This window comes from Embiotoca jacksoni, unplaced genomic scaffold (assembly GCF_022577435.1).
Source record: "Embiotoca jacksoni isolate LCO1_2020_lvr unplaced genomic scaffold, fEmbJac1.0.p SCAF_14, whole genome shotgun sequence".
Taxonomy (NCBI): domain Eukaryota; kingdom Metazoa; phylum Chordata; class Actinopteri; family Embiotocidae; genus Embiotoca; species Embiotoca jacksoni.
The window spans coordinates 16,633,276-16,757,170 of record NW_027185274.1 but is presented as its reverse complement, the minus strand read 5'-3'; the positions used below and the strand labels follow the sequence as shown (position 1 = coordinate 16,757,170).

The 123,895-nt window shown below is 41.2% G+C and overlaps 6 protein-coding genes, 2 long non-coding RNA genes and 1 pseudogene across 19 annotated transcripts; 5 read left to right on the top strand and 4 right to left on the bottom strand.

The window, feature by feature from the left end:
• The first annotated feature begins 2,711 nt into the window (after positions 1-2,711).
• LOC138197477 (lens fiber membrane intrinsic protein-like) lies at positions 2,712-4,580 on the top strand. Of its 2 annotated transcripts, XM_069148340.1 has the most exons (5): positions 2,712-2,795; positions 3,309-3,484; positions 3,900-4,049; positions 4,138-4,272; positions 4,361-4,580. In XM_069148340.1, exons 2-5 carry the CDS (start codon positions 3,310-3,312, stop codon positions 4,420-4,422), a joined length of 522 nt encoding a protein of 173 aa, XP_069004441.1. In that variant the 5' UTR covers positions 2,712-2,795; position 3,309; the 3' UTR covers positions 4,423-4,580. The 2 variants fall into 2 exon arrangements, with proteins under 2 accessions (XP_069004441.1, XP_069004442.1); XM_069148341.1 differs by lacking the exon at positions 2,712-2,795 and having other exon boundaries at positions 3,228-3,484.
• A 530-nt stretch (positions 4,581-5,110) lies between these two features.
• On the bottom strand, positions 5,111-10,046 carry LOC138197476 (heat shock cognate 71 kDa protein-like). 2 transcript variants are annotated; one of them, XM_069148338.1, is made up of 9 exons: positions 9,842-10,046; positions 8,049-8,258; positions 7,742-7,947; positions 7,429-7,581; positions 6,621-7,176; positions 6,333-6,535; positions 6,048-6,246; positions 5,706-5,938; positions 5,111-5,623 (listed from the first exon to the last, which is right to left on the bottom strand). In XM_069148338.1, exons 2-9 carry the CDS (start codon positions 8,251-8,253, stop codon positions 5,438-5,440), a joined length of 1,941 nt encoding a protein of 646 aa, XP_069004439.1. In that variant the 5' UTR covers positions 8,254-8,258; positions 9,842-10,046; the 3' UTR covers positions 5,111-5,437. The 2 variants fall into 2 exon arrangements, with proteins under 2 accessions (XP_069004439.1, XP_069004440.1); XM_069148339.1 differs by lacking the exon at positions 9,842-10,046 and adding an exon at positions 9,660-9,809.
• Positions 10,047-13,980: 3,934 nt separating this feature from the next.
• On the top strand, positions 13,981-18,561 carry LOC138197475 (zona pellucida-like domain-containing protein 1). Its single transcript, XM_069148337.1, has 11 exons — positions 13,981-14,016; positions 14,560-14,675; positions 14,750-14,976; positions 15,267-15,451; positions 15,552-15,624; positions 15,736-15,833; positions 15,920-16,000; positions 16,116-16,287; positions 16,415-16,517; positions 17,522-17,551; positions 18,051-18,561. Exons 1-11 carry the CDS (start codon positions 14,003-14,005, stop codon positions 18,185-18,187), a joined length of 1,236 nt encoding a protein of 411 aa, XP_069004438.1. The 5' UTR covers positions 13,981-14,002; the 3' UTR covers positions 18,188-18,561.
• A 1,965-nt stretch (positions 18,562-20,526) lies between these two features.
• Positions 20,527-36,307, bottom strand: sytl2b (synaptotagmin-like 2b). 2 transcript variants are annotated; one of them, XM_069148335.1, is made up of 20 exons: positions 36,189-36,307; positions 35,093-35,261; positions 33,409-33,575; positions 32,123-32,228; positions 30,544-30,598; positions 30,347-30,449; positions 29,285-29,726; positions 29,010-29,212; positions 26,235-28,610; positions 24,656-24,766; positions 24,517-24,567; positions 24,342-24,436; positions 24,136-24,243; positions 23,345-23,508; positions 22,925-23,027; positions 22,660-22,821; positions 22,300-22,384; positions 21,518-21,620; positions 21,219-21,424; positions 20,527-21,100 (listed from the first exon to the last, which is right to left on the bottom strand). In XM_069148335.1, exons 2-20 carry the CDS (start codon positions 35,191-35,193, stop codon positions 20,952-20,954), a joined length of 4,890 nt encoding a protein of 1,629 aa, XP_069004436.1. In that variant the 5' UTR covers positions 35,194-35,261; positions 36,189-36,307; the 3' UTR covers positions 20,527-20,951. The 2 variants fall into 2 exon arrangements, with proteins under 2 accessions (XP_069004436.1, XP_069004437.1); XM_069148336.1 differs by having other exon boundaries at positions 30,550-30,598.
• Positions 36,308-38,259: 1,952 nt separating this feature from the next.
• On the bottom strand, positions 38,260-59,195 carry picalmb (phosphatidylinositol binding clathrin assembly protein b). Of its 9 annotated transcripts, none has more exons than XM_069148326.1 (24): positions 58,122-59,195; positions 52,687-52,829; positions 52,055-52,130; positions 51,862-51,964; positions 51,489-51,582; positions 51,219-51,330; positions 51,005-51,111; positions 50,885-50,926; positions 49,439-49,450; positions 48,837-48,922; positions 48,593-48,716; positions 48,354-48,481; positions 47,422-47,522; positions 47,127-47,279; positions 46,682-46,765; positions 45,206-45,298; positions 44,897-45,010; positions 43,236-43,352; positions 43,113-43,143; positions 42,936-43,035; positions 41,862-41,921; positions 41,270-41,374; positions 40,765-40,870; positions 38,260-39,695 (listed from the first exon to the last, which is right to left on the bottom strand). In XM_069148326.1, exons 1-23 carry the CDS (start codon positions 58,249-58,251, stop codon positions 40,778-40,780), a joined length of 2,208 nt encoding a protein of 735 aa, XP_069004427.1. In that variant the 5' UTR covers positions 58,252-59,195; the 3' UTR covers positions 38,260-39,695; positions 40,765-40,777. The 9 variants fall into 9 exon arrangements, with proteins under 9 accessions (XP_069004427.1, XP_069004426.1, XP_069004432.1 ...); XM_069148325.1 differs by having other exon boundaries at positions 48,354-48,487; positions 58,122-59,194; XM_069148331.1 differs by lacking the exon at positions 58,122-59,195 and adding an exon at positions 57,537-57,602 and having other exon boundaries at positions 48,354-48,487.
• Positions 59,196-60,262: 1,067 nt separating this feature from the next.
• Positions 60,263-61,807, bottom strand: LOC138196950 (uncharacterized). The gene is made up of 3 exons (XR_011178168.1): positions 61,758-61,807; positions 60,864-61,018; positions 60,263-60,519 (listed from the first exon to the last, which is right to left on the bottom strand). It is a non-coding gene; the product is annotated as an uncharacterized lncRNA (long non-coding RNA).
• A 390-nt stretch (positions 61,808-62,197) lies between these two features.
• LOC138196949 (uncharacterized) lies at positions 62,198-63,707 on the top strand. The gene is made up of 3 exons (XR_011178167.1): positions 62,198-62,309; positions 63,185-63,348; positions 63,454-63,707. It is a non-coding gene; the product is annotated as an uncharacterized lncRNA (long non-coding RNA).
• Positions 63,708-73,082: 9,375 nt separating this feature from the next.
• On the top strand, positions 73,083-78,670 carry zpld1b (zona pellucida-like domain containing 1b). The gene is made up of 11 exons (XM_069147339.1): positions 73,083-73,282; positions 73,540-73,719; positions 74,723-74,943; positions 75,050-75,231; positions 75,616-75,688; positions 76,290-76,387; positions 76,719-76,799; positions 76,989-77,160; positions 77,246-77,351; positions 77,793-77,822; positions 78,038-78,670. Exons 2-11 carry the CDS (start codon positions 73,581-73,583, stop codon positions 78,208-78,210), a joined length of 1,275 nt encoding a protein of 424 aa, XP_069003440.1. The 5' UTR covers positions 73,083-73,282; positions 73,540-73,580; the 3' UTR covers positions 78,211-78,670.
• Positions 78,671-78,881: 211 nt separating this feature from the next.
• On the top strand, positions 78,882-108,579 carry LOC138197526 (zona pellucida-like domain-containing protein 1; annotated as a pseudogene).
• The last annotated feature ends 15,316 nt before the right edge of the window (positions 108,580-123,895 follow it).

Here is a 123,895-nt window from a genome sequence, read left to right as displayed (position 1 = left end):
TTCACCACCAGCATCTGATCAGTTCAGTCTGATAACATTTTAAGAGTCGAGAAGAGACGCACGATGCAAGTTAGGCAGAAAGGTAACGGGTCGGCCAGTGTAAGTTTGGTGCACATGCTCTGCCAGTTGAGAATGCCTAGTATGCATCACCTAACGTAGGGAATATCTCACCAGTCATACTATAGCATGTCGTCCAAAAAGTAAAAAATTGTGGTTGGTTACGCCCATGGTAGTCCCAAATATAAAATAATATAAAGCAGTGGCAAATAGAAAATCTTTATGCCTTAATCTAAAATAACTGAGTTTAATTAAGAAGAATTCTGCATCAACAATGAATGATTGATTAGAGGAAATTGATTTGGGCTGAGATGAAAAGAAACAGAAGCATTATACTGGATAAACAAGTACTGGAAAAACAAACCTATTATATGAGACAAAACCCAACCAGCGCTTCAATATTTGGTGCAAGACTAAATAAAACGCTCCACCTAGTGGTACCAATGGAGACGAGCAGGACGACTGGGATGTACAGTGAGTCCAGGAACTCCGTTGATTTGTTTATTTATTCATTAGGTTTTAAGGAAATGCTCCGTAACTCACAGGTCCTGTACTTTGTGTGATATAAAGTGTAAATGAGCAGAACAGGAGAAGTAAATTTAAAGTGTGTCTGTTGGGTTCAAAGGTCGCAGCAGGACAAATCCAGCTCCTAAAAAGTTCCCAAGGTTTAGACTTTCATGCTTTACAATAATAAAATAAAATAAAAAAAATCTTTATTAATTTTTACAAATCTGCTTTAGGTGTGAACAATACAAACAATATAGAAATAGGAATCATGTAAATCTCACTAAAAAAAATGACCTCTTTGTGGCCACTGTTTATTATGTAAAGGTAGCTGATCAGTTAACCTCATAGTTTAACACAGATTATTTTATGCACATAATATGAGCCCAACCTGACAGATACAATCCCAAAACAAACTGTTTTATAAATGCTTTTTATTCGTAAATGAGCAGAAAGATGTAGACAACCAATACAATTTAAAACATGCAGGGTACGCTTGTGTTTCCTCTGAACCACTTCAACAATGTTTACTAAATCTGGACCGGATATATTATTAATTACACTATATATCTATTCCCTTTGAGACATGTCTTAATGTCTTCCATGAAAATACACAGAGGTTTCCACATGAACTCCAAAAAGAAATGAAAAAAATTTAGCTTTATAAATTGATCTGATTCCTCCCTGTCTGACTCTCAGCTTGTTGCAGCTCTTCATCAAATCTACATGATGAGAGAATAACTCAAGTATTTCACCTTTTTACTGTTTTTTCTTTTTTTTTTTTGTACTTGAGCCCTGACAGAAACGTTTTGGATTTAAACCCAAGAAATGGAAATATTCTCAATGTTATGGGCATATTTTAGCACAAATTTCACCAGTGTTCAGCCTGACATACAGTATTTGGTATCTTTGGAAGGTTTGGGACCTGCACTGGGATTTAAATCTTTATATGTTTTCTTACTTCAGTTTTCTGGGTTTGAACGAGGGTTGGATGAACAGGCTAAGTTTATAATGACCAACTGTTTGATGGGTCAAAGTAAAATACTGTACTTGTAGTGGTGATTTGTGCTCAATCTAAAGAAAGAAGGAATAAAAAAAAAAGCTCAAATTCAAATGAGGCACCAAGGAACGAATGAACAGGGGGGGGGTGTCTATATTGTCGAGGCAAATATAATGTTGATTTTACAATTTCAGCAAAAAAAAAAAAACTGCTTCATTTACCCAAAAAATAAAAACAAAACATGGATCTTTTCTGGTGCTGGCTGTCCTGAACCTGCAGACTCATATCTCACCAAAAAGTACCATCAAACAAACAAATGAAATCCTCTAATCTCAGCTGTAATGTAATACTCTGCTTCAGCCCCCGCGCTCCACGCAGCTACAGAAAGGATGAATCATTTTTATTGCTTGAAGCCACAGCTCTGATAACCATATGATTATTATGGTCCTGTGGGTTTATTCTGTTTTTCTACATTCATCCCTCATGACGCGTGCTTTATTTTGTAAATGTCTGCGATATTTTTCATCTCTAATCAAACGAATCCCTTTTAAGCTTGCCAAGTGCCAAAAAAAAAACCTAAAATGAAATTAATGGAAGGAGCCAAAATTGATCTTTCCATCATTGTTATGAGGGACAAAGAGACGTTAAAAGAGACGCTGCATTGAGTGCGGCTTCTTTAGTATCTTCATCATTTACAGCACATGCCTGAAGGGAGAAATGTTGGATTGATCTCATGTGCATTTAAATTGATCAAAATTGTGGATAAACTGGTGCAGAGACTCAAGTTTAGAAGCAGAAATCTCCTGATATTTACTGAAACCACGTGACTTTACAGCCACGATAAAAAGCAGAAGGACTCCCAACTAACACATCACCTGAAACAGAATTCAGTGACATTTTGTACCATTTAAAATAATCTCTTTTATTCAGCGGGGAAGCCTCCTGCAGGCCACCGGCCCTTTGAATTGAAAGCTCTGTGTCATCAGTATTACCGAGATGTGCGCAGCGCTTTAACAGTTTTGTGTTTTCAGCAGATTCCCTAAAACACAAAACTCATCCTCTGTGATTGGTCGTGGCTCCGTGCCTCATTGTTCCAGCGGCCCGTTTGTTCGCTCGGTTTCCTGCGCACCAACAAAACTTTCCTGCCATCCCGGCCAACATCGGGCTCCTCTGTGCTTTGACAACCCGGAATATTGGAATCTCTGACTTTTTCTGTTGGAAAAACAAGATTAAGGTAAATAACTAACATTAAAACATAATATCATGTATTATATTCTGCTTCTTGAACCCTGATTTGACCTTAAATATCCTTTTAAATTGATTTCAAATGAAATGTATAAAACATTCCAACATGTTTTGGTTGAATCTCGCTAGAAGAGCCTCCCCGAGCTCGATTTATTCCCTGTTCATCACGTCATGTTTGGTATTTTTAACCCCCCAGCAGCGTTAAGATGAGATGGAGCCAGCACTCAGTCTGGCGGAGTTGGAGGTGAATGACGTGTCTGCTGGTCCATGTCGTCTAATGAGTAATGCTACTTTAATCAGATCTTCCCAGCTGGAGCAGAACAGTCGTGGCCTCCTGCTGAACGTATTTCCACGTTGTTTTATTCATGACCAGTGTCGCTGTTCACTCTGTAACAGGAAGTACTCGCTGTAATTGGTCCAGATGTGGCAGATTTGACCTGCTCCGTCCTCTCTCTCTTTCTCTCTCTCGATGTGTCAGTCAGTTTTTGTTTTTTTTTGGCAGGATGTACAGCTTCATGGGAGGCGGGTTGTTCTGTGCCGGAATCGGGAACATACTCCTCATTGTCTCCACGGCAACTGACTACTGGATGCAGTATCGTCACTCCAGCAATTACATGCACCAGGGCCTGTGGCGGTACTGTGTGCCCGGGAAATGCATGACGCACACAGACAGCATCGGTAAGAGCGTCTGGGTGTCTCTCATTTATATTTATCAGTTAGCTGACAGTCAGTCCGTGACCGTGATCAGCACCGAGGGGGTGACATCCCTCCGACGGGGGGTGACATCCCTCTGGGGCGGTTCAAGTGCCAATATGTTGAAAATGTTTTTTTCTTTTTTTGTCCGAGTGCTGCATGAAAGACTTTTTATTCATCAAAGTATGTCAGATATATTTTTAAGGAGCAGTTTGTATTTATATTTGCACCAGTCATATAATAGAAAAGGCTTTCTTTTCCCTCGAATTCATCAAATCCACAAGATGGCAAGCCAGAGCCGCCAACTCCCCGACAATGAAACACAGCTAGACTCTAAATGACAATGAATTAAATGTGTAAAAACACTTCTGGAGGTAATTATGAGCGTGTTCTCTCGCAGCATACTGGGACGCCACCCGGGCCTTCATGATTCTTTCCCTGCTGGCTTGTTTCATCGGCATTGTGATCGGCGTCATGGCCTTCATCCACTACTCCTCCTTCGACGGGTTCGACAAGACGTTTGCAGCCGGCATCCTCTTCTTCATCTCCTGTGAGCTCCTCCCCCTGCAGCCACGCTCAAACCTCCTTCGCCAGTCCAGGTTCACGTCCTCACCGACGTCCTTTAATCTTCTGTGCAGGCTTCTTCGTGCTGCTGGCGATGGCGGTCTACACGGGAGTCACGGTGAACTACTACGGTAAACGCTATGGCAGCTGGCGGTTCTCCTGGTCCTACATCATGGGATGGGTGGCAGTGGTGCTCACCTTCTTCTCAGGTACGCACCCGATGATCCTGCGGGGTTCTTTTTTTTTTTCCAGGCTGTGTGTGTTGTCTTACTAATAACCGAGAGCGCTTTCTTTCAGGTATCTTCTACATGTGTGCCTACCGGATGCACGAATGCCCAAGAAACTCCAACTCGCGCTGACCTGCCGAGCACGTCGTCACACACTCTCACACCGGAACCAGAACCGCTCCACATGAGGCCAAGAGGAACCAACCCCCCCCTCCCCCACCAGGAACTGTCCAACCACTTCCTGTAAATTTAAACAGTCGTGAAGAAGCAAAATAAAAGAGAAAAACGTTCCTTTGTTGCCTGCATTATGTGCTGCGAATTATTGCAATGGACTCCAGTAACGGAGCCGATACAGTTCAGGAGCAGCAAGTAAACCGGTCACAACGATAAACAAATTCCCTTCGAAGAATATATGTTTGACAGATCCAATCGTACAAGTTTGTCGTACTGAACGATGAAATTCCGACAAAACTTCGCAAACTATCAGAGCTTCAGCAGAGGATTGTTCACGAATTGTCGACACCGTTATTAACACCTCGACCTCGGTACTGGTTCCCGAACTGTACTTTTCTTCAGCACCATTTTTGATCAAATCCATTTTGAGAAAAATAACATTTCATTTCACATTACGACACGAGTCGTTACTGTTTTAATGCAGTTTATAGGGAGGGAGTTCCTTAAACGCCTAACATGCTATCGGTAGATGCAAGCTAGCACAGACAAACCTCACTCAGACTTCACTCCAGCCACCCGTTGATGAGTGTGAGAGTGTGAAAGCGTCCGTGAGACCCGCACAGCTTTCAAGTAGCCAACAAACGTATCCAAAACCAAAAGAAACATTTTATTTACTCTCATTTGGCAAATTCTTTGTGCAACAGCAACCGCTTCAGCTTTATAGACCAACCGAGAAAACCCACACTGGAAATGCAAACACGAATTAGTTTAACAAACACAGGTGCCAAGAAAGACCGCTTAGCGAGAAAGTCACAGTGCAGGTGCTGCCTTTAGGCTCGGCATACAAAAGGAGCTGTCCGGACGAGAGCCGCGGTCGCTGCGTCTGTTTGGATTATGAACGTGATCACCTTTCACACCAGCCTCACAAAGAGGAAAAGAAAACAAGCTCATGCACGTCTGCTCCACCTCCGCTTTAGTCGACCTCCTCGATGGTGGGGCCGGAGGAGGCTCCTCCTCCGGGGGCCCCACCGGCTCCGGGGAAGCCTCCGGGCATCCCCCCCGGCACCCCTCCTGCACTTTGGTACAGCTTGGTCATAACGGGGTTGCACGCCTTCTCCAGCTCCTTCTGCTGATGTTCGAACTCCTCTTTTTCTGCAGACTGAGGGACGGAAAGAAAAGAAGGGAAGTCAAACGTGGCTTTAATGCCGACTTGACAATTATTCTAATCCCAAAACACGGACCTGGTTTTTATCCAGCCAGCCGATGACCTCATTGCACTTGTCCAGGATCTTCTGCTTGTCCTCGTCGCTGATCTTGCCCTTGAGCTTCTCGTCCTCCACGGTGGACTTCATGTTGAAGGCGTACGACTCCAGACCGTTCTTGGCAGTCACCTTCTCTCTCTGCACATCATCCTCGGCCTTGTAATTCTCCGCTTCCTGCACCATACGCTCGATGTCCTCCTTGCTCAAGCGACCTGAGCGGCGGACAGCGGGATGGGTTTTATTTCAAAGGAACAGGGCGCTGAATGCAACACGTCACATTTCACAATTAGGATGCAGGTTTGGAGCTCGAGGTCAGGTTACCTTTGTCGTTGGTGATGGTGATCTTGTTCTCCTTCCCGGTGCTCTTGTCCACCGCAGACACATTCATGATGCCGTTGGCGTCGATGTCAAACGTCACCTCGATCTGAGGGACCCCTCGGGGGGCCGGCGGGATTCCTATCAGCTCAAATTTCCCCAGAAGGTTGTTGTCTTTGGTCATGGCCCTTTCGCCTTCGAACACCTGTAAACACGATGTCGGGTCGTTCAAATAATTGAGTGCTCTAAATGCGAGATGAAAAAAAAAAAAAAAAAAGATGGTGGACTGACCTGAATGAGCACACCGGGCTGGTTATCCGAGTAGGTGGTGAAGGTCTGGGTCTGCTTGGTGGGGATGGTGGTGTTCCTCTTGATGAGAACAGTCATGACCCCTCCGGCGGTCTCGATGCCCAGAGACAAGGGGGTCACGTCCAGCAGCAGCAGGTCCTGCACGTTCTCCGATTTGTCGCCTGACAGGATGGCCGCCTGCACGGCTGCGCGACAAAGGGACGGATTTCAGGTTTAAAGGCGTGGTTCGAGTCGGTTATCGTTCTATTCGTGAGCACACGGGGGTCCTACCTGCACCGTAGGCCACCGCCTCATCGGGGTTAATGCTCTTGTTGAGGTCCTTCCCGTTGAACAAGTCCTGCAGCAGCTTCTGGATCTTGGGGATGCGAGTGGAACCGCCCACCAAGACGATGTCGTGGATCTGAGCCTTGTCCATCTTGGCGTCGCGGAGAGCCTTTTCCACGGGCTCCAGGGTTCCTCGGAACAGGTCTGCGTTCAGCTCCTCGAAGCGGGCCCTGGTGATGGAGGTGTAGAAGTCGACGCCCTCGTACAGAGAGTCGATTTCGATGCTGGCCTGAGTGCTCGACGACAGGGTGCGCTTGGCCCTCTCGCACGCGGTGCGCAGGCGACGCACCGCCCTCTTGTTGTCGCTGATGTCTTTCTTGTGCTTGCGTTTGAACTCGGAGATGAAGTGGTTGACCATGCGGTTATCGAAGTCCTCTCCGCCCAGGTGGGTGTCGCCCGCCGTGGATTTCACCTCAAAGATGCCGTCTTCGATGGTCAAGATAGAGACGTCGAACGTGCCACCGCCCAGGTCGAAGATGAGGACGTTTCGCTCAGATCCAACCTAAAATTACAAATTCATTAATGACCTAATTAATAATGGTTTTTCACTTAAATATATAAATAAAGTATTGCGTCCATCCACAAACACTTTAGGATGTTCTTTGGAGGCTCTATCGTGAATTAAAAAGAACATCATTCGTGAAATTGTTTAGATTTACTGAGCAACAGAATAATCCTTCATGAAGACAATCAGCTCGAAGCGGCATTCAAAAGCTGCGTCTTGTAGAAAGCTGTAGATTCAGAGGTGCTCCACCTTTTTGTCCAAGCCGTAAGCGATAGCAGCAGCCGTCGGCTCGTTGATGATACGAAGGACGTTAAGCCCAGAGATGGTCCCGGCATCTTTGGTGGCCTGGCGCTGAGAGTCGTTGAAGTAGGCCGGCACGGTCACGACGGCGTTCGTTACGGTCTGCAAAAAGGAAACGGTTACAGAATTTCACAAGACATTAGTACCATTGTGAGACTCACAACAGTGGAAGTACGAAATGTGTATTACTCGTGAAGGTATCTAGTTTTACAATCAAAAGAAAAAAAAAATATATATTTATGAGTAGTTTTTTCACGAGTACCTTGCCAAGGTATGCCTCAGCAATTTCCTTCATTTTGACCAGCACCATGGAGGAGATCTCCTCCGGGTAGAAGGTCTTGGTCTCGCCCTTGTAGTCCACCTTTACTTTGGGCCGTGTGGCATCATTGATGACCGTAAAGGGCCAGTGTTTCATGTCGGACTGGACAACGGCGTCATCAAACCGACGCCCAATGAGACGCTTTGCATCTGAGGGGCAACAAAAGATGCGGGTTAATAAGCGGAGAAAAACAGAAGTCGTCGATCGTTCTTGACTTGTCTCGGGGAAAAAAAAAAAACACAAATCCTACCAAATACGGTGTTGTTGGGGTTCAAGGCCACCTGATTCTTGGCCGCATCCCCGATCAGCCTCTCGGTGTCAGTGAAGGCGACATAACTGGGCGTGGTCCGGTTCCCCTGGTCGTTGGCGATAATCTCTACTTTGCCGTGCTGAAACACTCCCACGCAGGAGTAGGTGGTTCCCAGGTCAATGCCGACTGCCGGTCCCTTGGACATGGTTGCTGAGAACATGATCAGCTGTTAATCGGCTAAAGTGAACAATCTGGAGATGTGACAGATGAGCGATGTGGGCGGGCTCTGCTACCGCGATTTGCAGTGTGGGGGTAATGAGGCTATTATCGGAGCGTGAGCCGCTCGAACCGAAGTGGAGACGGACCGTCTCCGAGAGGAGAAAGGTCCGCAGCACCTGTTTCCAAGCCCTCTTATTTCTGACAGCTTGACAACGACTGCCTTTATTATAGCAACAGCAGACAACAGGGAGGAGAGGGCCTGTTCAAGAGGCGGGGGTTACCGAAGCCTCGTTACCACAATAAACTGCCATCCTGCTTAACGTGATTATTCATCACTTAAGTTTCTACAAGGGTGCGGACACGGCGCTGGTCTTTGTCTCGCGTCAGCGTGAACAGCTGGAATATATCAACTTCAAATGACCTTTAGACGCTGCCGTGTAATATTTATAAATCGCAGAACTGCGCGAGGGTTCGCGCTGATGATCCGCTGCGGGAAACCACTGGAAAAAAATGTGTTGGGCGTCCAGATAAATCCTTCAGCAGCAAGTTCTTGGAACAGACCCGGTGTTTACTGTTGCTACAGCAGCACGTCATCAATACACTGTAACGTTAGCCAAATGTTAAGCCACATGGGAGGTCGTTGCGGCTCACCCGGGGCTATCACGGAGCCACGGTGGATTAGCAAAAGTGCAAATCAAAGCTACTATATAAATTATAGATTAGTCCGAAAAGATAAGCGAGAAGGAAACATCTGGAAACACCTGGATGGTTTCATTTTTTTTTTTCCAAGCACAAATGCCGAACATTTGGAGTAGCATGCTTCTCAAATGTGGAGTTTTTTTTTTTTTTTTTTTTTTTTTTAACTATTATTTATTATCTTAAAGTCTAAATAATCATTCCATTGTTTGACAATGATATCAAAAGACTGTAATGAGGAAGTTGCTCCCAGTCATTACAGCAGTAGAGACTTTGCGTCTGTGCAGGTGTGAGGAGTCCTGCATTTACTGAAAGCACTAAAAAATAATAATAATAATAAATAAACAAATAAATAAAAACATACTGTCGATGGCTGCAGACGTGAGGACAGAGCACACAACACGTCCGTGCTGCATCACCAGCGGCTCTAAACAGGAGGGCGTGCCCCTTCACTTTCTGGACCTTTTACTTTCACTTCGTGCAACTTAAAAACGAGCATTAGTAACTTCGCAAACCCGATCCAGAGCCGCAGTCCGACCGGGACCCGGGACCGGGCCCGGGACCGGGAGACGAGCGTCACTTTACACCTTGTTGTGAGGCATTTTAAAATCACTTTCACGTGAAACCGATGTCGGGTTGATACTTTACTTGCACATTAACGTTGAAAAAGAAGAAAGAAAAGAAAAGTGATCTTACCACGTCAATCAGTGAGGAAAAGTGACGACGTGACGAGCTATGCGAGCGCAAATCAGGCTAGTTTAGGTTTGGTCAGTGATGACGTCGTCCGGACGGTTAATTGACGTTAATGTAAACGTTCGCGTCCATCTCTCTGACCGATGAAAGTTACCGTAACACACCCTGCGCCCAGCCATACTCACCTCCGTTAAAGTGCGTTTAACGGCTGACTTATAGTGGTCTCCCCGGGAGAGTCTGCGGGTGTGACGGGTCCTGGTCCTCCTCCTCCTCCTCGGTGTGTCGGTTGTTTGTGTGTGTGTGTGTGTGTGTGTTTGGGAGCGACCGCGCGCCTCCTCATCAACCTCCCACTCAGAACTCTCTGGAACACGGGAGGAGCGGCGGCGGCGACGGCAGCCAATCCTCTCTCCCCCTCTCCTCCTCCCTCCTCTCCTCTCCTCTCCTCTCCCCTCCCTTCCCCTCCTCTCTCCCCTTGCCTTCCGCTCCACCGGCCAATTACAAACACTGTCAGCACATTTCCGCAGCAGTTGCTACCAGGGAAATGGAGTAAATTCGGTCAAAGTGAGGCGTCCTCTCGTGGGGGGGGAGGGAGGGGGGAGGGGGTGCAGTGACGTCACTCATTGGTTTGTTGTTGGCCGTTATGAAGCCTGGAGTTCGGAATCTGTCCGACGCCATCTTGCTAGTCCCCAGCGGTTTGGAGCAGGAAGTGACCATATTTGGACGAGCTGCGGGCGGAGCGGGCGGAGCGAGCGATGGATCTGACTGATCTGATTGGAAAACCTGACGATACTTTGTCCCGCCCACCGATAGCTGCAACCTGACTGCACTAAAGATAGATAGATAGATAGATAGTTACTTTATTACTCCCACAAGGGGAATTATTATTATTTTTTTTTTTAGATAGACAGTTACTTTAAAGGCCTGTCAATCAAACAGGTACGCCCCCCCCCCCCAAAAAAAAACAAAAAAAAAACCAACAACAACAACAACAACACCGAGATAACTGGTGGAAACAATTTCTTGACTTTGTATTTAATGAAAGAAATTGAATGGGAGCCTATGGAACCAGAGCCTTTTTGGCACCAACCTCTAGTGACACTCGGTGGTATTGCAGTTTAACACACTTCTTTATCCGCCTCATTTTTGCGATCCGGCAGCTAAGTCCACTTTTATATACAGTTTATCAGTCATCATGTACGGATCCATAAGTTTTGCATGCTTGTCTCATGTTACCTTGGTTACCAGACAATGTACACAGATAATGCACACACTGTAAATAATTGTATCCTAAATGTCACTGCAACCTGGCATTCCACAGTCCTTATCAATATAATCAAATAGTAGCTATTACTTGTCAGATTATTATTTTACATATAAAACATATGAAGAGTTTACATTATCTTAAAGTACCCAACAGTAGCTTGAGAAAGTAGTTCAAATGAAATTCACACCAACAAGTTACAAGGATCATAATGTCACTTACGTATAACGTAGTCGTTAAGATTTTGAGCAGATGGAGTGAAATGGAGTACGTTATTTTTTTACATTGTGGTATTGATACCACACAAGACTTGTATGAAATACCTCGCAGGAGAAAGAAAGAAACGCTGAACCACACCTGCAAGTGGCAGCATTGACGAAATTGACGTAGAATAATACCACTAAAATACACCGTCTGAAGTGCAACACCCAAAAGTTATTGTAGGAATAGATACTGAGATTACAATGCTCTTTTAAAAAAACTTTTAAAAACCAAATAGGTCACAGATCATCAAGTTTTATAAGAAATTCTGGGATTAGTTTACCGTCTCTAATATGGTGTGTCCTAAAATGACCTGTAAAAACAATAAACCGGGCTCCTCCTATGTTACTGTCACATTATTTTATGATACTGCTCAGGTGTTGCATGCATGGTCTTATTACAATCAACAGTTGTTAAAAAAACAAAAAAAAAAAACCTCTTTTGTAAGATTAACTAAATATTCAATGCTTCCAGGTAAATTTGATCCTGTATAGGTGCAATAGAAAAGAAAGGAAGTAAAAGATAACATGGATATAATCTAATGTATTCAAGCAAAATGGAAATACTTAAACAAAATAGAATTAAAGAAAACATTTTCTTTACGGGTAAATTAACCTCAAGTCTAGTGGGTAAATTCATTTTTGTCTTTTGGCAGAAGAACCAAAATAAGTGAAACCGTAAGTTTTGAATTTTCATCACTGCATGTTTCAGAAGGTCAACAATGGACCTTATAATAAAATAAAATAATCTAAGTTGAAAAGATCTCTAACATGTGGACCATGTATTTTGCTGCTGTTGGTTTGAGCCATGTCAGGCAGATTGTCGTGTTTGGGCTAGCCAGGGCTAATATAACCTAACCGGCTGCTGGCTTTATTTTTGTCGTACAGAACCAAGAGTGGTAATGATCTTGTCATATAACGCTCCGCCTCGATATTGAACTATTTCATTACATTTTTAAATTGTAATGAGTTTGGACGAGTTACTGTTGAGAAATAACCTTGTTTGTCCCGTCAGAAAGTCAAATTGTGTAATATTGGCACTTCTTTCTATCCAAATGACCTTAAACAAAGTGTTGGCAATATTGTTTTACAATTATTTTGTTACATATTGCCCCACATACTTGAATACACTGATACTGATAAATATTTTAATAAATCAGGTCTAGAATATAGATGCGACACAGCTTACAATACACGTTCCTGGTTTACTTGGCAGAGTGTCCGCTGGGAACACAATGATACGTCTTCATTGTACATTTAATACCTTTTTAATGTTAATATTTAACCCTCGTAGTCAACATGTTGGTCTGTAGTGTTAACAGTTAGATAATCACAATTTGAGGTTTATTTCAGATCTCATTAAAGTAATTTTCACGGTGAAACGGTCTCCTCTGTTTTTGATGAAGAACCACATCTCTGAGCAGCAGGTTCTTGTCTATCTGCTCCATTTCAGTTCAGAACAGTTGTGTCTGAGCACAAGTCCTGACCCAAATCTGATACCGGCCGGTACCCTGTTCATGATGGTATTTCCCAACGGGGACCACATCCACTGCTTCTGGGTCCAAGTTTTGAAGAAATTCGCCTTCAGTAACACTGACGACTTTGCCAGTGGACAAATGTTCATTTTGACAACAAAGGAGAGATTAAAACTGGCATTTGACATCGGATACGTCTAAAGTAATCTATCAGGCACCTTTTTCAGGCTGTATCCTCACGTTGTATTATGGCGTTGTTCATCGGGGACTCTAGAGTCCCTTTCGTGTCACAGAGCTTCACAAAAGACTTTGGGTTTCTCTCAGCTAGGTGTGTCTTTTATTTGCAGACTGTACAAAACAGCACTGAAATTTTCTATTTACAGTTTACCACCCGAGGCCATAACAAAAGTGATCCATTCCAAAAGTCACAGTCTAAAGAACAGTGAGACTTTTATCACATCAAAAGATCTCAAAAGAGAACACTTGTGATAAGATCACTGATCCTGGACTTTCATTGTGAAAAATAAAACATTGTTTGTGTATACATTCTGGTCTCCTATGCAACGCTTTCCCTGCTCATGGACAAGACAGCAATCAAGTGTTTTTCCATTCAATTACATTTTTCGCAGACAACATGGCTGCATTATCCTTCAAATAAAGTCCTATCCGATAGTAGAACAAATAGGATGATTGTTAATGGAGTACGAGTGACTGATGTAAATGTAGATGACAGATGGTACAAGCAAACTGTAGATTACACTATGCTGATAACCCAAAACGTATGTTCCTTTTTAGTACCTATTATTACTTTTAAACTTTATGCATTTTCAGAAAATATATATATATAATCATAAATTGATGTTTGTGTTGATTTTAGATGAACAGATTGATCTTAAAATCAATCTTAAAATAAATATCCTCAGTTAAACGGCAGCATAATGTGCATTAATAGCAGTTATGAGTAAATAAATAGATCCAGATCAAGATCCATAAATAAATGTATCCAACAAGTGTAGTTACAAGTAACATTTCAGGTTAAGATTTGACATGAAACATATATGATTGACGAATGACTTGCTTGTAGTGAAGTTCTTTTACGATGTTAGTAAAACATAATTTTATAGCCTTAGTCTTCTATTTTCTTAAGACAAATTCCACTGTATATTTATATGCAGAATTAAACAAATTTTGAAAAAAATACAAGTTAATTACTTCAGAATCAAAATGTATGTAAAGGACTCTGAAAAATGAAAATGTTGAGTTCGGGTTACACCATTGTGCTCCCTCACCCGCCCCTGCGTGGATGCTGCTTTAAATAGAGAGACCTGGGAGCCGAGAGCAAGACGCAAAATGAAGACCTGCAGGTGAGTCCCCCAATAACTTCCTCTGGCAGTTTAATATTTCAAGTTATATTTATTTGTAATATAGTATATGAAAAAGAAAATGTTTAATCTAAAATCATTCAAAAATGTAGTTGCGGTATCAATAATGTAGGAAAATTAAATCCAACTTTACAGACAAGATATTATTTGAAAGTTTATTTCATGTTTTCTTGATGTGTAAAATATATATACATAGAAGTACAGCCAGTTTTTCAGCAGTTATGTCTTGATTTTGTTCTTTCAAAGCTGCAAATGAATTTAGCAATATCAGTAATTTCATCTCAAGGAACTTTTTTCCTGAAAATAAGCAAACATAACTCCTGATGGAGCTGGCTGACTGTGTTGCATAATAGGGTCAAATAACTTTATTACCATTTAAAGTTTTTACCTTGTGCACAGGAAAGTTGATCTGTCGTCTTTTAAAACAAAAAATGGGCTGCTGTGGAAAAATTTCCTTCAAAACACTTTCTTTCAAAAGAAATCTGTGAATATCCTGGTTCACATTGTTTTGCTGTTTTCTCACAGGTCCACATCAAGAACAATGAGGCTGCTCATCCTTGTGAGTCACCTGGGTCTGATTCTGAGGACTGATGCCCAAATACCAGATGCTTGCGTTACAAGTGAGACAAACAAACCCCCAGGTTTGTGGCATTTTCTTTGATATGTTCTTCAGTCAAACCTCCAGTGCTTTGTTTCACGCCTTCCCTTTTTACAGAAAACTCGGACATCACTGTGGTGTGCGGCACCAAGTACATGGACCTGAGCATCTACCTCTGCCCAATGTACCAAGCTCTCTACAACGAGTCCCTCATGGTCCTCAACAATCAGGAGAACAAACCACACTGTTATGGGACTGCCGACTGGAGCGTCACACCGCCAGTTTTAAGATACAGACTCCCCATCAATGAAAGTTCCCTCTCGGAATGCAGTAATGGCTTTCAGGTGTTCTTTTTGCAACGTTTTTCAAAGTTTACATCAAGCGTGACACTTTTTTCCCACAGATTTATCTATTCAGAAGATTTTCTCAGAAGATAGATTATTACAATATTCCAGGAAAAAAAAACCCAGAACCATGTGGTTAAAGTTTGCTTTTAGTACATTTTGACAGAGTTGAATAGCGTTGTATTGAAACAAAGGATTACCAAGTCATTATTTTTTTTTACATCCAAAGATCCAATCAGAAAACTAGTTTCAACTGATTTTACTGAAATATATGTTTCTTCTGTCGACAGATAACCAATCAGATTGGGAGCGGAGAGTTTTCAGACTTCTCAAGCATCCAGTTCGTCAACATCTCGGGCACCGTTACCTCCGTAGACCCCTCTGTGGGTGTGATCACCTATCGCCAGCAGATATTCTACAAGTTCTCCTGCAAGTACCCGATGCAGTATCTGGTCAACAACACGCAACTGGGCGTGTGAGTACTACACCACATGGAACCCCAGAAAAACACCTGCACATTTTAATCTGTCGTAATATACACATACATAATGTGAATTTCTTTTCATTTAATGCAGATCAGGCGTGAGTCTTGCCATAAAAGACAACAATGGGAGCTTCGTCAGCACACTGAGCATGCAGCTCTACAAAGTAAGACTTTTGGGATAATTCAGAGTTGTTTTCTTTTAAAAAAAAAAGAAAAAAAAAAAAGTTTTTTTTTTTTTTTTTTTTAACTTTTGATTTGACTTTTACGTGGAACAGGATAAACAGTACACAGATATACTATCTGTCCCAGAAACGGGACTCAACCTGAAGACCAAGATTTATGTTGGTGTTAAAGCGACCAATCTAACAGAGAGGTACTTCAGTTTTAACGGTTTACACGAAGCCAGTGACATCAATAAGACAAAGATACGTCAAATCCTGTCTCTGTCTGTCCGTAAAGGTTCAATGTGCTGCTGGACAGGTGCTACGCAACAACAACTCCATATCCCACACAGAAGCACTCTTACGACCTTTTTGTGGGGTGAGTGGCAAAAATACAATAACAACATGTTTTACCTATCATTTACTCTGCCACACAACTCCGGGCGAGCTCTTTGTGCTTCCTCCCCTTTGACGAGTCTCTCGTTTCACCCAAGGTGTACACGTGACGCGCAGACGAAGGTGGAGGTCAACGGGGAGTCACAAACGGCACACTTCTCCTTTGAGGCCTTCAGATTTGTGCAGCACAAAAATCTTACAGTTTCCACTTTTTACCTGCACTGCGTCACCAGACTTTGTGAGGTGTCCACTTGTGAGACATTGAGGCCCGTGAGTAGACTTAAAACTTGTTTTTGATAAGAATTTCGGATTTGATTTTTTTTTTTTTTTAGATAAGACACATAACGTAGGCAGCTTGTACTGAATTAAGTTCATCTTTTTGTTCCATCTGCAACAGAACTGCGATGGCCGATCAAACAGGAGAAGGAGAGAGGTCTCGGAGGAGCCGTCCAACGCCACCATCACCTCGCCCGCCATATTTGTGGCCAAACAGAAAACTGGTGCGTCTTTAGAAATAAATACAATAGACAAAAGATATGCCTTCATCCTATCACAGTGACACTTATTACAGTGAGTGAAGATACAAACGCCAAAGTGGACAATATTTCTCGCCTGATTAGAGAAGCACTGTGTAGGATTTAGTGGCATCTAGTGGTGAGGTTCTTTGGTTCAGGTGATTTTACACAAATGTAAGCATAATTACAATGATTAAATTCCATTTATGACGACAGATCCCTCTAAACCCTACACATTGAACCTTTACATTTAACAGAAATTTTGCTTAACCTTCTTCAATAATTTAAGAAAAATAAAAATATAATTTTGGATCAATTGTAGAATTTAGAAAAAGATTATAAATAAAATTAGCCAGATCCATGATTAGATATAGATATTGATAGATAGACATACTTTATTGATCCTGTTAGGGTAAACTTTTTTTAAATTACTAACTCAGCTTGTGTTACAGGATCTTCTCTTATACAAATAGTTTGACATTTTAGGAAGCACCCTTATTTACTGTCTTGCTGAAATGTCTTTACAATAAATGTGATGCTCGAGCTAGCAGCCTTTTAGCTTAGCTTAGCATAAGTAAGACAAGTAAAATGCTGACAAATTAGTTTTCAGGCTTTAAAGCATAATCCGCCACTGGCTTTAGCTTCACATCGATATGAAGCTACAGCCAGCAGTCTGGGTAGCTTAGCTTAGCATAGATACTGGAAATAAATTGTTGTCTTACATGTTTGTTTTTTTTGCACAACTTAAATAAATGACATGCTAATTAGTTTTCTGTCTTTATGCTAAGCTAAGCTAACTCTAGCTTTAGCCTCACATTAATCGGACAGATAGCGGAGAGCAATGTCGATTTTTCTCAAGCGACTCTCGGCCAGAGAGCGAATAAGTGAGTGTATTTCCCAAAATGTAAATCTGTCCGGATGATTTTATCTCTGATAGCACAAAAAGTGTCTCATCAATTTCTGACCATACTTTTGGTTCACATTTTCAGATGAGGCTCAAACCTTTTCGGCTCCTCCAGGTAAGTGTGTGTGTGTGTGTGTGTGTGTGTGTGTGTGTGTGTGTGTGCGTGCGTGCGTGCGTGCGTGTGTGTGTGAGAGTGAGAGTGTGTGTGAGAGTGTGTGTGTGTGTGTGTGTGTGCGTGTGTGTGTGTGTGCGTGTGTGTGTGCGTGTGTGTGTGTGTGTGTGTGAGAGTGAGTGTGAGAGTGTGTGTGTGTGCGTGTGTGTGTGTGTGTGTGTGAGAGTGAGTGTGAGAGTGTGTGTGTGTGCGTGTGTGTGTGCGTGTGTGTGTGTGTGTGTGTGTGTGTGAGAGTGAGTGTGAGAGTGTGTGTGAGAGTGTGGGTGTGAGTGTGAGTGTGAGTGTGTGTGTGTGTGTGACAGCAGGGGTAAAAACTGTCTCTGACGAACTACTTTCTTGGTACTTGCTCAGTCCGTAATCAGCAACATTATTTCATACACCCATTATTACTATCTAATGCTTTTTTTTTTTTTTTTTTTTCTTTCCTTCTGTGCTTCGACAGGTTCGTCTCCGGAGAGCAACTACAGCAGCCCCGTGGTGGCTATCATCGTCTGCATTGTCATCATTGCTATTTTCATTGCCATCCTGACCGTTTTCTTTGGGTTGTACATCAAACGACGAAAACCAATCATCGCGTAACGTCTTGCTGCCGGAGAGAAAAGTCCTTTTGCGTATCTCCCAAACTGCGAGTTTAACGCTTTCATCAAAGCATTACATGGCAGGCGCGGGTACACAACTCCAGAGAAACGTAACACTGTCACGCATCTAGGTAGTTTTTCCGTTACACAAACATAGCATCATAACGCGGTGGTCAGCAGGTGTCTGAGCAGGCAACTTAATAATCAATATAAATCACATAGTTTGTTGATGTGGAGATGAGGGCTCAGAATTTGTAAAATGAAGTGTCGTTGAAATATTTAATGAATGGGGGGAATCTTTTGTAATCAATTGAAAATTGTTTACTTTTAAAATGTACTCGTTTTATTCTTTTATTAAGCATACCAATAAACTCTTCTTGCTGTATTCGCTTGTTGTTTAAAATGAAATATTTTTTCCTTACATTTGAATATATAATTAACAGAGAGGCTGATAACTTTTATGCAGTTTATTGTATACACAAGACAGCCAGAGTTTGTCCTAAAAGCTAAATGCTTTAAGGTCTCATTCATTAAGTTTACACAGTGCGTTTCTTTAAAACTGCCATAGCTTGATTTTTATGGCCACTAGGGGGCAGTGGAAACAAGTTATGGACATAATTATGTTAGTTACATAACAAGTTTGTTAAATTATCTACGCATCCGTGAGTTGTTTTTCTGCCCAGTGAAGATCATTTTTAGCTCTCATTTTGGTCTCTACCTACTTCTGAGGGAAATATAGTAACTGGACTCTTAGCTGCTTAGCATGAAGTTTCGCTCAGCCGATCTAAAGGGCCGACCAATCAACGAAAGATGAACCCAGTAAATCACGCAACCCGTCAGGTAACATTGTCTGAGACACATAAATCTGAGCTGGGTGCAAATTCCTCAGAAATACACCACTGGCTGAACATTTGACCTGCTGCTGGTGCAAAATGAGAATTCATGGGAACAAAAAAAGTCATCAAACTTCAATTCTGTATGGAAGTTTTGGGGAAATCCATCCAATATCTGTTAATACATTTTAATCTCAAGGTGGAAGTCAGGGGATCAACAGAGTCTGGGAACTATTAACATTGGTTCAAAATGTGCCAAACAACCAGCATGTTAATCAGCCATTTTGTAAGGGAATTAAAAAAAAAACTGGCTAATTTAATTTCCTTTATCCCACCTATGATAAATATAATTAAGTGCAACGGTTTATCTCATGCTGCGTTCAAATGGGGTCGTGCTTACCGTGAACACGAGAAGAGTTCATTTTCAGGACGTCAGAACTTTTCTTTAAGCCCCGAGTTCATTTGTTGTGACGTGTTTGCTGACATTTACAAAAATGTCACATGACATGGAAATACATTTTTCATTGGATGTTCAGCTAATATATTGTAATTTTAGTCATGTAGAGTTTGTGTTCATAACTTAGATAACAGCCTACGTCTGATGAAAATGTTGATCTTCCCAACGGCGTCATCTTTTCCCTCTGTGTCTTTACATTTCCTGCAGCCTGATAAAATGTGAGCTTGTGTTGCTTGTAGACGCCGTACATGTTGCCGCTGCCCAGCAACAGTGTTTTTACAACTTAACCACTTGAGTGCCGAGCATACTGTGTACACGACTTCCCGTGTTGTCACCACGAGCTCACGAGTTCCATTTGAACGCAGCATCACGCCAGGTTTGTTGTCAAATTTAATTCGATTTATAACAATGCAGTCAAAATACAAGTAAGTGTAAGTCTGAGGAACCAGAAGATTTATCTGCTTGACTGAAAACAATATTGACAGTTTGATGTGGCTAAACATAGATATATTAAATACTCTTCAGGTTTCATATTAAATAAATTCAGTTTTCCGATTCTTATCTATTTCAAAAGTATGTCGAGGTGCTCTATAAATACTACAAAAGTATTAAAACTCTCAAGAGAAATACGCACAGCCCGTATTCAGCAACTGTGCTGTTTGGACTCCCGTAAGTTTGTGATGTCACAAGGTCATGTCACATGTCCGCTCTCAGCACGGCCAACTATCCAAACTTTTATGTTGAAGAAAAAAACAGAGCTACAAGACCAAAGGAAACCTGTGGTTGGCCTGAGAGTCACCCAATCAGAAGAGGGGGTCACTGATGTCAATGTGCCTTAAAGACACACACACACACACACACACACACACACACACACACACACACACACAAAACAACCTGTTGTTGGTAACACTCCAGAGAGAAGATATAACACTATTGAGATGATTTTAAAAATTCCCCAAAATATATTTTTATGGATATCAAGATTTCAAATAAAACACAAGGAAAATGCAAATTATGGGGCATTTAAAGGTCCAGTACAATTAAAAATATGTTACTTAGTGCTTTAATGGCAGGTAAAAGCTAAATTACTTAAAGACAAGCTGGTGCTGCAATTTTTCTTTTTTAAATACAAAATTTCTTCTTAACGGCCTCAAATTGAAATATTTTGATACTCACAGTTGTGTGAAGATTTGGATTAATACACAACTCAGTCTCTGGAGGTGTTTGTTTCTACCTTCATTCCTCTGTTTATTGAGGATCTGATGGATTTCATTTGAGACCCTGAAATGTTCATAGTGCCAGTCTTTTGAGGAATTTTCTTTGAGGCAGCACCATACACGTTACCATGTTATCTTTCATCTGACTTTTACATTTCCTGATCAAATTTCAAACAGAGCACTGAATTTTTAAAATAATTAATTTAGTGTTTAACAACAAAAAAAAAAGGATGTCTTTGCAGCAGTTTCCGATACTTATTTGAAAGCCGCTCTAGCAGAGTTCAACACCCTCAGTGGGAGCGCCTCCTCCACCCATTCGTTGGGGGCAGCCATCATGCGCTCCCACAGGGCCACCTCATACGGACTTGAGTCCATCCAGTCCACCGCCGCTCCATAACTTCTCCCTACAGAGAAAACAAAAAGTTGGACACTGCCATTTCTCCATCGCTTTCACATTCCCTACAGTTTTCCGGTTTCTATCACTCGTCTCACTGCGTGTTGTCAGTTTTCTTCCTGCAGTACCTGTTCCAGCTCCGAGCCTCAGGCCCCCCAGCAGGTGGCTGGCGAGCCGGTCTCGGTCCCAGACCGTGAGCTCCACGCAGGCCTCCCGCAGATCCGCCTCCCTGATGCCGTCGTACACCATCGTGTGGTTGAACGCCGGATCCACCGTCCTCCGCAGCACGCGTGTCTTCTGGCGGCTTTTCCTGCTCGTGTCTGGCAGCACGAAGCTTCAGATGAGAAGGGGAGAGGAAACACGTGGCGTGACACCGTAGACAACGGAAACTGATGAGCTTCCTTCAGATGAGTTTGTTACTACATACCACTTCACGTAAGGGTCGATGGAGGCCCTGAATAAAGGCAGGTTCTTGCATTCTTTCACCCAAATGTGAATCTCTCCGGTGTTGGGAACATCTTTAGCCACGTCTTCAAAGAAATGACACAAAACATGTTTAATGAACCTGGGATTACGCTGCCAAAACTAAGAACTACAAACTGCACAGTCATATTGAGTTAACATCTAATCTATCATATTCATTTATCATATTAAATGTAATGAGAACAGCATCGGAAGTACAGCCAGCAGAAAGTAGCTTTACTTTGTTTTGTTTATTAAATACGCTGGTTTGTAGCCTGGGTTGAACTTTCTGTTACTGAAACTTTACTTTCTGATCAGCCAGCTAGAAAAACCAGGCAACAATACTAACGAGCTAAATCCAGTCATGATGGAGAAAAACATTTAAGTTACCTCCTGCTAAAAGTAGCGTTATTGCCTGTTCTTAGCATTTGCCAAATTATCCTGAATCCACGTGATTTAGTGCGGATAGTCTTCCTTTTAATCAGCTGTTTTAGGTTATACATGCATTCATCGTTGTGATTTTACTGTAAATAACGATTGTCGACATCTACAAACATACAGCTCGCAAAACAGTACAGCAGTAAATATTAGAAAGCAGAAAGAACAAATATTTGATGTTGTCAGTTCTAATCCGTTTTTTCTCAACATCACTGCTTCAGTTGTCATTTTTCTCAGCCTTTGTGGGACTTCATGTTTGAATAAACTTCCCAGAGAAACTATGTCACGTATCAAATTGTCTGTCCAGACCTTCGCTGTGGGGGATCTGTGGCAGGAAGCGAATGGCGAGTCTCATCTCTCCTCGCCCGTTGGATGGCGCTAGAGTGGGTGTTGTCTGAGAAAGAGGAGACATTACATGAACAGTACATCCAAAAATGAATCGTGACGCATTTTATATAACCAGCCCAAACAGGCTGGCCGACCGCACTCTCAGAAAAAAAAACACACTGTTGTTTGATGAGAAAACATCTACAGCGGATAAAGCAGCCTTTGTGTGTGTGTGTGTGTGTGTGTGTGTGTGTGTGTGTGTGTGTGTGTGTGTGTGTGTGTGTGTGTGTGTGTGTGTGTGCGTGCGTGCGTGTGTGTGTGTGTGTGTGCGTGTCTCCTGACCCGAGCTTTCAGGGCTGAGTAATTCATCTGGGTGTGGTCGAAGTCCCACTTTGAGAGGTCTACGTCTACCTCGCCCAGGAAACTGTTCCTGCCAAAGGTGTCGTGATGCCAAACGGAGAGAATGAGCGTCTGGGTCCTGAGGTACTCCAAGCGAACACGATACTGTGAGGTGTCAGGAGGACAAGGGAGAGAGGAGCGAGCTGCTTTTGTTTGGTTGCCTGGCCAAAAGTTTTACGGTGTGGGAACATTTTCTGCACATTCTTACTCTGAGGATCTCGTTGAAAGACGGATTCAACGTCTTCTTTTTCACAGATGTTTTCCTCTTTCCGAGATTTGCCTTGTCAGGAGCCAGGTAGCTTTTGACATACCTGAAAATGCCAAAAAACAACAACAAAGGATACAGCTTACGTGGTACCATGTGGATGTCGATACGTGCTATCTGATACCAGAGAAACAGGCACAAACATGATCTAGGTTTGCCATCTCTGTTTTGTGGGCTGGTGCTTCCAGAGCTTGACTTATGTTCGTTTTGCTGACTGACTACCCGATTCAGTGGCGGGTAGGTTCGAGGTACAAAAGTATAATCTTTGTCCTCGTCAAAACCACAAATGAAAAATTCAAGAAAAGGGCCCCAGATGATACTTTAGTACCCCGATCCAGGCGGCACAACAAGTACGGCACTCACGGATCGGAGCGGCTCCTCTTCGGGTCGACTGCAGCCAAGTCTCGGCACTCGGAGACGAAGATGTGGAACTCTCTGAGCTTCTGAATGTAGTTGATGGAGAACTGGATGCTTCCCTGAACCTCCACGTTCTCCCCGCTGTACACGGTCATCACACTTCCACTCAGCTGACAGCACACAAACAGTTATCTTATACACAGGCTACGCATGATGAGTTTTGTTAAGCGTCGACTGATACCGCTATTGATACTTCTGGTCAATGCTAAATGGATCTGACATCAAAGCAGACATTTTAGAAGACCGTGTGAAAAGCACAGGTGGAGTTAACAACATCGGTGGTGGCTCTGTTCCATTGAGTGTCCCAGTAAGCCCGAAGGCAAACAATTTAGCAAAGTGGATAACTTAATGCAGGAAATTCAAAGAGACCGACTCAAACAGAGACGATGAGGCCGCCGTCGATAATTGAGGAAATTATGAGGGGAAAACTCTAAAGGACTACAATTACAATAAATCAGCTTATAATTGAATAAAATATGAAAATTTTTTTTTTTTTTTTAGCTTCCGTCACTTCTGCAAATGTCAGCAAACATGTCTTTTAAGCTGTACGAAAAATCCGAGGTCCGAAGTCTTGAACACCTCGATAGGGCGGCGTTCATATGGACTCGTGAACATGACCCGTCTGAAGGCAGCACATCTCTGACAGTCACGAGCTAAACTTGAAGCCAACAGTGCAGTTTAAGAGAGCGGCGGCCGAGTGGGAAACGTGCTCACAGCAAGCATGTGTGTGAACGTACAGACGCCGTGCCAGACGGGCCGGTGAGGTTCGTCATCGAGCTGCCCATCGCCAGCCTTCCTCGGTGGAAACCGTCCTCGCAGACGGAGTCGGCGTCTCTACCGGCGTCCTGAAACACAGACAGCGGGCACGGAGAGCTCTGAGCTCGGGGAAGCAGAGCAGGCTTTCTTTGTCCTACTGGACTGAAGGAAGCAGGAGACGTTTTACCTCCTCCTGTAAGAACGAGGGAACCGATTTGCTCATCTTCTTCAGGTGGTCCGGATCCGAAAATAAGGACGAGGATGGGGACTCGAGAGTCGAACCTGAAGCAGAAGATACAAATGAATCATTCGCCAGCATGATTGCAGAAATATCCACCACGGAAACATCAGGCAGTTTGTACCATCACTGATGCGTCTGAGGTCAGCGGCTGGGTCCGGTCGTCGCTCTTGTCCTTTAAGAAATATTAAAAAGAAACGAATGTCATTTTACAATTATCTGCGTGTGAGATGTTTTGACCGGAGAGTTGAGGAAGTGCTCACGTGGTGATGAGGACGCCGTGATGTCCTCCATACTTTTCGCCAGAATTTTAGGCCGCGTTTCCGCTCGCCGCAAAGCTTTCCTCACTGGGTTTAGGTCGTTGTCATTTTCACCTGCAGGTTGGAGGAAGCAGCTCTGATTAACTGGGTGTGTTGGCTGGTTTTAGAGAAAGTTTTTGTTTTACAGTAAGCAGAGGTACTGAACAGACAAGGTAAACTGGTCTTTGTTTTCACTTCTAACTGCTTTTAAAATTCAGAGTAAAGAGTTTTGATCCACGCCATTTGAATGCGGAGATTATTTTACTGAAACAAGTCTGTCGATATTTATTATTAAATTTGAAACTAAGAATTTTTTGGATGATTATTGTTCGATACAAGCCTCTAATTTGTGTTGTCATAACTTTAGATTTTTCACTAACCCGTCTACATTTTCTAACATAAAATACTATTTCTAATAACCATCAAAAGTGCATATCAGTAACCTTTTATGGCCTAAAATAAATATTGTGTTTGACTGTATTCGGGGACAGAAACCAAAACTGCTGTAAAAAGAAACTGCTGTAGTTGTAGGTTGGTGAAACTCTTGTGTCTTGCGTGTGGTTTCAGTAAAGTTACAACTATGTACCGTCCAGCCCACAAACCAAACATGGGCAGCTGACCGCAGGTACTCGCACTGTTTACAGAGATTTGCTTCTGCCAACACAGATAAACCGACACGGACGTGTTACCAAGGATACCGCTGGTGACGGTAAACTGAAGGAGTCTGCGAACAGGAGGAGATGTGACAGCTTGAAAAAAAAGATTTCTGATTACAATATAAAAGATCCACATGTTCATTAAGTCTTTACTCTTTATTAACATTTACTTTCTGGTATATATAAATCTTTATTCTGCTTTGGTTTGATTTTTATACAAACTTAAAGAAACAGCTTTACTGACTGCAAAAACTTTTATTTATTAGAGTGATCTTCTCTTTGACTAAAATAAATTTCAATTTCTGCTACTTGTGTGAATTTTTTTTCTATTTCAACAAATATTTTATTTATTGAAATTTTCACAAAATGAGATTTTGGCTAAACATATTTAATAAATAAAGATAACTAATAAGATATTAATTTAGTTAAAAAATGATGTCATTTTACATTCAATGATGATCATTTATTGCTTTTTTGCATTCAGCAACTTCTTGTATTTGCAAGGAGTAAAATCGTTATTTCTTAAAATTATTTTTTTACGTTTTTTTAAATGTTATTTTTTACATTTATTTTTTGTTATAAACAAACTCATATTTACATTTTTTAATATTTTAAAACATCTTTAAATGCACTGAAAAATACGATAAACATTTATTATGATAAATCTTGTGATATTTATGTGATATTTTATGATAAATGTAAAAAAAACCACAACGTTAACTCACTTTATGTGTTTTCAGAAACAGACACATCTCAGTTTTAATGGCGGTTGGCGGAATAAATGTAGAAATATCCGCTGGCTAACAGGAACAGCATGTTGGGAGAATTTCTTGCTCCGTGCTAAAACCATTTTTGTATTTCACTGTAAAAATAAAGTTGGTGCTCACGAGTGGAACTGTTCCTGGAGGTGGACCAGCCTTCTGACGTGCTGCTCACAGAGGACTCCCGGCCGGTGTCCGAGCCGCTGTAGTTGGCCCACGGGGGGCGCTGGCTCGTCCGGCTGCCCTTCCTGATGTACCGCTCCTCTGAGCTCGCTGGCGTGCCGGCCCTCGCCGGGCCACTCGGGTTCAGCTCGTGTCCAGACTCGCCGTCTGACGCGTCGCCCTTCGGAGCCGGGCGGAGCGAGGCGTGGACGCTGGTGTTTTCCGTCATGCCGAGATAATGGCGGTAATCTCTGGGGACAAACGCCCGTGCGCGAAGAGTCAGACCGTCGGTTTCCTCTGAGGATCTTCTCGACCCGGCGCCTTTATCAGTGCTCTGCCTTTGCTTTCTGCTCTGAGAGCGGACCGGGCTCACATCTATTTTGAGCTCCGCTTGGTCGTCTTGATCTGCGGGAGTCAGAGCGAACATGCTGGTGGCTCGACGCAAAGAGTTTCCACGACCGCTGGAGCAGCCGAGGCCGTCTTTCCTGCTCTTCGGAGAGCGGCTCTCTTTTCTCGGACTGATTTGTGGTTTTGTGGACTTCTCCTCTCTGCCGGGGTCCTTGGAGCTCCTCTTGGACTGCCTCTGCTGCCCCGACTCCGCTGGCGTATAATCAGACAGGTTGTTTTTGCCGTCGCTCGGAGGTCTTGACCCGGACGCCGTCTGTCTGTCATGTGGCGACTTCGATCGATTCTGAGGAGGAGATGATGATTTGGTGACAGGCGGTCTTGTTTTCTCGACAGCGGAGGATAAGCGGTAAATCTCTGGGTCAGCACTCTTTAACTCCTGAGAGGAAAGCTGGGTGTTCACTGGCTCTTTCTTTTTGGGGCTTTTGGGTTTGTCAAAGTGGAACAATCCCTTGGAGTCGGACGTGGCCTCGCCCCAGAACTCACGCAGGGTGTTGAACTGAGTCCGACTCGTGCCGAGGCTCGGAGACATCCTGTCTAGTTTTTGATTCATTGGGAGAACAGTAAAATTTGGATTTTTATCTTCCTCATCGCTGTCCGATTCTTTTCCGATCGACCTCAGGTCGTACTCTGACTTTGTAAATCTTTTGTTCAGTTTTGCCTGATTAGCTCCCCGAGACATCTTAGCATCTCCGAGAGGTTTGGGTTTGCCGGTATAAAACATGGGCTTGTTCCTCTCCTGCTCCCAGAAAGATTTGAGCTGCTTTATCCTCTCTGCTGTACTTTCTTGATGTGCTAACCCTTGCCTGTTTGAGTGAGCACTATTAGTTCTGTCTTTACCGGACGCATCCTCTTTTCTTTTCGGAGACGTACTTGAATGGACGCTTCTATCCTCACTGTCCTTCCTCTTCACGTCTTCATTTGAACCTTTTCCATTTTGTGTTTTTGTGGTGATGTGCACATCACCGCCACCTTGCTTGTAGTCCACATCCGGGCTGCTTCTGGATAAACCGAGCCCCTCGGAGTCTAGACCGCATCTCGTTTGGAGACATGTATCTGCTGGAACGGTCTTTGAAAGCTCATCTTGCCGTAGCGATTCTCTTGTGTCAGACATGCTGTCAGGTTGAGGATTTGGTTTGACTGAAGAGACGCTCTCGGACTCTGGACCGATGTCGGAACCTGTTCCGTCAGCTATCTGAGGACTGGATAGCAACTTTAAATAATCGGAGGTGTACTTTGAGTCGTTGTTGTTCCTTTTGTCTCGTGGCCGGTGATTATTTAAGTGAACACCGTCTGTCTGCGGCTCTCTTTCATCTGTTGGTTTTGAGGTATCGTGAATGTATCTTCCGGGAACAGAGGGATTATCGGACTCCGTCTCCACTGACAGGTGAGCAGGCTTCTGTCCTTTGTCGCCGACTGACTTGCTGACCAGTATTTTTGGGCCTGTGTTGCTTTTCTCCCAGAACGACTTCAGCTGAGAGATTTTCGGCGGTTGGCCTTCATCAACATCTTTGACATCTTGCGAATGCATTCTTCCTCCGTTCTCCACCTCCTCTCGTGTTTCGTTTGGTTCTTTGCTGATTCTGCCTGCTGCTCTAAACTCTTTATCGTCACCGGCCTGTATTTGTCGGTGGCTCCTCTTCGTTTCAGGCGTTTCCGTCTTTCTGTCGCTTGCCATAGCTCCAACGTTCCTTGCTGATAAATCTTCACCTCTTGATTTGCTGACATGTTTGTTGTCGTCTGCATTCAGCCAATCGCTGCTGTCCATGCTGCGGCTGAACCAGTCCAGCACCTTTGCGATGGACTCCTCCTCATCACCGGTGGGGCTGGTGGCCTGAGTGGATAGTTTAAACACATGTGTCTGATTCGACTTCTGGGTTTGCTGATCAGACTTGTCGATGAAGTTGAGGTCGTACGATACCGGAGGATCTGCATCTGAAAAGAAAGGTGTGAGAGGAGAATTTTGGACTCACAACAGCTCACAGGAAAAGAGACGCACAATGCCGAAAACCTACGGTTTTTGCAAATTGCTTCAATCGTGTCCCGCAAAAAAAAACACATGCAGAAGGAGGAAAATAAGTGCTAAAAGTCATGCATTTAAAAAAAATGTTATGTATGTTCTTCTGTTTCCGCTGGTAATAGTTCAGAGGTATGTCGTTACCAATGTCTGGCGTAATTACGGCAAGAGGTTATTAATTACATTATTAATGATTATTTTCTTTTTTTAGTTGCTACTCCAGTTGCAGCAATTAAAAATGCGCATCAAAAATAATTGGATGGAAGCGTCCATTTCAGTAGTTTATAGCGCTACTTACTTTGCGTTAATGAACTTACCCACAGTGCTTTGGTGCAAACTGAGCTCTTCTGGCCTCGCTGCTGTTCCCCTGCTGCTGTTTTGTTGCGTCTGAACGTCGCTGGTTTGCAGATCGACGAGGTTCAGAGCTGCAGGCTCTCTTCCGGTCTGATCGTCTCGCTCTCCGCTCCTCGGTGGTGTTTCTCTCTCAGTGGACTCGTCACTCCTGCTGTATGCAGCCGGTCTGCAAGTTCACAGCTTGTGATGAGAATGAGGTGGTTTATATAGAGATTTTGGGTCAAATCTGTCCACTGACCTGTCTCGTGTTGTAGAAGATGAACTTGTTCCTCTTTCCTGACTTGAATTGGAGGAAACCTGAGATGCATTACCCCTCAGCTGCAGGGAGGTTTTCTCTGCACATCTGGATGGTTGCACACACTGAGTTACCTCATTGGACACCATCACTGCACTTTCCTGAGGCGTCTCATCCGGGCTCTTCAAGCAGGACTGGTTGGAGATCCCGCTGGATCCCTGCTGGAGGCTCCGTCTCGGGGCAGGAACAATCCTCCCCGACCCTCCTTGAGTGTCTGACCCCGCACTGCTGCTCTCTGACTGACTGCAGGTCCGTCTTGAGAGGAATGTCCTCTTCTTCGGCACCGGCCTGAAACCTTCAGGGAGGCCCTCCGATGGGACGCAGCCCCCTGCCGAAGTCTGACTGACCTCGGCTGCTGGGTGGTTCTTCCACGGAGAGATGGGCTCTAAAAGGAACACAAAAGAAAGATAAGAGGGTCTCTGGGCCATTTCCTGTTTCACAGCCTTATACAAGGTGTAATCAGAAGGAGTGCAGCACAGTGAGGTGGTAAGCAGGAGTAAACAAAAACTTTCATGAGTGAATCTTCCAGGTTTCGTCTCTTGATCAACATCAGCACCTGAGTTCCACACATTAACATTTGTGATTTCACCACAGACCTGAAACTGGAGGAGAGAAACATCAAATTCGGGGTCAAACTGTGTAAACAGTCAACAGAGACCCTTGAAATGCTTCAAAAAGTCTACGGCGATGAAGCAATGAGCCGGGCGAGGTGTTCTGAGTGATGTTCAACGTTTCGAGAGGGGCGGAGTTTTTCAACACTATCGTAGCTCCACACCCCTCCCACTCCTTGGATTTGGCCCCAAATCTGATGTTTCTCTGCTCCAGTTTCAGGTCCGTGGTGAAATCACAAATGTTCACGTACCAGTGGTCACGTTAACGTCTGGAATCAACAGATGCACCTTGGAAAACTTCCTTTTGAAGGTTTACTGCCTCCTGCTGCTCCGTGTGCATCACTGCGCTGCACTTCCCTCGTAAGTGTGTTTATTCCAAGATTTATTTACAAACCTGTCTCCGAGGACTCCCAGTCCCGGCTAGATGACAAGTCGTGATCATGTTGAGGAGGCTCGGCCACAATAAGGGAAGCTCGGTTAAAAGGGTTGTGCCTCGGCTTGAAGGGAATTGAGCAGAATATGATTAACAGATTGCACCAAAAGAAGGAAAAACATATTCCAGACAAGGATACATCTTTTTGTATCACTTACGCGTACCATTCTTGGGGAGTGAATTACAGAAGTTTGATTCTCTTGCTCTGCATCGCTGAAACAAAACAAAACCAAAAAAAACTCTTGAAATGTTTGGTTGGAAAATGCGAATTTCAAATAAATACAAACACTATAATGCATCAGTTCCTGCTGCAAAACGTCTCCGCAGCCACTTCTGTTTTTTTCCCTCAAACTTATACCATAGTGTGCATGACTGGGGATCACTGACTCGGAAATAACACAAATATCAAAGAGAAGGAAGTCCACCCAACAGAACCTACCAAAATACCAAAACAACTCCAAACACATGAGAGAACACTCGTTATATCTGCTGTTTCATGGCTGAAGAAATTGACTTAAAATCAAATGAATTAACTGCATTTAAAGCACGAGACGCAGTAATAAACTTAAAAACTGTCAGATGAAATACCCGAGAGGCTTCTACAACCGTCACACAAAACTCTGAATCTCAGCCAAGTCAAATATTAACACAAGAACTCTAACAGACGTGTTCAATATGTCTCAAAGTTACTCAATTTGTTTTCTTCAGTGACCGTCAGTGGAGGAAAAAACACACTCAGAAAGTAACAAAAACCAAGTTTCTGTGAACATTTTCATTTAAAGACAAGTCCAAAGCAGAGACAGTCACATTGTCACTCCAAAACAACAACAACTCAGTAATGGAGCTCTACGGAGTTAAACTCCTCTGTCATGTTGGGAATGTTACAGTAGCTGCTCTAAAACCGACATATTACCTGTCAGCACCACCTATGTTTACACAGGTGGAGTCACAAGACAGCACACTGAACACACACACCAGTTTATACCAACAGAGACAACAGAGAAAGCTGCTCCTGTGGTTCCACCTGAAGACATCTTGTGAAACCAGCTTTTATTTTGAAATTTAGAAACAAGAGTCAACTCGTGTCTTAGACCACACTGAACTGGAATAAGTAAATTAAAAGGTGACAGACAGGCAGGTAAAAATCCACAGATATGTTTTAGTTTGACCCCTTTTTCAAGAAAAACACTGCTGAATTTGAATTTAAAAACTCTCAGACGGCGTTTTACTCTGAAAGAGTGGAAACAGAGACTTTTAAAAACGACAACACCCTGATTGGCTCTAATCAGTCACGACGTGTCCTCACTCCGCGGACGGGACTTAGCTGCCAGCGGCTGATTCAACGTGTGAAACAGACAGGCGTTACTGACCTGGTTGTCGACGTGAGTAGCTGTTGTGTGGTTAAATTCTTTAATTTTATTATACGTTTACTGCCTACATAACACCAGCAGCGTTTTCAGCCCAACATGGAGCCGGCGTTGAACTATATTTGGTGACGTGTCCTGATATTGTCACCCTCACTCCTCGTGCTCGAACCAAAACGACACCGCACTGCGTTGTATCACCGTTAGTGGACGACGCGCCCGGTGAACGTGAACCGTCTTTAGATGTGTGTTATTAAAGACGGCGATTCATTCTGAGAAAACACTCGTACGGACAGAAATCGTTCTCGTTTTAAATCGCTGTACAAAACTTTCTAGCGCGGACGCAGCCTGTGAATGAGGACGGATGGTTTACTTTATCTCCTGCGGCTGTCGGGCCTCCAAACATCTGGCAGGTTTCAGAGGAGCCATGGTGTCTGAACCTCTGGGTGTCTTGGATCTGTCGAACCTTGGAGATCCTTCTGCAGCAGAGGAGAGAGAGGAGAAGTTTGTAGATGACAAGGAAACTACAATTATTGCCTCATGGTTGTATCCCTCCGCCGACCAGTACCATCCATGTCTGTCCAGATTCATACAGTATATGTTGTCAAGACTTTGCAGTAATTTGTCCAATGCATCTGATTCTGATTGAACACAAAGTTGTTGCCATGACAGCAGACGATGCTTCAAACTTGGATGTTGCTGCAAAGAAGCCACAGATTCTAAAAGGAGGATTCTTCACGCACATCTTCAACCTGACACAGATCTCTACAATCAGCACAGTTTGAAGGTGAACAGCCACGAGTAGTGTTACACATTTAGGATCTGACCGCATCTGAAATATGGACACGATCTGCCCTTCTGTTCCTCATTTTTGGTGTTAAATGATGGACAGAAATGGGTTTTTGCAGAGCATTTTGATGTCACAGTTGACCTTTAACCTTTTGGATATGAAATGTCATCACTTCACCTTTACGTGTATCTTAATTTGCGTATGAATTCTTGAGTTAAGACCAAAAACCAAGCGGCAACCAACAGCAAGTCAACCATCGGTTTGTAAAACGTCGTTCTAAAGCCTCAAGTTCGGCATTTCAGCAGTTGCCGTCTTGGTACTTTGGAGCAGAAGTGACCATATTTGGACAAGCAGGGGAGGAGCCAGCAGAGCAGCTGATTGGAAACCCAAGAACACGACACTCCGCCCCCAAACATACCGTTTTTTGAGTCCTAATATCTAGTTAATAATGGAATTATTTTCAGATGGACCGCCAGAAAACAAATAAGAAGGAGTTACTTCAGGAAATGACACCATAATGACTTGTGGAAAACATGTGTTGACTTTGTATTTGATGAGAGAAGTTGAATGGGAGTCTATGGAGCCGGAGATTCTCTGGAGTCAACCCCTAGTGGCCATTGGTGGTATTGTACTATGGCATTGGCTTTATTTTTCGGACCCAGAAGTTACGTCCACTTTTACATAGTGTATGCCACAAACGGGTTTTTTGAGGTCACATTGACCTTTGACCTCTGGCCAATAAAACCTAATCAGTTTGTTGTTGAGTTCAAGGTTGTGCCAGATTTGAAGCAAGTCCCTGTTCCCAAGATATCGCGTTTACGAGAAGAGGACGAACAGTCGAATGAATTGATGCATTAAAACGAACGTACCCAAACTCGCCGCTCTCCCTTGTTTCATGGAGGCCAGAATGATCTCCGAGCCGTGGATCTTGTCCAGGTGTCTGTGGGACTTGGCCTCGTAAAACCACTCGCCCGTCAGGTACTTCAGCTCGGAGTCCGACTTGGAGGAGCCCCTGCTCAGTATCGTGTCCAGTTTCCTGTCGGGGGAAACACAGAAAAAAGAAAGAGACATGTCAAGAGCGTCCTCTGTGCAGTGATTACAGCTCTTTTATGCGGCGTGTTAATCTCGGCTGAGTGGCGTTTCCTGCTGAATGGATACAGAAACAAAAAGAAGACAATGCTCGCTTTAGGCTGCACTGAAAGGAGAATCTGACACTGTTTTAATTCAGTTTGAGCTGCGCTAATCTCGGAATATGAGGTGAAACATAAAGCCAAGAGGACACAAAGGAGAGACGAGCCAGCAGCCGCCGTTTTCAAGTCATTCTCGTTTAGGTCAGAAATCTTTGCTTGTTTTTAACAAACGCAGCTTTTTTGGATCTCAGCTCAAGAGGATAAAAGATGTCTTATTTAATATCATTGTAATGACATCATCAGCTTGTCCTTCGTAGTGCAGTCTCAGCCTGGCTCAACAGCAGCACATGATCGATCTGAAGGAATTCAGAAAACATTTCCATCAAGTTCAAATCGAATCAACGAGGGAACAAAAAAAAGAAAATTCCTGCACTTTGAAACGACCACTTCAGACTCATCTCTGCACAGCAGTCATGTGAAACAAGGGTAGCACATTATTACAGGCTGCTGGACGTAATCCTTTTACAGCAGACCGGTCTGGACACAGCGAGCATTCAGCCTCCTGCTGAGGGGAAGAAAAAAAAGGAGCCGGCCAATTTCCATTAAAGTCACAATGAAAGGAGGCTGTTTTTACTGCATTCTTGACTTTTAAAAAAAGGAAATTAAACCGATCTTCAAACAGGAAATATTTTGGAGTTATGATAACTGGTGGGAAACATTGACTGACTTTGTATTTCATGAGAGAAGTTGAATGGGAGTCTGTGGAGCCGGTGGCTAACCCCTAGAGGCCCTCGGTGGTATTGCAGTTTAAGCCACTTCCACATTTGCTAAATTTTTCAGGCCCGGTAGCTACATCCACTTTTATAAACAGGCTGTGGTCTTCATGCAGCTCATCATTGGCGTTTTTACTCCGTTCTCTCTATGAGACATGAGTCCGATTATCTGGGAAAAGAAAACGAGAAGGTGAAACACAATGTTAAGCATTTTTATTTAAAGACAAAATGAGGCCAGATCAGAGGCTTTTATGATCCCGAGGTGTTGACGGGTTTCTATTCCTGTCCGTCCGACCAGCATGATCCTCTTCCGCGTGTGGACTTCGACTCGGCTGTAATCGAATTGCTCCTCTCACGCCGAGGTCTCTGAGCGATGCAGGCAGCGTCTGTATCCGACCAAGCTGTTATTGTGTTATTGCATTACGGGCAGACAAGTTTTATTCTGACTGTCTCTCAAAGGCCTCTTCTCACGAGGCGGCGGGTGGAGGCACTTATCGGATTGATGAAATGACATTAACTCGGCAACATGACATTAACTTAAATGTTAATTTGAGTAGAAACGAGCTCAACGGCAGCTCTGGAAGAAACGACCGTCTAAATATTTTATTCATTTTAATTTTTTTTAACGTGACGGAGACACTCGGCTTCACCTGATCCTCTCCTCCTCGGCCTTCTTCAGCTCGGCATCCCTCCTCAGCACCGTCATGATCATCCCCTGCTCCTCCTCCGTCAGGTGGCTCAGGTCGATCATGGTTCCTCCTCCTCCTCCTCCTGCGTCTCTCAGCGGACAAATGGAGAAGAGCTGCACGGATGACGTCACTGGCGAATCACATGGAGACAAATTTACACACCGAAAACTTTGCCGCTCGGTTAATTCACAAATTAAAACTTGCAGGACGGGATTTTATTTTGTTAGTTGTGTCTGAAATAAGTGCACCAAACAAGTGCTACACAACAAGTAAACTACACCTGACAGATTAAAGCAACAGATTAAAGCTAAAGAGCTCCATTTCAGCTCAATTCAAACCAGAAAGATCTGCAGCACTTGGAGATCCTAAACTAAGATCTGCAGTGTCTCTTGTCTTCTAGTTTACCAGATTATCTCCATGTTGTGTTACTTCATGGCACATTTCACTTCACTATTTTACTGGTATACTATTTATTTTACAGCGAGATTTCACAGATAAAAACAAATTAAAAAAAACGCCTCCTGTAGCTTGTGACGGCGACAAAAAAAACATTCAAATTAAAAGCTGAACATTAAATAGCCCCTCAGATTCCTCTTGTGATCCCAAACAGGGCCCAGACCCTCAGGTTGAACACCTTGACAAGCTGCAGTAGTAAAATGCTGCAAACACTTAATAATGTCAAAATATAACTTTTACCTGCCACAGAGTATTTTTAAATGTCTCTACTTTATTAAAGGATCTTCTTCCAGCTCTGGAAGCTGCTTAAATGAATCTTCCTTCTGCATGTGTATTTAGGGAGGAAGATGTTGGCACAACAGTAAAACTCTCAGGAACACTTGACTTTAAAACGATACTGGTCGAACATTTCTATCAAGTGAACAAACTGCAGAACAATTGGCGGAAACGTTTTTTCTGACTTGTTTGAGGATTGTGTTTCCTGGCGTTAAACTGGTTCCACAAGAGACAACTCTGACATTAAACTAGAAGAACATGAGTGGTGTAAGTCCTTCTTTCCTTCCTTCACACCTGACATTCAGAAACAGGGTTATTTGCCTACCTCACAGGTCTCCCGCCGGCTCGTCACACACTCCTGCAGCTCCCATCTTGCTGTGTTGGAGGAAACAAAGTGCACTGACAGGAGAAGGAAAGTTTTTTTAGTTCGTGCACGGATCTGCTGCAACTGGAGTCTCCGGACACCAGTGACCCAGAGAGAGAGAGAGAGAGAGAGAGAGAGAGAGAGAGAGAGAGAGAGGGGGGGGGGGGGGGGGAATCAGTAAGTGTGCGTGGACGGGGGAGGATCCGAGGGCCAGAGAGGAGGAACGAGGAGCTGCTTCTACTTTTTTTTTTTTTTTTTTAAAGTATGTTTAGTTTAATCAAACTGATGGGAAACGAGCGTGTTGTTCCATGTAAGCTGCAGTGGCGGGCAGCGGCCAGCAGGGGGCCCACTGTTTGTTTAAAGGGTGTGAGCAGTAAATTACTGCTACTGGTTTCACATCCAGAAATCAAGAGCAGACAGAAAGACGCTGCAAACATCCTCCTCTAAAATATTCTGCTGGAAAACATCCCTCTAAATTCTTCCTATAAGAACCCATAATTAATGCTGGTCTTTTTAATTAATGTGCAATAATTCAAGAGAAGATCTAAAGTCAGAAAAATGAACCTAGCTGTGTGTAAAATAAATTATTTTGTGTTTATCATGTAATTAAAGTCTCCTCAGTGAAGCTGGACTAACAAACCAAACAAAGCAGGCGACTTTCCTGCAGCATTTAAAATACTTTGACAGTAAGTTTGTGATAATTTGATTAAATCTAACTTTGTGAGAGAAGATAAAATCCTTCAGGTGTGCATATTCCTCACGATTTAATCAGACTGCCACATTAAAGCAGGGACCATATATGTTGTTTTTTAATCATCAACAGGCTAAACAGACAGCAGGAGATACTGGGTATTAATAAGGTTGTCTATAGATATCAGTTTCAGAAGGTCTAGACATATACAGGGTCAAAATTGCATCTTTTAAATTTATTTTAATACCTTAAATATTCTTAGCTGCTCAACAACTTTTCCATTTTGCTCCTGAAACTATAAAGAAATTGAGATACACATCATTAAATCCAAAGATCTGCCCACTAACATCAGAAGTTAACTCATTAAACCTCTTTAAGAACTAATGGTAATATCATTTATTTATTATTATTTAATACATTACATTTGCTACTTGTGGTTTTGTATTGAGGGCCTTCATGCGGCTCTCCATTCATAAACTTATTTAAAAAGGTTAGTATTTATTATGTAGAGTTGCTACATGCTGCGTGTTGTTTAATTTCGGGAAATATGAGGATTTATTCTCAGTCACATTTAGTGATTATGAACAAATTTACACATATGATGACCAAAATGAATGTGCCGGGGAATAATTATCAAAATATATCTGTAATAGACTTAATAGAATTAAGGTTTTTAAACTGTAATCCTTGAAGTCTGAGGAAGACGATCTACAAGAGGTGCAAGTAAGCAGTAAACCGATCTGGTCATGTGACATTTCACACCAGTCGAATGCCATTCACACATTTTTACTCAGGACTGTGTTTTCATTTAAAAGTTGGATTTCTCACCCAAAGCCAACAACAAGAGTGTCAGAGCTTCCAGAAACACACAGCGTCATCGTGACCAGCAAGATTGAACGCATTAATCACAGCTCATGTAGAACATGTCATTTCTTTTAGTTTTGTTTCATTGCTTAATTACTTTTTCAGTCTATCTGCTTTGTTTTAATTCAGTCTGATGTTGAGCAGCAGTTTGGTCGACTTAAGTTTGGGTATAAATATTGTATACGTGGGTAAGAGTTCAAAGACTGCTCCTGTTGTGCGTTTGTACAAGAACGTGTGTTCCTCAGGAACGGATGACGATCACGTGACGGACTTTCTGACACCAACTCATTATGGTGATACCTTCCTGCTGCTCCGTGCACGTCACCGGGCTGCGCACCGTTCACGCGCAGCAGGAGCAGTCTCTAAACTTACTCACCCGCCCTTGTATTAATAAACTACGTTTGCCGTATTTTTCCTTGAAATGAGTTCCACAGAAAAGGTGAACTTGCAGTTGAACAAAACAAACACGAACCTCAGTTTGTGGAAGCTGCTCTTTATTTGTAAAAGAAAGAAAAGACTTCAGTCGTCGTCTGCTACACGTTCTAATTACATAAAGAAAATATCTGCGGAGACAAACGCAGAGAAAATCCTGAATCAAACTTAGGTAGAGTCAAATTTGATTGAATTGCTTTCATATTTCATACATCTTTCACTTTAGCACTCGAAGAACAGTCAGTGTTTATGTACACAGAGCGCCGATCAACAGCGCTCCTCCGCTCCACCACCGGGCCCTCGGGATCTTTTATACAATTAATTTACATCAAATCTGCGACCCTCGTCCCGAGGCACACTCCAGCCTCCCACTTCGCCCCTCTCCTCATCCTCCTCCTCCTCCTCTTCCTCTTGCCGAGGAGTGTGGAAAGATGTGTGCAACATGAAGACAACTCGTTCACATTCAGAGTAAAGGCAGCCTTGATTACAGTCAGTGAGTCAACGGCATGCCAAGCTTAAAGCAAATGGAGCCCACCGCCCAGTGTGACGCGTCCGATTCAGTGGATGACGTGTTTCCTTTGCAAAATAAAACCCTAGGCACAGAACCGACTACAGGACTGACTCTAACCCCTGCACTTAAGCACAACGGAGACCGTCAAACTCTTTCATCTAGTAGAAAATCTTCTTAACACAAAACTCGGAGAATATTTAGTGCTCTATCATTCTGCTTAATAGGTGTAATTTATATAATAGCTATTTTTAACTCTACCTCTTAATGATAGTCTGAGATCCTTGTTTTAATGCTGACGCACTCCCACGTGTTCAACGTACTGTAGATTTTACATTATTTTGTTTTTTTTCCCCCCAATCTTAAACCAATAATCATAAATAAATACAAACAACACACGAGGAATGTCTACTGTAAACACGGTAAAAAAGACAAACTAAACAGGTGTAAACGTCATTAGCATCACTACTCAGTGACCGTTAAATAACGGTGGGGGAATGGACGACTGATGATCGGACCAAGAAAGGGATCCTCCTTTTTCCCTCCAAACATCGAGCCTCTACATCCGACCACAGCGTCTCCAAATACATAACATTAAAGTTTCTCAGCACCCCGAACTATCTTCACAGGTCACACTGTCACACGGAGAAGGGATCCTCTGCAGGGGGTTAGACAGCAGCAGCAGCACTCGATGTCTCGGACAGGTTACAGAGTAATGGGGTGGGAGCGAGCGCCAAACCTCATTTGGAGATGGTTACCATGGTTTCTGACAGTCAGCCGCTGCACCGTTGTGTTCTTGACATGTCTTGTGTGGGGGTGTTTTTTTTTTTTTTTTTTTTTTGGGAGGGGGAGGGTGGGCTGTGTGTGAACGTTTCTCTGAAGAGCTTTTTTGGACTGCAACGAGGACAAACGTTTTGCTGCTAAGTGCTTCGTCTTCCGAGAGACACTTCCTGTCAAATTACATGAACTGCATCTGAAAGAGAGGCGACGGGACAGAGTCAGAGAGAGGTACCGGGGGGAGGGGCTGTTCGCGAGAGCTCCGCCCCGACGCAGCGTGGTGCGCAGCGACAGCAGCCGTAACGGGGAACGAATGTTAGGAACGGATAGAGCAGAGTGTAAATCTGACCTAATTGATTATCAGGGTTAAAGGTTACATATAGTAAAGTCTCTTGGTTGTTCAGGTTAAAGTGGCTAAATCTTTAAAACACACGTCGGTTCTCAATTTAAAAGGTCCGATATTTTAGGGTGTTTTCACATTTGGTCTCTTTTTAGCCCTCAAAACAAAGTCGGAGCAATTAGTCAGCATTTTTTGCACAGATGTGAACACTCCAACCAAACCTCGGTTCTCTTTCCAGTCCGCGGTGCGGTTGACTTGAGGCTCGCTCCGCCTTTTGCCATCGTATTTTATCCCTCTAGGATTTCCGTAGAAGATTGCATGCGCCTGCACTGTTGCTGCGTTCAAATGGAGTCGTCTTTTCTGTCGGACCACATGTGAAAACACCTTACGGACTCGACGCTACAATACAAGAACAATCCTGTTCATCATTTTCTTTCAACATGCATCGTTAGGAGCATGAAGACTTTTGCAGAGATGATGTTTTCTGCCAACTCACAGATCTAACACTAATCTAATTAGGCAGCTAGCTACAGCAGATAACACCTTTATTTCAGACAGTTAAAGATGAACAATTTAGTGAGGAAAAATAAGAAATTAGTCAGAATTTTGATGTTAAAAGTGCTGCGGTCATTAACAATAACTCGGAGGGGCAGAGTTTAGCGAACAGGAAGTTATTTACATTCATCAGCAGCTACGAGGTTTAGAGACAACGGGTTGGAGCAATGTGTGATGGCAGAGGAAGAACGAAGGGTCAGAGGGAGGCTAAATCTGTCAAAACAGGCAAGCAGTTGGTAAAAGCTCCAGATAAAACTGAGGAAGACAGAATAAAACATGAAGAAGACATCCAGTGTGCAAAGATGAAACAGAAAGAAAATGGGACATGCGACGCATGCAGGTTCATCCGCAAGCAAAGAGCATGATGTACCTAAAGAGATGCTCTACAAGAAATCCTTGAGAGAGAGGTGTGCAAACGGGTCCTGTCCAGGGGCTCGGAGAGGACTCTGGCTGGAAGGACTAGAGGCTGCAGAGGGCTATTTCAGGAAGAAATACAGGAAGTAGGAGGACCAGAGGAGAAGTCAGAGTCAGCACGGAGACTGGAGGAGGGATGAGATTAGTCTGGAGAGGCTGTGATGTGTGAGAGACGGGTTAATCCAAAAAAAAAAAAAAAAAAAAAAAAAAAAAAAAAAAAAGAATCACAGGGAGTCAAAATCAACGGAGATGATTCACAGTTTTGTTCCCTTTCAGCTCCGCAGAGTGAAGGACTCATTGTTCAAACTGTCATCATCTTCGGTGGTATCCACGCCAACCACAAAGCTCGCACACTGACTAACTACGGTGCACGTCACAGCACGATGGACACACCTCTCTACTCAGCCTGATCACTGTGTGCATAGATCGAGTGGGCAGCGGTCGGGCTGCTGGGGACCCACCTGAGCGCTGGACACCGAGCCGAAGGGGTTGGGAGGCCTCATGACGGGCTGGGAGTACATCATGGTGGGCGGGTTCATCATCCCCATCGAGCCCATCGGTGGAGGCTGCAGAGAACGGAGAAGTAAAACAATCGCACCTGAAGGCTCTTTCTGTTGGTTTATTTAAGGATGAAGCTGATTTTTCCTGCAACTGCGATAACATCAGTGCACCAGACTCAAAGAGGCTTTTTATTCATATGAACTTTAGCTGCACACCAGATTATTCGACTGTATAAGTAAATATGACACGAGTACAAATAATCTGCTTAAACTCTGTAATGTGAAATTAGACAAAACAATGAAAAACATCGTTTCTTATTTGGATTTACCAAGAAGAAACAAGAAGTAGAATGACCTCGCCTGCCAGTGAAATACGATTAATATTTATGAGCTGAATGTGCTTTAAATAAAAACTATCGAGAGTTCTTCGGCCTTCATTTTATTTATAAAACTTGAGAGATTGTTCACAGCAGCAAAAACATCGACTCGCTCGACCTACTTTGAGGAAACAGCTTTAATCTTCTGGATGATGAGAGGCATATCGAACACTCACCATGCCGTATCCCATCATGCCTGTGGGTGTGGTGGCGGGAAAGGCCATGATAGACGGAGGCTGAGGAGACACCAACAGGACGAGAAAGAATTTATAACAACAACAACAACAACAAAACAATGTAACGTTACAAAGAACAGCTGCAGTTATAGAGACTCACGGTAAACAACGTGTGTGTGTGTAAAACGCTTATAGTTTTGAGACATGGCCTATTTTATCATTATTTGTCTTCATTAAAATGTTCCAAAGCTGCATTTATTAAAATGTATCTAAAATAAAAACCATCACTGAGGTCTGTTTTATTTGGTAGCTTTAACCTCAAAAGGTACAAATGAAGAAGGCATGTTGGGAAATGACCTTTGTCCAATGACCTTTCTCCCTGTCATCTGTGATAACTTGCGTAACAAGTTTGCAGCTTAAATGTGTGTGTTTGCGTGTGTGTGCCGGATCGTGCGTGTGTGTGTTGGAGTGTGTGTGTGCTGGAGCGTGTGTGCGTGTGCTGGAGCGTGTACTGGTGTTAGCTGTGATGGGATAGTTGCTCGAAAAATATTTGAAGAATCATGGCTGTGTTCCAAATGACGTTCTTCCCTTTATATAGCGTCCATTTCCAGTTATTTATTTTTTTTATTTCTAGTTGTGATCTCTGCTGTCTAAATACTCCCACAGCCTGTGAAGCTCAAGGGATTATGGGATATGATGTCCCCTAAAGACTCCCGAGCGACATAAATATTAAATAAACAAAGATAATATAAAGTAGTTAAGCTCCCATCGTTATCCAACACAAACTTCACCACATACTGTTGAAAACTGCTCTGTTCCAAGGTTTTAGTTACGAGTTATAAATGTCATTTTAAATGAGATTTTAATATTTCTATTTGTAATCTTTTAATTATTTTTAGTTCCTGGTTCTTTGTTTTTACTATACATTTTATTGCAAAGCACTTTGTAGCCTTGTTTTTGAAAGATAATAATTAAATAAAGTTTATCATTATTATTATTAGCCAGTAAAATAAGAGAGGAATAGAGCAGAAGTAGATATCTGGAGTACTACAGTGAAAGCTCTGTGTGTGTCACCATGGAGACAGGGTTCCAGGTCGTGGTCGGCGCCGCCTTGGGCTGCCAGTTGGTGCCGCCGGTCATCCTCTTCTCCCCCGGCTGGCTCCAGTGGATGTCACTGCAGATTAAAGACAGCGGATGTTAGCACCAGCTCGTGACTGCCCCGAGAGCACGGAGCAACGAGACGCCACTTACTTCTTCATCGTGCCGTTTCCAATGCCGAGATCTGAAAGGGAAAACCAACGAGCATGAAGTTAGTCTGCAATTAATGGACGAGCGCTTTAATTAGTGAGGATGAAAGCAGAGCGGCGCACTCACTGCCGACAAGGTTGGCCAGGGAGGAGTCAAGGTCGTCCGACACCAGCTTCTCTGGCTGCTGATTGGACGGCTGGCTGGAGCCGGCGAGAGTTGGTTTGAGGATGCCCCCGGTAATATCTGACAAGCCAAACATGTTGTTATACACAAATATGAATGTTAATAAGAAAGTATTGTCAATAAAACTAAATGCTAGACAGTTTTATTTTATTACTTTTATTATTCAGGAATTTTTTTTCTTTTATGAGGAAACTGACAGCAGAGACATGACAGGAAATGAGTGTGAGACACATGGAGGACAAAGAGGGCTGAGGCCAGATGAGTTCCGGCGGACTCTGTCGTGGTCATAAGAACTGTAAATGCACACCAGTGCTGTGATCAGAACTGTTGTAATCAAATACGCAAAAAATTAAATCTGTCTGCACTGGTCTCATATTCATTGTCTAAAACTTATTTTTCAATTAATAACAAAAGAAATCTGTGAGTTGGGGGAGATAATTCAACTCCAACGCAGGTTTCTCTGTTTGCTTCTTTTAGAGCATAAAATTATTGGATTTTCTTATATTCATACTCTTATCCAAAGAAACTGATAAAGTGCATTTAAACTTTTAGAGCAAGACGGCATCAAAAATTTGAGGTACATCTAAAAGCCTTTTGAGAGAGCAGCGGTGCTATAGATTTCTTTTTTTGGTCACTTCAGTGGAACAAAATCCCATTGAAATATCATCACTTTTAGTTCGTTACACAAACCTGTTAGCAAACAGTTATTTTAAATATTTATGAGAAAAAAATTAGGCCTAATATCTAATTAATGATGGAATTATTTTCAGATGGACCGCAAGAAAACTAATAAGAGGAGTGACTTTAGCTAACAATACGATAAAAACCTGTGGCAAAAAACACATTGACTTAGTATTTGATGAAAGAAGTTGAATGGGAGTCTATGGAGCCAGAGCCTTTCTGTAGCCAACCTCTAGAGGCCCTCGGTGGTATTGCAGCCTGAGGCACTTCCGCATTGACCACACTTGTCAGATCCTGAAGCTACGAACACTTTCGCTTTTCACAGCGTTTTCTAAATGTAGCCTCGAATTACTTGGTTTCAATGTTAAAACGCCTAATTTCACTGTTTCAAACTCATTTTGGGCCACATGCCTGTCTGAGTTCGCTGCAGTAACTGGAGGCTTTTAGCGAACATCAGTAAATTGTAGTAACACAAAACATGAATTTAATTATATTGGCATAGAAAAAAAAAAGTATCGTTTAGGAACTGGTACCCAAGTGAAAGTATATATATACGAACATACTTGGACAATACTAATCCCTAATCAAGACTTTTCAGTTATTTCTTCAGTCGACTCCTACCAGTGTCGACTTGTTGAGGATTTTCCTGAAGAATCACAAAATAATATGTTGAAAGATCAGTGGACCATCTCGGCTATGAGAGTTTCTCTTCCTTTTCCCTTCAAACTTGTGTTTGAATTTCTTCATACGAGTGACTTCTGTTTGATTGAGTTTTGCGCCAAAAACAACGTGGGGCTTTGTGCAAGACTGACCTGTGATTCATCATCTACAAACTACAATTACGCTCGTCCACCGCACCAAAAGACAGAAACCCATTGCCCAGCTACTGCATGTCCACTTGTATGTGAATGTGAAATCCTCACCGTCAGGGTTGAGGCTGCTACTGCTGCCTGCGGCTTTGGCTCCAAAAACCGACTCAAAGTCCACTTGGAGTCCCGCCGCCGACTGCTGAGGAGGAGCCTGTGGCGTCGAGTATCCTTCAGAGGGAGACGAAGAAGAAGAAGGCAGCTGCAGTTACAACATGTGAAGACGCTCTGACAGCTTTTTCTGCATCAACAGTGTCCGAGCACAGATCACAAGATACTTGAGCAGAGAGCAGAACGCCAGAGTTTTCATCTACAGAGCAGAGAACGAGCGTCGACCTGCTGCTGAATGAGCCTTCGGTACTCTACCTCTGAATAGACCTGCTACAGTAGAGGGCTCAGTGGGGAAGGGAGCCTGATGTGGGAGGTGCTGGGCAACGGACGCTGGACCACAGAAGGAGTCTGACACGCCGCAGGAAGAGGAAGACAAAGACAAAGAAGAGACAGAGAGGAAGAGAGAAGAGGCGTTTCAAGGTCAGACCAGAGAGACAGATGGGAGATGACAGCAGGAAGAAAACAGCTGACGTGCAACATCTTTAACAATGTAACATATGTTTTGAAGACAAATTTTAAGATTTGTAGGAGAATAAAATAGTGCAAAACAGGAGTGTAGCAACCAAGAGGGAGGGATTAAAGGAATAGTTTGACATTTTAGGAGAATAATTATGTTTTTGTTGTTGTTATTTGATCAGATCGACGCCGGACTCAGCCGGTTAGCTTATCTTAACATAAAGACTTGAAAAAGGTGGAAACGGCGAGCCTGGCTCTGTCATAAGGTCACAAAATACACCAGTAAACCTCGGTATGGCAGAGGAGCAACATTAACTGCTTCTGCAAGATTTTATTGGCCGTTCGAAAACAAGATCTTCATCTTTAAAAATCACTATTTTGATTGCGTATATGACAATTGAGTAGTATCAATCTTTTAGACTACAACCCTGTTTCCCAAAAAGTTGGGACGCTGTGAAAAATGTAAATAAAAACAAAATGCAATGACTTACAAATCATGGACCAACAGTCCACCCTGAGAGAGACGTTGTCTGGATGGCAGCATATGTTGCTCCAAAACCTGAATATATCATTCAGCATTAAAGTTTCTTCCCAGATGTACAAGCTATCCACACCAGGTTTTCATTGAAATCTTTGAATCTTTTAACGATACTGTGAACCATAGACGATGAAATCCCCAAATTCTTTGCAATTTTACTTTGAGGAACATTATTCTTAGATTGTTGCACTATTTTCCCACACAGTCTTTCACAGAGTGGTGAACCTCTCCCCATCTTCACTGCTGAGTCTCTGCCTCTCTGAAATGCTCTTTTTATACCCAATAATATTTTCTGATCTGTTGCAAGATTTTTGACCAGGTGTTGTTGTTGTTTTTCTATTATTACACTACTTTCCAAGTCTTTTGTTGAGCCTGTCCCAACTTATTTGAAATGTGCTGCTGCCATTAAATTCAAAATGAGCAGATATTTTGTATAAAACAATGGAATGTCTCAGTTTCAACATCTGATATGTTGTCTTTGGTTTATTTTCTATTAAATATTGGTTTAAATGATTTGCAAATCATCACATTCTGTTTTAATTTACATTTTACACAACGTCCCAACTTTTGGCAAGAAAATTTTAAGTATGTCCAAAATAATGTCAAACTCCTCCTTTAATACTACTTTATGTCTACATTTCTACCATATGTATAACAAATAATGGCTCAGGGGGGTTTTGCACAGGATCCTATGTTTGCCAGGAAACATAGGCTGAGATGGTGAGCCATCATAGTACCTGAGATGGAGTGTTCTATCCGCACTGTGCGTTTGTAATTGGTTGAAACGGATGAGTTTGTGTCAATAAAGGGATTGTAACGATCTGGAGAATCAAACATAGTGTTGGTAAAAGAAGAACAGGTTTAAACTTAAGAGCTCTACGGCATCTTTGCACCACAACGCAACACCAAACTGTTCATAAAATGAGGATGAACTGTATTGGTAGAGAAAAACGGGCCTCTACAGCGACACATGGAGGCTCCTGGTTGATACACGAGAGGCGAAAAAAAAAAACAGTCTGAGCTTGGCGGTGAACAGCAACGACAAGGGAAGATCATTTAAACATTTGCACAGTGAAATAATCAACATTGAAAGTACAGAGAACATGCTCATGGTTCTAAGTAACTACAGAGAAATGAACAAGAGCGACGAGACTTTTGAGGAGAAACAAAATGAGTCGTTACCACCAAACATTTCATGACCAGATGTCCTAGAGGAAAAGCTAACACCGTCTGAAGACACGACAGGTAAGTGAGTGGCATCGACAACGAGTTTTGAGAGGAAAGGGTTAAGGTTTGGCATGGAATCATCTCCAGCTTCAGCAGAGGTGAAAGGATCTACGCAGGCAGAGAGAGACAGAGAACAGGAAAAGATAGAAGAGGAGAGGAAGAGGTAGACTGTCAAAATCAGACAACAACCAGAGAAGGAAGCATGCAGAACCAAAGTCCAGAAACACACGTTGATGAGGCAGCAGTTTACCTGCCCAGGCTGTCGCCACCGGAAGCCCCGTGGAGCCCGACTGCATGGAGGGCTGGAAAGTTGACTGCAGGTCAAAAAGGTCGCTCTCCATCTTCACCGCACTGCAGGCGGGGGGGGGGGGGGGGGGGGGGGGGGGGGGGGGGGGGGGGAGAAAAAAACAGCAGCCTTTGAAAATCTTCTTCTAGTCTAAATCAGTCTTACAACATTTGGTTAAGTAGCTTTACGATCAAAACGTTCACAGGCTGCTCCTGTTGCGCTGTGAATGGTGAGAAGCACCGTGACGTGCACGGAGAAGCAGGAAGCTGTAACCTTCATGAGAACGTATTCCACGTTTTGTCGCTCGTTCAACCTCAGACCGTGGGTTACACTCGTTTTCGTGAGCGCTGGTTCGACACGTCTACGATTTCATGATCATGATCCAATGCTCACAAAAACGTGTGTAACTCAGGTTCTGATGATGATCAAGCGATGAAATTTGGAAAATCTACTCACAAAGGTGCTACTTACCGTTTACTCGCAGCAGGAGCCGTCTCAGAACTTTAAGATCGACTTTCGTAAAGCTACCGAACTAGACGTCAGAGGACTAAGAAACAGTCGCCAGATAAACTCAGAAACAGGATTGGGGACAGGAAAGTATTATCAAATATTTGAATAGTCGTTCAAATATTTTTTTTAAGTTGATTACGCGACTGTTGTTCTTCCTAATTTCCCCAGCGCCTGGTTGTAATACATTACTCCCGTTAGACGGTGGCAGTAATGTACCTGGAAGTCAAAACTATTCGATTAATAATAGATTAGTTCCAAGCTAAATTTCTAACAGTATTTTTGCTTGAAATTCCCGTCCCTAAACAGGATATAAAATAGGAGAGGAAGATCCCACAGCAGTATTCTTCACTTTTTTTCTCAAACTAATCTGTAGAGGTGAGCAGTACCCGTTAGAGCAGCTGGGTGTAGAGAAGAGGTCGATGGCTGGTGCTGTGCTGATAGTGCCCCCGGTGGTGGAGATCGGTGACGTGTCGGTGGTGGCGAAAGACGGCTTCTTGGACAGCTCTTTGAGTCGCTGTTCCTGAGTGAAGTGAGGGAGTCCAGCTCAGACACAGAGGCAACAGAAACACTGCCAAGATGTTCATTCAACCACGTGTTAAATCCATTTTTCAAACAGCTGGCTGACCTTGAGAGCTTTGAGTCGGGCCTGTTCCTCTTCGAGAGCTGCCTGCTTCTCCCGCTCATCCACTTTCGTGAAAGACATCCCCGTGCTGGCCAGCGATGACACCGCGTTGGATAGAGTGCTCGCCCTGCAGGGAAGCGACAGATTCACACCAGATGCAGCACAGATCAATTGGCATTACTGATCTAATATAGATGGCAGGGCAGTCTGAGATTGAAGTGACAGAGTAAAGGGAGGATGAACGTACCTGCTGGCTGCAGTCGAGTCTTTGACCTTCTTGCCCTCTAAAGAGGCCAAGTGTTGCTCCAGAGCTTCGAGGAGGCTGCTGGGAGCCTGTCGTGACAGAAAACACACAGTCAGCGACTTCCTGACACACAGAAAATGTAGTCTGTGTGGACATGAAGACCATAACGGACAGTGGTGGGAAACCAAGGTGGAGAAGCCAATTCATATCTTTGATTGAGAGGTTTTCAGTTCCCCACCACTGATCGATGACTGCAGTCCAACTACAATAAATATACTTCGGATGAGAGAAACATCTGTGTGGGATGACGTACTGCACCACAGCACTTTCAACAACCTGGGCGTTGTTGAACTGGCCGTGTCTAAGCACAACAGGGGCAGCCATGTCACAGGAGATGAGCTACGCTGGTTCACACCTCAAAGAAACATGACTAACCAACCAACCAACCAACCAACCAGAGTGAACAGGATTTACCACAGCGAGTGTTTTTTCCTTCAGCTGTGTTTCACCACGATGTGGGAGACAGAGTAGGAGCAGCGGCATGCAAAGAGACAACACTGAGGCAAGTCACGGACATAGAAGAAGAGTGAAATGATAGTACTTACACAAACTGTGAACTAAAGTGGAAAGATAAGGGGAAAATACAGAATATAAAGGTGGTGACAGTCAGAGGGAAATGCACTTTAGCTGCAGCTCTTCAGGGTGAAATATTTAGGTATAATTGGGCGAGCACGAGAGTGTGCAGTTAATTTCTTAATTAGGAGAACATGTAACTGTCACTGTGCAGATTCACTCAGTGGATTTCAACTACAGTGTGGACTTGACACCTTTATTTACTGTTGAAAGACTTAGAAGAAGAAAGTAGGGCTGGGTATCGTTCAAAAGTTCTCAATATCGTTTTTTAGACAATATTTGTATCCATATCTGTAGTCTTAATGCAGTTTAGAGGGGGAGAGTGTAACTCAGGTTGTTTTCTGTAGCTGCGATTCCCACGTCCCCTAAACGCCTCAAATGTAAGCTGTTGCTAGACGCTACAATTTCCTGATACCCCAAAATGTCGCACAAGCAGGCTATCAGTAGATGCTACAATTTCCGAATGTCTCAAACACCTCGCACGCAGGATATCACTCGACGCTACAATTTACAGATGTCTCCTAAATGGCTCACACAAAGGTTATCACGAGATGCTACAATTTCCTGATGCCCCATAAATGCCTCACACAACAGACAGACAATTTACAGTCGTATCATTAATGCCTCAAATGCCAGCTATTGTTAGACACTACAAATTCCAGATGCCTCAAACGCCTCACATCCATATAATTGCTAGAAGTTGCAATTTACAAACATCACAAACACCTCAAATGCAAGCCAATGCAAGGTGGTACAATTTCCAGATGCCTCATTAAAGCCACACAAACAGGCTATCGCTAGAAAGTACAATTTAGAGATGCCTACTGTACGCCTCACGTCCAAGTTATCACTAGATGCTACAATTTACTGATGTCCCCTAAACACCTCATGTCAAAGTTACTGCCAGACACTACACGTTACAGATGTCCAGTAAAAGCTTCACACGAAGACTATTGCTAGATGCTACAATTTACAGATGTCCCATAAATATCTCACGCAGGCTACTGGAAGACGCTACAGTTCACATATGTCCCCTGAACGCCTCACACAACGCAAGCTATAACTAGACGATGCTACTGGGACATTTTTCGATGCTCGTAATTCAGACTGACCATAAAAGCCACAAAGTTCAGTACCCAGCCCTAGAAGAAGGTCAAGGTCAGAAGAAAAGGAGGAGAAGCAGAAGAAGAAGAAAAAGGACAAGAACAAGAAACAGGGAAGACGACCGCCTCTTCTGGCAAACATGCACCCGAGAAAGAAAACATGCAAAGTGTCTTGTTTTTGAAGAACATCTGTCGGGGAGTTTTAAACTGTCGTCAGACAGACAGAGGGCTGATGAAAAAAGAGCAGTCAGAGCTGGAAATAAGAGAAATCAAAGCAGGACTTCCTGTTTAGAGCGTTCTCAGATCGATGCTCACCTGTGAAAGGTCGGGAATGTCTCCTCGATCGATGCCCACCTGCTGTTAGAAAGAAGACGAAGTTACACCGGCTTCTCTGCAGCGATGACACACATCTCTGAAGGTGTATCTGCAACTTACCTCTGCTACTTTGAGGAATTCTGATATCCGGGTCATCCGGGTGAGAAACTTCTTGTAGATGTCCAGACCTTCTTTACACTGAGTCTTCTTCATGTCAAAGTATTTCTCTGTTTTGTTAAAAAGATAAATAATTTATTTGGAACCACAGACACAGAGACAACATAAACCAAAGACAGAGAGAAAGGTTTGTGAACGTGGTCCTTGAAGGTCTCACCCAGCAGGTTGATAATGCCTTCATTATACGCTGCAAAGAGCCGGATGGAGTCTTTGAAGAGGAGCATGAAGGCTGCATTGATGACTCCATTAGTCAGCTCGTTGGCGTTGACCTGAGGGGAAGCAATCAGCCCCGACACTTATCTTACAGAAGGGTTGTTGGCACACAAAAACAAAATGTCTGCGGACGTGAATTATTTCCGAGCTGCAGTCGAACAGGTGTTTATTACACGAGCTGCAGAGTCGACGGGAGGCGTCACCTTAAACTCACATTGAAATCGAGAAGGGCGTCCATCTGGTTCTGAATGATGGGGATGGTCTTGAGCAGCTTCTCTGTATTCATGGTCCTCATTACGCCGTCCACTCTGTGTGGACACATGCAGGGTCGGAGCCGGAGAGGAAAAGAGAAGCAAACAGACTGATTGAAGGGCTGCAAGTAATTATTTTAATTAATCTAACAGTTGGGTTTCAAAATGTCAGAAAAAAAAGTGGATAAATGCCAAAATAAAATTTCCCGCAGCCCAAGGTGACATCTTTAAATGTCATGTTTTGTGTGGCCAACAGTCTGAAGCTCAAAGTTACTCAGTTTACAGTCATTCACGGGGAAGAAGCCCTCAAATGGAGCACAACACAGTGAAACGTACCCGCGTTTGACTTTTGTGAAGTCGAAGGCGACCTGTCTGTACGACACAGCTTTCTCGTTCAAGTATCGACTATACCTCCTGATAAACGTAGACATGTCATAGCCTGGAACGACAAACAGCAGGTGGAAAATTAGCTTTGAATTTATTTATTTTTTAGATGAGATTAAATAGATTAAAAGTTTAAAAAAATTACCTTGTAACCCACTTTTATCCAAAAAGTTACTGAGGTTGAAAAGTGTGTTCCTTGAAGCCAAGTACTGGACAAAACGCTGTGCGAGAAGAAACATGGTTTAAGGCAGCGAAGTTTGAATCAATGAAACACTAAAACAGTGAGCTGTAACGTGACGTCACGTTTACTGCAGGGCTGCACAATTAATCAAGATTAATTAAAATCAAGATCTCGTTTCTAAATGCCAACAATTCTGCTACATTTTCATTCGGGACATCAGCTGCATCAAAACAAGCGCTCCTCTGCAGCGTTTACATCACGTGATGCAGAGCAGAAACCAGCAAAAATAAACCCAATAAACTCCTTGTTGAGAGTTTGTGTTTGATAAAAGAAGAGCGGAGACTGAAATTAATTTTTGATGTTCAGTTTTAGATTCATGAAGCTTCTGCATTTAAAACAGGAGCGTTTCCTTTCTGGTGTCAAAGTTCTGCCCGCCCGCTGAGAACTGCATGCAGCTCGCAGCATCAGGTAAATGAAACTAAACTTTTATAGTGAAGAAATAAGTCGTGCTTCTCATTTCATTCTGAACCCTGCAGCCCGAGTTCACAGTGCTGTTGAGGCTCCGGGTGTAAACGGGTCCGGCTGCAGCGTCTCACCTCGTTGCCGTACACCATGAGGTGGTGCGTGGTGATGAGGGATTTGAACACCACCACCCAGCTGGTGTTGGTGGTCCTCTCGAACAACGAGTCGGCCAGTTGGGGAATGTTCACGTTCATCTCGTTGGTGCAGTGGATCAAATCTAAAACCAGGAGATAGTTCATGAGATCAGAAAGAATTTCTAATGAATCGTTGTCTCCTGCTGTGAACTACGCTTTATTCTGCAAATACGGTCAACGGTGCAGAAACAAAACACGTGCAAGGACTCAATACTGTATTCTTATTATTATGAAGGTGCATCTCTCCCGTTCGGCACCGGGACCGTCACATCAGAGAATCAAACGTTGTGAAAGACTCTCAGTGTTTCAGGCTTCTTCTGTCTGCAGCGCTGTGGAACAAACACCCCCTCACTGTCAGAACAGCTGAGTCAGTGCTTCAGTTTAAACAGCTATAAAAAAAAATAATTAAAAAACACCTGCACAGACCGGCACGGCTATAGTGTTTTATAATGCATTTCTCTAGCTCTCTGTGTATGATTTTAATATTAAGTGTAACTGGTTTTTAAACAGACGACGTAGACATGAAAACAGAGTTAAAGAGCTGTTACAAAAAACAAAAAAAATGAATCGGCAAATATTCTGAAAAAAGTGGTGTTTGAAAAATTTGTTCGGGTGTGTGGTTTTATAATTTATAGTCAAAACCATTAATCAGCTGATCAAACCAACGGATGACAGATTGACAGCAGAAACGGCTGCGTTCCTCCACAGCACACCCGTCTTCTTACAAAGCAGTTATTCGATTGAAAAGAGTGAAATGTGGCAACAGTTCGTTAGCTGTGGCTGTTTTCTACCCAACATTTGCATGACGAACAGTAAATCACGGCGCAATCAGAAGCTGAACCCGATCGTGTTCATTAGAATTGTTAATGACGACTAAATATCCTTCCAAACGGGTCTGAGTCAAAGTGCAGGAATTCAATTGTGAACCACATGTTCTGTCCCACTTCCTGCGCTCGCGTGTTGGTCCTGCAGCCGAGTGGCGGCTGAGCGATGCCGACGACCCTGCCGTTCACAGCGCTGATCAGACTGACGGGGTAATTGGGTCTCCCTTTCTGTCCTATATTTGACTTCTCAAAAGGCGGGGGACTCTTAAGTAGGACAGGATAACCTTCCAGAGAAGCAGCGGTTAGCATGGGTGGCTGAACTGCCCGGAGATGACGGCGACGGAGAGGAGGAGGAGGAGGAGGAGGCACTGACAGCATCGTCATGTTGTAATCAGCCCGCTAAATATCCACGGCCGTTGACATTTCTAACTGAATTAACTCACGAGACGCGCATGCATTCGTGCAGCAGTCATGACTGTGTGATGCCGCCAAACTGGGAGATGCATTTATAAATAAATTCTCTTTAAAGCTGCATTAAAGGGCTGAAATCTATCTACATGGCAATCAATCAATTCAGGACGTCAGTGCAAACATGTTGAAGATGTGCATTTATTTACTTGTTGGAATATTTTATAGTTATATAATAATATTCTGATAGTGATTTGTTAAAAAACACAAACACGATTTAATGACTAAAGGGTCACAATAAAGACTGTTATTGAGTATCTTCATAATATTGATTTATCTCCGTGCGGCACTGATCGTGTGCAGGGCTCTGTCAAACTGTCTGACAACCATTGAATGTCAATATATCAATATTTTTTGATCATTTTGAGGTCACATTCTTCTCTTAATGCATGTTTCCAAAAGATGTTTAACATTTGAAGTTGTTGCTTTTTCTAAATGTACAAAGAGATTTTTGCAGTAGAGTTGGGGATATAAATCAGTCTAACAAAATATTGTGATATTTAGTGTATCGATGCACGGATGCCAAATATCAACATTTTATTCCATAAATGAACAAATGTGGCAGGTGCGTGAGGCTGGGTATCGTTATAAAATCCTACTGTTTAAGAAGAAAATGAGAAAATCTCTCATTTTCATGCACTTTAGACGGGGAGAGCGTAACCCAGGTTGTTTTTCTGTGACTTCACTTTACGGACATCACCTGAACGCCTCACATGCAGGCTGTCAGTAGACCAGTCAGCCTCCAGTTACTGCAGTGAACGCAGCTCAGAGCTGAAATCAGGGAGGCCGACCAGACGAACGCTCACTGCTTCAGTTGTCTTCGCTGTGATTACAGTCTGGAAACCGTGTTCACGTGAAGGTTCGCTGAGCCGCTCTGAGACGGACCAATCGGCGACCAGTGTCGGTGGCTCAACGCGACGACGTTGAAGTCGAGTGTTTTTTTCTAAATGTAGATGCAGCGGAGTTTCAGTGCATAACGATTGGTTAAAGCTGCTCCCAACATTTTCATAATTAACCCGAGAGCTACGTCCAGCAGGTAAGCAACTGTAACCGTTTCCCTCCGCAGCGAACACAGACTGATATATTAACACAGTGAAAATATCTCACTAATGGCTAATTTAGCTCGCAACACAGACTACATGCTAATCGCTCATAGAAAAGACAACAAGGTTACATAACTACAGCTGCAGAAGTCTTTGTCCATGTCTAGGTACACATGCATTGATATCAAAAATACAATGATTAACTAATATAGAGAAATGTGTGCAGTGTTATAAACATGACCTAATGCTTTCATGTACATGTTGAACTGGGAAGAACGCAAGGGCAGTCATTGCCTGGAGTTCGCCACTAAAGTGATTTAAAGGTAGCATCAAAACACCCATATACACCTATGGATGTATTATCAGCTGTGTTACAGAATGACCCGAGTCCCAAGGGGAGTGAGTGTATCTACCTGGTGTAAGAGTGGGTTAATGATGAGATTTACTGCTGCGTAAATGTGGGAGAAGTTTTAAAATAAAAACATGTTGGATGGAGGCGAGGTATTCAATATTTGGTACTGACTGCATTTTATTTATACTAGATGCCATCGAAGCAGCTCGATCGGTGCCGTGAACGAATCACAGTTTGGCCCTCAGGTGCATCAAACTTTCATGACAGCGTCAGCTTCACAATCTCATTGTACTGCTTAAAAGATGGCTGAAGTGAGATGACCTGTCAGATGTCGACCACAGACTAAATATAAAAGTGTTCGTAGCTTCCGGGTTGGAAAAATGAGGCCGACGCTGAAGTGCCTTAAGCTGCAATACCACCGGGTGCCACTAGAGGTTGTCCCCAAAAAGCCTCTGTCTCCACAGACTCCCATTCAGCTTCTCTCATCAAATACAAAGTCAATAAAATGTGTCCAGCAGTTATCTCGGTGTTGTTAGCTAAAGTCAATCCTTTTTATTAGTTTTCTGGTGGTCCATCTGAAAATAATCCCTCATTAATTATATATTAGGCCTCAAAAAGCTGTATGTTTTGGGGGCGTGTCTGTTTGATTGACAGGTTACAGCTATCGGTGGGCGGGACGTAGTATCTTCAGATTCCCAATCAGATCAGTCAGATCCACCGCTTGTTTTGAGACATTTTTTAAATGAAACTGTTAAATTTCTCCGATTCCAGCTTCTTTAATGTGAATATTTTCTGCTTCATGTCATTCTCCCATGAAAATAAACTGAACTCTTTTGGTTCTGGACCGTTGGTCGGGACTTTGATCGACATTATTCACCATTTTCTGACGTTTTAAAGACCAAACAGCTGATTGATTGACCACGATAATAATCGACAGGTCAACTTGCTGTTTTCTAGAGCTGCAAATAATGATTGTTTTCATTATTGATTAACAGTGAGGAGATATAAAAAAAAAAAAAAAGTGTTTTCATGAGCTCCAGCCCTGCTGCAAAGATCAATCAATTGATCAGTTAGCCATAATTTTTAATAACTGAAGAACCTTTTTAGTAATTTTTTAAGCAGAAATTCAAAACATTTACTGGCTGCAGATTCTCAAATGTAATGCTTTTCACAATGGTTGTCCACAATATTCCCCAAAACAAACATCTGATTTCTGTAATGTTCCTTCCACAAGGTCTAAAACAGTCCACACACACTCCTGCTGATGCCGCCGCATCGTCACACAAACTCTTATTTACTGCCGTCCATCAATCCCATTTTCAAATCACAACACAGGTTATTTCAAGGCACTTAACACAGTAAAGTCCTTTCAACAGAAGTTTACAACGTTATATAGAGAAACCCAACAATACGACAATTCCCATATAAACTCGGAGGAACAAATACTCTCGTTTAAGGGAGAAAAACCTCCGACAGAGGAAAGGAAAAACTCCCCTTTAACAGGAAGAAACCTCTGACAGAACCAGGCTCAGTGGTGGAGAACATCTGCCTCGACCGGTCGGTGGTGAGAGGAGAGCAGAGAGAGAAAAGAACAGCATAGAGATCCAAGACGTCATGTATTTGCATGATAAGATGGTAAACTAGTTAAAATATTTGAGTTTTTTTGGCAGCTACTATATGACAACTTATGGACAAAACTATAATTGGGGAAAAGAACTGAAGCTGAATTGATGGGTATAAACCAACTGCTGGTTCTTAAAGTTCTAAAAACTAAAAAGACGATTAAAGCCCGTCAGGTGTGTCGACGTAAACCCTGCCGTGTGCTCCGTGGGTCACGTCAGTCACACCGGACCGCCGGCTGCCGGGCCAACACAGCATCGCTGGGCCAACTTTCGGGGAGCCACAACAGGTGCAGATCCTGCAAACCCAAATCCTCACGGCCAAGTCCAGACCACCACAGCGCCGATGCCACGGGCGTGCGGCCTGACACATTTGGACCGGATCAGAAAACCACTTTCATTACTGTCCCTGTGCAGATCGATATGCAGTGAGTCCTCTGCCTGGGAGAGCATCACACCCAGGATTCAGGCTCCTCATGCTTACGTCAGGGTACATGCTGTATGTGGCCCGGTGTCAGTCCCAGTCCGGGAGTCACCTCAGTGGGGCTGAAGCATCAGGGCTCACATCACTCACCAGAGGAACATGTTAAATCAGGGCCTGGGAGTGCCTGGCACTGATGTGCCCTTTTTCAGGGTTTCTAGTAAAAAAAAAAAAAAAAAAAAAAAATGAGTAAATGAAATGCAGTTTTGTTGCTATGCAAGCTGAACATTCAAGTCAGTGTGAGAAGCAGCAGGACAAGAGACAAACCCAGACAGCTAGAGAGGCTAGTTTATAGAGAGGCTGTTTTAGCAGCTACTCATGCCCCCCCCCCCCCCAAAAAAACGAAGAGAGAATTAGAGAATTATTAGTAAGCATAAATAAAGGCTGCCACATCTTTACGAGCCTGTTAACCACGTAGAGCTGTGTGTCAACAAGGCCCGTCCTCGTTGTGGGAACAATATAATCTCCCTGACATGGAGCAGCAGTAGCACATAGCCTGTGCTGAGGCTTCGAGGCCTGGTGGCTCCACCACCGCCATGACCGTCTCGGAGGCAGCTTTCAGCCCGGCACCGGGTTAAACATACTCACAGTCCAAGTGCTTCTTCTTCGGGCCCATGATTTCGTGCGTGGTGGCCTTGCATACTGTTTTGGACACGGCGGAGCCCGTCACACTGTGCTGGGCTGCCGTTATCCGGTCCGTAATGCTCTGCCCCGACATCTTCGCTCACTTCAACGCGCAACAAAAGACGTTTTAAAAACGCGAGGCTCGTCTGGGTTCGTCTTTCGGATGGGAGATTTTTCTCTTTACAGATGAAATGAAACCTCCACCTCCTCCGCATGAAGCCTCGCCGGACCTCCCCCCCCCCCCCCCCCCCTGTCCCACCTTGGTTGAAATAAAAAATCCAAACTGGGCTATGGGCTATGTCAGACGCGGAGCAGCCGGGGGAGGGCGGAATAAAGAGGATCTGTCAACAACAACAACAACAACAACAACAATGTTCTGTTGTTTCTGTCTTGTCGGCTCCGTCCGGATTCATTCAGATTTCAGGGATGCCGTGATTGCAGGCTCCACTCGCTGACTCATCCGACCCGGGTCTCTGTGTCGCTCTCATCCCGATGTGGCACACCGGATCCCTGCGTCTCTCCTCCTCCTCCGCCTCCTCCTCCTCCTCCTCCTGCCGCCGCTGCTCGGCTTTAAAGCGCTATGAAAGAGAAAGACCACTGAGGAAGGGGGAAATGGCGGGCCTGCTATCCTCTGCTTGGCTCGGCTCGGGTCTGAGGGTGGGAAAAGGCTGCACACCGCCCTGCAGACTCCGGATCAGATCCTGCGACGCGGAGTGTCCATCAGCTCCGCTGTGGCGCAGGTGTTCACGGACTGACTGCAGACCAGCTGGAGGCAGAAGTACGGCTGGATCCGGAGGCCTGGATGGGAGGATGAAGCCTGAATCGATTGAGGAGTGGACGCAGAGACAAACTGGCTGCAACAGGCCTGACTCAGTGCAGGAATGAACCAGAACACTGTCTGGATCATTAGTGAGACACTCTGCTCAATCAGTGCGATTTAAAGAGGTGGAAAGTACTTTTACTCAAGTACTGTCATGACCATTTTGTATTTTATACAACTTTATACTTGTACTAAACCTCAGAGGCAGATCTTGTACTTGTCACTTCATTAAATTTGTCTGACAGCTTTAGTTACTTTTAAGATTTCACTTTTACGTCCCTTTCCTGTCCAGTGAAAAACACCTATCTTCAAATTTGTTTATTTTGGATTCGATTTTTTTTTTCTGCTAAATTGAAGGATTAAATGTTCCTTTATGTGTTGAGAAAATTCTCCTACTTTTCAAGCACAATCAACATTTTAAAACCCACTTGGATTCCATAATATTAATGCCATGAGGGTACTACTCAAGAAGCCAAGATGATATAGTGCAAGTCAAATGTGTGTATCTGCAGGAGTCAACGCCCTACTAAGAAATCTTATGTATAAATTTATATGTCTGTAAAATGGCTCATTATTTTGGTTTTGACAAACGCGCGACTCGGTACTACACACCAGCCCCAGCTGTGAAGACATTGTTGTCTTTTGCAGGTTTTTAATTTATTCTTTAATTTATGTCAAGTTTTGTCTTTTACCTGGATACACAAGTCTGTAATAAATCTTTGATTGATTTGCTGAGAAATTAATTGTTTGCTAAGCTTTTCAAAGATTCAAAGTTTGTACAGAACAGAAACAATACAAAAATGATAAGCTTACAGAAAATAATACATTACTGTGGATTCAACTAAGCAAAAGTTCATAAAGTAGTTAACGTAGTACAGGGCTGTGTTTACCACTGTTTTGCATCACTTCTTTTAAAAACACTCTGTAAACGTTTGGGAACTGAGGTGACTAGTTGCTGGAGTTTTGAAAGTAAAATGTTGTCCCCTTCTTGACTTATACAGGATTTCAGCTGCCGAAGAGTTCAGTCTCCTCTATCATATGTTTTGTTTCATGATGCGCCAAATCTAAGTCTAAAAAGTGACTAAAGAAGTGGATTTTGCAACTCTGCAATTTTTAGATTTTTTTTTTTTTTTTTAAAGTGGACATGGGCGGGGCCTAGTCCAGCAGATACAGCTGGATTAAAGAAAAACATGGATATACAGTATTTGAATGTGTGACCTATGGTTCAGGCGTTGACCTTTATTATAGCGCCCCCTAAAGGCTGACATGCATCAAATCTTTAAAAAAAAAAAAAAAGTTTCGGGGCTCACTATCTTCCATTACAATTTCACCTTTGCATGGCCTACGGTTTAGGTTCCCCAACTGTTTACAGAATAATAATCAGAATAATAATAATAAAAATCAGAGGAGAAATAGGTTTCCACCATCGTTGGTGCTGTAACCCCTGAATCAGGTCTGCAACAGTGTTTGTGTGTCTTTACAATTTTTGTTGCACATCTGCATCCTGCTGGCGACTTCAGTGTACAGCAAGGTCGATCTCACCTGCAGAACAAAACCTAGTGTTAGTGTTAAAGAACAATTTTAATCCTAAAACCTTTTAGCAATGTTCAGACTGCCAGCCCTAATCAGGTTTTTCTCAAACCCAGATTGTATCCAGATGATTTTCTTAAAGTGTGGACAGTTTCAACCAGGTAATGGGCCGCAGAAAAGGAGGGGGGTGCAGCTGCAAAGTAAAGTTGTGATTTTCATTTCAAATATTCACATTTTTAAATCAGAGTTTACTTCCTTGACAAGAGCATGTCATTTTTCTTACATGAACACAGGTTTCTCTAGAGATGGATGGAAAGGCATTAAAGTTTATTATTTACGAATCTACAGGTACTCACGGTAAGACAGGAAAAAGTGAATGGTGCTTTTAATGTGTCTTTTAGGAAGACCATACTACTACTGGGTGAGGAGGTGCCCTTGTTTCTACAACGCCGCGTCACAGCTTCTCCCTCCATCGCAGGAAGGACGGGAGTCTCCGGGATCACAGAACCAGCTGAAGGACATACAAAGATGAGAGCATCATTTGGAGGCACGAGTTGCCTGAAACTTAGGACATTAGAGCGTCCTCTATCACCCAAGATGACAATTCAACTGGAACAAAAAGCAGATTTAAAAATATGTATAAAAATATATATATTACTCATGTTCAGGGTGATGTGGGCTAGATTCCTGGTTTCCTGGTCCAGAAAGACAGACAACTATCCGAATTTACACATAGAGCCAATTTAGAAGTACCAATTAAAAGGAACATGTCTTCCACATCTGCACTGTCTTTGAACTGCTGGCTGTTAGCGGGTATAGATAGATGGATGGATGGATGGATGGATACTTCATTAGTGTGCAGCTAAAAAACAACATTAATTTAATACATCCATTGACTGAAAATATGGTAAAATTGATAATCTGTAAATTAGAAGAACGCAGTACTTTGTATTACAGCTTCTGGTAAACATTTTCAGTAAAATGGTAACAGGTTTACATAGCATTTTTTTTGTCCGTTTGTTTTTAGAGGCACATTTTTTATTATGTTATTGACAATTGTTTGGTACCTTCCACTACCTACTTCTGAAAGTTGAAGTACTGTGACAGCAGCAATGTGAACAATACAGACTTTTCCAGCAGTGTTTACTTATTTTAGTAAAAAAATAAACACGTTTTCCTCTGCTATATGCACACAACAAACATACTAATGGCTTCTATCTGACGTGGCGGTACTGAGAAACATGGCTTACATTTTTGTGTGGAGGGGCAAAACTTCAGCGTTCCTCAACATCAGCTATTTCCTCGCACGCCAAAATTCCGCCGTTTAAAAATATGTCTGTGTCCCCTCCCCTTCCAGTAGTTCACGCTCGTTGAGGGACGGAAGTGACCAGAATTTCAAAGTAAAATTATTTTTTTTTGACAGGTTTGAATGCACTATTCTGGTAGTCACAGACCACCGCATGTCGCCAAACTTGTGAGTTTATTTATCAACACGAAATAGTGGTCATAAATGTAATGTAATGTAATAATGCAAGTTAGAATTGAGAGACAGTCATAGCTTGACTTTCTGTGAAAATGTTTTAATTTGAAATATGTACAGGAAGTCGTAGCATTCGCCGTAACTCAGCTTAACTTTACTGGCTTGTGGGGCGTCCGTAATCAGTAACGTACCTTTGGAGGGACTCGCTGATTGGCTAATTTGACTAAATTGAACGCAGGTGCGCTCGAGGACGTTCATAAGCGGCTGGACAGGCGCTTGATTTGTTTTCTGGCTCCCCTGTGCTCTGCGGCTCGGTGACCAGGTAAGACAATGTCCTAGGTTTTTAAATGTTTTATTCATGTGCATTGTGGATTTGATGGTGTTTGTAGGAGGCAGGTTGTTTGTGGTTTCAGGGAAAGTGGTGGTTCTAATTGATGCCTGGGCTGGTTGTTTGTAGCCCTCCACACAATATTTGATTTACAGTTGTGTTTTTACACTGTATGCCTAAAATGTTGTTTGCATTATAGGCTGGGACAAATTTGGTTTTTTTTTTTTTAGTTTTCATTTTGGTGCCCAATTTAACATGTATAATTTAATGACACTTCTGCTCTATTTTCAATCTTGTATCTGAAATTGTGGAGTATAAAGTCACATGTTGGGGCATTAGTCGAGAAGTCTGTGCTAAGTTTTGGTTATTTTCTTACCGTGGGGGATGGTTTGGAGAAGGGTGGGTTGGTGGGGGGGGTTCTTAGTTGGGCATAACGTAAGCTTGGCAGACCAATGACTTGTAACTCGAATGATGCTAAAGAAGCAATTTTCATTCCCAGTTTTGTGTATAGTTTTAATTTTCCCTTAAATGAAGATGATGACAACAGTCACGGTGAAAACTTAATTGATAAGCGCAATGGGTTGAAACCATTGAACTACTTGCTTATATTGATGTCCTCAAGAGAGCTGCAGTCCTGAATGCATCAGCTTGCACACAGCTCAGTGGTGCCTTGGTGAAGCTGACATGCTTGTTTGTATAATCTATTAAACTGTTACATCATAGTCTTGACAAATTGGGTTATACTGTGTCCCAGGATGAATTTTGGAGTGGCTATGAAGTTTTCTCGTGTAATCAGAGAAGCCCCTTCAATAGTAGGCCAATGCTGATGCTTAAATGTTCTTGATATGTGTAGTTGCTGTTCCCTTTAGTTTAATCATTGCAGGACACCATTATTGTGCAAGGACTTCGCCAAGAGTGGTGCTGTGGCTCAATATGGCGTCTCCAGTTGCGTCAGCTGTTTCCCATGCGAAGAGGCCAAGCTGTGCCAAGCCCTCATTGATTACCCTGCCTGTGACCCAGCGATGTCCTAAAGGTTGTGTACTATTCTTTGTATAGCTATAGAGAAGTAAAGGCATCCTGAGCAGAGGATGAAGTCAAACCGTTTTAATCTAAGCTTTCCTGTTCTTTGCTTTGGTAGATGGTCCAGCTTGTGCATGAATGTTGGAGTCCCTCCCTGTGAAACTGCTGGCCCGCTCCAAGTTTCTAAAGGGACGAGACGGCGGCCACCGACACATCGGGAAAATGGCCCTCCAGAATATCCACCACTGAAGAAACGACACTGTGCAGCCAAGAAGGCCTCCAACAGAGTCAACATGGGTCTGGCTTTGAGCTGGAGAGCACAGAGAGCTGCTAAAGGACCAACTTCATGAGGAATGAGCTTCTCTTCCTCAATGTGCAAGTAAATTTATAGGTACACAACATTACATGTCTGTTCACTAGTGACCATTTACAGTCGGTGATAAAACGATTAACTTGCGGTTGATAAATTTGCGGCGACAAATGTCTCCATCGCGTTGTTGGCTTACTGCCAGCATTGCCATCGAACTCATCACAGCAATGCTAGCATTAGTTGATAGTTGTGGTTGTAGTGTTTTTTTTTTTTACTGTTGACTCGTGTTTAAAGACTGGTTGTAAATGAACAAGCCTCGTCACATTCCTGTTTTAACTGTATTCTTCAACAAACACACTTTTCTATGTCTTGCAACACAACATTGCATTTTGGGTAGGTAGCAATTCAATTGGGCAAAATAGCTTGGAGTTCACTACCAACGACTGTCGGCTGTTTATTATATTCAAATATCAAATTACTAACGCTAAACTATATTGTAAAAACAGGGCAGTAATTGTAAATGCTTTCAATACAGTACAGCTAAATAGTCGTTGTCAAAACAGTAGCTAAGCATGGCTAGCATTAGTGACAAGTATTACACAGAGGAATTGGAAATGGTACTGAGAGCTGACAACAAGGGCTGTGTTTTTCTTTTTTCCCTAATTTGTCCAGAGTGTTGGTGAGGCGTAGCAGATATTGGTTTGGTTTTGTAGGCCGAATACAGAGCTTGACCAGCATGTTTTCTTTTGACCCAGCATGAGGACCCACTTCTCAGACGACCCCTGAAGACTTGGCCCGCTGCCACCCGTCCACCCCGGCAAGCCGCTGAAGAACCTGCCAAGAATCAACTCTGAAGAGGTTGATCTGCCTCATTTCATCATGATGTCCTCATCAGCAGCTTGCAGCTAAAGACTGAACAGAACTGTGTTCTGGGAACAACACCAACCAAACGACATATTCATGTGCACATATACACCATTTATAGCACAGACTTGAACACTGGCTTAAAGATGACCATGTTGTTGTATTTCATCAAAACCTAATAGTTGTAATCATTTATGCTGGCCAGTATGACCAAGAGTTTATCACAATATTTAAGATCCTGTCCCATCTGTTTAATATGTTTTTTTGTTTCTATGGCGCTGTAAAGCACTTTGACCCACCTTTTTGTTTTTATTGTACGCTGTTCTCTCCAAACGGTCGAGGCAAATGGCCGCCCACCTCTGAGCCAGATTCTTCCTGTTAAAACTGAGTTGTTTTTTTCCTTCCCGCTGTTGCTTGTCGGACTTAAATTGTTGGGTTTGTCTTTAATGTAGTAAAGGACTGTACACTAAACTGCCATGACTTCTTTTGATTAAGGGCTATATAAACAGAATTCATATAATGGAATTAATACACACTTTAGTCTCCATTTATTTGGTTTTAAAATGCAATTAGAATTATTTTTTTTAATGTCTGCTGTTACTGATACTCTGAACACCTTGAAGGGGTCCTTGATATTGACTTGATGGCCACAAAAGCTACATTTGAATTAACTTGATTAAATGACGCTTTGTGATTAAAAGGTGGTATTTAATCAGTAATACGGTCTAAACTGCAGAGAGTGGCTGGAGTGGGGGATTTTAATTGGGGTCCAACAGCTTCATTTTTGCTCTGGGACCAATATTGACTAGATGGCCACAAAAGCTACATTTAAATTAACTTGATTAAATGACGCTTTGTGATTAAAAGGTGGTATTCAATCAGTAATACGGTCTAAACTGCAGAGAGTGGCTGGAGTGGGGGATTTTAATTGGGGTCCAACAGCTTCATTTTTGCTCTGGGACCAAAGCAGGTTAATGCAGATGTTAAATATCTCTATTGCTAAGTGTATATTCTTGTTGAATTGTTTTGTTTTTAATATAGTTTCTTGGATTAATTTTAGATTTCACGTTCCAAAGCCGAGTTCATCATCTCTTCCTGCCTGTTAGTTTTAAGTTGTTTTTAGAACCAAGCTTTAGAGAGTTTGTTCAATCACATTTTAATGGATAAACTGGTATGGCTCTGTGCCTTCATTCCATATTAAGACATAATAGGAAGGTAAAATACCAGTCTAAAGTAAAACAAATGGCCACAAAGAAGATTTGAGATTTTATTGCTTTGTGCAGTGAGAAGGTCACGCTCTGGTGCCCTGTAGTGGTCGAAACTTGCACTGGAAGATAAATGTAAATAACTTGCTGCTACTGAGAGGAATGAGCTGAAACCAATTTATTTTTTTAAATTGTCACCAAAAAAATGGGGGAAAGGAGGGGGCACATTTGGTTCAGAGTGTCGCAAACTAGCTCATTTTCAAAGACCGCAATCGTTATGGTCTTCTTGCACACTTTGACTTTCAGTTTGAGTTTGTCCACCAGCTCTTGAAGCATGTTTTTTTTTTTGTCCTCATCCGACTGGGTTTTGGTAACAAGACAAAAACAAGCATCTTTGAATCTTTTACATTTGTAAAAAAAAAAAATGGTTCTTCGATGGATTTAACTGATAGCTGAGCTCTTTAATCTTCCTCTAGTTTGCGCGCAGTTTTCACAGACTGAAGCGTCTTTGTTCCGCTTCCAGCTCGTTCTCAAGTTCTCTCACTTTTACAAGACAATTTGTTTGATTCTATAAAGGAAGTCAGTGGGTCACAATTACCTTTTTTTTTTTTTTTTTTTTGGTTTAAATTTTGTTTTATTTTTTTGTGCACTGTTGGAATTTTATGATTACAGAACCCTAAAAAAATTCAGCAATTGTCCTGGTGATTTATGTTTGACATATTACCCTGGCAGTCAGTTTTTGGAGTTGCTGCTTCCTGCCTTTCATGGTCAGGTCCTCTGCCTCATCAAGCCTCTGCTGAAGGTCTTTCACCGTCACTTCAAGGTTCTTCTTCGTCCTCTCCAGCTGAGCGCTGGTGTCTTGCTCTTTCTTCAACTCCTCAACAATCATGGCAGCCGGAAAAATTCAGTAAAATGAAAGGTGTTTGGTCGACCCAAAAGAAAAATCCACTGACATCAGGGATGGCCTTCTTGGCTTTCTCTTCAGCACTCCTGGACGCTGTCATCCAGCTCAGGCATGGTGACTTGCTTTTTTGTGTCGTCGTGTTTCTCAGGGTTTCGTCGAGGTGAAGCTGAACCTCCTAAACATTTAAGGAAGCATGTTTGGATTTGATTTAATAAAGTGAACGCTGCTCACTCCGTACATGTACTTGTACACGTGGCCGACCTTGAGCAGAACTTGTATGTTCCTCAGCTGGATCTCCATCTCATTGAGGTCTCCCTCCGTTTTCTTCTGCTTCACTCTCAGGGCATCGTTTCCTGCTTCGGACCTCGGCGTCCAAATTACTTTGCATCGTGTCGACGACTCTTTTGGCTTTTTCTCTTTAGCGGTTCGATTTCTTCATCTTTCTCCGCTATCTTCTCATCCACCTCGGACTCCACCTGGTTCAGCTCCAGCTGGACTCGCAGGATCTGGGGTTCTTCGTGCTCCAGGGAGGCCTGAGCACATGCAGCCATAATGACCAGTGGTATGAGAGAGTGTTTACATTTATGATTTTGATATTTTTCTTCTGGTCACCTCTGCCTCCTCCAGCGCCGTCTGGGTCTCCAACTTCTCCTGCTCAGCCTGTTTCTTTGACTTTTCAAGCTTGTGAATGTTTTTTTTCCATCTCGCCCAGCTGCTCTGAGATACATTATTTCCCCTTTGGAGAAAATAAAATATGATAATCTGTTCTGACTGGCTACAGCATTGTAATCGATTTTTTTTGTTTGTTTGTTTTTGTTTTTTTAAAGGCCTTGACACACGTTGCAGATTTTAGTTTTCCTGTTTGAGGGTCTCCAGTTGTTCCATGCATCCTTCATGTTGAAGTTCTCCGTTCGCAAAGATCGCACCTCTTTTAGAGCCGACTTCAGCTCTGCTTTGACTGTCCTCATATTTCTGTTTCCACTCAGCCTCACCCAGGCAGAGACATTACAGAAATGCAGAAATGTTTAAGTTCAGTGTCGAAGCGTACGCTGTCTGCAGGGTCCGGCCTGATGGGGACTCAGAGACTCACTGCATTTTTAAAACTCCATCAGGAGTCTCATCCATTTAGCCGCCGTTGGTGCTTGGACCCCGAAAAAGTCAGAGTCTGCAGCTGTTTTCAGTGTGACACAGAGACCACAGGGGGGCGACACAGTTCAACGATTATCTCCAAACATAAAGTCCGTCATGCTGCACCCTCCTGGGTTTGGTATCAGTCATAAATTGTTTCAATGAAGCGGACATTTTTGACCCACTAATCTGACTGTACTCCATAAATCTGAGATGTAAAATAATGTATTTCTCGGTGTCAATTTCACCACGATGTAAATCACAGGTTTTATTTTACTGCCTCATTATTTATCTACACTAAACTCAGATTTATTGTAATCTTAGTTTGCTAATCAATTATTTTCAGGCAGGAGCACATCAGATAGTGACCCAATTCTTCAGTCTTATAAATGGATCATTTCAACTTTTATTTATTGACATATAGGAAACAGCCTTCTTCTGCATCTAATTCTGATGATACATGAATAAAAGAGACAAATAATCTCAGTTTCCTCCGAGTGACATTTTTGACAAGGTCACGGTATTGAAGAGTGCGCTGCTCCTTGCTCACATGTCGCTCTCTAAGTGCAGGGTTGGGTTTCATACATAAACAATAAGCCATCCTGTTGTTGTTTTTTTCCCTCCTCACCTGGGAAGTTTTCACATTTTCAGCACAACAAAGGGAGTAGACTGAGGCCTGCTGCAAACAGACATGCGCACAAAAACCACACGCAAGTTCATTTATTTTCATTTTCACAGGAAATCCCCCCCGAGAAACCAAAACTCTTCTTCTTTTAATCATCTGCGTTAGCAGAGCGTTCCAAATAAAGTTATTATTCTTGCTATCTTCCCCTTTGTTGTCTGTTCTACAAGTCATCCGTGGCAACAAAACAAACAATCTTTTTACCCAGATACATTATAAATTTGTCTTTCTGCTGTGGTAGAAAAAACCCAGCAAAACAGAAGGTTTCTGGCTTTTGCAGAAGTTACTCAGAGGATCTAATCGCAGCAGGGCCTTTGATGGAGGCTTCACTTTCCTGCCTGTGTTAAAACTGGAGCGTCAGATTACAGCCGCACTCTCACGGGTTTTGTACTGCAGCCCAGATTGTGTGATTAGGATGTCTGTTTGTTGAGTCTGGATGTTTCAGGTTGATCAGATAGAGACGGCTCTATTAGGCACATCTGAGTTCGGCGGTTGGTCCTGAGCCATTAAAAAGTCTCCGAGCACAACGACCTGCAGAAAACACCCGCAAAGCTCCGGAGGGTTGAAGATAACTCTGAGGCGGAGGATAAAGACAGTTTTTCTGCAAATAAAAAGTGGATGTGGTTGAGCAGAAGTTGAAATAATGTTGCTGCGGATGATTATTTTTATTATTTTAATGTAAAAGTAACACAATATGTGGGAAGAGACGCGACGAGACTGTTGTGTGTGTGTGTGGCTACATGTTTTTCACAGACTCGTGTGATTTCTACCTTGTGAAAATGTTGTGACTGAAACATGGTATTCTTTGGCTAAATGGGTCACCTGTTGGGTGGGATTTGTAAAGTATGCAGGATGATAATGGGTTCACAATCTGTATTAATTTTGTGTGTGTGTTGTGTTGTGTTGTGTGTGTGTGGGGAGGGGGGGGGCACCTGATCCCGTTTACTCTGAGTGGCACTTAGTCTGTTTATGAGCATTTCATATTTTATTTCAGCCCTACCTCATTAGTGCGGCAGGTGAGCTGCGGTGAATACAAACCCCTGCACACAGTTTCTCAGAGCTCAGCGGGCACTGGCTTTTTTTTAGATTGGAGTGGGATGGAAAACTTCAGTCGGAGCATTTAAAGTTCTCAGTGTGCTCTCACAGAAACACACTGAGTGTACAAAGTATTTCTGATAATTGTTCTTCTTAAAGGCCACAATGATGTGGATCCAAAATATCCAACCAAGCACTAGCCTGATGAAAAATATAACCTTGTAAGAATATCTCTGCAGGGCACCTTCAATAGCGAATCAGTTACCATGGCAACGCATGCCCAGGCAAGCCAGTTTGACTAAACACCGAGTAAACTGTCCATGTTTGTGTGCATAGATGACTTAAAGTTTGTGCGTGTGTACCTGCTGCCTCCAACTTCAGTAAAGTTCTGTTGAAGAAATTCTGGTGTCCGGGTTCTGACCCGACACTCCATATTGGTTGAGACTCCTGAGCCGGCTAAATAGTTCACTTCAAACCTGATTGCTTTTATCGTAAAAAGCTCACCTTTTGTCAAAAATGTGTAAAAACCACAGACTGTATTTAAAAGTGGACGTGCCTTAAACGGCACGGCGTGGCTTAAACTGTAATACCACTGAGGGCCGATAGGGGTTGGCTTCAAAAATCCTCCTGCTCCATAGACTCCCATTCAACTTGACTCATGAAAGTCAAAGTCAACACATTTTTTTTCCACAAGTCATTTCAGTGTTATTCACGAAAGTCGCTCCTTCTTATTAGTTTTCTGGTGGTCTATCTGAAAGCGGTATGTTTGGTGGCGTGTCTCTTGGGCTGACAGGCCGGCCGTGTTTCAGCTGTAGGTGGACGGGGCATAGCATCCTCGGTTTCCCAGTCAGGTCGTGTCAGATCCACCGATTGCTCCTCCCACAGCTCCTCCAAATATGGTCACTCCTGTCTCCAAACTAACAAGATGGCCACGGCTGAAATGCCAACTTCAGAACTGCAATACACAAACCAATGGGTGACGTCACTGTTGGTTACGGCTTGTTAAAAACCCATTGCTCTTTTACACAGTGAACATGTGTAGTTCCACGTACACCATTTTTTCTTATTTAATGGATTTCTCGTTATGTGGCCACAGACTCCCCTCAATGATTGTTGTACATGCAGGGGTGGTAATCAGTAGGCCAGAGATGAAATCACCATCATTTTACCCCACGCACCAATAAATGATGACTTTTTACTCGATGTCCAGTCAGTGTTGAGAGAGTAAATGCATTTATTTGAAGCAATTACCAGCTCCTAAATTCAGCTGTCCTGGTCACCATTGGGTGCTCCAGATGCTGCACCAGAACAAACCCTTGTTCTCTTCTCTCGCAGTTTGCGTTGGGTGCTGTTGAAAACAGCAACACGCGTGCATGATTACTTAATTACTTCAAAGTTTTACTCTTCACTTGGACAAAGGTGTGCCAGAGGCCTTCTTTGGAACTGGAAAAGAGAACTAAAACCAGCAGGACTGAGACGCCAGACGACCGCAGTCACCTGACGCAACGGTGGCTGAGCGCTTCTCCACATGGTGTGTTGTTTGTTTACAATCCCGTTTCCCCAAAAAAGTTGGAATGCTCTGTTAAAATGTAAATAAAAACAAAATGCAATGACATGCAAATCCTGTACACCCATAATTAACTGAAAGTACACCAAAGACAACGTATCAAAGGTTGAAACAAAACTTAATGAAAAAAATTTAGCCATTAATTAAAGGAGGAGCCATTAATGCTGAATTATATATACATGTTTTAGATCAAAATATGCTGCCATCAAGACAGCGTCTCTTTCAGGAAAAACTATTTCAAACCACATTCTGTATGTATTCCAACAGCATGGCTCCGTAGTAGAATAGTCCGGGTGAAAACTGGCCTCCTGCAGTCCAGACCTGTCTCCTCTTTAAAAAATGTTGTGCATCATGAAATTAAAAATACAACAAAGAAGATCCCGAACTGTCGAGCAGCTAAAATCCTATATCAGGCAAGAATGGGACAACATTTCACTTCCAAAACTCCAGAAACTGGTCTCCACAGTTCCCAAACGTTTCCAGTGTTTTAAAATGAAGATGTGATGAAAAACAGTGGCAAACATGTCCCTGTCCCAACCTTTTTGAGACATGTTGCTGCCATCAAATGCAAAATGAGACACACACTACCTGTACAAGTAAGCAGCATTCGATAAGATAGATTACTTACAATAAAGTAAAGATAGTAGAAATAGTAAAATTATATTTGCAATTAATACTGCAAGCAATGATATGTGGGCCCTCGCACGCTGCACGTCGGGGATCCAAAAATGGCAACAAAATTCTAAATGGCGGACTTCTTGTTTAGTTAAGGTAGTGATACACATGTCCTATGAATTTCGTGCATGTAGGTAAATGTAGCTGCCGGGGCATCTCTTTAGGGGGCGATAGCGAGCCATTTGGCCACGCCCTGTCGCGACTCCAATAGAATACGACATTTTTCGCCGGGAGAGATGTGTTTACCAACTTCCATGAGTTTTTGAACATGATAAAGCCTCCAAAAAGGCAATTCATTTGTAAGAATAAGGACCGAGAAAAATAATTCCTTGAATAACCGTAGGACTTTCGCACCATCGGTGCTCAGGCCCTAATAAAATAAAGGATTTATGTTTTCTGGGATATTGTTACCACGGTGATAGGCTGTGGTTGTCATAGAAGCTATTGTACAAAGATAGGGAATACATTTTTTATTTTTTTATCTCATATTTTACAGATCTTTTGATGATCCAGTATACTTGGATTATGGCATTATTGAAGGCTTGAGTATGAATTACTTTAAACTTATTAATATTTTTCAAAATGTATAAGTCGCCCTCTCTTATTGACCCTGTTATTCACTTATAGTGAGACTGATGTTAATTGATCACAGCCTATTTATTTTCTGATTGATATTAATGGGACATGGCTGACTATAAATACGGGTCACACCTGCTCTCATTTACGTGGTTCAAATGTGCATGGTGAAGTCAGATGAACTGGGAAACAGATTTAAAAAAAAAATGTTTTTATGGAAATCACTGGCAGTGAGAAATTTGAGCCGCCGGACTCCAACGCCGCTCTTTGCACCTCCTTCACTTTGTAGAGATCAGTTTAAAGGTCGAGAACTCACAATCTGCCGAGGAGGAAGAACTTCTTTGTTCTGCTACAAGTTCAACATAATAATGTAACTTCTTGTTTGAGATGGTGTGCGACAAAAGCTGAGTCGGTAATCTGGAGGCAGTGTATCAAAGTGTAAAGCATACTGAAGTACTGAACGCTGTGCTGGAGCTGAATGTTCCATTACTCCAAGTGATGCCTTGTGCATCGCAATTACTCACACACACAGCCCTGCGTCAGACTGTGAGCACACTTTTATATATTCATTTGAATGTGAGCTGCAGCAGCAGCCGATGACAGCCTAATTCCCCGGCCCCCACCCCCCACACCCCACCCCGAGGCCCGCTGCTTGTGTAATCTGACAGACAGAGATCAGACTGAGGAGAAGATGAGTGGGAACCCTCCGAGTACGCTCAGATTTCCCGACCCCGTGAAAAGATTTGTCGAGTCCATTCAGGCCTGTCGGAGTTTCCCATGTTCTGCGCTGCGACGGGGGGCTAAGGGGGCGGGGGGTGTTGAAATATCTCTCTCATCTGTGCGCACACAAGAGATACACGCAAGGCCGAGGATGTGTTGAGTTTAGATCCCCGGTGCCACCGGAGCTGCACACCTCGGTGTTGAACTTTCCTCTCGTCACAAAGCGGGGCGACGAGGGGTTCCAGACAATCGCTTTGGAAAGGCAGGAGACGGGTGAACAGGTGAGAGGGGGATGAAATGAGCTGGAAAGCGGGGCGAGCTCAGTTTTTTTTTTTTTTTTTTTTTTTAAAGGAGGGGGGGGGGGCTGGGTAATGGAGGTATTGGGCCAACATGAGTGGCTGAGGTAAAAGCAGGATAAGAAGGATTCGGGGACGTGGGGGAAGAAGGCTGAACTTGTCTCGGTCGAGGTCGGAACGCACAGCGGTCCAGGAAACGGCAGCGTTGTCTTTCCAACGTCTAACTCTGAGACCGTTTCTAGAAACCTGAGGAATGTGAAGTGCAGCTGTTGACCTTGTGAAGATGACAGCGGGCAAACCTCCATCAGGTGCCGAGATGACACGAGCGTGCTTCGTTCTCCTGCTGATGAGCGACGCCGCCTCGGTCTTCGCGCAGTTCAACGGATACAACTGCGACGCCAACCACCACAGCAGGTTTCCTGGTGAGAGCGTTTCCTCGTCGCACTCTTCTGCCTGCATGTGAGGAACACAGGAAACACGTGAACACACATCACAACAAACCACCAAATCAGCTCCACATGGGCAGCTTTTAAATATTATCACTGAGGGTATTGGGATTTTTACTTAAAATTATGTATTTTTCTGATTATGCTTTTAAATAATATACAAATATTGATTTTAACTGTCTATCTGCATAGAACAGATTTCGGTACCACTGAGGATGCAGAAAAAAAATGATTTTTACATAAAAATAATTAAAAAAAAAAACTTTTGGACTTTATTTACTTTTTTTTATCACTTCTTGGCTGACAAATATGTAAAAGATCAAATTAAGGAATGATCACAATCGGCATGTTTCCACCAGAATATTATTCCAGAAAACATTTTCTCACACATTCCTTCTACCTTCTTCGGGCTGTTGCTGTAAAAAACAAAAAAAGATCAAATGTAAAACTTTAAATAATTTAAACATTTCAGAAACTTTCTTCTTGGTATCTAAAATCTTATAAACGTATATAAGAAGACAAAAAATGATTTACTGTGGGGGAAATTTCTCCTGATGCTCGGCTGATTTTGCCTCCGTGTAGCTCTGCAAGTGCTCATCATATCGATCTGAAAAGTGCTGTAGGCCTTTTAAAAGTGCTGGTTGCTTGACTTACAGCTGACGAATATGATCGCTTTTGTGAATCACCTTCGCCGCCGTGTTTGGGATCGAGCTCCCTGTTTTTTTCCTCAGAGCAACAGTCCGAATGAATTTCAGTCTTAAAGGACTATTTTCTACATGTCATGTCTGCTGGATGCCGGTGGGAGGGGATAGCAGCCGTGCTTCAGGGACAAAGCCGTTTTTTTCATGCATCTTTTCACGTTAATTTTGATATATTTCACTAATAAAACCAAATTCGAGGCAGTAGCTGTTTAGGACTGAAACAGCGCAACTTTCTAGAGTGAGAAATCCTTTGTTAACCTTCCTCTCCGCTCTTTGAGGTGAGAGGGACGTCAGCGTGTACTGCGGGGTTCAAACCGTCACCCTGAAGGTCAACTTCTGCCCGGTGCTCTTCTCCGGCTACACCGGCAGAGATCTTGCCCTCAACGGTCGTCATAGCGATGCCCAGTGTCGCGGCTTCGTCAACAACAACACCTTCCCAACGGCGCTGCTGTTCAGCATCAGCCTCAGCACCCTGGAGGCCTGTGGCAACAGGCTGGTGGTAAAGAGAGCTCAGACATGGCAGCACGGTGTCATATAAGATCAATAAGCACTTTTTTCAGGTTGTCAAGAGAAAGCGACTGGCTGACGTGTTTCTGTCTCTGCAGGTCAGCACTGCCTATGGGGCTAACACCTACGGGAACATGTCTGTGGTGCAAATTGGGAACGTCTCGGGTTACATCGACACCCCTGACCCGCCGACTATCATCAGCTACCTTCCCGGTTTGTTGTATAAATTCAGCTGCAGCTACCCGCTGGAGTACCTGGTCAATAACTCACAGCTGGCATCGTAAGTTGCTGCCGAGAAAACCACAAAACAGAGCTCCGCCTTTCAGGAGTTACTCTAGATTTGATATGAAGCTTTATTCATTTCATTACCAGCTTTATTTTTTGTTTTCCAAAACTGCGGTGACAGTCCATCGCCTGACTCACTGGGTTTGTATCGTGTGGTGTTCACTGAACCACTTGAGATAAAACAACTGTATTTCTAATTATTTACTGACTGGAAGACAAAAATTTGGAGAACTTTATTTTGTCTTCCAGTCAGTAAATAATTAGAAATACAGTTGTTTTATCGTTGTGCGAAATCAAAAGCGCTGCTTCCAACATGTTGCTGAATAAGTAAACACACTGAGAAGATGATTGGGAACAAACACGCTGCGTCTTTTCACAGCTCCTCTGCTGCCGTGTCTGTCAAGGACAGCAACGGCACGTTTGTGAGCACGCTCAGTATGATCCTTTATAACGTGAGTACAGAGCCGAGTTCAATCTATTACATATCAGAATTTCCATTTCAACTCATGAGGAAGTATTCTTACTAAATCAAAAGTGATTTCACGATATTTGAATCATATAAGCTTTCCATTCAATACATATTTTTAATGCCTTTTAAATAACTCTTTTACTTCTTGATATTTCATATTATCCTACTTTAAATGAATCCCATGAAAAGGACAGAACCAACCAGCGATGAAGTCAACTTGACATTTTTCAGAAGAACTTTGTTTTGTTTTGAGCGAATGGACAAACAACATCCAATTCACTATTTACTCCTGCTTGAGTTACGTTGGCTTAAAACTACAATTCCCAGCTAAATTACAATATTCTTTAACCTTTTTAAGAACTGAGAATAAATATGTGTATTGTTATCAAATAATATATGGCTCCTGTATGAACAGATGTAGTTTGTGAAGAGGACTAATGCATTGATGACATTATACAGAATGTCACCAGCCTCATCATTTAAATGCTCATTATTTCAGGACTGCAATACTGAATTAATTTTAAGTTTGTATTTTAATGTTTTGAGAGAAACATTTTTGTTTCCATTTGGACTTTTTCCTGCAGGACTCGACGTACAATCAGCCTCTGTCCATCCCCATGGCTGGACTGTCTCTGAAAACCAGAGTGTTTGCTGCCGTCAAAGCCACAAACTTGGACAAAAGGTACCAGATAACATCCGATTATTCACGGCTGAAGATAGATTTTCTTCTCCTAACGTTCAGATATGATAAATCTCTGAAAATGTTGCTCCTGTTGCAGATATTCTAGCATCACAATACCCACATCACTAAAGTAGAGATGTTATTTTGGATTTCAGCATCTTTCTCATCTCATTTTCACAGATGGAGTCCTTTCTTCTGTATTCATTAAGCTATTATGTTATCATTGTAAGTGAAGGCACCAGTTGGCAGCACAGAAAGCCCGACAGGAGCTTTCCCATGTGCAGTTAGATTTCTATCATCCATCCCATCTCACAGTTTTGTCCCTCTGCAGGTGGAACATCTTGATGGACTACTGTTACACAACCCCCTCAGGGAATCCTAATGACGAACTCCGCTATGACCTTTTCTTTGGGTAATCTTGGGGGGGGGGGGTCCCTTCAAGATCATGACTTGATAAAGCACAAAAGGGAGTTATTACCTTTTCATGCTCTCCACATTTCTTCCCATTGAGCTCTTAAAACATAAATCTAGACATCAAATCTGTCATTTTCAGTGTGTGCACACATGAACAGTGTCTGTGCGTGTCTGTGCCGCTTCACAGCTGCTACAAAGACCCGCAGACGACGGTGTTCGAGAACGGGAAGAGTCAGATAGGACGTTTTTCTTTTGAGGTTTTCCGTTTTGTCAAACACAAACACCAGAAGATGTCGACCGTTTTTCTGCACTGTGTCACCAAGCTGTGCCGGGCGGACGACTGCATCATGCTCATGCCGGTGAGAGTGAACATCTCAGTGTGTCTGACTCAACGTGTTTCTCCCTACCTCAGCGAGGGCTGACATCTGATGATGTGATCGGCAGATTTGTGGGCGCCGGCGCCGGCGGGATGGAGAGGGGAGTATCGATTCCTCACCAGCAGAGTCCGGGAACGCCATCATCACCGCTGGTCCAATCATCACGAGGAGCGGTATGAACCACAAACGGACTCCTGCAGGGACAGTTTGATATTTTGAATATGTGCTGATTTGCTTTTTTGAGCGACCAAAAAGGACCAAAAGAGACCCGATTTCACCAAATGGGTCACATTTAATACAACAAGTAAAAACCACATTATATTACATATTATATGAAATTCTATTCTTATTTTATATTCCCATTGAGGAAGCAGAGTTATATTTCTAGTGATGAGCAGGGTGTGATGTCATGATGACACGTTTTAGCACGTTCCAAATGTTCAGTTGACCAATCATATCTCTGGGTCAGAACTACTTGTTGTATAATAGGTAAAAGGAAAAAGAAAAAGTGTATGTAACCAAAATTGCAACCTGTTAATTTAATGCTAAATTGAATGAACATCAGTCTCAATGAAAATGATTCTACTGAATACTCTTCTTTTTTTTTTTGTCAGATGAAACTCCTGTCAACAACTCCCAACTTGGTAAGGGCCATTGTTACGAAACATAAAAAGGTTTAAAATATCACCTGTGGCTCGGTCCTGGAAAGAGTGCAGAGACAGCAGATACTCATGGAGGATGACAAAAAGGTCCCACTTCACTCTGCGAGAAAAAGACATGAACCCAGGTCTTGTTAAACCCACGTCACAGAATGAGTCTGTTTTAAGTTTCTGTTTTTGTTCCCCTCTCCCTCCACCAGCGTTGGGCAGCCGCCCCCAGCCGATGAACCCGGTGACCAGTGCTCTGATCTCAGGTGTGGTCATCCTGGGCGGGGTCAGCGCAGGCTTCTTCCTGCTGTCGCTCCGCCTCCTGCAGAAGTCCCGCCTCCAAACGACGGCAGCCTCAGGTGTTTGGAACCCCAGCTTCAAATGAAATACATCTGGAAGTTATAACATCTTTGTATAACAAAGCGTGTCACACAGACCTGTTTCCCGGCTGCTCAAAGGTACATGTGTAATTCAGTTTATGGATGCGTTACTAAATTTATGTATTGTTTTAGGTGTTGTATATTTATTGCCTGCAATACCTCAATATTTGTATCTGTTTTTCAACAGCAATTTTGTTTAGAAAAGCCTTATAAACTGTTGTGTTTAATGAAAATTACTCACTTTTTAACCAATTTTTTTTTTTTTTCCTTTTTATGAATTTTATTACAGTGAAAAACCTAAATATAAACCAATATACAATGTTAAAATCAACAAATAAGCATCATTCAGGGCTTTCAAATCTGGACTTATGGGTGAATGTTTGAATTCAGTTTCAAGCTTTCGTTTTCATTATCAAGTTTAAAAGATTGTGTGTGTTTGGGATGTAGATTATGTAATTTTTTCATCTGTGGGAAATAAAAGTTTGTAATAAAAGTTTGTATTAAAAAATATTTCACAATGTTAGGAAAACAAATTTTCACATCGATGGATTGGGCGTAACTCGGTGTCCGGCGTTTTCGGCAAGGCTCAAAGTAGCAAAGATAAGTATGTTTCCATCTGTATTACTTTAAGGCTCGCAGTCGTTCCCTTTGTTGGTTTGCTTGGTTATGTTTAAGCATGAACAGTGAGATGGTTGGGGGTTTAGGGTAAGTATATCAGCTGTTAAAGTAATACTGGCTGGAAAAACAAAATAACGCAGCTTTTATACTGGTAACATTTTACGCATGTTGTCCAGCGAAACATATATAATTAAAACTGCAAGCAGTGATATACGGGCCCTCGCACTCTGCACGCCGCCTCCCCGAAGCTGGCTCCCCAACGTGCAACGCGCGAGGGACCGCATATCCCCGCTTAAAGTTGCTATTTTTTTTGTCTCGTTTCCTGTCTCCAGCAGGGGGCGCTACGACTATGTCGAAATATTACTATCAGGTGTCTTCAGGACGGGACTGCTATCAAAGATGTAATGTTTGAGGAAGATCGGAATATGTACATAAAAGTTACAGTCAGTTGCAGGTTCATGGCGAGACGCTCAAAATGGCCACCACGACACGGTCACACCGATCGATGAAAACAAATTCATGATGCCGAGACACTTTTCGGTACATCTAAGTGTGATACACGTGTCCAACAAATTTGGCGCATGTAGGTGAAACTAGGTGCCGGGGCTGCTGTTTAGGGGGCGCTGGCGAGCCGTTTGGCCACGCCCACTCGCAAAACACATCAGATGTATTGTCTCACCACGCTGAATGTCTGTGACACGTTTCGTGAGGTTTCAAGCATCTTTTGAAGTTCAAAATCGACTTATTGTGTCACGGCAAGACATCAAACTTTGACGCATCAGCACGGCGACGCCCATTGACACATTTTTCGCCGGGAGACATGTGTGTATCCACTTTCATGAGTTTTTGAGTATGATAAAGCCTCCAAAAAGGCAAATCACTTTATGTAAGAATAATAATAATAATAATAATAAGGAACGAGAAAAATAATTCCTTGAATAATAATAGGGCTTTCGCACCATCGGTGCACGGGCCCTAATTATACGTTATTACACATTACGTGACATTACATTTCATTTGGCTGATGCTTTTATCCAAAGCGACTTAGAAAATACAGTTTCTTCAAGAAAGCCAAACTACAAATTGCTATCATTAAGTGCCATGTTAAGTGCTACTAAAGTGCTACCTATTCAAGGTAAAGTCGGAAGAGATGCGCTTTTAGTTTGCAGCGGAAAATGTACGGACTTTCTGCTGTCCTGATGTCGGTGGGGAGCTCATTCCACCATTTAGCAGCCACGACAGCATACAGTCGTGATTTTGTAGAGTTTTTAGCTCGCAGTGAGGGAGCAACAAGCTGATTGACAGATGCGGAGGGAGGGAGCTGGGATGTAAGGTCGGACCATGTACACATATAAATACTATCTGTACCAAAGTGTAAAAAAAACGTATTGTGGTTTTCATGGTTTATAACATCAGTGAGCTTTGATAAATCCCCAAAAAAGGTCATGTGATGAAGTACAAAGGGGGAGGAGTCTGTGGAGGAGGAGGTTGGTGCCACATGGATGAAACACACAGGACTTAAAGTACGAGTCCATGAAAAGCAAAAGTCAACGTGGATTTCTTTTCCTCACCCGAACCCAGTCGTTTTTCAGCCTGGCCCCAACCAAATAGATGTTTTCCTAACCATAACTACGTAGTTTTGGTGCGCAAACCCAGCGCACCCTATGCGTCTACATGAGATACGAACAGCTTTGATAAAACGTCATTATTTAACGCCCTGGGAACGAGAATGTGTTCGACCAAAACAAACCGCTTTACTGTTCCCAAATCTTTGAAGCTTTGAGTTTGGATTATTTTGCATACTTCTGTTTCCTGAAATATTCATTGATAAATTGATGAATGATAAATTGAATGCATCACACCTTTGATAGGCAAATGTAGGCCTCTTAATATTAATATATAACTAGCGGTTGTGCCTGTATATGGACAGTCTGGCTCTGATAAATGTTTTTGTCGGCAGTAACCACATTTGTGACCGAAGGAAACGAAAAGTTCTTCGCGCAGGTTTGATGTTATTTCCTCCCTAATCTATTTCACTACTATCAGTAAAGTTAGCTTCTTTAATATTGGCACACATCTTTGAAAGTTTTCCGAATGTCATGACCTCGCAGGTGTCCAGTCTCCAGGAAAATGAACAACACTGCCAGAATTAATCTTTCATTTTTTTGCTGTATTGATTTTGTTTTTCCGATTACCTACCTGCTGGTGGCAGCTGAGTATCAAGGGTTGTACTCCGGGGCTGTTTTTCCCCTAAAATGGAAATGAGGCTCCGAATGTTGAAGCTAAGTTTGAGTGAGTCAACAGCAAATAAAACTTGTTCCGTAAAGACCTGAAGTACATTCGTGAGGATAAACGAGAGGACAGGAGGACTCTGGGCAGGTATAAGCGCACACGTTATGACAATGATAATGCGTCCTGCATTTGATGGTGTGGTTTTAAATAGTTGACAAAAAGATTGATGGAGACGCCCATCCTCCATCTGGACCTGGATCAGAGATTTCTCTTACCAGGTGGCCCTCAGCTTATCTGACTGCGGAGTTCACGTCAGACGGCCTGGTGAGATGATCATCACCTTCAATCTCACATTTCTATTTTAATCTAATATACCTTTTAATTAAAATATCTGAACTGCACATTTGAAAGAGTGTTGATTTGTTAACCTGTTATTGAAACATGACGATGAATGGTAGACTTGTTCAAGTGATTAAGGGTATTGTGGCTTTCTGCTGCCATGATTCTATTTTTCATCTAATTTCATGATTTAAAAGCTGTCTCCTTGTCCTGGCTTCTTGCAATATTTTCAAAGTAAATGCATTTAGTATTTCCATCTGATAATAAGTATATTGAACAGTGGTTTAGACCAGCACAGCTGACTAATTTAAATGAAAACAGTATCAGTATCTTTTGATAAACGTGCCATCTTTTCATCTCCAGAATACACTGACATCGCAGTGCTGTGTGGCACATCTGCCATTGACCTGGCGATTCAGATCTGCCCGGCCATCTACATGGATACAACGAGAGTTTACTGATCCTGAACCGCATCCAGAACAATCTGGACTGTCGGGGGACGCTGGACAACTCGGTGTCGCCCCCTGTGGTGAAATTCAGCTTCCCCATCCGAGAAGAAAACGCTTGGAAAACACTCACCAAGTAACTTCTTGGTGAGTGTTGCATCAGCGAAGTGTCCTGATTTCAGGTCTTGAGGGACGGTGATCACGGGGCTTCTCATCCTCTAGCCGAGGAGAGTTGGAGCAGATGTAGGAATCTGAACAAGTTTCTGAGTTTAGAAATAAAAGAAATTCAACCAGACATACATGATGTGAATCTGTCGGCTCTTGACTTAAAAGGACACACGATCCATCCGGCCTCCTGAAGTTAATAAAGTTGTTCCACTTTCTTGATGTGATTTCATCACAGCTGCCTGAAGCCCCAGACATGTTTGCCAACATCTATTTTTAACCCTTTTTAAAATAATCATGGTTCTCTTCAATAATTCCTCAGACCACGAGCGTACCGGGGACGGGACTATTCTCCGACTTCTCCAACGTCCAGACGGTGAACATGAGCGGTGTGGTCCGCTCCTTCGACCCCACCATCGGGACCGTCACCTACAACGCCGGGCTCAAGTACTGCTACTCATGCGCTTATCCACTGGAGTATCTGGTCAACAACACCAAGGTGGACGTGCAAGTGTGCAGTTATAGTTTTAGGCCATATTCTGTGAGAGGGTGTGTTTTAACGTCAATATTGGTCCGTAAACATCACTGTTGTGCCAGTAATGATGTTAAAGCACATTCTCTCGTGTAATATTGTGATTATACGACAAGTTACCAACTACATCAAATATGTAATCAAAATGTATTCATATTGTGGGACAATTTGATCTCAAACCTTTTTGTTAGTGTGATCTCCGTTTCCACGGTAACACATGGGGTATGACTAACAACTGGAACACAGTAAGTCTCGTCAGTAAACTCTAATGTAATGTATGTAATGTTTACAACTCCAGGAAGTAGTCCGACCCTTAGCAACCACTTAGCAACAGAGGGGATTTCTAGTCCGTTTTATTGCTTTCTAGAGATGTTTTCTCAAACTGAATAAGAATAGAAAACACTAAACTGCTCAGCGAGCTCAGTCTGATAAACAAAGATATCTGATGAACAAAGATATCCATGGAGTCTTGTGTTTTTAAGATTTTAGCACCGTGTCATGTGTTAAAACCAAACCGGTCCAGCTGGCCGCCGTTAGGGTTGGAAGTGCGTGACTATCCGTGGTGTTACGGTACGGGTGCTCGGAGCGACCAAAAAGGACCAAAAGAGACCCGATTTCACCAAATGGGTCTCAATTAATATAACACGTAAAAAACACATTATATTACATATTATATGAAATTCTATTCTTATTCTATATTCCCATTGAGGAGGCAGAGTTATATTTCTAGTGATGAGCAGGGTGTGATGTCATGATGATTTCAGCACCTTCCAAATGTTCAGTTGACCAATCAGATCTCTGGGTCAGAATTACTTGTTGTATTGTTGAATAATGTGGGTTAAAAAACACATTAACGCCTCTAACGTTTCACTTGAGTGCAAAGCGTGATCTCATATCTTTCTTCATCGTAGGTCATCCTCCTCCATTGTTTTGAAGGACAACAATGGGAGCTTCATCAGCACCCTCATCATGGCCTTGTACCAGGTGCCACCTTACACATTTCCAGCCGGTATCGATATCAACTGTAACTGAGGATTAATCTTGTATAACAGTGTGTATAATCCTTCCTGTTCCAGGATATAAATTACACTTCACCCCTCGTCATTCCACCTCTGGGCATCGAACTGAGAACAGATGTCAGTGGTTGCATCCAACATGACGTCACAGTAAGAACCATTAACATTATTCTGCTGTTGGTATGTACCTTTACTTCAGTAGGATTTTGAATGCAGAACTTTAATTTTAAATTTATTGTTTATATTTACTTCAGCAAACGATTTGAGTTCTTGTTTCAGCTCAGAAGTAAAAAGTCTTTGCTCGGTTTGAGGAATAAGAAACAGTAAAAAAAAAAAAAAAAAAGAAAGATGATTTCCATCCCTCCTAGTCTCCAATCACATGATAAACTGTAAACTTGAGGATTCCACCTGTAACCTGAAGTCTCTGACTCGTTGCCTGGTGACAGGTACCTTGTTCTTCTGGACGCCTCGGTGTCTCTGCAGCCCTCCAACTCCACCTCCTTTAATCTATTTGTCTCGTGAGTCACACAAACACCTCCCAAAAACATGCTGTGGAAAATCTGTGAGCTGCATCCTTTTGGTAAGAGCTGAATTATTCCAGCCCTTCCAGACTTGATATTGAGTTCTTGTCTCTGGGTCCAGCTGTTCAGCATTAAATTAAAATCTTTACACATGTCTGCAGGTTCACACCACAGCTACCCAAATCCAGAGGGGGCCCTATCAGTTTCCTTTCCTTTCCTTTCCATCATTAACACACTATCACTATGTGGTGTTCAATTGGGGCACCTGTGACATTTGCCTTTCATTGAAAGGTGCTCCATAGATCAGCTGACCACCATGCTGGAGAACAAGGATAGCCAGAAGGCTGGCTTCTACTTCCCGGCGTTCCACTTCATCAAGCAGCAGAATGAGACCATCTACACCTACTATCTGCACTGCATCACCCAGCTGTGCGAGCGCAGCACCTGCAGCACCTTCAAGGTAGGAAGCCGTCTCGTGCATCTCAAGCAGAAAAATCTCTGATTCAGGCCAGATCCTCCCAACTCCCATTTCTCCATCACAGCAATGCAGCAGGAAGAGGAGGAATGTAGAGACCACGGTCGTCCAGGACAGCATCACTGTGCTCACTGTGACTATAAAGGCCAAGACGGAGAACCGTATGTCCCCAATGTATCTTCTTTTTGTGAAAAAAAAAGTCAAGTCAAAGTCTGGCAAAAGACAAAAATCCCCCCCAAAAATGATCTTTAAAGACAAAACAATCGATCTCATTCAGGCAATAAAGTAAACAAGCGAAACAAGTGACATTCAGGTTGTGACCTTCATGATTTAGGAAATAGTTTGATGGTTTTTTTTACTTTTTTGAAGGCAAAAAAAAGTACGTTTTCAAATAAATGCCTGAATTGACAAAAATAATACAGAATAATACATAGACATTTTTCACTAAAATCTAACACAAAAATCTCGAGGCCTGCAGTTTTCCTGATGGTGATTTGTTGTTTTCAAACTCGTTAGAATCATTTCTGTTCATCTGTATAAGAACAGCTGCATGAAACTAACAGATATGTCACATTTCCATCACCATTTCCACGTATACTCTTCCATCCATTTTACCCAGTTTGAGGTTTGACTGGCGCTCTATAATGATGTCATCTCATTGCGCCCACTTCCCCTGCTGTGGTTTATACACTGTGCACTCAAAGATATATTTTTAAGTTTATATTCCATGTTCAATACCCAAACATGACTTCTCTTCCTAATAAGGTGTATATACAGTATATCATTAAACTATTAGGCCAATAATAATGTCATCAAATGAACAGAAAATACAATTAAATAATTAGTTGCAATTGTTTATATGACAAATAATCTTCAACTAAAATTTAAACGATCATGACAGACCTACAAATTACATTCATTATCAAAAATGAAACACCTAAAAGGTTGTCATAGAAACTAGGGCATGAAAAGTGTCTCTGTGTCTCTGTCTCTGTGGGGCTGTGTCTCTTCTCTTTTTACACTCCTCATATTATTTGTTTCTCCAATATTTTGGGATACATTATATTTTATCCCTCATAATGAAATATTGACGTTTCCTTTCTTTCTTGCAGCCATTCTCTCCAAAGAAGAGGGTAAGTATGTTAGTTATGAACTCGCCTGCTATTCACAAAATGTTTTTCTAATTAGACTCCTCCATAAATGTAAAAGCATCTCTCGTCTGCAGCGAGTCATAATGTCCTCTGTTGTGTGCTGGATTAAAGCATCCCATAATGGTGTCGCTCCCATTTGTGCGCAGCGCTGACTGGTGGCCAGCCCGATGGCAGGGGCCCATCTGTCGGCCTGGGGATCGCCGTGGCCGCCCTCATTGCGATAGGGCTGGCGGCCATTTTGATGGCAACAACATTTTATCAAAAGCTGAGGCGGCTAAGCTGATGTTGATGAACAGAGGTCAGCGCAGGCTCAACGACACGATGAGGTGGACAGGGTGACATTCACATACGGGTGGAGGTGCATTAGGTATCTATGCAGGACTCTGCTGTACTGAATCAAACTATTGATCGGAGCACTTAGTACTTCTTTCCAATCCTTCACAGACTGTTACAGGGTATGGAGGGTGAAGTCTGAATAAATCACCCATCATGATGCCCTGCATGGTAAAAGAGAGGGATTAAATGCAGCTGTCATCTTAAAGGAATAGTTCAACATTCTAGGGACTTGTATGTCTCCTCAAAGAAAGAGATAAGAGTAAAATAAGATATGACATGTTACTCAGCGAGCTTTAAAGGGGCTGGTGAATCAACTTGGTTACCTTTAGACAGAGCCCCACCAGCTGTTTGTCCAGCCTGTATGCTAAGCTAAGATAACCAGCTGTTGTCTCCAGCTAGATGTTAAGCGTACAGACATATGATTGGTCTTCATCTTCTCTTTCAATTCTCTGCAGGAAAGTGAATAAACATATTTTCTACAATGTGGAACTGTTCCTTTAATTTGCAGCTGGCATCCAAGCAAAAACAATTTTAAAATGTTTTGTCTCACAGCGTGTAAATATTCTGTGATTCAAGTACTCAGACTTCTTGTATATTTGACAGGCAGTTTATAAATACACATCTGCATCTGTGTATGAATCGTGAACAATAACACAGACGGTGGATTGTAACAGTTCATAATCTTCGTGTGCTGTTTTTTACGGGCGGCATATTGTTTAGTGGAGCTGACACGCTGCATCATGTTCTATGTAGAAACGCATGATGTAATTATGTAAATTATAGATGCAAATAAGTGTGGCATTACCCTGTTTTCTGTCGGTCATACACACATCCTGGATTCTTTTTTAAAAGTTGGACTGTCTATCACCAAATGCAACAACACCGAGAATAAGAGGGTCAGTTTAGTTATTTATTTGCAGAACTTGCTTGTTTGAATGATGCATTCAATCCTGCACAATATCAGGGTAACTTACTTAGTTGAAATACTTGTAATGCGATATTTACTGCGGCAACTGTTTTGAGAAATTTTGTATAGTTCCACAAAGTGATTGATTGCTGCTGTGTGTACCTTTGTGCATTATTTTCATGTCACGCATGCATTACGACGATTAAAACTTGCAGGATATGAAACGAGAGGTTGAGTCTTCCAAGCGCAGACACTCACCTGCAGCCAGGAGTAGACTCTGCCTTCCGCACACCCGGCGTTAGAGAGCATCTCACAGTCCACATGAAACAATCCCTGACATACAAGAAGCCTTTGGTTATCTCCAGTTCAGGGAAATGAAAATGATTAATTCATCAAACTGAGTGAAACTGGCACACACATACATATTCTGTTCTGTAACCGGGGGAATATAGATTGTACAAAAAGTGGAACCGTTCAATATGAATATCAGTATTTAGAATTAATGCTTTCAGGAGTTGAGGTTTGAAACCACAAAAAGATATGAGAGTTTGTGTGGTAATGTTTTTGTGAAGATCCTCTACTAGAGGGTGTCTAATCACCATCATTTATTTGAAAGCATTTTAGTTTACCTGTTACAATGCCATTAATTAATACACTTTTGTGAGGAATTTTACACTCAGGAACAACCAGAATCAAGATAAAGGTTTTCTTAAGCTTCAGATTCAGTCAGGATTAGTTTTGAGGCTCTTCCATCATCACAGGCTTACCTGTCTTCACCGCTGAGTTCTAGCAGTCCTCTGCAGGGCGGGAACGTCGGTAGGCAGCTTGTTTTTACAGTTCAAGAGGAGGTAAGATCAATGATTTTCAGAGTGAGAATGTCTTCTCCTGTAAACCAAGAAAAGAACAAGCAAAGCAATCAGTTGATTTGACAAATGGTCTAATTACCAGTTCCTGTGTTGTTAAGTAGGCCATGACAAAGTCCACGACGAGACGACCCACTTTAAAACATGAGGCGGATAAATCAGCTGAGCGGGTATGTAGTGCTCCATTAGGGCTCTAGTTACTGTATGTTCGGGATAAATCTCCCTTTATGAGCTCCCTGTAATTTAATTAAACCAACAGGGATGACCGTGTGCTCTGTCGCTCTCTAATGGTGTGGACATTAACCTTTGGATCCAGCTGCTTTGCCCTCTAAAATGGTAATAGCCACTGGGGGACCGCAATGAACAGCAGCTATAGAAATCTGTATTTCACTTGCCTATGTTGCTCCTGACAATGCATATTTTATCGCATCTTATCATATTCTAAGTCAAGTCATGTTGCCGTACTTCTTTGTAAGCAGTTTTCCCACTGCTGCAACTGTTTTTTTTGTTCAGACTAAAATCTGCAAAACCAAGCTTTGTCCTCAGCTCAAAGAATAATTGTCCTGTCATTTCCATTCTAATTAATATGCATACGAGTCTGTCTGCAGGCTATGCATTAGGTTTAGTAGACAGCACAATCATGAAAAATTGATGAACCAGCTGTAATTCGGGGCGGGCACATGAACATGAAGACCCCTGGAATATGATGACTTTGAATAAATAGTGTCAGAGTCTTGTTAATAGGCAGATGTGATGCTCATGTGGTGAAAAAAAAAAGAGGGGATGGGTTCAAGGCAGGTAAATGTGAAAACTTTCACAACGGTGGGACCGGTGGAAGGTCCAGGTGTTCTATTAACCTTTTGTAATGAAACAGTGACGCTGGGAAATGTGGCCAAATGTAATGTCATGTTCAAGTGATATCAGAGGAAGCAGAACAATAAAAGAACAGGACAGCAGTTCTTTACTAAATCCTGCAGACATTTTTCAAACTTTAGGAAATAATAATTTAACGTATCCTGCAGAGAGGTGTCTGAGCAAGTCAACATTAATGTCATACGTGTTAACTAAAATAAAAACTGGCTGATTGGAGCATAATTCACACAAGAGCACCTCTAAAACCCAATAATTAATCACTTATCTCATTTGGCTATTTTAATAAAGCAGTGTGACACAGTCCCTCCTCCAACCTCAGGTTCTTCAGATCGGTCTTCCCCTTTCATGTCTTTACGCATAGCAGTGGCTAACACATCGCTATGACGTTGCGCTATTGTTGATCTAACATTTAGCAAGAAATCAAATCAGTGAGGATCAGAAGCTTCTACAGCAGACAGGTTTTGTTACCTTTGGACAGAGGACATGGTTTTTCTCCCTTTTTGTCTCATTGGCTGTCACCATCTTTTTATTTTGGAGGCAGAAGTGACCATATTTGGATGAACTGGGAAGAAGTGAGCAGTGAATCTGACTTGTTCTGATTGGACCAGAGGACACTACGTCATCTCTTTTAGAAAAAAACCTGACTGCACCGCCGGCCTGTCAACCAAAGAGGTACGCCCCCAAACACACCGCTGTTTGGGGCCTAATATGGAATTAATGATGGAATTATTTTCAGATAGACCGCCAGAAAACTAATAAGAAGGAGGGAGTTTAGTGAATGACACCATAATGACTCGTGGAAAAAATTTATTGACTTTGTTTTTTGCTTTGGAGAATTTGAATAGGAGTTTATGGAGCCGGAGCCATTTTGGAGCCAACCTCAAGTGGCCCTCAGTGGTATTGCAATTTATAGCACTTCTGCATTGACCTCACTTGTCAGACCAGAAAGCTACATCAACTTTCGCGTACATTCAATGATATCAATATGTTGCTTTGTTGTTTGCATTGGAAAGTATTGTAATTTTCTGGGGTTTTAGAGGCAGGCACATTTTGTTTACCTCAGACGGAGCAAGCTAGTTGTCTTCCTGTTTCTATTTCCTGTATGAATGTTGCCAAATAACTGTCCCCTGGCTTCAGCTTAGCAATTAGCTTCTACTCACAGACAGATAAGAGAGTGGTGTCACCCTTTACTTCTCTCATCTAGAAAGTGAATGATATACGTCCAAGTTGTAATTACTAAATATGTCAGACTTGGCGTTTAATGATGTAAACCAAGCAAACATGGACCTCTTATACCAGAAAAAGTCTACTGTTCAGTGTAATTAAATTAAAATTTAAAGGGTAACTCCTTTTTGTTTCACAAATCAAAGTATATTCACAGATTTTGTAAAGCACTACCGCGCATGTGAATAAAGTTCAATGTGGAGATGTGGGGATGTGGAGTTAGAAAGCAGAGAGCTAACCAGACCTCTGTTGACTTCAACTTGCTCGAGGCTACTTCAGTGTAACACACGAGAATCTGCTTGTGATTTCAACAAGGATTTGGACAAGGTTTCGTCTGTAGCCTGTGTTTATGTGTTACAATAGGAATGAAGCATCATGTGGAGCGTGTCGGTCCAATTACTGCTGTGAGAGCGGGAGTGGATGAGAAATTTGCTTTCAAAACTGTTGTTTTTGCTTGCATAATAAAGACACAAAAATACCTTCATATGCTATCTATCTGTACTTGTGCTCATTTGTCCATATGTCTTACAAGATAAGATCATTTTCAACCATCTCTCACTTCAAAATGAAAGACAAAATGATAACAAGAAAAAGCAGAGAGAAATAGTAATCATGAAGACAGTTTGTTTGGCATGTAGCTTGAAACATTAAGTATGGGATTTGAAAGTGAGAGCTTCAGCCTTTGATTTGCATACATTTTTGAAATCACAACAGTTGCTGTGGAGATTCAGAGACAGACTATGTAGAGAAAACTTGACTGGTGTGGATAGAGATGGATGAAGTAAACTTGGAGCCAATCAGATTCTAGTGAGATCAGCTTAATAAAATGTCACCAATGAAATTAGATGTGGTAACCCATTCGAAACAGAGCAAGAGAATTATGAGCATTGATAGAGTTAGCACCAAAATATGCTTTGAGAGTGTGTTTCCGTTTATGAATTTAACAAGCATCTTGGGTCCAAATGAATGCAATCAGGAACTGTGATTTCTGAAATAACCTGTGAAAATTGGCAAGAGAAAAACAAAATGACAGGACACATGACACGTGCTGATGATTGTTCTCTTTAGCAATGTCTCTTTTACGAGCTGAAGTTAATGCATGGATATGTTGTGTTATGCCCTTGAAAAACATTACAAAAATGGTTTTAATGTGAGGCCAAACTGCCTCGCATTCATCTTCTGATTATAAATACTATAAAGTGATGTTAAAAGGTTTTTAAGGATAAATCTTTTGGTATTTCATATTCATTCTCATGTGCTAACACCCAAACCAAAGAGTATTGCTTGTGTATCCGTGGCCTTGACATGTTCCTTCATTATGATAGACAAGAGCAGAGACATTTTAAGTTAGACACATAAACACCTTCTTACTGCTCTAAGGAGTCACTACTGTCTCTGTTAATCACTAGTTCAACACACATTTGGATTAATTTGATTCATAACTAGTGTTTTTTTTCAGAAAATATTTCGCACTCAGCGCAGAATAAACACTCAGCACCTCATCACGCTGCTGACGTCCATTAAAATAAAAATAAAAACGCGCTGTGCTCAGGCACGGTAGGTAGTTGCAGCGGACTTCCACATTATCAGAGTGTGTATCCCTTACACCTGGAGAGAGCAAAAATACACTGGGACACCAGTGCCTGACCACTTCAGACTCTGTAAAACCATCTGCAAATTCCCTCTGAGTTCAGTTTATAGTTGAGAACCCATCCCCTACTTTGTTCCCCTCACAAATAAGATTTTTTTTTTTTTAATCGGGGTCATATCTTTGCCTGCATTGAGGATGGGCCGTTGTTTTGTCTTGAATAAACGGCCTGAAAAGTTTTTTTTTTAAAAAAAGGCCAGCATCACCGTCCCACTTTACCTTGACTTATTTGTCAAGGTGTCCATCATCCTTTCAACGGGGAGCTCCTTGTTAATGATTGATGCGGCACCTCTTAATGTGATGGATGAATCGCATGCCGCATGATGGGACGGGGAGGGGGAGGAGGGGGAGTCACTGACCGCTGCCCCCCCTCTTCACCTCCCCTCCCCCTCTCCTCCCCTCCCATCCCCCACCACTCACCAACCACTCTTCATGTCGAGGACACGCATGCATTGTGTCCATTGATGGAGGAACAAAGAGAGATTCAATTTAAGCCTCATCAATAATGTAGAGCTGAGGAGGCCCTTCTGCTCGAGAAGCCCCGTAAAAGCCGGAGCATTATCGTGGTGAGCCGATAGTTTTTCACTGCCTTACTATCTTCGGATCTATACGCTGAGTCGTGCGTGGTGTCGTTTTATTTATTGTAGCATGGCGGTGTCACTGGGACGTCTGAGAGCCTTCTGGAACTGTTTTGTTTTTTTGGAAGTTGAAGCCCGAGTGTTGTGAGAAAAATGTCAAAACAAAGATAAGAAGAGTGCCATGGTTTTTGATTTATCACCCATGTCATACATTTGCACCCGCTGTCTACAAAAAAGGAAATACCTTCGCTTTTAGTGGAAGTTGGACTTCACCAGGACTGTGCATAAAATGTGACCGTTTTTTTTCATATAGGCCATTTGCATAGAGACTATATTTATATAAAAGCACAGTAAGATAAGAGACAGGAGGAGATAATAGAAAAGAAAATGCAGCACAAAACCATCCAAAGTAAAAGAATAAAACTCACAGAAACACAGCGGTGTAAAAATGAGCCTTCAACGCGACAACAGAAGATACGATCTTCGAGCTTGTCATCTCAGAGATGAGTCAGACGGCTGAGAACAACCCACGTGAGGCTATGCAGAATATCTAATAGTCTAAAGGCAAGGGCCACAGCTCTGGGATTGACACAGATGTGTTTTAAAAATCAATCAATATCTATCCTGAAATGGAAAAAGAAACAGAGCCAGTGATCCACTGATTGGGCATGATGTTTTGTACTGCATCCCTGCACAATAGAGAAGTGAAGAGCTGTGATATAAATCTATTATGATGGAAGCTGGACTAACATTTCTCAAGTTTTAAGCAATAAAATGGCGCCGGCTTGATGACGACGGTGCTTCATCATGTGTCTTCATTGGTCTAAAACTCTCTAGTTTACCGTCACACACAGGTGAAGGATTCAGGAACTACTTTGCTGTGTTGGGATGACACGGATATGTACCGTAATGTTTCAGTTTGTAGTAGTAAAAATGAGTTTTACTACTTGCTCTTGTTTATAATAACCGTCTGCCATATTGTGCTTTTTACCAAAAGAGTGAGTTTCTTGTGAATAGGAGAGTTGAATAGATAATATTAGTACAATGCAGTAATTCCCAAATTCTTTGTTTTTATTGTAAATCTGATATTTTGATATTCATAGATTTACATGAGTAACGGGGGGGATAAAAATATTTATTTTTGTAATTATTAATATTTTATTTGCACTTGTTTGTATTTTTCTATTGTTTTGGAGAGTGATATTGAGAAGAAATTATAGAAAAATATTTTGATATTGTGTCAGAAATAAAATGGCACTGACTTGATGATAATTGATCGTTTGTCTCTTCCTTGATCCACAGTGAACCACAGATCCACAGTGCTGTTCAGCCTGTGTATCACATGTTGCCGGTCCAGATACCCTTCGGTCTGATGCCGGTTACCACGACGTGAAAAGTCTCAGTCGACCAAGTTTTCAGGGAAGAGAAAAACTTTGAAACTGCACTTGTTATTAATACATACAAAAGAAGGCTGAGGCTCCTTTTATGTACCTGCTGGCACCAATTGCTGAGTTGCACAGGAACAGAGGCTATTAAGCTCAATAGAAAATAATAAGTTGAAATTGATTTTAAAAGTAAATCAGTCCCCATTGGTCGCCATGAAACTTTCCAAGTTATAACTGCTTTTTCTCTTTGTGTTGTTGTTGAAAGAAAAATCACTTCATGTGTGCACTTGTGCAAGTTACATTTAAAAAGCCCGTTATGACAGTTTTGTATTTCTCTGTAATGTAACTCAGTTTTACCAATGTTAACTTCATTCTTTATCAGTTGTGAAACTTAAATTACAAACACAAACAACAAAAACATTTCACTGACCTCAAAAACATGTGTTTTATGAAATGTGTTCGCCTTTTGGGGATTATTTTTCCATTTCATGAAATGTTTTTGAGTTGAGTGAAATGTTTTTGAGTTTAGTGAAATGTTTTTGAGTTGAGTGAAATGTTTTTGTGTTGAGTGAAATGTTTTTGAGTTTAGTGAAATGTTTTTGTGTTCAGTGAAATGTTTTTGTGTTGAGTGAAATGTTTTTGTGTTGAGTGAAATGTTTTTGAGTTGAGTGAAATGTTTTTGAGTTGAGTGAAATGTTTTTGTGTTGAGTGAAATGTTTTTGAGTTTAGTGAAATGTTTTTGTGTTCAGTGAAATGTTTTTGTGTTGAGTGAAATGTTTTTGTGTTGAGTGAAATGTTTTTGAGTTGAGTGAAATGTTTTTGAGTTCAGTGAAATGTTTTTGTTTTTAGTGAAATGTTTTTACGTTTATGAAATGTTTTTGAGTTTAGTGAAATGTTTTTGTATTTATGAAATGTTTTTGAGTTTAGTGAAATGTTTTTGAGTTTAGTGAAATGTTTTTGTGTTCAGTGAAATGTTTTTGTATTGAGTGAAATGTTTTTGAGTTGAGTGAAATGTTTTTGTGTTTAGTGAAATGTTTTTGTGTTTAGTGAAATGTTTTTGAGTTGAGTGAAATGTTTTTGTATTGAGTGAAATGTTTTTGAGTTGAGTGAAATGTTTTTGTGTTTAGTGAAATGTTTTTGAGTTGAGTGAAATGTTTTTGAGTTGAGTGAAATGTTTTTGTGTTGAGTGAAATGTTTTTGTATTGAGTGAAATGTTTTTGAGTTGAGTGAAATGTTTTTGTGTTTAGTGAAATGTTTTTGTGTTTAGTGAAATGTTTTTGAGTTGAGTGAAATGTTTTTGTATTGAGTGAAATGTTTTTGAGTTGAGTGAAATGTTTTTGTGTTTAGTGAAATGTTTTTGTATTGAGTGAAATGTTTTTGAGTTGAGTGAAATGTTTTTGTGTTTAGTGAAATGTTTTTGTGTTGAGTGAAATGTTTTTGTATTGAGTGAAATGTTTTTGAGTTGAGTGAAATGTTTTTGTGTTTAGTGAAATGTTTTTGTGTTTAGTGAAATGTTTTTGAGTTGAGTGAAATGTTTTTGTATTGAGTGAAATGTTTTTGAGTTGAGTGAAATGTTTTTGTGTTTAGTGAAATGTTTTTGAGTTGAGTGAAATGTTTTTGTGTTTAGTGAAATGTTTTTGTGTTTAGTGAAATGTTTTTGAGTTGAGTGAAATGTTTTTGTATTGAGTGAAATGTTTTTGAGTTGAGTGAAATGTTTTTGTGTTTAGTGAAATGTTTTTGAGTTTAGTGAAATGTTTTTGTGTTTAGTGAAATGTTTTTGAGTTGAGTGAAATGTTTTTGAGTTGAGTGAAATGTTTTTGTTTTTAGTGAAATGTTTGAGTTGAGTGAAATGTTTTTGTTTTTAGTGAAATGTTTTTGCGTTTAATGAAATGTTTTTGTATTTATGAAATGTTTTTGCGTTTATGAAATGTTTTTGAGTTTAGTGAAATGTTTTTGTGTTCAGTGAAATGTTTTTGTGTTGAGTGAAATGTTTTTGTGTTGAGTGAAATGTTTTTGAGTTGAGTGAAATGTTTTTGAGTTCAGTGAAATGTTTTTGTTTTTAGTGAAATGTTTTTACGTTTATGAAATGTTTTTGAGTTTAGTGAAATGTTTTTGTATTTATGAAATGTTTTTGAGTTTAGTGAAATGTTTTTGAGTTTAGTGAAATGTTTTTGTGTTGAGTGAAATGTTTTTGTATTGAGTGAAATGTTTTTGAGTTGAGTGAAATGTTTTTGTGTTTAGTGAAATGTTTTTGTGTTTAGTGAAATGTTTTTGAGTTGAGTGAAATGTTTTTGTATTGAGTGAAATGTTTTTGAGTTGAGTGAAATGTTTTTGTGTTTAGTGAAATGTTTTTGAGTTGAGTGAAATGTTTTTGAGTTGAGTGAAATGTTTTTGTGTTGAGTGAAATGTTTTTGTATTGAGTGAAATGTTTTTGAGTTGAGTGAAATGTTTTTGTGTTTAGTGAAATGTTTTTGTGTTTAGTGAAATGTTTTTGAGTTGAGTGAAATGTTTTTGTATTGAGTGAAATGTTTTTGAGTTGAGTGAAATGTTTTTGTGTTTAGTGAAATGTTTTTGTATTGAGTGAAATGTTTTTGAGTTGAGTGAAATGTTTTTGTGTTTAGTGAAATGTTTTTGTGTTGAGTGAAATGTTTTTGTATTGAGTGAAATGTTTTTGAGTTGAGTGAAATGTTTTTGTGTTTAGTGAAATGTTTTTGTGTTTAGTGAAATGTTTTTGAGTTGAGTGAAATGTTTTTGTATTGAGTGAAATGTTTTTGAGTTGAGTGAAATGTTTTTGTGTTTAGTGAAATGTTTTTGAGTTGAGTGAAATGTTTTTGTGTTTAGTGAAATGTTTTTGTGTTTAGTGAAATGTTTTTGAGTTGAGTGAAATGTTTTTGTATTGAGTGAAATGTTTTTGAGTTGAGTGAAATGTTTTTGTGTTTAGTGAAATGTTTTTGAGTTTAGTGAAATGTTTTTGTGTTTAGTGAAATGTTTTTGAGTTGAGTGAAATGTTTTTGAGTTGAGTGAAATGTTTTTGTTTTTAGTGAAATGTTTGAGTTGAGTGAAATGTTTTTGTTTTTAGTGAAATGTTTTTGCGTTTAATGAAATGTTTTTGTATTTATGAAATGTTTTTGCGTTTATGAAATGTTTTTGAGTTTAGTGAAATGTTTTTGAGTTGAGTGAAATGTTTTTGTTTTTAGTGAAATGTTTTTGCGTTTAATGAAATGTTTTTGTATTTATGAAATGTTTTTGCGTTTAATAAAATGTTTTTGTATTTATGAAATGTTTTTGAGTTTAGTGAAATGTTTTTGAGTTGAGTGAAATGTTTTTGTTTTTAGTGAAATGTTTTTGCGTTTCGTGAAATGTTTTTGTATTTATGAAATGTTTTTGAGTTTGGTGAAATGTTTTTGTATTGAGTGAAATGTTTTTGAGTTGAGTGAAATGTTTTTGTGTTTAGTGAAATGTTTTTGTGTTTAGTGAAATGTTTTTGAGTTGAGTGAAATGTTTTTGTATTGAGTGAAATGTTTTTGAGTTGAGTGAAATGTTTTTGTGTTTAGTGAAATGTTTTTGTGTTTAGTGAAATGTTTTTGTATTGAGTGAAATGTTTTTGAGTTGAGTGAAATGTTTTTGTGTTTAGTGAAATGTTTTTGAGTTGAGTGAAATGTTTTTGTGTTTAGTGAAATGTTTTTGTGTTTAGTGAAATGTTTTTGAGTTGAGTGAAATGTTTTTGTATTGAGTGAAATGTTTTTGAGTTGAGTGAAATGTTTTTGTGTTTAGTGAAATGTTTTTGAGTTTAGTGAAATGTTTTTGAGTTGAGTGAAATGTTTTTGAGTTGAGTGAAATGTTTTTGAGTTGAGTGAAATGTTTTTGAGTTGAGTGAAATGTTTTTGTGTTTAGTGAAATGTTTTTGTGTTTAGTGAAATGTTTTTGAGTTGAGTGAAATGTTTTTGTGTTTAGTGAAATGTTTTTGTGTTTAGTGAAATGTTTTTGAGTTGAGTGAAATGTTTTTGAGTTGAGTGAAATGTTTTTGAGTTGAGTGAAATGTTTTTGTTTTTAGTGAAATGTTTGAGTTGAGTGAAATGTTTTTGTTTTTAGTGAAATGTTTTTGCGTTTAATGAAATGTTTTTGTATTTATGAAATGTTTTTGCGTTTATGAAATGTTTTTGAGTTTAGTGAAATGTTTTTGAGTTGAGTGAAATGTTTTTGTTTTTAGTGAAATGTTTTTGCGTTTAATGAAATGTTTTTGTATTTATGAAATGTTTTTGCGTTTAATAAAATGTTTTTGTATTTATGAAATGTTTTTGAGTTTAGTGAAATGTTTTTGAGTTGAGTGAAATGTTTTTGTTTTTAGTGAAATGTTTTTGCGTTTCGTGAAATGTTTTTGTATTTATGAAATGTTTTTGAGTTTGGTGAAATGTTTTTGTGTTTAGTGAAATGTTTTTGCGTTTCGTGAAATGTTTTTGCGTTTATGAAATGTTTTTGAGTTTGGTGAAATGTTTTTGTGTTGAGTGAAATGTTTTTGAGTTGAGTGAAATGTTTTTGAGTTGAGTGAAATGTTTTTGTATTTATGAAATGTTTTTGTGTTGAGTGAAATGTTTTTGTGTTGAGTGAAATGTTTTTGTGTTCAGTGAAATGTTTTTGTGTTGAGTGAAATGTTTTTGTGTTGAGTGAAATGTTTTTGAGTTTAGTGAAATGTTTTTGCGTTTATGAAATGTTTTTGAGTTTAGTGAAATGTTTTTGTGTTCAGTGAAATGTTTTTGTGTTGAGTGAAATGTTTTTGAGTTCAGTGAAATGTTTTTGTGTTCAGTGAAATGTTTTTGAGTTGAGTGAAATGTTTTTGAGTTCAGTGAAATGTTTTTGTTTTTAGTGAAATGTTTTTACGTTTATGAAATGTTTTTGAGTTTAGTGAAATGTTTTTGTATTTATGAAATGTTTTTGAGTTTAGTGAAATGTTTTTGTGTTCAGTGAAATGTTTTTGAGTTTAGTGAAATGTTTTTGTGTTTAGTGAAATGTTTTTGTGTTGAGTGAAATGTTTTTGAGTTGAGTGAAATGTTTTTGTGTTTAGTGAAATGTTTTTGAGTTGAGTGAAATGTTTTTGAGTTGAGTGAAATGTTTTTGTGTCTAGTGAAATGTTTTTGAGTTGAGTGAAATGTTTTTGTGTTTAGTGAAATGTTTTTGAGTTGAGTGAAATGTTTTTGAGTTTAGTGAAGTGTTTTTGTGTTGAGTGAAATGTTTTTGTTTTTAGTGAAATGTTTTTGCGTTTAATGAAATGTTTTTGTATTTATGAAATGTTTTTGCGTTTATGAAATGTTTTTGAGTTTAGTGAAATGTTTTTGTTTTTAGTGAAATGTTTTTGCATTTAATGAAATGTTTTTGTATTTATGAAATGTTTTTGCGTTTAATGAAATGTTTTTGTATTTATGAAATGTTTTTGAGTTTAGTGAAATGTTTTTGAGTTGAGTGAAATGTTTTTGTTTTTAGTGAAATGTTTTTGCGTTTCGTGAAATGTTTTTGTATTTATGAAATGTTTTTGAGTTTGGTGAAATGTTTTTGTGTTTAGTGAAATGTTTTTGCGTTCCGTGAAATGTTTTTGCGTTTATGAAATGTTTTTGAGTTTGGTGAAATGTTTTTGTGTTGAGTGAAATGTTTTTGAGTTGAGTGAAATGTTTTTGAGTTGAGTGAAATGTTTTTGTGTTTAGTGAAATGTTTTTGCGTTTCGTGAAATGTTTTTGTATTTATGAAATGTTTTTGCGTTTAATGAAATGTTTTTGTGTTGAGTGAAATGTTTTTGAGTTGAGTGAAATGTTTTTGTTTTTAGTGAAATGTTTTTGCGTTTCGTGAAATGTTTTTGTATTTATGAAATGTTTTTGTGTTGAGTGAAATGTTTTTGAGTTGAGTGAAATGTTTTTGTGTTTAGTGAAATGTTTTTGAGTTGAGTGAAATGTTTTTGTGTTTAGTGAAATGTTTTTGAGTTGAGTGAAATGTTTTTGTTTTTAGTGAAATGTTTTTGCGTTTAATGAAATGTTTTTGTGTTGAGTGAAATGTTTTTGAGTTGAGTGAAATGTTTTTGTGTTTAGTGAAATGTTTTTGAGTTGAGTGAAATGCTTTTGTGTTTAGTGAAATGTTTTTGAGTTGAGTGAAATGTTTTTGTGTTTAGTGAAATGTTTTTGAGTTGAGTGAAATGTTTTTGTTTTTAGTGAAATGTTTTTGCGTTTAATGAAATGTTTTTGTATTTATGAAATGTTTTTGAGTTTAATGAAATGTTTTTGCGTTTATGAAATGTTTTTGAGTTTAGTGAAATGTTTTTGTGTTTAGTGAAATGTTTTTGAGTTTAGTGAAATGTTTTTGATTTGAGTGAAATGTTTTTGTGTTTAGTGAAATGTTTTTGAGTTGAGTGAAATGTTTTTGTATTGAGTGAAATGTTTTTGAGTTGAGTGAAATGTTTTTGTGTTTAGTGAAATGTTTTTGAGTTTAGTGAAATGTTTTTGAGTTGAGTGAAATGTTTTTGAGTTGAGTGAAATGTTTTTGAGTTGAGTGAAATGTTTTTGAGTTGAGTGAAATGTTTTTGTGTTTAGTGAAATGTTTTTGTGTTTAGTGAAATGTTTTTGTGTTTAGTGAAATGTTTTTGTGTTTAGTGAAATGTTTTTGAGTTGAGTGAAATGTTTTTGAGTTGAGTGAAATGTTTTTGAGTTGAGTGAAATGTTTTTGTTTTTAGTGAAATGTTTGAGTTGAGTGAAATGTTTTTGTTTTTAGTGAAATGTTTTTGCGTTTAATGAAATGTTTTTGTATTTATGAAATGTTTTTGCGTTTATGAAATGTTTTTGAGTTTAGTGAAATGTTTTTGAGTTGAGTGAAATGTTTTTGTTTTTAGTGAAATGTTTTTGCGTTTAATGAAATGTTTTTGTATTTATGAAATGTTTTTGCGTTTAATAAAATGTTTTTGTATTTATGAAATGTTTTTGAGTTTAGTGAAATGTTTTTGAGTTGAGTGAAATGTTTTTGTTTTTAGTGAAATGTTTTTGCGTTTCGTGAAATGTTTTTGTATTTATGAAATGTTTTTGAGTTTGGTGAAATGTTTTTGTGTTTAGTGAAATGTTTTTGCGTTTCGTGAAATGTTTTTGCGTTTATGAAATGTTTTTGAGTTTGGTGAAATGTTTTTGTGTTGAGTGAAATGTTTTTGAGTTGAGTGAAATGTTTTTGAGTTGAGTGAAATGTTTTTGTATTTATGAAATGTTTTTGTGTTGAGTGAAATGTTTTTGTGTTGAGTGAAATGTTTTTGTGTTCAGTGAAATGTTTTTGTGTTGAGTGAAATGTTTTTGTGTTGAGTGAAATGTTTTTGAGTTTAGTGAAATGTTTTTGCGTTTATGAAATGTTTTTGAGTTTAGTGAAATGTTTTTGTGTTCAGTGAAATGTTTTTGTGTTGAGTGAAATGTTTTTGAGTTCAGTGAAATGTTTTTGTGTTCAGTGAAATGTTTTTGAGTTGAGTGAAATGTTTTTGAGTTCAGTGAAATGTTTTTGTTTTTAGTGAAATGTTTTTACGTTTATGAAATGTTTTTGAGTTTAGTGAAATGTTTTTGTATTTATGAAATGTTTTTGAGTTTAGTGAAATGTTTTTGTGTTCAGTGAAATGTTTTTGAGTTTAGTGAAATGTTTTTGTGTTTAGTGAAATGTTTTTGTGTTGAGTGAAATGTTTTTGAGTTGAGTGAAATGTTTTTGTGTTTAGTGAAATGTTTTTGAGTTGAGTGAAATGTTTTTGAGTTGAGTGAAATGTTTTTGTGTCTAGTGAAATGTTTTTGAGTTGAGTGAAATGTTTTTGTGTTTAGTGAAATGTTTTTGAGTTGAGTGAAATGTTTTTGAGTTTAGTGAAGTGTTTTTGTGTTGAGTGAAATGTTTTTGTTTTTAGTGAAATGTTTTTGCGTTTAATGAAATGTTTTTGTATTTATGAAATGTTTTTGCGTTTATGAAATGTTTTTGAGTTTAGTGAAATGTTTTTGTTTTTAGTGAAATGTTTTTGCATTTAATGAAATGTTTTTGTATTTATGAAATGTTTTTGCGTTTAATGAAATGTTTTTGTATTTATGAAATGTTTTTGAGTTTAGTGAAATGTTTTTGAGTTGAGTGAAATGTTTTTGTTTTTAGTGAAATGTTTTTGCGTTTCGTGAAATGTTTTTGTATTTATGAAATGTTTTTGAGTTTGGTGAAATGTTTTTGTGTTTAGTGAAATGTTTTTGCGTTCCGTGAAATGTTTTTGCGTTTATGAAATGTTTTTGAGTTTGGTGAAATGTTTTTGTGTTGAGTGAAATGTTTTTGAGTTGAGTGAAATGTTTTTGAGTTGAGTGAAATGTTTTTGTGTTTAGTGAAATGTTTTTGCGTTTCGTGAAATGTTTTTGTATTTATGAAATGTTTTTGCGTTTAATGAAATGTTTTTGTGTTGAGTGAAATGTTTTTGAGTTGAGTGAAATGTTTTTGTTTTTAGTGAAATGTTTTTGCGTTTCGTGAAATGTTTTTGTATTTATGAAATGTTTTTGTGTTGAGTGAAATGTTTTTGAGTTGAGTGAAATGTTTTTGTGTTTAGTGAAATGTTTTTGAGTTGAGTGAAATGTTTTTGTGTTTAGTGAAATGTTTTTGAGTTGAGTGAAATGTTTTTGTTTTTAGTGAAATGTTTTTGCGTTTAATGAAATGTTTTTGTGTTGAGTGAAATGTTTTTGAGTTGAGTGAAATGTTTTTGTGTTTAGTGAAATGTTTTTGAGTTGAGTGAAATGTTTTTGTGTTTAGTGAAATGTTTTTGAGTTGAGTGAAATGCTTTTGTGTTTAGTGAAATGTTTTTGAGTTGAGTGAAATGTTTTTGTGTTTAGTGAAATGTTTTTGAGTTGAGTGAAATGTTTTTGTTTTTAGTGAAATGTTTTTGCGTTTAATGAAATGTTTTTGTATTTATGAAATGTTTTTGAGTTTAATGAAATGTTTTTGCGTTTATGAAATGTTTTTGAGTTTAGTGAAATGTTTTTGTGTTTAGTGAAATGTTTTTGAGTTTAGTGAAATGTTTTTGATTTGAGTGAAATGTTTTTGTGTTTAGTGAAATGTTTTTGTGTTTCGCAAAATGTTTTTGCATTTATAAAATGTTTGTGTGTTCAGTGAAATGTTTTTGCGTTTGACCACGAGGACCACCGTACTTTTGGCTCCAAACTGCTCCTCAGATGGCAACAGCCAAAATCCGAACTCGAGGCTTCATAATGGCTGTTCACAAACCAGGGGGTGGCATCACTGTTGGTTACCGCTTGGTCTTTAATGTGGATAAACATGGGCGATAGCTTCGTGTGACATCAGGCTTAGGCATATGACATTTGTAGCAATCATGTTACTGGCTCCTACAAGGAGAGGCTCACAGTTGTCTGTATTAAGCCTCGACATCATGAGGGAGTAAAAAGGGTGTTTCCCTGTTACTTGGATACAAGATACAGGTGAATCACCGGTGTAAGCGTTGAAGGCGATGTTATGTTAGACTCTCCTGGTCCAGGGGTAAACAAATTACAGGATAACAGAGATGCACGTACAGGGGGAACCCTGCAGAGCTTTTTTAAACTAGAAAGGTTTTAAAATCTCCAGTACCAACAGAGAAAGCAGAACGGCTTCAAGTAGTTGTCTCATTCCAGCACTGGGTTTGAGCTCGTCAGAGAAGCTCACATGTGGTGTCACTGTAAGGTCTGGAAGGATCCAAACAGAGGCTTTCCTTCCATTGGCAGCTAAAAGGAACAGAGTTAGTGCTTTCATAAGCTCTGAGAGCCATTCCAACACTTTTGAGAAATAATTCTTGGGCTCCTGAATGTGATCTGGTGATGAGTAAGTAAATTTGATGTTGGCTGTCTGGCTCTCTATATATGACCTTTATTTAACCAGGTAAAATCAATTGATAACCAATTCTCATTTACAATGATGACCTGTCAGCACAGTCCACACAGTGACACAAACAGCACAGATACAAAACAGTATGACAAACACATGAGGAAAAGGCTAAAGACAACATGGGTAAATGAATAAACACTATGTACCAAAATAAACAATAAAATTAATAGAAAATAAATTAATAAAATGAAAAAGGCAGATTACTGGATTTTCTTTATAAAAATGAGAGAAAGAGAGAGAGAGAGAAAGAGAGAGAGAGAGAGAGAGAGAAAAGCAAGGGCTGGTCAGCAGGTACAGCAGTCAACTATGATTTGTTGCAGCTTTAGTTTGAACATGTTGAGAGAGGTGAGAGCTGTCAGTTTGAGTGTGTTTTGAAGTGAGTTCCAGTCATTTGCAGAGGCAAAATGAAAGGCATTATGACCAAACACAGTACGGACTATAGACTGGTTAAATAGCTGCACGCTGGTCAGACATATGAATAGTGACCTGGAATCAAATTCATAATAGGTATCATGGTGGCCAAAAGCGGTTGGACACCTGAAGGCATGACGTTATGTTATTTCTCTGCCTGTGTTTTTTGTTATCCTTTCCAAAAGCCATAAAATAATTTTTAAAACTTAAAAAAAATAATTCTAGCTTAACAGCACTCACCTATTCCCACACAGGAATCTTCAGCCCATTTAGAGTGTCTCTTTACCTGAGACAATCGCGGTGCACAGAGGGCAAGGAGACAAGCAGCACTTACACAAACAACTGCATCCCCTAAAAGAATAGAAGGCCCTGTGACGCTACAGGCTGAGATGGGCAGCTTTGCCCCCAATCCATCTGTGGCCACCAGGGAGCCTGTGGGATCATGGTTCATAATTCATGAAAAGAGCCAGACGCCCAGAGGAAGACAACCCCCAGCTTGCCGGGATGAATGAGCCCTTTTCATTATGCATTGGATATCTGACTTCAAGACTCAGAAGGCAAATGCTGAATGTTACGTGATGGGTTTTTTTGGTGTGTTTTTTATTTTTAGATCTGTGAATGTGGGTTATTCACTACTTTGGACATGAACACACGCAGTCATCGACTCTGCGCCAGCAGGATATACAGAATATGTAGCAATTGCATTACTTCCAGAGTTAATTGGACTCTGCTGTGTGTTCGCGTGGGTCAGTGAATAAGCTAAAAGAGCTCGAGCACTCCTGGGATGACAGCGGTGACCAACCCACTGCACAAAAGGTTTTGATAAATCCTCTCAGTAAAGTCAGACTCCAGACTTCTCAGTTAGATCCTGCTGCTTTCTCCAGAGCAGAGAGGGATGAAGAATGCTAATAGTCGCGTCTTAGGTGAGGTTGCTATTGTTTTACATTGTGTTGTTGTCTTTAAAGTCACATGTTTTAATGTTGCGATATTTGATGCTTCTGAGGTGCATTCATAGACACATTTCCACCATTGTGGACAACAGACATAGCTCAGCAACTGAACCAGAACTAGACAGGCCCCAGTAGCATTTCTTTTGGGTTTCATTCAATTTTTTTTGCTCAAAGCTTCATTTTCGGTTTAGTCATTTTCACAAGTAACCCCGATATGAAGACGGGTCCGTCACGTCGCATCTGCTCCGCAATTTTGTTTCCTTCTAATAGCTAAAGCTAGTCTCTAGTTTTAGTCTGAAATTCAAAAATATACTTAAGTTCAAACATACTTTTGGAGGGCACTGCATAGACTGAATTATTTGCCTCAAAAAACTTGTGATTTTTAAAATGATTACTGTGTGAGTGCTGAACAATGCCACACTCCCCCTGAAAATAGCTACAACGATGGCAGCACGGGTTTTTATACAAAACTTGGTCTTCTACATTTCCATAAAACTCAGCAGCGCTCTGTAAACTTTTTTTTCAACATTTTAGCTCTAATCTCTGCTCTCTAAAAACTGCATCCAGTCCTCTTCATCCTGCCTTTATGACTTGACATGTTTTAAGATTTTAAGACTTACTCAATGACTCGCCTCCTCGGTTGAGCTTTGTGTGAAGTCAATGAATGCCTGGGCTTAAGGGAAATATTTTTGTTATTGAGGGCAACTAAAAAACATATACTGAAAAACCAAGAATTATTTTTTGAAACTACCGTCTTTATCTAAACATATACAGTCTGCTACATAAGGTTGGCATTTCTGCAGAGGCCTCATTTGTCAGCCCCTGAAGCTACGAACACTTTTATAAACATCAGCAAAGACACAGACTCTGTCATCTCTAAAGGCGCCAATCTGGCGCTTACTTTGCACATTGACCTCCATGTGCACAAAGTCGAACACAAATGTTCTAGTGGGCCCAATGAAACAGCACATTATTACAGCTATTAATAATTGAAGGTAAAGCTGATTGTATCTGGTTGGCATTTCCTGTAAGCTTTCAACTAACTGATTGGTGGAGAAAGATTTTAATACTATATTAGGAAGCACAGACACTATAAATGTATTAATGTCTTTCCAGAAATAAAAGTCAAGCAGCAGACATAACGGCTAATAACACTTTGTCATTACGGCCTGTTTAGATTGACAAAGTGGGACTTGTCCAGCAATGATACGCTAGGTAACTGTCTCTCGCTTTTAAATATTTGATTCTGTCAAGCAGGATGATTAATTGCATTATATGCTCTTCATTTGTCTCCTGTGTCTTTATCAGCATTTCTTCAAACACGCTCTCATTTTTCTCTCTGATAGAGTGTGAAAGAGTGATTTCCCACTTTAAGGTGTACACATTTAGTGACTTTCCTGCAGCATTCCTTTGTCTGCTGTTTAGTTTTTTATTAGTTTTAAATGAGGCTAATTATGCATCCGGACACTGATGCTGCATCTCTCAATTGTCTTTGTACTCCTGTAGAAAAAAAAATGACTGCTTGCTGAAAGAGTCATCTATATGATTTCTGCCCCAGTCTGCGTGCACCTCGGTGTGCGTGCACAGCTCATTGTGCACACATTCATGTGCATGTTTGTTTAATTAGGGAAATTCAACTGCCTTTGTTTGCTGTTTATTTTCCCTTTTCATCTTCCTTATACGTACATGTCTGCTCCTGTGGGTGCATATGCATATGATTTTGCAAAAGTAAACACTCAGTGAGCTGGATGTAACCTCTTTGAAGTCATTGTTCACTTCTCAAAAGGGAACTCATGACATGTTGTAATGTGTGTGAGTGCGAGGCAGAAAGGTATTCCTCTTGGTTACATTAATGTGAGGATGTTTGGGGAAATATCTGCTTTTCACCGCATATGTTTTGTCATCTTTTTGTGCTTCAAGCTACATGAAGCCTGCATGATGTGACTTAAAGGCCCTGCTTTGCTAAAATACTTTCCCGTGATGAATGAATCATTGTGCTGTTATTAACTCTTTACATGATTATAGTCTTAGAAATATCACTCAGGGATGCACTTATCACAGCAATACCGTACAAAACTCCATCTACAGTCTCATGTACCACGTGGTTATCACACTAAAACTTCCCTCTCTATTTGCCATCAATCTTTTTGATTCCTTAAAAACCACTTCTTCCTTTTACCACAGCTGTAATGCATGGTTTGCAAGCAGCACTTATCATAAAATCTATATACTGTCAACATAAAGTAAAACTTAAGTAGACACTCTGGTGATTAGCACTCCAAGTAGTAATCAATGAGCACTGGCAATTTATGGATTATTTATATCACAATTTTATATATGGCCTTTATTTTTTAATGAAAATACGTACATTTCCAGGGTAATATTCTTATTCAGCTGGTGCTCAATCCGCTTTAAACTTAGTATACAATCTCACTTCATGTTTATAAGGAAACTGTTTTGGATATTTAACTGCAGGCAAAAATATTATGTATGTGCTTCCCCACCACTTGTTCCCTCGCCCTCTTTAAAATGCTGAAATAAGCAGAGCCCCTGTGGGAGTTTCTAAAGGAGGGAACCCAAAACACAGCAGCCTCGGCACATAGAGAGACGCTCCCATGACACATTTGTACTCGAGAAGGGGATTTATCCAGTTTTTTTTAGGGGGGGGGGAGGCAAGATCTGAGATGCCAGCATCTGCTCTCCAGCTTGGCACTGTGAGCGCTAGAGGCAAGGCACATCACCACCGTTTGATTAAAAATTTATACCCTTTCAGACATGTTTTCTCTCATTTTCAGCAAACCTCATCTTCTGCATCTTCCTGAGAGCTGTTTAAAGTGGAAGGAGTGGCTCCTGTCTCAATTGTTTTGCAAATAATTTTGTAGAGTGTAGATTTTTAATAAACTTATTCTGTTTGACTGAGTTAAATATGCTGTAACAAAGGACATAATAGGGCAATATTGAAAATATTCACATTTTGTCTTTTTTTTTTTTGTTAAAAGCCTCGAGTTCAGGAGTTGTCCCGTTTACAGAAATGTCAGAGGACATGAAAGCTCAATTTCGTTGGATGTTAAGCTAATATATTGTAACTTTGGTCATTCAGAGTTTATCTTCATTTGTGCCTCTGTGCCTTTGTATTTCCTACATTACGTTACCCACCTGTTAGCTTATTAAATTGTTAGCCTCTGTGGCTTCTAGACGCTGTCCATGTTGGTGATTTTACAACTTAACCACTTGAACAACAAGCTTACGCTGCACACGACTTTCCATGTCATAACCAGGAGCTCACGAGTTCCATTTTAACGCAGCATGAGCTTACATTTACATCATATTGTTGGTCATAAGATTGATCTTGCATTGGACACCAAACTGCTAATTGTCAGGAGTCCTGTTTCCTCTGTTTCCTCTGTTTTGCCCCCGATCACCTTTCCTCCTGTATCCCCTCAGTCCCCTGTCTGCTTGTTCTGTATCCTCCTCTCCTCACCTCCTGTGGCCATGCCCGTCACCGGTCCCAGCAGCTGCAGCCACTCACCCCAGATCACTACCTGCAGGTGTGCTGCATCTCCATGATCACCTCCCCAGACTATATGTACCCTGCCCCGGCACTCCTCTGGTGGTCGGTGCATTAGTATTACTACTACTAGCAACAGCTAGATGACGGCGAGTTACTGCGAATGCGAGTTGTGCACCGCAAGGACCGCCAGTCACCCGTCCGTCCTGTTCCCGTTCCCGTTCCTCCTGTTCCACCTGCAGAGCTACCTGTCGGAGTCACCAGTTGGTGGAGTTGCCCTCCCGACTCAGAGGATATAGACTCTGTTTTTTCCAGTGGTCCTGTCCGCTGGTCTGCCCGCTGTCCTGCCGGCTGGGTCTCCCTGAATCAGTCGGTTGAGTTGCCCTCCCGACTTGGAAGCAAGTGGACGCTGTAGGTGCCACCTTTTGTTTGTTTGTTTGTTTTTGTTTACTGGAATAAAGACGGTATTTTGGAGCTAAAACCCAAATCTGTGAGCCTGCATTTGGGTCCTGGTAAAACACCACCTCATAACACTAATACCGTTTCATTATTTTAACTTAAATCTGGACAAAATTCTTACCTGACTTTTGCTCCCCACGAACAACAGTAATGCACACCGTTAATAATAGTAGTAGTAATGATATTTATAAACATGTTTTGATTTGCTTTACCAAAGGGGTTTGTAGAAAGACAAAATAAAAAAGATTATCCCATTATAAATTTTATTACATTATTAGCACTATAGCAGGTGATGTTGGCCGGTTGATCAGTCCACACTTTGTCCAGATGAAATGTCTTACTTTTTGTGTGAATTTACCATTTAATGACATAAAAATATTAATGATGCCCGAAGGATGAATCCCAAGGAATGTGGTGATCACCTGACTTTTTATCCAAAAAACACCATTTAGTTAGTACTGTGGTTTATTATTTAAGACCTGCCAAAGCAATGACGCTCTCATTGGCCTCGGCTGTAATTACCAAATCTTAGCATGAGAATAAACATCAGTGGTACCTGCTCAACGGCAGCCTTAGCATAAGGAGTATGTTAGCGTTTATCTCAAAGTGTAGCAGTGCCCTATAAGAACAGCCTCTCGACGCTGCTAGCACAGCTGTATGCTCTCAGTCTTGGTAAATACATGGCTTCCAAAAAAATCAGTATGCATTGGGGAGGTTTGCAGTCAAGTGTGAAGCGACTGAGAGTTAGCACCTCCTGAGGTAATGGTTCTCTGCTGGAAAACAGTGGATCGCTCTCACTGGGTCGGTGAGTGCCTGAAGTCAAAGGAGTATCTCACGGTCTTATTCAGGAGTAACTGTGAAATGGAGAATGAGATTGAAAGGTGGGTCGGTGCAGTGTTTGGCAGGAATGCGGGTGTAGCGATACACAGTGGTTAAGAGGAACCTGAGCCAGAAGGCAAGGCTTTCAATTTACCAGCGGAGGTTACAACCCTCACATGGTCATGAGCTGTGGATACTGACCGAAAGAAGGAAATTGTGAAAAGAAGAAGCTGAAATGGGTTTTCTTCTCCTTGCCTTGGGATCCCAGAGGAAAAGCTGGAAAAGGCCTGCTGCCCCCAATGACCCAAACTCAAAGAAGTGGCACACAATTAGATGGACGGACGGATGGACAGATGATTGGTGCTTTCGGTGAGCAGCTTCCTCCTGGCAATGTTGGTGTTCTGTGCTGTGATTCGGTGGCAGCAGGGTGCAGCATCGCTCTTGGATACCTCTGGTTCTGTTTCTGTTCCACCAGTATAAACTCATCAACAAGTGGCAACCCACCGTGATGTCACCCATTGGTTTGTGAACTGATCTTTTGAAGCCTCTAGTCTGGCATATTGGCCATCGCCATCTCGGTTTTAGAGCCAGAAGTGGCTACATTTGGACGAGCTGGGGAGAAGTTAAGGAGTGGATCTGACTGAGAACCATCGACTGTATATAAAAGTGAATGTATAACTTCCGAATCTGAAAAATGAGGCCAATGCAAAAGTGCCTTAAGATGCAATAACACCGAGTGCCACAAGAGGTTGGCTCCGTTGGCTCCAAAAAGCCTCCGGCTTCATAGATTTTCGAATTGTCTCATGTAAAAGTCAATACATTTTTTACATAACATATTTTGGTGTTAGCTTAAATACTCCTTATTAGTTTTCTGGAGGTCCATCTGAAAATAATCCCTCATTAATTAGAAAATATTTTTTTTTTGGGGGGGGGGGGGGCGTGTCTGTTTGATTGACAGGCCTGTGGTGCAGTCAGGTAGGTGGGGCGTAGTATCGTCAGGTTTCTAATCAGATCAGTCAGATCCACCGCTCGCTCATGGTCACTTCCTGTTCCAAACCGCTCCGAACTAGCAAGATGTCGATGGACAAAATCCAAACTCGAGGCTTCAAAATGTCCTTCACAAACCAACGGGTGATGTCACTGTTGGTTGCCACTGACTTAGAACCCAAGGACGCTATGCCCCGCCCACCTCTAGCAGAAACCTGACTGCACCCTTGGCCTGTCAATCAAACAGACACGCTTCGAAGCATAGTTCTGTTTAAGTATCTAATCAAGGATGTAATTTTTTTCAGAAGGGCCAGCCTCTGTGGCACTTAAAGGCACTTCAGCAGTGGCTTCCCTTTTTAGACCCAGGGACCATGTCAGGTTTTACCGTATAAGCTCATTACACATCCAAACACAGAGCATCTGACAAATTCACATGATCCATGTAAGCCATCAAGTTGTTTATTGTTGCTTCTGTCTTTTCTGTCTTAAGCCATTAACATCTTACTGCACTCTGTAAAAACTATTCTAATATCATAGTTCCTTTTGTGCAGTAAAATGTTAAAAACAGTTGTTGCCATGTTCCTCCCCAACATTCTTCACTTCTGCTGAGATATTCATTCGGAAAAAAGGTGTGTACAAAATAATTACACTGTTATTTACAGGCTATAATCTAGTGTCTCTTGATACGCCGCAACCATAAGTCCTATTGTGTTGAGGAAACGGGTGGCGGGTTAACCTACCTCACTGGAAAAACCAGTTCCCTTGCTCTTGCTATTCCTGTAAATATTCCTGTTGTTATCGCTCCAAATTTGCAAATAAGGTTGCATGCAAAAAACTCTGGGCGTATTCTGAGGGTAATGAAGTAAATATGACTTGGAAATGTAGGAGAGCATTAACTAAGGTTTAAATAAGAGAGGCATGTTGAAGGAAAGTGAAACATGATAACCTCCTTGAAAGTAGTAAAACAACACACACTAATGATACATGAGAAGAGTAATTTTCCTATAAAGATTATTGGTTCACATTCACCTGAGTGGGTGGTTTCCTACTGAGGAAGACAGTCTGTCTTTGCCCTGCAGCCTTGGACAACATGGGTGACATGTAATTGGTCTCACTGTAGGAGAATCAAAATACAAAACTTGCTCCCAGCCCTTTAATTCTCCACTGGTTTGCAGGAGTAAAATTCATTCAAAGAAATTCAGCTTTTTTATGAAGTCATAAGATGTAAATAAGCAAGAGCACTGTGAATGCGTGATTCTACACATTTCTTTATTAGGTCTTTTTAAATCAATTATTCTCGTTGATGTTTCTTAGACTTTATTAATCCCACAGTGGGGACATTTATTTGTCACAACAGCATAGAAACACAGTAAGGGGGAAAAAAAAAAAAGGTGCGCACAATAAGAACAAATTTTCAAATACGTACACAATAAAATATGTATAAAAATATATTTTTTTAGAAAAAGGCAGACCAATGAATAAATACACACACTTGAGAAATACACAGACGCTGCACTTCAGACTTGAGTGCGACCCTGGATGGTTATTTTTATAAGATATGTTGACAGCTGATGACTCATCACAATTGAGTGAGGGACCAATGTGGAAGCGGCGGACGGTGATTCATTACTCAGGAAATTTGATGGACTTGCTCACAAGCACATCCTACAGGCTGCCATTTTGGCCATCGCCATCTTGGAATTTCAAGCCAGAAGTGACCGTATTTGGGTGAGCTGGGGAGGAACGACAGATGGATCTGACTAAGCAGTAACCAATGGTGACACATTGTCACACATTGGTTTGTCAACTGCCGCTCTGAAGCGTGTGAAGTGAGTTCAGTTTTCGGCCGTCACCATCTTGCTATTTTGGAGCAGGTGGTGACGATATCTGGACGAGCTGGGGAGGAGCCAGCGGTGGATCTGATTGGAAACCAGAAGATACTACGCCCCGCCCACCTATAGCTGAAAGCTGACTGCACCACAGGCCTGTCAATGAAACAGACCCCAAACATACAACTTTTGATACCTAATATATAAATAAAAAAATTCAGGAGGACCACCAGAAAACTAATAAGAAAGAGCGACTTTAGAGAATGACACAGTAATGAATGTTGTAAAAATATATCGACTTTTAAGTTTTCTTGCAAGAAGTTGAATGGGAGTCTATGGAGCTACAGCCTTTTTGGAGCTGACCTCTAGTGGCCCTCAGTGGTATTTAAATGGTTTGCACTTATATAGTGCTTTATCACCTTAGCAGTCTCAAAGCGCTTTACACTGGTTCCCATTCACACTAATGGAGCTGAGCTGCCAGGAATGCATTCATACACCAATGGTGCGCCATCAGGGGCCACTTGGGGTTAAGTGTCCTGCCCAAGGACACTTCAACCGGACGAGCCGAGGATCGAACCGCCAATCTTTTGATTTAGTGGGCAACCCCGCTCTACGATCTGAGCCACAGTTTAAGGCACTTTTGCACTGGCCTCACTTTTCAGACCTGGAGGCTATGTCCACTTTGATATACAGTCCATGGTTCTGACTGAAAACCGAGAGACACTATGCCCCGCCCACCTATACCGGAAACCTGACCTCTCTTTGAGGCCTAATATCTAATGAATGTTGGAGTTATTTCCAGAAGGACCAGAATACTGATCAGAAGGAGTGAATTTAGCTCATGACACCACAATGACTTGTGGAAAACATTTACTGACTTTGTATTTCATGAGTTAATAATTTTTTAATGTGAGTCTGTTTGAGGTTTTTTGTAGCCAGACCCTAGTGGCCCTTAGTGGTATTGCACTGTAAAGCACGTCCACATTGGCTTCACTTTCCAAACCGGGAATTTTGTTCATTATTACATGCAGTCCATGATCAGACTCCAAACACACTGGAACGTACACTTCTCTGTAGAAAGCTCCCTTCAAAACCACAGAAGATATCATACAATTGTTTTCACAGGCTGTGAAATGAATGAGGTGGTCCCTCCTGTGCTGTAAAACTACTAAATTATCCTCCCTCTTTCGGCATTGTATGAAATTTTGAAATGTGGAGCTGTTTACGAGCTGTGTTTGAGCAGTACCTCAGAAGCTTTAGCACAAACCCCCCAAGCACAGATCTATAAATTGGTGAAATCACACTTTTAACTTAATACAGAATGAGGGGTCAGCTCAGATCAGCAGTGTATCCAGACCAACATGAATGAGACCAGCACTCAGCAAAATGAGAAATCACAGCAAGCAGCAGCCCTTGGAGATGTTTTGTGAATTTGAACAGGTCATTATGCTATCCACGCATGTAGAACAGATTCATATTTTGCCAGACCTTCTGGCAGTAGCCTAGGCTACACGAAGATGACTGAAATGGTACTTGCGTCTGCAGAAATGAAGAAGAGAGGGACATTTAAAGAGGTTGTCTAATTAGGTAGAGATAAAGCAGAGTGGCCCCTCTTATTATCAGTCCATACAGACACCCAAAGTGAAAACAAGGTTGACATGGGTGAGTAATTGCATTACCGCTCAACCATTGGCAGCTGGTGATAAAAAATTTGATTATGTGAGACAAACAAACTGAAGCTGGACTTCAGCCAAGCCACAAACTAAACACTAGCCAGAGGCACTTCTTGAACATAAATTTGACATTCTCCTTCTGGCCTTCAACTTTCTCAAAGACTTTCTGGTTAAAGTCAGTCATCTCTGTCACCAGCTTCTTTTCCACTGACAGCATGGCCAGTGTGTCCCAGTCGGTGGAGACGAGGAGGCGGGGCTCTGTGTGTAGCTGCCCCGATGTGTGCACACAGCTAGTGTCTGTTAGAAGCCTTCATCAGCATTTACTCCGATGATGCTCGTACTTGTCAAAACCTATACGATCCGTACCGGATACTCGGTTCAGCCGAGTACTTGTCTCATCCCGACAAATAACCCAATTTTCAACAGTTCCACTTTAACTTGACGTTCCACTGCTGGTCAGATAGAAAGAAGCAGTGATTACGTCATGGCGGATGTGAGGCAAACCTGAGAGACGCCGGTGAGAGTTATTCAATCACCTGAGCAGGAAAAAAGGGCAAGCAGCTTTAATACAACTAAATAAAAATATGTACATATTTTAATATTATTGGACATTTATTGATAAGCATAGTTTAGTTTACTGCTAACAAATTTCCAAAGGACCGTTGAAGATGTTTTTATAATTTTTTTAGGCAATATTTGATTTCCATTTAACTGATGACTAATGTCTAGGCTGTAAAAAAATAAATAAATAAAATAAAAGATTTCCAAGAATGAGCTGTGATGTTGGCAATTCAGTTCATATGATGACTTGTTCTTTAGTTGTTTTTTTTAAATTATGATGTCACATATGGCTCCAACAAATGGTTATTTCTCTATTTTGGTTTATCTCCTGCAGCAGAAAGTGGCATCTTAAAAATGATTGTTTATGTGACCAATAATCCACAACTTAAAACAGCAGTTCACAAATCAACCGGTGATGTCACTGTGTTGTCAGGTGGTGCTTTCGGCTAAGTGCTACCGGTAACATGATGTTTAGGTGTTTCAGTATTTAGTATGTTCATCCTTTTAGTTTATCCTGTTAGCATGCTAACATTTACTAATTAGCACCAATCACAAATCGCAGCTGAGGCTGATGTCTTGCCAAACAAAAGAGACAAATTAAAATCAGAGTTCATTAATCTTATTAATTCATCCTGAAGGGGGTCATTAATATCTGCAGCTGTCAAAACATGACACTCAAAACCACAAATATTCCATGGTACAGCACGGAAAGGTCACACATTCAAATTCAGAAGCATTCCCCTTACTGCGCACCATGAATGTACACAATTTTAAGGCAATTCGTCCAGTTGTTAAAATATTTCTGTGTGGACCAACTATGCATCCCCAGAGCGGCATAGCTAAAAATAACCTCTGAAACCAGCAAATATTTGGCTATACTGCTTGAAAAATGACTTCAACAATGAATTGGCAGGTTGTTTCTCCGTCAATCTACTTATCCATTAATGTCAGCTCTCGTTTAACGTGTCAAGATTCAGATATCAGTGTCCTTGAACGCCTCAATGGCCAGTTTTCAAGACAGCCATTAGTACCATTCAATGTAAACGCATCATTGACAAAATCAAAGGCAGCAAGTGGTTTACGATGATGGATCACCTGTCTCGAGCAAGTTTCCAATCTCTCTTATTTTAATAGTGCACTGAAAGGAATGGAAAATAATGTCTGGCTAGAAAATGGGAAATCAATCTGCAGTCTGACGGTTTTCCCTGGAAAATAGCCAGCGATGCAAAGTACATGCGATTTGTAGCTAATGGGCTGGAAGTCGCAGAAGTGCTATTATCATACTGTAAAGCTCTCTGATAATATGTTATGAGCAGAGGAAAATTATTCGGCACCAGTGGCATTAGCCTCTGATGTTAAATACAGTGGGTACGGAAAGTATTCAGACCCCTTTAAATTTTTTCACTTTGTTTCATTGCAGCCATTTGCTAAAATCAAAAAAGTTCATTTTATTTCTCATTAATGTACACTCAGCACCCCATCTTGACAGAAAAAAACAGAAATGTAGAAATTTGTGCAAATTTATTAAAAAAGAAAAACTGAAATATCACATGGTCATAAGTATTCAGACCCTTTGCTCAGTATTGAGTAGAAGCACCCTTTTGAGCTAGTACAGCCGTGAGTCTTCTTGGGAATGATGCAACAAGCTTTTCACACCTGGATTTGGGGATCCTCTGCCATTCTTCCTTGCAGATCCTCTCCAGTTCCGTCAGGTTGGATGGTGAACGTTGGTGGACAGCCATTTTCAGGTCTCTTCAGAGATGCTCAATTGGGTTTAGGTCAGGGCTCTGGCTGGGCCAGTCAAGAATGGTCACAGAGTTGTTCCGAAGCCACTCCTTTGTTATTTTAGCTGTGTGCTTAGGGTCATTGTTTTGTTGGAAGGTGAACCTTCGGCCCAGTCTGAGGTCCAGAGCACTCTGGAAGAGGTTTTCTTCCAGGATATCTCTGTACTTGGCCGCATTCATCTTTCCTTCAATTGCAACCAGTCGTCCTGTCCCTGCAGCTGAAAAACACCCCCATAGCATGATGCTGCCACCACCATGTTTCACTGTTGGGATTGTATTGGGCAGGTGATGAGCAGTGCCTGGTTTTCTCCACACATACCGCTTAGAATTAACGCCAAAAAGTTCAATCTTGGTCTCATCAGACCAGAGAATCTTATTTCTCATAGTCTGGGAGTCCTTCATGTGCTTTTTTGGCAAACTCTATGCGGGCTTTCATATGTCTTGCACTGAGGAGAGGCTTCTGTCGGGCCACTCTGCCATAAAGCCCCGACTGGTGGAGGGCTGCAGTGATAGTTGACTTTGTGGAACTTTCTCCCATCTCCCTACTGCATCTCTGGAGCTCAGCCACAGTGATCTTTGGGTTCTTCTTTACCTCTCTCACCAAGGCTCTTCTCCCACGATTGCTCCGTTTGGCTGGACGGCCAGGTCTAGGAAGAGTTCTGGTCGTCCCAAACTTCTTCCATTTAAGGATTATGGAGGCCACTGTGCTCTTAGGAACCTTGAGTGCTGCAGAAATTATTTTGTAACCTTGGCCAGATCTGTGCCTTGCCACAATTCTGTCTCTGAGCTCCTTGGACAGTTCCTTCGACCTCATGATTCTCATTTGCTCTGACATGCACTGTGAGCTGTAAGGTCTTATATAGACAGGTGTGTGCCTTTCCTAATCAAGTCCAATCAGTTTAATTAAACACAGCTGGACTCCAATGAAAGACTAGAACCATCTCAAGGAGGATCAGAAGAAATGGACAGCATGTGAGTTAAATATGAGTGTCACAGCAAAGGGTCTGAATACTTATGACCATGTGATATTTCAGTTTTTCTTTTTTTAATAAATTTGCACAAATTTCTACATTTGTTTTTTTCTGTCAAGATGGGGTGCTGAGTGTACATTAATGAGAAATAAAATGAACTTTTTTGATTTTAGCAAATGGCTGCAATGAAACAAAGAGTGAAAAATTTAAAAGGGTCTGAATACTTTCCGTACCCACTGTATGTTGCTTGCTTGGAGGCAGGTTCACATGAGGTGTAAGCAGCCCATTATCGTGAGAGCAGCTGAAAGGTGCTAATCTGGTTTTGCTTTGCAAATGCATTTTGCTTGCACTTAATTGCAGCAGCAAGCAGTCTCTGAGTGGATCAAAATACAAATGTGAGGGGTTGTTGTGAGCTGCTTTTGACCCTTCATGAATGTTAGGGTTAACCTGATTAGATTACCGACCAACACATTCAATTTTGAAGACTTGGTTAAGAAATACCAGTGAAGGTTTACATATAACAGGATGGTGCAAAATGTGTACAGAGCTTTTGATGTGTAGCTCAAAATATTATGCATCACATTTTAAAATTAGGACTTTAGAGTCTGTTTTAGGACTCATTGGTTTGCTTTTTCCGACTCTTATTTTTGCATGGTTAACCCAGACGCTGCAGAAACTTTCTCTGCAATGCATGATAAGATACACCTCCTAATTCAGCCTGACAGCAGCCCGACAAGCTGATAACAGTTCAGAGAGACACTCAGGGCTTTCTAAATGGTTTCTATTTTAAAATGGCAGGAGGAAATCCGTTTAATAGAAATGTTACTTGTTTCAACAGCATGGATGTCAAAGATAACATGAAATTGCTCACACTGTAAGCTATAATACAAGGAATGCAAAAGATTATTGTCAGTGAAAGACAATAACGATGATATTGAGCACTTTTGGTTTATATCGTTGGCAATATGTTAACTTTGAGGATGCCATTGACTTTACAGACGGCCAACTGACAGTTGAAGCAGAGGAGAAAGCTTGTTGTGCTGTGCTGTATCTCTATATTTAAACTTATCTTGTGCGCACAAATTAATAAAAATGTGTGAATTAATTAATTAATGGGAATGAAATGCAATTTTGCGCACACGATTTAAAAAAAATTCTCTCTCTGGCCACTCCAGGGGTCTGTAGAAAGAAATCATTTTTGATCTTTGAGATTGTTAACTGCCTTTAAAAAAAAAAAAAAAAAAAAAAAAAAAGCAGAAATGGATAGGTACTTATGATTCTGCACAGTGTATTTTTCCAGTTTTAGGTGGGCTTTTTTCTAAAAATGTAATGAAACATAAGGCTCAAATGTCTGACACTATGTTTAAAGGAGGACCACTGTGCATCTCAAATAAAGTAAGGGTTAAGAGGTCAGTTTTACTTTGTTCCAGTGCATTACATGAAAAGTTCTCACTTTGAAATTCGGACTTGATGGTACTAATGCAACATTCTGTTAAATGTGTAATTTGCCACTAGAGGTCGGCTCCAAAAGGCCTTCAGCTCCATAAATTCCCATTCAACTTCTGTCAGAAAATTCTCAGTCAATAAACTTCCTCCACATGTTTTCTGTATGTCATTCATTAAAGTCACTCCTTCTTATTAGTTTTCTGGAGGTCCGTCTGAAAATAATCCCTCATCAATTAGAAAATAAGCTTCAAAAAGATGTGTTTTGGGGGTGTGTCTGTTTGATTGACAGGCCTGTGGTGCAGTCAGGTTACAACTATCGGTGGGTGGGACGTAGTATCGTCAGGTTTCCAATCAGATCATTCAGATCCACCGCTCGCCCCCAGCTCGTCCAAATATGGTCACTTCCTGCTCCAAACCGCTTCGAACTAGGTTAGGTTAGGTAGTTACTTTATTAATCCCCGAGGGGAAATTTTTTTCGCTACAGAAGCAATAAGATAATAATAGAACAATAGAAAAGCAATAAAATAGTAGTAAAATAGCAGTAAAAATATAAAATGCACAGTATATACAGTACAGTATATATCTATATATATTATATACAAACAACCAAGAAACACAGTCAACAGTGTTATTGTACTGTGATGTATTTTGCCAGAGGTGAGTTATTGTACAGTCTTATTGCAGTGGGCAGAAATGATCTCCTGTATCTGTCCTTGTGACAGCGGAGCTGGAGAAATCTTTTGGAGAAAGTGCTCCGCTGTCCCTGCAGCAGGTGGTGGAGAGGGTGGTCAGGATTATCTAGCAAGATGGCACCATTGGTCTGTGAGCGGCCGGTGCCATCTTGCTAGTCCGAAGCGGTTGACGTCACTACTGGTTGCCGCTTGGTGTTGCATTACTCTCTCCGGTGGAACAACCACTGCTTGGTGATAGAAAATGCTTCAGCTACTGTACGACGCTTGTGGTTTCTCCCGTGAATGTCAGCATAGACGTCATACCCGTTCAGTTATCAGTTATCGGTGGACCACAAACTCAAACACCATCATGTTACATCACTCACCAACAGATGGCCTACTGACTCACCTGATTTTTATTATAATCTTTGAGATTATTACTGTTAATTAACAGCTGAGAAATCACAGGCATGCATCACATCCTTGAAAAGTATTTCCGGGCAACACCATGTACAGTATGTCTAGTAGCATCAGGCTCTGCTGCCACTTTCCTATTTTAAAGGTTATTTAGTGCCCGTCAGGCTCAGTAATGAAAGTCATGAAATTCAGAGCAGTCTCACCAGAGCAGGTTTGGGCTGAATGGAGAAGCACGCTAATCTCCAAATGAAATACATAGAACAAAGAGGAAAATTAGCTGGAAAGAGTAATTGTTGAGAATTGAGTATGGAGAAAAGTAAGCATGAGAGTTGAGGCAGCAGAGCAGTAAGTCAGCTTTGACAATGAACTACACTGTAAAATCCCAATGAGTTCACAAAAGGAAGCTGTTGTTCCACAGAAATTTCATATTTCAGTGTGATGTCGTGATGATTTGAGCATGTTTTAAATTCAGTTGACCAATCATATCTCTGGGTCGGAACTACTTGTTGCATAATATTTTAATCGCATACCAGTAAATACATCCACATGAATTAATGTAGAAAATAACCAAAACAACACGACCAAACAGAGCAAAGCGTGTCAACTCTAAACAGCAGTGAGGTACACGAGGCCAGATTTTAGATATGTACTGACTCTACAATCCGTGACATGGCCTCAGGCTGCTTTCCGAGTCATTTGCATTCTTAAAACCATCCCAGAGCCAACAATGGAAATCAGCGAGCCCTGCTCTGCAGCAGCAGCAGCAGCAGCAGCCCGCTCAGCACCACCCAGCTCTCCCTCTGCACGCTGAGGCTGCATTGTCATGGACACGGCGTGAGGTGAGGGGAGAGCTGCTGGTTAGAAACAGGGCCGATTGTTATGGTAACATCTGTTTGTTTGGAGAGGTGGCGTAAATGTAGGTGGGGCTAATTGCACTGTGTCCTTGTAGGTCACCACCAGTGTGCATAAGCCTTATAGCTTGTTATTCAGAGCCTCAGGGTGTTGAAGAGATAATGTCAGCCCGGCTTGGGCCAACAAACAGACCAGTGCTCATGTCCCAGACTGGTATTAAGGCTTCAGGGCAAAGATGCTCCATTCCCTCCACATTCCAGAGTCGGGGGCTTCTGGCTGGCCGACTGGGTTTAAACAGTCTTAATCAGATCTGTGTGTCGGACGGTGCGGGCAGGTCTCCATCCGCATTGTTTCCCTAAACAATGGCCGGCTTTATGACAGCTGAGTGAAGTGACACCTGTAAGGTGCTTCTTTCACACCCTGCAAACAAGGTATTAGGAAGTCAGTTAATGAACAAACTTTATTTAGGTGTCATCTTCCAAACAGGAGACCCGAAGTGTGCTACAGGCAGGAAAGACAAGAAAATGTGCAAAAACAGGGAGGCCCTGACAGAAAAATACTGATTAAAGTGGATTGCTGTTTAATTGGGAATCATTTAGATAAATAAAACCTCTCATTAAATTGTATTTGTTGCCTTTCTGACATTACAATCCCCAGGTAATTCAAAATACTGCAATTCAGCTGTCTGAAAAATGAGGTTGGCCGCTTGGTTTCTGCCCCTGGCATTTAGTAGATGCAAGAGATTCTCTCAAAACATGTTATAAATATCAAGCAATCAGCAAAGTGGTGAGGAGGAATCAGCCTCATCTGCAGATATGTTTTGTGATGAAGTAACAGCAAGTGAAGGTCTAAAACAGGAAGGAGTAGAGCTTTCCGACCAAGCAACTAGATGCAATCAATAAATTCAGCAAATAAATGCGAGAGTGTCATGAATGCATGCAGTGTGTTTGCATTTGTGAGTGACAGTCACCAATGGGGACCAGAAGGATTGTGAGCAGCAGTGCATTCAGGAATCTGGCAGCTGCTCACAATCAAAACACAGACAAGCACAAAATTCAAAGAAGGTTCCTGAGCTGGTTCATCACCGGAGGCCTAAAGAAGAAAAAAGCATCCACCTTCGGATTTTAGGAAAATACTTCGGTAATAATTAGGTGTCTTTTGTATTGTGCTATTCCCTTTTCCAATTTGCCAAAACCATCCGTTTAGACTCATTAGTGACTTTTGCTCTTCTTTGCTGCAGACAGTATTAGACAGAATTATTCATTCTTCCACACGTCAAGCTGCTATATTCTATATTACTACATTAGCAGATGCTCAGAAATAACTTATAGCAAGCAACGCACTAATAATTATCCACCAACACTTCTATTCCCCTCAGCTCTTTGGTGTCTTTCAGCTTGTTTTTGTGGTTTGATGGCCCACAGATTTACTGTTTTGGTTCAACTTTCACCTACACTGAAATTGTGTTGTCAAAAAAAAAACAGCTGTAGTAAACCCCGCTGTGAACTCCCTCCCCAGCCCCATGAAGCAGACAGACATGTCATCGACTATCAGTGAACGGTAACGGGGAAGGTGCTCGCTTGGGGTTTACCGTTTTGCCGCAGGACTCCTCGGCACGTGGACTGGAGGATCCGGAGACTTAACCGCCAACCTTAAAATTAGCGGGCAAACTGCATTACCATATTTATCAGCTAAAAAAAACCATATTGTATTTTGCTCAAGAGTCAGTGGAGACCAAAGACGGAGCTAAAAAAAAAAAAAAGAGTAAAAATTCAAACCAGTGACACCAAATCAGGGATAATTCTAATGCATATCTGCTGGATGTGTTAATAAACAACCGTTTGCCAACGAACTCGCTACATCACCATAAAAACTTAATGTGAAAGTTGTAGCTTGTTTTTACTTCCGTCTCCCAAAAAACAGGTAATGAATGTGAACTTCCTCAGCTTCTATTTAAATGTGTGTTCAAGTTTGGGATGTGGAACCGGTACCATCTCACATCATTAGTTTTAATACTAACAACCGGGCTCCTCAGGCTGTAAGTGACATGGGGAATCCTGTCGTTTTTTTTTTTTTTCCAGCACAGTTACCTAAATCTATGGGGGATTGTGAGGCGCCGTAATGGAAAACATTTTTCTTGAGTCAGTTTGTAGGAGTGGCTGTTGCTCAGACGGTAGAGCGGGCTTGCTCCACTAATCGAAAGGTTGGTGGTTTGATCCCCTGCTCCTCCTGTACACATGCTGAAGTGTCCTTGGGCCATTGCAACTGCAGATGCGTGTGTTATTATATTCCTGATGGCAAAACGCCTTGCAAGCTCCATTAGCATGTACATGTGGATATGAATGGGTGACGGTGTAAAGTGTGAAGTGCTTCAAAACCGGAGGTGATATATTATTATTATTTTTATATATAACTGCCGTACAAGGGCAAACTCCTTTCCTCCTCACGAATGCTTTAACTGGAATTCTCATAATCGCACATTTGATTCTAAATGATCAGCCAGGAGCTAGCTTGAGCTGCTAATGCTGATACTGCATGTGGCATTTGGTCAAATATATTTCCTACAGTGAAGCCAATCAATAAATTTAGCTGTAAACCTCGTGTGCTGAGGTTTTCAGTCAGAGGAGAACGGGACTGTTATAATGAGGCTAAAAGCAGGAGTTCTTCTTCTTATACATTCTTCTAATTTCTACCACAACCCTTCAGTCCTCCTTGTCACACCAGATTTGGCAGGAACAGTTGTCATGGATAAAAAAAATAAACGTTCATCTGCATTGAATGACTATCATTTGTTAGGTATTCCTGGCATGCCCTTTACACGGTACACGATTAGATGGTCTCTCGCCTCAGCTGGTTTCTAGCTTTAAACTTGAACAGAATGTAAACCTGCTTTGACCACTGCAGTGTTTAAAAAAAAAAAAAAAAAAAAAGTCTGCAGCGATGACAAATTATTGCAAAAACCTTTTCCTTTGAAATCCCAACGCGGTGATAAGTTTGAACTTTTTTAATTCTAATAAGAGAATTGCCACAACATGACTTATCTTTTGTTTAAGAGTTAATTTCATGGAACATTTGGGAGTTGTGCGTCATAATGAGAGACGGCCGGAACATGTATATCTGAAATACTCAGCCGTCAAAGAGGGAAA

Bases quoted from the DNA above. Each gene is read 5' to 3' on its own strand.
- LOC138197475 (XM_069148337.1), top strand. The intron at 14,977-15,266 runs GTGTTCTTTTTG...TTCTGTCGACAG, and splicing joins AATGCAGTAATGGCTTTCAG to ATAACCAATCAGATTGGGAG. The intron at 15,625-15,735 runs GTAAGACTTTTG...TACGTGGAACAG, and splicing joins TGAGCATGCAGCTCTACAAA to GATAAACAGTACACAGATAT.
- zpld1b (XM_069147339.1), top strand. From the start codon at position 73,581: ATGACAGCGGGCAAACCTCCATCAGGTGCCGAGATGACACGAGCGTGC. The intron at 75,689-76,289 runs GTGAGTACAGAG...TTTTTCCTGCAG, and splicing joins TCAGTATGATCCTTTATAAC to GACTCGACGTACAATCAGCC. The intron at 77,352-77,792 runs GTATGAACCACA...TTTTTTTGTCAG, and splicing joins TCCAATCATCACGAGGAGCG to ATGAAACTCCTGTCAACAAC.
- LOC138197477 (XM_069148340.1), top strand. From the start codon at position 3,310: ATGTACAGCTTCATGGGAGGCGGGTTGTTCTGTGCCGGAATCGGGAAC. The intron at 3,485-3,899 runs GTAAGAGCGTCT...GTTCTCTCGCAG, and splicing joins GACGCACACAGACAGCATCG to CATACTGGGACGCCACCCGG. The intron at 4,050-4,137 runs GTGAGCTCCTCC...TCTTCTGTGCAG, and splicing joins CATCCTCTTCTTCATCTCCT to GCTTCTTCGTGCTGCTGGCG.
- picalmb (XM_069148325.1), bottom strand. From the start codon at position 58,251: ATGTCGGGGCAGAGCATTACGGACCGGATAACGGCAGCCCAGCACAGT. The intron at 51,965-52,054 runs GTAATTTTTTTA...TTGTCGTTCCAG, and splicing joins GGATAAAAGTGGGTTACAAG to GCTATGACATGTCTACGTTT. The intron at 45,299-46,681 runs GTACTATGATGG...GCGGCGTGTCAG, and splicing joins GATAGAACACTCCATCTCAG to ACTCCTTCTGTGGTCCAGCG.
- LOC138197476 (XM_069148338.1), bottom strand. From the start codon at position 8,253: ATGTCCAAGGGACCGGCAGTCGGCATTGACCTGGGAACCACCTACTCC. The intron at 7,948-8,048 runs GTAGGATTTGTG...GTTGCCCCTCAG, and splicing joins CCCCAACAACACCGTATTTG to ATGCAAAGCGTCTCATTGGG. The intron at 7,582-7,741 runs GTACTCGTGAAA...TCCTTTTTGCAG, and splicing joins CTGAGGCATACCTTGGCAAG to ACCGTAACGAACGCCGTCGT.
- sytl2b (XM_069148335.1), bottom strand. From the start codon at position 35,193: ATGATCGACCTGAGCCACCTGACGGAGGAGGAGCAGGGGATGATCATG. The intron at 33,576-35,092 runs GTGAAGCCGAGT...TTCCCCCGACAG, and splicing joins GCCGAGGAGGAGAGGATCAG to GAAACTGGACACGATACTGA. The intron at 21,621-22,299 runs GTCTGGACAGAC...ATTTCTTTGAAG, and splicing joins ACAGATCCCCCACAGCGAAG to ACGTGGCTAAAGATGTTCCC.